Source organism: Lynx canadensis, chromosome D4 (assembly GCF_007474595.2).
Source record: "Lynx canadensis isolate LIC74 chromosome D4, mLynCan4.pri.v2, whole genome shotgun sequence".
Lineage (NCBI taxonomy): Eukaryota > Metazoa > Chordata > Mammalia > Carnivora > Felidae > Lynx > Lynx canadensis.
The window spans coordinates 13935299-14079477 of record NC_044315.2 but is presented as its reverse complement, the minus strand read 5'-3'; the positions used below and the strand labels follow the sequence as shown (position 1 = coordinate 14079477).

The 144179-nt window shown below is 42.1% G+C and overlaps 1 protein-coding gene and 1 pseudogene across 3 annotated transcripts; one reads left to right on the top strand and one right to left on the bottom strand.

Moving 5' to 3' along the window:
* Window positions 1-16686: 16686 nt before the first annotated feature.
* Window positions 16687-16800, bottom strand: LOC115500212 (annotated as a pseudogene).
* Window positions 16801-50940: 34140 nt separating this feature from the next.
* On the top strand, window positions 50941-136880 carry CEMIP2 (cell migration inducing hyaluronidase 2). 3 transcript variants are annotated; one of them, XM_030293215.2, is made up of 24 exons: window positions 50941-51033; window positions 70787-71129; window positions 76294-76434; window positions 76900-77461; window positions 83297-83466; window positions 88885-89073; window positions 91151-91320; window positions 93541-93750; window positions 94062-94267; window positions 94410-94479; window positions 97870-97998; window positions 100551-100639; window positions 104992-105123; window positions 106354-106389; window positions 107375-107530; window positions 110145-110322; window positions 112715-112930; window positions 116865-117073; window positions 121259-121441; window positions 125554-125773; window positions 128189-128287; window positions 131934-132088; window positions 134409-134512; window positions 134865-136880. In XM_030293215.2, the coding sequence occupies exons 2-24, from the start codon at window positions 70799-70801 to the stop codon at window positions 135059-135061; spliced, it is 4152 nt and encodes a 1383-aa protein (XP_030149075.1). In that variant the 5' UTR covers window positions 50941-51033; window positions 70787-70798; the 3' UTR covers window positions 135062-136880. The 3 variants fall into 3 exon arrangements, with proteins under 3 accessions (XP_030149075.1, XP_030149074.1, XP_030149076.1); XM_030293214.1 differs by lacking the exon at window positions 50941-51033 and adding an exon at window positions 52033-52117; XM_030293216.1 differs by lacking the exons at window positions 50941-51033; window positions 104992-105123 and adding an exon at window positions 52033-52117.
* Window positions 136881-144179: the final 7299 nt, after the last annotated feature.

Here is a 144179-nt window from a genome sequence, read left to right as displayed (position 1 = left end):
TGAGGGCACAAAGGGGAAAAAATGCCATTAGCGAGAAGGTAAGAGGACGTTTGGAAAACGAAGGTTGCCCTATGATGTAGATAAGTTTCTTAGGTAAAGAGGATCTCTGTTAATAGCTGTCTTTCCTGCATAAGGAGGAGTTGAGGGGGGAGTAAACAGATTTTCCTGAATCTGAGGGCTGTTGATTTGCTTTTAACTCCAAAATAGTGTTCATGCCAAGTGGCCCATCCTGGGGTGGCCTGCCCTTGGCCCCTATAATCTACAGTTTTAGAAAATGCTTATATGTAATTAGGATCTAATATAGTCAGTGATGACAATGTTGTGTTGTCATTATTCTCTTGTCTTGGTAGGATTTTTACCACTCAGTTATCTGTTCCTAAAACCCAGCTTCCTCCCTTCTCTTCCCTGTTTCTGTTATTGCATCCAACTGGTAACATTTATTTCTCTCCTAAATCTACTCCCTTCCTCCTTATCTCCACAGATGCATCCTTCATTTCATCATTCATTTCACTTCCAGACCTCCTCCATGTCTTCCTGAAAGTCCTCCCTGCCTCCATGAGTGATTGTTTTCACGGAATCTGATGATGTTCCCCCGTGGAACAAAATCACATCCGTGACAGTATGCAATTTACTCTGAAAGGGTGTAACAAGTGTTACATGTGTGTATGTAGAGAAAGAGAGAGAGAATGATGGAGGCAAATGGGACAGAATGTTAACAATAGATAAATCTGGATAAATGTATGCAGGTGTTCTATGTACTCTTTGATTACTGCAACTTTTTGTAAGTTGATTTTCAAAACAAACAGAACACTGGCTAACCTATGTCTTCAGACTCATCTCCTACTATTTTCCTCCTCGTGTTTAAGCTTCAGCCATCATCCATGATTGTAGTTCTTTACTTTGCAGTTGGTGTTGCACTAATTGGAATAGGATGGCCTTTAGTGCTTGTCTACCTGGAAAACTCCCATGTATACCTCAAGACCCAACATATAATCCTTCCTGTATTGTGCCTGTGTTTTTGAATCACCTTACTTCCTTGGGCTGAATGTGTTTCTCATTTGGACTCCTGTGCCCTTTTCTCGTGTAGTATATAATTAGTCTGTTTCTTATACTAAACTCAGAGATCTTGAAGAACAGAGTCCCCTGAGTCATTCATTATTGCACCCCAGAGCCTAAAATCCCAATTTCTGGCCTCTCGCACTCTTGGATACATTTGTATTTGCCAGACCATGCTGGTTCTTCACCTTTAGCCATTTACAGTGGTCGTGATGACTGTCATTTTGCTGCAGCTTCCTGTTGTTCCCAGCTGAAGCTTGCTTCCTGGCTACTCTCCCCAAATTGTTTTTAAACTTCTTCTGCATATGGAGGAAGTGAGTCGTTACTGTTGAGCTGAAATCCAGTGGTGATCTGTGTTACTTACAGACCTCCTCCAACCCCAGCACCTCGTTTCCTTACTCTAATTCTGTGTTTTGGAACCAATTAATGTACCTCTTACAAGTCTTTGTTTTCTCATCTATAAAAAACATACACTTTAGTCCAGTACCCATTGGAAGAGGTATATGTAGGGGAAAAAAAATAATTTTCCCACTACTCTTCTAGGTTCTTGGCTGCTTCCTTCCTGAAGAATAATATGTCACTCTAAATTATGCCTCTTTAGGGGTACCTGGGTGGCTCAGTCAGTTGAGCTTCCGACTCTGATTTTGGCTCGAGTCATGATCCCAGGGTCATGAGATTGAGTCCCACATCGGACTCAGAGTAGAGCCTGCTTAAGATTCTCTCTCTCCCTCACTGCCCCTCCCCAGCTCATGCATGAACTCTCACTCGCTCACTCTCCTCTCTTCTTCCAAAATAAATAAACATTTAAAAAAATACAATAAAACATGCCTCTTTGGCATAAACATTATCTTCAGCTGGTTATTTTAAGAAACAGCAGACACAGGATAAGCTCCAAAAAAGAGTAGAAGGTACCCTTTGTAAGGGACATTTACATTTATAAGGGAAATTGCCATTTGTGAGGGTGTGTCCCTTTGTACATTCATCAATGAAAAAGACATCACTTGAACCTGCATACAGCCCTACCCTTGTTTACTGTGCTTTTCCTGGTAGCCTCCCATAACTGGCTCTCTGCCTCCTACATTTTCCTTTTGTCTTTATTCGAAGATGGTATTGAAGGGTGGGGGGGGGAGGGGGCGGCGGGGGGCTGGCGGGGAGTGTCAGCCAAGAATCTAGAAGGGTAGAGGGAAAATTTTTCCTCCTCTATACCCTCTTATAATAAAAGACAGATTAACCAGAGAAAAATAAACAGAAGCGTAATAACACATATGCCTTCTGTATACATGGGAGAGACCCAGGAAGACTGGGTAACTCCCTGAAATGGCCCAAGCCACCACCTTGACTACCATCTTCAGCTATTGACAAAAGAAGAATGCTTGGGTTGGGCAGAGAAGCGAATTATGGGAGGTTACCAGGAAAAGCACAATAAACAGAAGATAAGGTTGTTACAGATTTAAGTCAGACCTTCTCCATCGATAAGAGTTTCTAGAGATTTAGGTGCATTCTTCTCTTCTTGATAGAGAGGGAGACACCCCTTCTAAATGGAGATATTCCTTATAAATGTAAATGTCCCTCAGAAAAGGGCAATTTCTACTCCTGTGTCTGTACCTTCTCAAAACTAATCAGCCTAAAATAATCTTTATGCCAAAGAGGCATATTTGGGGGGGGGAGGGGGTAGAACATTCTTTTCCCCTTCTGTACATTTTATTGTCTCTTTCCCTTTGCTTGGCTTCCTGTTAAGACAGATCATTTCATTGAATCCTCTGAGCTGATTTGTCAAAGCTTATCAATATTAATAGAAACTAACAAGTTATTTATTGAGAGTTATTTAAGTCAAAGACCAGAATGCCCCATACATACATATGATATAGGATAATATCCCCTTGGATTCTTATGGGGATTTTTCTGCGAAGATTTCAGGGTAGGGCAAACTTAGCACTGTTTATAGCAATAAGTGACCCTTCTAAAGTTCGAAGAAGAAAACTTATTGCCAGTGGAACCTATTCACTTTGAAATACCACTTTGAAGAGGATGTCACCTACCGCCATTTTGACCTCAGGTACTTTCTAATTGATTCAGTTCATCTTTCCCCTTTGTCTCTTAACTCAAGCAGAAGACCCTGAGGGCAAAGCATCCCGTGATGGGAATTGAAACAGCCTCCCCCAGCCACAGGGACTGCCCTGGGTCCGTAAGACCCTGCGTGATTAACCCCAAGACAATGATCGAACTGACTTTTACTGCCCACTTGCAACATACCCACCGACCTTTGTCCCCACATTTTTCTCATATAAACCTGGAAGCATTTTTGACACTTTGGAGCCAGTCTCTGAGACGCGAATCCGCTGTCTTGCCAGTGTTGGCCTCGCTGAAATAAATTCCCTTCCTGTTTCACCGCCACTGTCTCTCTGCCTTTGGATTTTGTCAGCAGCAAAGTGGCCCAACCTGGTCTGCTTGGGCCCCCTTGGAGCCATGTGCTGTTGCACCCCTGTTGCCCCTGGTTACAACTTGAGGGGCTGAGTGTCTCCTACGGTGATGAAATACAGAGCACATGCTTAAAATCTGCTTGTTGGGAACATAAGTGTGTGACTCTGGAATGAATGCTTCCTCATAGCAGGGACCTGGTCTTCCTGATTCACACTCCATGCCAGGGCCTCAGACAATGCCTGACCCTACCACGAGGTCGAGAGAATGAATGAATGAGGTCAGTAAGCCTGTTTGGGGAAATGCCAGAGCTTCAAACCTAAGAATATTCAAGCAAATAAAGAGGAGAACCTGAAGGGACAGGTTCTTTAAGGCCCCACCTTTGCCATCAGGATACCACTTGGTACTTCTGCTTCATCTGTATTGGAGATGTCCAGCTGCCACCCAGTCCAGGCCTTTCCATGATGGATATTCTCCAAACGGTCCTGGAATTGAAAGTTGTAATAGAACTTTTAGTCCCTTTGTGTTCTGCTGTTTGCGGCATGCTGCAGCTTTTCGAGCCCCGGGGGGCAGACAGGGGGGTTCCCCGGAGTCGTTTGCCATAATAAATGGCTAAGTTACTGACAGCCGTTCCCTTTCCTCATACGCTCTTTATCGACACAGTACAGTTTCCTGTACCCATCAGTGATGGGGAAGTGATACAGCGGACATTATTACACATGAGTAACCCAAGTTATCTTGTCTTAATCTCCCGGGTCATATTCTCTAACATCCATTCATATTTTAAATGATTTGCAGGTTGTTGTTCTTTTAGAGATCTATTTTATTTTCTTGCTCAGTTCCTGTTAATCTGCTTATCTCCAATTTGCCGAAGACTTTGCTCTTTTTTCTTTTTCTTTCTTTTTTTTTTTTTTTTTTTTTTTTTTTGCCCTTCAGTCTGAGGACTTGACCAATGCAATGTTGGGGCAATAGAGGAGAGATGTACTGTATAAATCACCAAAATGTGATCGTACTATACCTTCTCAGCATAAACTGGAAATTGAAAAAAAAAAAAAAAATGCTGCAAATAGAATTGCTTCCTTTGGGCTTAAACCGGATTGGCAGCAACATAGATTCTGCTGTGAGTTGAAGTCACTTTCTACTTTGGCACGACTCGGTCCATGGGGATGGTGGAGTCATGATTTAGCAGCAAGACTCTGGGAGCAGGCCAGCATCCACATCTGTTCTGAACTGTAAGTGGACTGCAAAAATGCTTGAAAAAAAGCCAGAGGTGGGAGGTGAAAGAGAACACAAAACCTTTAACCTCAAAAAGGCCAGGAAAACGACTTGATCAATTCCAAGGAGATTCGATTTCGAGAGAAGCTTTTATGGAAATAAAATCTATACGATTCTTCTCTGTCTACATCCATTAAGTTCCTCTGCCCTGTGATACAAGAATCATAATACAATACAAGAAAATGTTATTAGGAAGGACTAAAGGCTCACCTACCTTACTTGGGATGAGTCCTAACAATTGAAGTGCAATGTCCTGGTAACACCTCTTAGACATTCATCACACTTTTAGTGAGTTGCATGATGGATTTCTTTCTACCAAATGTGTGACTCCACCATCTTGTAGGAATTGGGGGGAGGGGGTGTTTGTCGTGTTTTGTTTTAACATCAAGAGGTACGCCATCAATTGAATAGCATGAAGATGACAGGGCGCCTGGGTGGCTCAGTAGGTTGAGTATCCAACTTCGGCTCAGGTCATGATCTCACAGTTTGTGAGTTCAAGCCCCACATCAGGGTTGCTGCTGTCAGTGTAGAGACTGCTTGGCTCCTCTCTGTCCCCCTCTCTCCATGCCCCTGCCCTGCTCGTGTGTATTCTTTCTCTCTAAAAAATAAATAAATAAAAGCATTAAAAATTTTAGTTTGAATATCATGGTGATCATGAGTGGGAGAGAGTGTAGCTGATATACTAGAAAGAATTTGGAGACAGACTGCCTGGGTTCAAACTTCAACTTCCATTTCCTGGCTGTGTGACTTCAGGCAAGTTGCTCCCTTGTGCTAAGCTTTTTCACCTATGATGAGAATAGTAATATCTAATTCCTGGTTGTGAAGATTAAGGGAGTCCATGGGCATATGGAAAGCATGGATAAATGTTAGTTTGCCTTCTCTCTATTCTCTCTGGGTGCCCTTTCCTTCTGTCTTATTGTCCTGCAGACAATGTCGCATAACCTGAGTCTTTTATTTCCAGAGAAGGTATTTGTCTAATTGGACGTCAATGAACCAAACTTGGCTTGTCTAAAGTTGAAAGTATTTTTTTCTAGCTAGCCAAAAGTGGCCAGAAAACTGAGAGAAAACAGCCTGCATGGCACAGACACAAGAAAGGGAGAGTCTGAGTTTACTTGGAGTAATCACAATGGATTTTGCAAAGAAGCTGGGGCAAGGATCAGTTGGGCTATTTAGCCAAAATGCAGATCCTTTTTGGAAAGACTTTCTGAATGATAGTCAAATTTTCAATAAAGCACATAGAAGATTCAAAATAATAGAAATCATAGAAGTAATTTCCACATGGCTTAGAAAAATAATTTTTGTTTCTCAGGGAAGCACATCACATTTTCTAATTAATTATTGGGATATATAAAGAAAATAAAATAGCTCTTAGGGATTCCCAAGGCCTTACTCAACCTCTCTGACTCACAGTTTCCTTATGTAACATGAAAAGATTGAAATGAAATTGATTCTTTTTTTAAAGTTTTTATTTATTTATTTGAGAGAGAGCATGTGTGTATGCGTGAGTGGGGGAGGGCCAAAGCGAGAGGGAGAGAGAGAATCCTAACCAGGCCCTGAGCCGTCAGCACAAAGCTGGATGGAGGCTTGAACACACGAACCCTGAGATCTTAACCTGAGCCAAAATCAAGAGTTGGATGAGTAACCCACTGAGCCACCTAGATGCCCTGAAATAGATTCTGTCTAATTCCTTTTGGTCTAAACTTCTAAGATTTTGTGCTTGGTTAAATATATTAAAATTATTTTTACACCTTCTATATTGACAATTATGATTTACTGCGAACTTAGTTAATGCGATTCAGGTCATTTACTCCCTATACTTATCCCAGGTAAGGAGCACCTGTCCGGTTCAGTAAGCGGAGCGGACAACTCTTGACCTTGGGGTTTGTGAGTTCAAGCCCCCTATTGGGTGTAGAGATTACTTGAAAATAAAATCTTAAAAAAAAAAAAATACAATAGAAAATAGGCACTACTATTATTCCCATTTTACAGGTAAGGAAACTAAAGCCAAATGTAAGCAATTTTCCAATGCCATCCTGTTAGCAAATGAGGGAAGTTCAGATTTAACTGGTTCTGGTTCAAATTTAACTAGTTTAACTCTGATTCTGTCTCAAGCTTCTAACCCAAACCTATGTTGCCCCCCAGTACATTGTTTTATTAACAAAGGATAAGAAGCTTTCTTGGTTGGGGCACTGGGTGGCTCAGTTGGTTAAGCAATCTGACTCTTGATCTCAGCTCAGGTCATGATCTCAGTGTTCATGAGTTCGAGCCCCACATTGGGCTCTTCACCTGACAGTGCAGAGCCTGCTTGGGATTTTCTCTTTCTCCCCTCTCTCACTGCCCCTCCCTTGCTCGCTTGCTCTCTCTCTCTCTCTCAAAAATAAATAAACTATTAAAAAAGTTAAAATAAAAGAAACGTTCTGGGCAATGGAAAAAATGCAATCTTGGTAAAAAAATATTCTCCTAAATAAATGGGTATATTGAATTATTATTATAATTATATATTGAATTATATATAATAATTATAATAATTATTGGGACTGGGAAATTTGTCACTAGCTTGGACTGTGAGTACTGTGGCTGAGCAGTGTGTTTTTTACCTTGGCTCCTGCTTGCTAGGTAAGTATGTACTTAATGAATTCGTGTGGAATGAATATATATTGGATAACCTCATTTTATTTATTTATTTTTTATATGAAATTTTATTGACAAATTGGTTTCCATACAACACCCAGTGCTCATACCCAAAAGGTGCCCTCCTCAAATACCCATCACCCACCCTCCCCTCCCTCCCACCCCCCATCAACCCTCAGTTTGTTCTCAGTTTTAACAGTCTCTTATGCTTTGGCTCTCTCCCACTCTAACCTCTTTTTTTTTTTTTTTCCTTCCCCTCCCCCATGGGTTCCTGTTAAGTTTCTCAGGATCCACATAAGAGTGAAACCATATGGTATCTGTCTTTCTCTGTATGGCTTATTTCACTTAGCATCACACTCTCCAGTTCCATCCACGTTGCTACAAAAGGCCATATTTCATTTTTTTCTCATTGCCACGTAGTATTCCATTGTGTATATATACCACATTCTTTATCCATTCATCAGTGGATGGACATTAGGCTCTTTCCATAATTTGGCTATTGTTGAGAGTGCTGCTATGAACATTGGGTACAAGTGCTCCTATGCATCAGTACTCCTGTAGCCTTGGATAAATTCCTAGCAGTGCTATTGCTGGGTCATAGGGTAGGTCTATTTTTAATTTTCTGAGGAACCTCCACACTGCTTTCCAGAGCGGCTTGCACCAATTTGCATTCCCACCAACAGTGCAAGAGGGTTCCCGTTTCTCCACATCCTCTCCAGCATCTATAGTCTCCTGATTTGTTCATTTTGGCCACTCTGACTGGCGTGATGGATAACCTCATTTTAAATCATTATAAAGGTTTTTGAAGGCTGGAAGCAACTTTATGGCTCATTTAAACTATCTCCCCTCCCACCCCACTATTTTATAGAAGAAGGAACTAAAAGTCAGAGAGAGGGAAAGAGAGACACAATTGGCACCCATGGCTCCTCATTCACAATCCAGACCTCCTTCCCACTTGACTGTTGTATGGAATTCTTCCCGCTCGTTCCTCTCAGTGTATCTGGTAATTGAACGAACGTGAGAGTTCGCATCTGCTTGGTAAGTGACAGAGAAAGACTATACCGAGGTGGAGTTGTCACCCAAAAGAAATTTCATTTGCAGAAAATAAGGAATCTCAGGGCATAACGTCCACAAACCATGATTCCTGAGTGAGGGGCAAGTGGATTTCTTTTATTTAGGGTTAAGATGATATTCAGAAAGGGCAGTTTTATCGCTGCAGGAAGGCCAGCAGGGGTACTGTAATGGGTGTCCTGTATTAGTTCATGAGCTGTGTTCCTCCTGGAGTGCAGAGTTAAACATTACGATGAGATAGGGAGTGACTGGACGCCCATCTGTGCAGGTGTGAGTCAGTGATCAAACGTCACACTGCCCTCTAGCTGCATGTGAGCTGTTTGTCCTGTTGTTGTTTGCCTCTCAAAAGAATTAAGGTTCGCATTCCTCGTTCCGCGTGACAGAATAAGAAGGGGGAGTTCCGTGGGAGGTTTGCCAGGGTGACAATCTGACCTCTTAGCCGCTGTCGAGGCAGTCGGTTCACTACCCACAGCACCGGGCCTTGAAGCCGGGCAGCTCCCCACACATCTGCGATGCTCAGGAGTCGCCCAGTTCACGGCCTCACTTGATTTGCCCATTAACCCGCTTGGTTTCTCAGGGCCTATGAACCGGCCAAGGGCATGCAGGAAGAAGCCAGGCTGGCATGGCAAAACCACTCCCGTGAGAGGGGACTAATTTTGCCTGGCCTTACGGAGCTCGCCTGCCTTGTTTCAGCTGTGTCTGCACCGATATGGCTGAATTTACAAGAGCCAAGAGGATGTTTTCGCCATCTGCCTGTTAGTGGGGAATTGGCCCTTTCTGCTCCCCCCACAGGGTTTGGGAAGGCTTGTGGCTCGGGGCCAGCCCGCGGGGCGCTTCTCCTTGGATTGTGTTCTGCTGAAGGAAAGGAAAACTCCGCTGAGCTCCAGAGCCAAGGGTGACAAATGGCCTGCATGCATCTGGGACAGCAAGCTTGATCTGAACACAATCGCAACACTGTTGCAAACTGTCTTCTGATATACTTGTCATTGTCACATTTGCACAGTCAGTTGAGAAAGGCCTGCCTTAAACAAAAAAGAAAGAAAGAAAGAGAACAAAGAATTTTTTTTTTACGATCTTATTTTTAGGTAATCTCTACACTCAATGTGGGGCTCAAACAGTAACCCCAAGATCAAGAGTCACAGGTTCTACCGACTCAGCCAGCCAGGTGCCCCAGAATTTTTTTTCCTGATTACAAAAGCACTACATGTTTATTGTAGAAAATTTAGAAAGTACAGAAAAATATAGAGAAGACAACAAATGCTATGTATCTGATTATTATGTATCTGTACCATTCTAGGAGAATCATCAGGAAGTTTCTGTTATATATTCGTTACAGCTTTTAAAACATATGCAAATGGATTCTCCATGTACTTTTATGTTTGCTCTTTTTTTATAATACATCATAAACAATTTTGTATACTAGTAGATCTTATTTAACACTATTTTGGTAGCTACATAGTATTCCATCCTTTGCTTATACCATATATATTTATAACCCTATTGGTGGATATTTAAGTGTTCCTCAGCTTTTTGTTATTTGAAGTAATGAGTGATAAACCTTTTTGCCAAAAAAAAAACAAAAAAAAACCTTTTTGCCTAACTGATTATTTTCATAAGAAAGCAAAATTGTTTAGTCAAAGTCATAAAACGAGTTCTGCTTTAAAAAATTTTAGGGGCGCCTGGGTGGCTCAGTCAGTTAAGCGCCAGACTCCGCTCAGGTCATGATCTCACAGTCCTTGAGTTCGAGCCCACGTCAGGCTCTGTGCTGACAGCTCAGAACCTGGAGCCTGCTTCAGATTCTGTGTCTCCCTCTCTCTCGCCTGCCCCTCCCCTGTCTCACATCTGTCTCTCTCTCGCAAAAATAAATAAACATTAAAAAAAAATTATAAATAATAAATAAATAAATATAAATAAATAAATAAAGGTTTTACATACCCACTGCCAATTTGCCTTTGGGCAAGTTGTATACAAATTACATTTCCATTAATATAAACCCATGAGCAAACTTCTCAGCGTCCTCACTCCCATGGGGTGTTAACTTTTAAAACATTTGCCAAAAGTGATAAGTGAAAAATGTTACCCCGCTTCTACCTTAACCCTTAAATGTAGGTGGTTGACCACCCACATTTCCTTAATTAATTAACTTTTAAGTTTATTTTATTTATTATTAGTTATGTTATTATATTAATCTCTACACCCCAATGTGGGGGTCATGAATTTGATGCCCAAGAGTCCAAGAGTCGCATGCTCTTCTGAGTGAGCCAGCCAGGAGCCCCACATTTCCTTAATTTAAGCCAAGCTGAGGTTACAAAGACTCAGGGACAGTCAGGTTTGTTCCCAGATAAAGACAATCATACTTGGGGCTATTTTGATTACGTGGTCTTTTTCTCTTCTTGTTAATTACACAATAAGTGATGATGCTATCTTACTTATTTGCCATTTGCAGATGATAATACTTGTTCCAGAGCAGATAAGCCTTTATATCTGTTTGTTTGCTTGTTTGTTTCTTTGTTTTAAGAGGAAAAAAGTGGTCATCTTGCCTTTTGCAGTTATGATACAGAATACTCCCAATGAATGTTTATTTCTGTGAGTATCTTAGGTATGCCACCAGGAAAGTCAAGATGAATGCTTCTCTGTAGCAATAATGTGATAAAAAGGAAATGTATTTTGTGTTTCAGAAACTAGAAGTATTAATGAAGTAGGGTTTTGTTTTGTTTTTTTACCTCCTGGGAAAGAAAAATGAAACATTTTTTGGTGGAATTACTTAAAAGATGTAAGAGGGCACCTGTTTGGCTCAGTTAGAAGAGCACACGACTCTCGATCTTGGGGTTGTAAGCTCGAGCCCCACATTGGGTGTAGAGATTACTTAAAAATCTTAAGAAAAAATGCTCATGAGGAGGATGGCATTCTGGGTGGTGGGATGGTTTCAATAATTAGGAGTGAGCGTGGCTAGATTGTTTTACTAAATCGAGATGCTCAAGAGAATGACCTACTGGTGCTTGTATTCCTAGCGCCTAGAGCTGTGCTAGAAAATGTGTTCTAGGCAGAATTTAGTATGTCTCGTGAAGGGCTGTACTTGATCAGAGAAGAGAATCATCAACGGTAAAGGAGAAAAAAAAGAGTTCTTTATGTTTTCTATCAAAGAAGTGGAGATGATTAGATAAATCTCAATTTTTAAAAAGTTTTGTAGTTGTATTTTATTTAAAATTTTTTTTAATGTTTATTTATTTTTGAGGTACATAGAGACAGAGCATGAGTGGGGGAGGGGCAGAGAGAGAGAGAGAGAGAGAGAGAGAGACACAGAATCCCAAGCAGGCTCCAGGCTCTGAGCTGTCAGCACAGAGCCTGACACAGGGCTGGAACTCACAAGCCGTGAGATCATGACCTGAGCCAAAGTCAGACACTTAACTGACTGAGCCATCCAGGCACCCCCATAGTTGTATTTTATTTTAAATAAATAAATATAGGGGTGCCTGGCTGGCCCAATCAGTAAAGCATGTGACTCTTGGTATCGATGTTATGAGTTCAAGTCCTATTTTGGGCATAGAGCTTACATAAAATAAAATAAAATAAAATAAAATAAAGCCAGTTAAAATAAACAAATATAATGTTACCTACCTATGGTTTTTTCAATATTTGCAAAATCACTTTCATAAAAATACACACTATATTTCTGAGATGTTTATAGTTTATCATTTATATAAAAAAGGTTTGCCATTAATAGTACTTTAATATTGATTTTTATTTCAGAGTTTGGCCTTTCTGGGAAGGAAGACCTCAATATAATGTGTATGCTAAAAAAAAAAAAACAAAACTAAGCTCACAGTAAAACCTGAGCTCAAAGCAATGTGCTGTAATGGACAAAGGAGGTCAGGGTCAGTGGATTTGGGTTAAGAAATGCAGTTCTATCATCAGTGGAGGAACTTTGGCTAATCCAATACCCTCTCCTCATCTCAGCCTTCTGATCTATAAAATGCAAGATTTGGACTTGTTGATCCCTTCCAGATCAGAGAGTTTCTGATTCTATTTGTGATTTTGAGAAGGTGATTGGGCCAGGTAATGTCGAATTTGGCTGATATCAAACCTAACAAAAGCAAACATGATTTCACAAAGTATCTCTTAGCAAAGTAATTTCTTTCTCTTCCTGTTCTTTCCCTTCTCTTTTTGGCAGTATGATATCCCCATCACTTCTTCTGTGGGGTAGATGGAAACACAGTCTTTCTTCTTCCTTCACTTTCCAAGGGACTTCTTTGGCTAAGAGACGAAATGAAAAGATGTAACATCGAAGAGAGCAGAGTATTCTACAGAAGCAGGTGCGAGGCACTACCCAAGCAAAGACAAGAATGAGGAGCCAGAGAATTGAGAAGGAAGGCTGGAATGGTGAGTGTTTTAAAGAGGAGGATCGAAGAAGTTAGAGCAGCTGTCTTGGGGAAAAGGAAAGGAAAGGTTGGTGTTTGCTAAGGAAGATGTTTATGACGATTTGCTCTGTATCGTGCAATTAAATCCAATTTTTTGCTGCCTCTTCAAGAGACCCAGAGGTAAGATCTGCATAACTCTTCATTTGTCTTTGGAGCAGAATTGCCTTCCTTCCTTATAGACATGGCAACGTGAGATACCTGCACATGACATGGTCCCGTTGTTTTTAGGTTTGATTTAAAAGCTAGGGAGAGCTACGTCAATTGCAGACATCACTCATAATGTTATTTAAAAACAGAAAAACAGACCCTTTCTTATGTATCAGCTTCTCCTCTTAGATTTTCTTTAATATTTTGAACAATTCCTCGGATATAGATTTTCCCCCCATCTAACATTGCCTTTGAATAGCTGGGCAATCTTATGTTGAGACGTTGCAGGTCTGCTTTTAGGAGTATCTCAAATAAATATTGAATCAAATATTCACAACTTTGCAGATTTCTACAATAACATCAGCTATTGCTGTGTGTTCTTTGCTAGATATAAAATTAGTTAGGTTAGTTTGGATTATGTTAACATTACATTCTTAAAAATAAATATTAATAAAATTTAAAAATAAAGATTACTATAACAATTTTTAACTTTTTTTCATCTTTTTTTTTTTTTAACATAATCTCTATACCCAATGTGGGGCTTGAACTCACCACCCTGAGATCAAGAGTCAGATGTTCTACCACTGAGCCAGCCACACACCCCTGGAGTGAAATTCTGAAACATACTATGAATAAAAAGTATGAACGTATTCTTCCAACCAAATATTTGTATGTGGAACTTGGTTCCCCCTCTTAGTTTGTACAAAGTTACTCAGAATTTGGTGTAGCTGAGAACGGAACTGGGCTTGGTCTGATTGTTGCAATGGACTGTTTCACACACAGAAGACCCTCCTCAACTCTTAACTCTGTCCCTATTGTCAGCAACCTCCAAAAACATTCAGTCATAATTACATTCTGTGTTCCCATCTGAATCAAGGCTGAACTCAAGTTCATCTGGGGGCTGAAATGATTAGGGACATCATAAAAAAGTTCGAAGTTGCACAGAAGTGCTGAAGCAACACCACCCACCAGCTCTGATCTCCACTCAGACCCACACTGGCTGGGTTATTCCTTCAGGGAAAGGAATCAAGACCAAGAAAGAGGCCTTTGGCGCTCTCTTTGCCCAGTGTGTACATGGTGCCCTCTAGTGGCAGAGTGGAGTATTTCCAGAAAGGGAATGCAGAATCTGATGCCGCAGCCACATATTAGGATCTTCCAGCTAGCTTTTTGTTTATATAACCTTTATTTGAATTAAAGGTAGAAAACAATATACTTTTATTTGTAGGTTAAGGTGCAAGTTGCTATGGCAATCTAAAATAGTTATACACACTTTGTCATATTATCCTTTTAGACATTTTTATATAAGGAATAAGGTTAATCATTTAGGAAGTTTGACAATAATGAGAAAATTCTCCTCAAAAAAATTTCCTTACCGTGCTATTGGTATAAAGTTCATAATAGCCAAGACACTTAGGGGCGCCTGGGTGGCTCAGTCATTTAAGGCTCTGACTTCAGCTCAGGTTATGATTTTGTGGTCCATGAGGTCGAGCCCCGCATCGGGCTCTGTGCTGACAGCTCGGAGCCTGGATCATGCTTCGGATTCTGTGTCTCCCTCTCTCTCTGCCCTTCCCCTGCTTGCACTCTCTCTCTCTCAAATATAAATAAACATTAATTTTTTTTTAAATAGCCAAGATGTTTATATTAAGGGCCTGAACCCAACTCATTAAATAAAAATAAAAGCACATTTCTTGAAAAAGTGCTAAAGAAGAAGGTACGTCAAAAAAATGCCCTATACATATTTTTTCAAAAGGATATAAACTATACTTTTCAGCACTGTTCTCTTCAAATTTCCTTGACCAACAATATATAGCAGGACTTTAATGTCCAGATGGCATTGTAGGAAGATGTCTACGGCAGTCGTGTGCAGAAAAGCATGTATGTAACGCAGATAAAATATAAATATTATTCCAAAATTAAAATTGTCAAGATAGTCAATTCATATCTGAAAGTCTTGTTGTATCTTTATATAATTAAAAAACATAAATCTTGTATATTGTGCCTCAAGAGTCATGTCTTGAATGGTACTTGAAATGCAGAATCTCCACCTTTAAAATGACTGTTGACATTTTCTACGCAGGCAGTATTTCATTTCTGTGCTGTTTTATAGACTACTTTTAACGAAGTTTTTAAATAAAATGTTTATGATAAACAGCTTATCGCTTATGAGAACCAATGACTTCTTCTAAGCCCTAGTGTAAAATACATGCTTGCCAAATATGGAATGTTTATTTTATTTTTTAATTAATTTTTTAAGAGAGAGAGAGCAAGGAGAGGGTCAGAGAGAGGGAGAGAGGGAGAGAGGGAGAGGATCCCAAGGAGGCTCTGCACTGTCAGTGAGGAGCCCCGTGCGGGGCTGGAACTCACAACCGTGAGATCATGACCTGAGCGGAAATCAAGAGTCAGACGCTTAACTGGCTGACCCACCCAGGCGCCCTGGAATGTTTAATATATAGATATTGAGCTTTTAAAAATGGCCATGTTAAGGGGCACCTGGGTGGCTCCGTTGGTTAAGCATCTGACTTCCGCCCAGGTCATGATCTCAGGGTTCATGGGTTCAGGCCCCGCATCGCGCTCTGTGCTGACAGCTCAGAGCCTGGAGCCGGCTTCGGATTCTGTGTCTCCCTCTCTCTGCCCCTCTCCTGCTTGCACTCTGTCTCTCTCTGTCTCTCTCTCTCAAAAATAAATAAACATTTAAAAATGTTTTTAAATTCCCAGTTTTATTATACCGCAAAGCTGAAATTCATCTACTTCTTATAAAAAACATTCTGTTCATTCAAGCAGGACTTTGCTCCAATCTTCTTCAGTTTCCTTCTACCATATTCTATAGTGGACCTACAAGTTTATTGTGCACATGCATTAAACCGTTAAGTAGTTCACAGTTTTAACTCTTAGTTCTGAAGTAAGTAACATCTTCGGGGGTGCCTGGGTGGTTCAGTTGGCTAAGTGTCTGACCCTTGGCTTTGGCTCAGTCCATGATCCCAGGGTCATGGGATGGAGCCCCACATTGGGCTCTGCACTGAGCGTGGAGCCTGCTTGGGATTCTGTCTCTCCCTCTGCCCCTGCCCCACTCATGCTCTCTTTCTCTAAAATTAAAAAAAAATTAAAAGAATAAATAAAGTAGCATCTTCATCGTACACGAATGTAGTTCAGAGATGATGCTGAAAAGATGATATATTCTACCTGTGACTGACTCCTTCTTCCACTGCTGTGCACAGACAGCACAAATGCCTTGTGTATGCCTATTATGAGAATGATTACCTACAACAGATCTATTCCACCAGCTTTTATTTTCTTTTCAAAGGCATCACATTCTGTTTGTAAGTTTGCAGGATTCCCATTCCCACAAGGGTATGAGCAGTTTTAGGATCAACATCAATATGCTTTTAAAAAGGTATTCCACACCTACGATTGGGAGACTTGAGGACAATGGGTGGGAAATTCTACATATTCATCCACATTAAATGTCTCCATATATTTAAGAGAGAGGTCTCCATTCTGGTCATTTCTCATTCTGGTCATTTCTCATTCGATGCTCTGTTGGTTTTTGTTTTTGTTTCTGTGTTGTTGGGGGGGGGTGAGTATAGTTGACCACTATTAGGCTTTTTTACTAATGATGTATACTAATGATGATACGTTAGTACACCTGGGAGACCAACTCACTCTTCTGATGCTGGAGTGGCAGGAACCCCTGATAACTTTTCGAGAGAGAAAAGTTGATTGTGCATTATTAAACTGATAAGAGCAGATACTACACTTGATCTTAGCCAAAAGGCCGAGAAGCGATTATCGTGCATTATTAAATATTCAACCATGTTGATTTCCTTCTCCCTTGGCAAGAGTTGTGAATGATCACATACACAAACACCAGCTTCTGAACTTCCAGTGACTAACACAGTAACTTGGATAATGCTACACTTTTGGACACAATTGTTGCAGGGTCCCCGAGCACGAGAGTCCTTGACACTCTGTATGGCGCATCTTACTAGGTTTATTTAAGGAGCTCGGGGACAGGACCCGCGGGCAGAAAGAACCGAACTTTTGTTGTATGAAGCTGGTAGTTATACACTTAGTACTCAAGTGGGAGGGGATGTGCAGGGAGTATCCGACCATAAAAGTCTTCTTTGAAGTTCTACTTGTAAAACCACTTCCACAAGATTTTTGTGGTGTTTCTCATTCAGGTCTATATTAAGTATTGGTGAGATATACAGGCAGTCACGAGACCCCTTAAGAATGTAGCAACCCGGATGCATCTGATCCTTATGGGAACTATGCAAGCTATGGGTCAGCCTTCCGGGCTTAAGGTGAACATTTCTCTGCTTCGATTCCTCACCACAATGACCCAAACTCACGTGTATACAAAAAAAAAAAAAAGAAAAAAGATATCTCTTTCTATTTTTAAAAATTAAACTGCTATACTCTATTCTTAATCATGATGATTTTCAAGCTCCTTTGTGCTGATACAATGTGTCAGCAGAATAGCCCAAGATGATGAGTCATTTGACAGTGAACCAGATCTAGAGAGGTAATCTGGTTGTCATTCATTAACAGGGTGCATCAAAATAACCATACTCACTTTGTATTTTTCTTTCATGCTGTCATTGCCAACAGAGGCCTGAGATTATCCCACAGCCAATCACTGGGGATATGAAGAATCTGGCACGGGCAGACTGACATCACAGTGTGGTAGGAATTGCTACCACCTTATTTTTATTTCCCTATATATTAAGAAACACCTGCTTTAAAAGGGGGGTGGCCACTTCGTGAGTTTAAGTCCTGCCTCAGGCTCTGTGCTGACAGCACAGAGCCTGGAGCCTGCTTTGGATTCTGCGTGTCCCTCTCTCTCTGCCCACCCCCCACCACGCTCTGTCTCTCTCAAAAATAAATAAATATTTTTCAAAAATTTTTAAGGGGGGGGGTCTCTCTTTACACAAAATATTCTAATTCAAGGACCTAAGCACCCCACGTAGTAAATGGCCTAGAATACAAGTTCAGTTTCAAACACTTGAAAGTGGGGCAAAGGGGCCTCCTTTTCTCTTTAGGATCACCCCTGCCAACCTTGCTAAACTACTATATTGAATTTCCTCAAAGCAAGGGAAAACAAAAGTCTTTTATATTGCCATGTATTTTTAAACCAATGGCTTCTTTTGCATAGTTCCGTTTATTGCATAATTAAGAAGAAAAAAGACTATTCATACCGAGAGGAAAATTCTTTTGAAAATGTTGTTGCAAATCTTGTAAAATACGGCATATTATGGAGAAAAAAAAGTTTTCTTTTCAATAAAAACAACAAAAAAAACTGATTTATATCTTAATATAGGCACTCTAATAATTTTAGAATAGTCTACATAAATCTATATATTAGGTTTTAATGAAGTGAAATATATCCTGGAGAGATGGAAATATACCTTTATATTTTGTTCACATTCCTCACAAAGGATGTGGCATTTTTGAAGATAGAACAGATAGAAAATGGAAGCATACGTTTAAAAAAATTATCTGAGGCAACTTCACGTATGTTGAAATTTGTTTTGCTCTGCTGTTATTAATGTGCACAGGCAAATTTAAGCCCTTAATGCTTATGTATCTCACATGACAGAAAAAATACTCAGAGACAAAAATTAATCATATAATAAAAATAAAAAGCTCTCTGTCTTAATTTCCTTGTTTAAAAAATCTCAAAGCTAGAGGCACATTATTAAAAATTGTAACTCCAAAGACAGAAGCCTTGACCTTTGCCTGGTAACAACTCATAATACTTACTGCGAGGAAACTGAGGCATGGCCTGTCAAACCTTTTAATAGGTTGAAAAATCAATGTGAAAAAAATTTTTTTAAGATTTTTTATTTTTAAGGGGCGCCTGGGTGGCGCAGTCGGTTAAGCGTCCGACTTCAGCCAGGTCACGATCTCGCGGTCCGTGAGTTCGAGCCCCGCGTCAGGCTCTGGGCTGATGGCTCGGAGCCTGGAGCCTGTTTCCGATTCTGTGTCTCCCTCTCTCTCTGCCCCTCCCCTGTTCATGCTCTGTCTCTCTCTGTCCCAAAAATAAATAAAAATGTTGAAAAAAAAAATTAAAAAAAAAAAAAAGATTTTTTATTTTTAAGTAATCTCTACACCCAATGTGGGGCTTGAACTCACGACCACGAGATCAAGAGTTACATGCTCCACCGACTGAGCTGGCCAGCCACCCCCCAAAAATATTTAACAACCTTACCCATACTTGCTAACTGCATTTTTCAGAAAAATTTGAAGTGTCACTAAATTTTACAGGTTGGTTCTTTCTATTTAGGTAAAGTCTAAAGGGACCTGTACCACTTCCAATCTCTATTTTAGTTTTTTTTTTTTTTTTTTTTTAATGTTTATTTATTTTTGAGAGAGAGAAAGAGGGAGGGACCGTTAGAAAGGGAGACACAGAATCTGAAGCAGGCTCCAGGCTCTGAGCTGTCAGCACAGAGCCCGATGCGGGGCTCGAACTCACAAACTGTGAGATGATGACCTGAGCCAAAGTCGACACTTAACCGACTGAACCACCCAGGAGCCCCATGTTTTGTTTTGTTTTGAAGTAAACTCCACACCCAACATAGGGCTGCAATTCATGACCCCAAGATCAAGAGTCATGGTGCTTTACTGAATGAGCCAGCCAGGTGCCCCCTTTTCTAGAGTTTTTATTTGGGGTGCTCATTAAATTGCTGCATTGTTGGAGTGCGTCACCTTCTAATTCAGTTCCTTCAGCTCCTTCTGGGAAGCAGGCAGGAAGCATCTTTCTCTGAAAAGGTTGCACGAAGCCTCACTCCAAGGCATTCATTTAGGTAGTGCCTTAATAATGTTATGATGTGTGACATGTTCTAACATGTTTGCACATTTGTTAATCCATTTGATTCTTAGATTTTTAAATGCTTAAGTAATCTCTACATCCAATGTGAGGCTTGAACTTACAACCTTGAGATCAAGAATTGCGTGTTCCACAGACTGAGCCAGCCAGGCACCCCTCCATTTGATTCTTATAACAATCCTTAGGTAGTGAAAACAGTTGTTATTTTCCTGTTTTATCAGGTTCCGGTGTTGAATGAACATCTCCAAGGACACAGAGCTATTAAGCAGTGGAGGCAAGCTTTGAACTCCAAATCTTTGTGACTCCAAATCTCCAGCTTTTTCTTACAACCTTAGGGCAAAATGTTCTAGATCCTTTTGGGGGAAGGTCTTTATTATTATTATCATGCTGGTATAACTGACAAACAACATTATATTAGTCTCAGGTGTGCAACACAATGATTTGATATTTGTATACATTGTGAAATTCTCATCGCAGTAAAAACCAGATCCTTTAATAAGCAAACTCTTACTGCTACCAACCCTCCCCATGCCTGGCCAAACTCTCCTACTGCTGGGCCCCAGCAGTGCCTTGCTGGGTCACAAGGAAATGTAGGAAAGATAAGTCGGTCTAAGTTCACTCTGCTTCCTGGTGTCTTGGCAGTTAGGTGTGTATGTTACAGCTTTACCTCGAAGGAGGCAACTTTACTAAAGTTTAAATATATCAGGACTGGGGCGCCTGAGTGGCTCAGTCAGTCACACATCAGACTCTTGATTTCCGCTCAGGTCGTGATCTCACACTTTATGAGTGTGAGAGCTCCCCACATGGAGCTCTGTGCTGATAGCACGGAGCCTGCCTGGGATTCTCTCTCCGTCTCTCTCTGCCCCTCCCCTGCTCGTGCGCTTGCTCATGTACTCTCTCTCTCAAAATAAATAAACATGTAACAACAACAAAAAAGAACCGGGGTGCCTGGGTGGCTCAGTCTGTTAAGTGTTCGATTTCAGCTTAGGTCATGATCTCACAGTTCGGGGGTTTGAGCCCCGTGTCGGGCTCTGTGCTGACAGCTCAGAGCCTGGAGCCTGCTTTGGATTCTGTGTCTCTCCTCTCTGCCCAGGCAGGAGGCTCTGAAGAAAAAATAAAGAAATTAATTAGAAAGAAAGAAAGGAAGGAAAAGGAGAAAGAAAGAAAGAGGAAAAAGAAAACGAAAAGAGAACTATTAGGACATCGTTGCACAATTCCATCCCATCACCTCATCACCTTAGTAATCCACATGCCAATAAGCAGAAGTTATCAGGAAAGATTACAAGAAAGTGCTAAGCAAATGCAGCCTCTCTCCTAGTTCCAAAGTATCTCTCCGTCTCAGCTGGTGCCTTTCCTGCTGTCTGGCGTCTTGTGATATTCAGCTCTTGCTCATGAGCTCTGGAAAAGTCCCAGATGGATCCCAACACTCTCAGCATTTGGCACCAAAGGTCCCATTTGGGTTTTTCCATGACTTTACTATATCTGGCCCCTTAGATAGGAATAATGCTAACATTACATAAATTGCTACTGGTAAAAAAGTAAGAGAGAGAGAGGAGAGAGAGAGAGAGAGAGGAAGGAAAGAAAGAGAAGAAAAGAAAGAAAAGAAAGAAAGAAAGAAAAGATGTCTGTTCTGATAGATTGCATAGTTTTCAGAAAAGGATTGCCAATGATCACTTAATGACCCTTGTGATTATAGTGAGAAAGAATAAAATTGAGTATTTTGGGGGTGCCTGGGTAGCTCAGTCAGTTGAGATCGGACTTCGGCTCAGGTCATGATCTCACAGTCCGTGAGTTCGAGCCCGCGTCGGGCTCTGTCCTGACCGCTCAGAGCCTGGAGCCTGTTTCGGATTCTGTGTCTCCCTCTCTCTCTGCCCCTCCCCGTTCATGCTCTGTCTCTCTCTGTCTCAAAAAATAATAAAGGTAAAAAAAATTGTTTAATAAAATTGAGTATTTTTTTAATGCCAGTCAGTGTGCAACAGTTTACATGCATTATATCATGTAATCCTTATAGTCACTTCATGAGATAAATATCATACTTATCCCCATTTTACAAATGAGAAAACTGAGATCCAGAAAGTTACAGTAGCTTGCTCAAGCTCACTTCATTTGTAAATTATAGGGCTAAAATCTTCACCAAGGCTCAGAGTGGCATTTTGGTCGTAAAAGCATTGTTCAGGGAGACAAAGGAAGGACAGATGGGCCAAGGGGTGACTCAAGTAACCACTGACTTCCTTCCTTCAGCCTAAACCTGAGTTCATCTGTATAAAGCTTCTGTGATTTGATAGGAAACACGTAGGACTGAAGATGAATCATCAATGACTCCTCATTGTGTTAGGATTGGGTAGTTGATCAAAGTATTTGTTGTGCGGATATGTAAAAACTGCCCCCTAAGAGGATAGTTTTCTGCTTTGCGAATCAAATGCAAGAAGTGTGCAGAGCAAACGCCATGGTTTAGACTGCTACCTGTCATGGTTTATTCTCTCTGCCCTGTAGTAGTGGATAAGAATACATTGATTCGTTATTATTTTTAGACAACATGTTTACCTTTCCATAGTTGTGCTTTAATATAGCAAAGAGGGTGGATAACCTGTTTCATGGGTGGCCTTATCTTGGGGTCAAAAGGCTCACAAATGCACATATGTTATTTCTTCATCCATTTGACCAATATTATTGACTCTATTCCCTGTGCTGTATTTTCCATTTCCATGACTCATTTATTTCATAACTGCAGATTTGTCCCTCTTATGTCCTTTTTATCTATGTCACCCACGCCCTCACCCCCCTCCATTCCGGCAACCACGGTTTGTTCTCTGTATTTGAGTCTGTTTTTCTTTTGTTTGTCCATCCATTTACTTTTAATAATGAGGTGGGGGAGGGGAAGCGTTCTGTACTGTTCATTAGGTCTCAGGCTCTTAGGGAGGCTGTGCCTTTTGGACTGTGAACTTCGCAAGTGTTTCTCTCTTTTTTTGTCTCCTCTCCTTAGGTGGGACAGGATGACCAGAAGGGGCTGGAGCTGGGTATTTCTTCTCTCCCGTTTGGAAAACTAGAGCTGGTTGGAATTGGATATTTCCCTTTCCCCAAGTCACTGGGGCTCTGATAAAACCCAGCAGGTTAGGCTCTGGTCAAAGAGTCTCTCCGAGGGCAGACTTGTTAAGAAGGAAATGATCTGATGTATTTCAAAATAGTTTCTTTTTTCCTCCCCCTGCCTGGTAGAGCTCCAGGACGTCAAACATAGAAGGATGGGGGTCCTCCTGAACTGACTTCCTCAAGTTTTTATCTCCTGGACTTGTCCATGCTGAGCCTCTCGTAATTCATCAATGACAGTTCAGCTTTCCCTACCTGACACTGATTTCCCATGGAGGTTTCTGTTGGTAAGTCCTCGTATCTACCTGTCATCCTCTCAATCTGGGGGCGAAGCATAGAGTGCCTATATGAGCAGTCCCCCAGAAAAATCTGTGCTAATGAGCTTTCTTGGGAGACAACATCTTACATGCATTGTCACAACTCATTACTGGAAGAATTAAACATGTCCTGTGTGACTGTTCTAGAAGATCTTGAAAGCTCACCAGTCTGCCCAGTGACTTCCTTCTCTAGGAATCTAAAGAGAATTGTTGATTTTTTAGTTTGCTCAGCTTTCACTTTTTATTGGGATGGAGTGAGCATTTCCACGCTTCCTAGAAACAGTACTGGACAGCAGAAGTTCTCAAGCATCTTTAGAAATGAGAAATACTAAGACTAAAACCTGTTCCTTTTCTCCTGTCTGTGATTTATAGCAGCTGTAATTACCAGTGCAAGAATTGATTCATAGAGGAATCTGTATGTAGTAAGATAATCTTGATGTAAAACATATTTTACGCATGTTAGATGCTAGGATTGAGACATTACGATGTAATAGTAAACTGTATGACTTCTGGAGGCAAATATACTGTGATACTGGCTCTTGCCATATATGATCTGTAGGGTCCTGAGCAAGATGTTAATGTATTTGAGTTTCAGTTTTACATCTTTATTTATTTTTGTTAATGTTTATTTATCTTGAGAGAGAGAGACAGAGACAGAGAGACAGAGCATGAGTGGGAGAAGGCCAGAGCGAGAGAGGGACACAGAATCAAAAGTAGGCTCCAGACTCTAAGCTGTCAGCACAAAGCCCGACGTGGGGCTCGAACTCACAATCGTGAGATCAAGACCTGAGCCAAGTAGAGACACTCAACGACTGAGCCACCCAGGCGCCCCTGGTTTACATCTTTAAAAGTGGGTAATACATATGAATATAAAAGTATAGTATAAATTGATTTTTATTTTTTAAAGTTTATTTGAAAGAGAGAAAAAGAGAGCATGCATATGAGTGGGGGAGGACAATGAGCGAGAGGGAGAGAGAGGATCCCAAGCAGGCTCTGTGCCGTCAGCACAGAGCCCAATGCGTGGCTTGAACTCACAAACCATGAGATCATGACCTGAGCCGAAATCAACAGTCGGATGCTTAATCGACTGAGCCACCTAGGCGCCCCTATAATTAAATATTTTAAATACATATATAATGTAAGTAGGATAACAGAAAAATATAAAATATAAACATGTAAAATATATTTTAAGGAGGCTAATAATGCCTGTATACAGAAAAGGGTTAAAAGACATATGGCATAGACAGACATAACACTGAGAATGCCCTGCCTGCAAGGTTGGCCTGGGTTGGCACTTGGGAGGTTGGGTTTGGTAAAGGTTCCCCCTATTGTCTTTTTTTTTTTCAATGTTTATTTATTTTTGAGAGATAGGAAAATAGAGCATGAGCAGGGGGGGGCAGAGAGAAGAGAGGGAGACATAGAATCCGAAGCAGGCTCCAGGCTCTGAGCTGTCAGCACAGAGCCCGATGCAGTGCTTGAACCCACGAACCGCGAGATCATGACCTGAGCCAAAGTCAGATGCTTAACTGACTGAGCCACCCGCGTGCCGCCCCACTATTGTCTTATTAAAGAGTCATTCACTGTGCTGGAATTGTGCAAATGATATGGTTTTCGCTGCACACCTGGTTTCCTTCTGGGAGTCTGGACTTTGAGTGTATGCTAAGCATAGACTGCCTATATGAGCAGTCCCCCAGAAAAATCCTGGGCACTGAGTCTTCTAATGAGCTTTCCTTGGAGACCACCTCTTACATGCATTGTGACAACTCGTTACTGGAAGAATTAAACATGTCCTGTGTGACTGTACTAGAAGATTCTTGAAGTCATGGTTTCCTCTAAACTACACCCCATGCGACTTTGCCCTATGCTGATTTTTCCTTGAATCCACTTACTGTTATAAATCATAGCCATGAATGCAAATATACTGAGACTCGTGAGTTTTCCTAGCAAATCAGTAAGCCTGGGAGTGGCCTTGCAGACCCCTCACACAACCTTACTTTATTAGATTTTTCTAGCCAATTAAATATGATTATGCTTTGCATAATATTATAGTAGTAAATAATAATAAACACTAATAAATGGCAACTAGAAGTATTATTATCTTGTGATAACATGGTGAATTTGAATCTTATGCTAAAGGACATGGAACAGAAAAATGACACTAGCCAAGCTTGAACTTTTCTGAACATTTTCCAAAGTGGATTCCCCTAAAATAAACATATATAAACACTAAGCTTTTATTTATAGTAGAACCATTAGGACACGGGATTATTGCTGGGACCTTTCTGCTAGACTGGAGTCAATGAAAACTTTACTCATTTCAGCCAGATAGATACTCAGGTATCTTTTCTGAGTGTGTGGGGAAGGGAAATGGAGAATTGTAGCATTCTGAGCCTTTGAGAAAATCATTTGCTCTCCCCACTTCCTCTGCTTAAAAAAATGCAGTGTATTAATATCTGACGAGAACCCATGTGAGATCAAGATATGAAGACAACAGGATACACTTTTTTATTTTCAGGGTAGAACTCTCACGCCTGGCTAATCAACTAGAAAGTCTGATATTTGCATGCCGCAGAAGGAAAAGATCCTAGATGGTTTTGGGGTTTGTATTCTCTAGCTTTTATTTACCCAGGCTTGGTTTCTACATGCAAATTGAAATGTTTCTGCTGGGTCTGCCAGGTTTTAACCACCTTCGTTATCATGCTCGTCACGAAGGATGAAAACTTGAAGGCATATGTATTTTTGGTTATTGCTGCAATTCTTATACTCAGTGACCTAAGAGACTGCCAGGTTTGGGTGGGATCTTGTGCAGGGAAGTGCTCTGCATCAGGTCCAGAGTAAGGACTGAGCAGCCCTGTCACTCAGGCCATCTGATCCTGCAGACCCCATGACGTTGGAACTATCAGCGGTAGGAAAGAGGCTGGCAAACCCCGGTGGGTGATTGCAATTCAGGGCCTTGCGAATTGAGAGCAAGGCCATGCTGTCTGCAGTAGAGAATCGGTAGAGAATCTGCCTTTTAAAAATGACTCCTGCCATGCTGTAAAGCTCTAGTTGAGACAGAAGGCCCGTCAGTGATCACCGAGTGATCGTGCAGTGAAACTTCTCCTCATGAACTGGGGCAGATCAACCAAGCCATAAATCAGAGGGTCCTGGCAGGAATCCATCCTAAAATGAAGATGCTACTTCCAGAATTGAGAATAAGCAGGACCAGAGGGTACAAGTAAGCTGCATGAGCAGTATATCCCAGACCCTACGCCCCGATCCCTCCCACTGTTTCCTCAGTGCCCCTCCTCTGCTCATGCTCACGGCCGTATGGGGGGCATTCTGCATGACCAACCAAAGAATGAGAAATGGGTCAAGTTTGTTTTGCAGACGGGTCCACCCTGCAGGTGCGTGCAAGCTAAAAATGCATGGTATCTTTTCTACAGACCCCTCAGCAGCCTTAAAATACAACGGCAAGGGAAAATCCTCCTAGTGGGCAGAGCTTTGAGGGGTCCACTTTGTGCGGAAGAGAAGTAGCCTGAGGTTAGAAGATATATGAACTCATGGGCAGTGGCAGATGGCCTGGCCAGTTGACCAGGGGTCTGGAAGGAAAAAAGAGATCGGAACGTTGCAGACAAGGAGGTCTGGCATGGGGGCATAGGAGTGGGCATGAAACGTCAAATGTTAACATCTCTCAGAGAGCATCTGCAGAAGACAAGTTAAACAACCAAGTAGAACGACCTGGTCAGTTGACTGACAGCCAGTCCCTGTCATTGGCCATTTCCGTGCTGGCACGATAGACACATGAAATCAAGTGGCCATGGTAGTAGGAATGGAGACCAGGCAGAGAACAAGCATTACTGATTTCCACTTACCAAGACTGCCCCTGATGGATGTCCAACTACCAGCAACAGACCCTAGGGAAGAGGTTGACTGTACTGGGTCCCTTTTATCCTGGAAGTGCCCGCAGTTTAGTCTCAGGAATAGGTACATATTCTGAGCCTGGGTTTGCCTTTCTCTGCATTCTGAGCCTCAGCCAGAACCACTGTCTTTGAGCTTACAAAGAGTTTAAGTCACTCGTATGGGATCCCACGCAACTTTGCATCAGCCCGGGGAGTCAATTTACAGCATAGGAAATGTTGGAGTGGGTCTGTGGTTGTCTTCTCACATACCATGCCACCAGAAGCTGCAGTGTGGAGGGAGTGTTGGAACAGCCTGTTGAAGGCACAACTTGAGGACAGCTCAGAGGCCATACTTGGAGAGGGTAGCCTGTGCCAGGATTCTCTACTGGGACTTTAAACACCACTCTGTATCTCTGACACCATAGGGTCTGACAGATCATGTGGCCTGGTTGCAGGACTGCTGGCACCACCACTTGGACTTGATGCAGACCTGGGCCTCACTCAAGGCTGGCAGCCTTTTGTGTCACTCAGTATATGGGTCAAAGCCTTACCTCTAGGTGCACAATGTGCTGCCTTTGGAACCCAAAGAGGCCCAAAAGGCACTGTGCTTCCTTCTTCACAGTAGGAGATACAAGATGAAATACCCATTCAAATAGAAATATGGCAGGCCATGAATCTTCACAGGGTTTCTCCCTCACCCTCTCGATCACTTGTGTCTTACCAAGGCCTCTGAGGCCATCCGGCCCAATCAACACAATGTCACCAGTGTAATAGATCAATGGGATGTTCTGTGGTCTGTTAAGATGATCTAGATTTCTTTGGACTATATTGTGACGAAGGAAGGTTAATACAACGTTGACAGGGAGGACGCCTGGGTGGCTTAGTCGGTTAAGCATCTGACTCTTGAGTTTGGCTCAGGTCATGATCTCCTTGTTCATGAGTTGGAGTCCTGTGTCAGGGTGTGCACTGACAGTGAGAAGCCTGCTTGGGATTCTCTCTCTCTCCCATTCTTCCTGTACCCCCCACTAAATAAATAAACAAAGAAACAAAGAAACAAACAAACTTCAAAGAATATATATAACACTGAGGGAAAACTATCAATGTATATTGTTGTCTATTACATGTGAATTCAAATGGTTTCTGGTCCTTCTTTTCTGATTGGGATAGAAAAGAACACATTTGCAAAATCAAAATCAATTTTCATTGTCCCAACCATTGAAATTATTTAAAATAATGACATAGAAATATTTTCAGAGTGCTTCACGAATGGTGATTGTCGTCTGGGATATTTACAGATGGCCTATACAATGACAGGTGGCATACACTATAGCCAGTGTCGTGGTTGGAATATGAGGGCTTTCTAGGGTAAGTGAATATTTGGAGAGAGGGCAATACTGTCTAGAAATTCAGGGTTTAGACACTTGGTGGCTATATCCAAAGCTGAAGTAGAATATGGACAGGAATATTGACAAAAGTAATATAAAACTGATCAAGTATACAAGCTTGATCTATGGAAAGATATCCTTTTTTTTTGTTTGTTTTAATCCCAGTTAGTTAGCATATAGTGCAATAATGATTTCAGGAGTCGATTCCACTGATTCATTCCCTATGTCTAACACCCAGTGCTCATCCCAACAAGTGTCTTCCTTAATGCCTCTTATCCATTTAGCCCATCCCCCTACCCACAACCCCTCCAGCCACCCTCTGTTCTCTATATGTAAGAGTCTCTTATGTTTTGTCTCCCTCCCTGTTTTTATATTATTTTTCCTTCCCTTCCCTTATGTTTATCTGTTTTGTATTTTAAATTCCACATATGAGTGAAGTCATATGATATTTGTCTTTCTCTGACTGACTGATTTCGCTTAGCATAATACCCTCTAGTTCCATCCACATAGTTGCAAATGGCAAAATTTCATTCTTTTTGATTGCCGAGTAATACTCCATTGTGTGTGTGTGTGTGTGTGTGTGTGTGTGTGTATATATACATATATATATGTATATATATATGTGTGTGTGTGTATATATATATATATATATATACACCACATCTTCTTTATTCATTCATCCATCGATGGACATTTGGGCTCTTGCCATACTTTGGCTATTGTCAATAGTGCTGCTATAAACATTGGGGTACATGTGTCCCTTCGAAACAGCACACCTGTATCCCGTTAATAAATGCCTAGTAGCACAACTCCTAGGTCGTAGGGTAGTTCTATTTTTAACTTTTTGAGGAACCTCTATGCTGCTTTCCAGAGTGGCTGCACCAGCTTGCATTCCCACCAACAATGCAAAAGAGATCCTCTTTCTCCGCATCCTCGCCAGCATCTGTTGTTGCCTGACTTGTTAATTTTAGCCACTCTGACTGGTGTGAGGTGGTATCTCATTGTGGTTTTGATTTGTATTTCCCTGATGGAAAGATATCTTGATACTCTTCCAGGCTGGCAGAAGAAAGAGACTTCAGCTGTTATCTCAGTTACCTTTCTAAAGTGACGTATTATCGGTTTCGACCTCCGGTGTCGAATTTGTCTCAGAAGTCAAGCTAGATTATCATCTGTGCTTACAACTGATATTGCTGGGTACACGTGTCCAACAGAAGCACTGTTTCTACCAATGTCTTTTGATAGGTCCTCTACAGTCTCTGTGCCTGAGGTCATGTGAACATCTTCTGTCTAAGATACTGCATCTGGCCTGGCAGCCGCGATCAGGCTACTTACTACTTGGTTCACTTTGCAATAGTCTACATCATCCTACCAGATGCATTCTACAGGTGCCAGACTGGTGAATTAATGGAAATATGATGGAGGCCATGACCCCTAAATCCTTTAGATGTTAGAATGCAATACTGTTTGTTTTTTTTAACAAGGAGGTATGGGCTACATCTGCCGCCACACATACCACAAGCAATTTTTGGACACCAGTTGGGTGTCCTATAATTAAATTCAATTCTGACACCGACTACCTGGAGATAGTGTCATAGTCCACAGGTTAAGGGCTCAGTCCTACAAGACCCCCCCCTACCTCCCCACATCACATTCCGACCACAAGTCAGTTTGTCACCTGGGCCTCACACTGGCCAGCTATAGATTGGAGGTTCCCGAGACCCTCAACTTGCGTTTGACTAATTTACTAGATGGGCTCACAGAACTCAAAGAAACATTTTACTTACTAAATTACTGATTTATTTTATAAGAATATAACTAGGAGCAGTCAGATTCAGGAGATGCACAGGGCAAGGAAGGTATGGGGCAAAGGAGGATGTGGAACTTCCATGGTCTCTCTAGAGCAGGACACTCTCCCCGAATCCCAGGTGTTCACCAAACGGGAAGTTTTTTGAACCCTGTCCTTTTGGGTTTTCATGGAGGCTTGATTACAAAGGAATGGTGGATTAAATTACTGGCCATTGGAGGGGCGCCTGGGTGGCTCAGTAGGTTAAGCCTTTGGCTCTTGATTACGGCTCAGGTCATGATCTCACGGTTTGTGAGATTGAGCCCCGCGTCAGGGTCTGCACTGACAGCACAGAAACTGGGATTTTCTCTCTCCCTCTCTGTTTCTCTCTCTCTCTCTCTCTCTCTCTCTCAATAAATAAATAAATCAAAAAATTTTTATTCTTAAATTACTGACCACTGGAGATTGATTCAATCTGCAAGGCTCTGGTCACATGGCTGGTTCCCCAGGTAACCAGCCCCCATCCTTAGGTTCTCTCCTGAAGACATCTTGTTAATATAACCAAAGAGACTGCTGTCACTCTCATTAGCTAGGAATTTCCAAGGGTTTTAGAAGCCCTGTGCCAGAAATGGGGACAAAGACAAAATATATATTATTACAAATACAGTATCCCCAGCTAACATTAAGTGGGTGATTGCTGTCTTCATTTTCCAGGATATTGGTGACATACGGTCGCAACTGGTCTAAAGGGACTGTTTGATCCAATAATCTTATATCTATCTCTCTTCCCCAGGGCCCCAAAATCACTGGTGCCATGTAGAAGGGACAAATAAGCATTCTCTTTTCTCTTTCTGCTTTCGCTCTCACCCTCCTGCTGTCTCTCCTCTTTCCCTTTTTTTTTTCTTAATGTTTATTTTTGAGAGAGAGACAGAGTGCAAGCAGGGGAGCGGCAGAGAGAGAGGAAGACACAGAATCTGAAGCTGTCAGCACAGAGCTGATGTGGGGCTAGAACTCACAAACTGTGAGATCATGGACCTGAGCCAAAGTCATGCACTTAACGACTGAGCCACCCAGGCGCGCCTGGTGTTCTTCTTTTCAACATAGCAGCTAGAGTGACCTGTCATGTAAAAATATAAGTCAGATCGTGATACTGCCCTTCTGAAAAGCCTCCTTCCAGTGGCGTCCCATGATTCTTAGAGACAATCCAAAGCACCTTCTGTGTCCTCCAAGCCTTTACATGGTTTGACATCCAGGACACCTCCTAGACTTTGCTCCACTGTCTCCTTGTTCACCTCTCCAACAACAGTGGCCTCCTAGCTGTTCCTAACACATGGAGCACATTCCTTCTTCAGGGCTTTTGCATTCCTGTACCGTTTTCCTGGAAACCTTTCCCCAGATGCTTGCATGCCTCGCTCCTTCATTCCATTCTGGCATCGTTCAAGCGTCTTTCTCAGCCAAGTCTTCCCTCACTCTCTCTGTCCTAAAACCTTCCCATTGCTCTTTCTCTCTCTCTTTCTGGCACTTACTGGCATTGTGACATTATATCAATAATTGTTTGTTTACTTGTTTATTGTCTTCCTCCCCCCATCGCCAGAGGAAGGAAAGTGAGTTCCACGTGGCAGCACTTTGTTTGTTCCTTGTTCTGTGTCTAGCTTCCTGGAACAGGGCCTGGTGTATAGTGGAAACTCAATATAGATTTGTTGGATAAATAAATGCATGCTCAGTTGTCTTTGTTTCTTTTTCTTTGTAAGGAATTATGGACTCTTGTCCTTACTTCACCGCTTGGGACTGGGTGAATGATTTATTCTGAAAGGCATTGTTTTAACTCGAAGTATTAACCAGAAAATATACTAACCTCCATGCCCTTCCTTTCTAATTCTAAGTGCCTGTTCGCTTCAGCTACATTCAGGGCAGCAAGATCCCCTGTGTCAAATAGAAATACAAGGGCTTGGTCTCTAAAGCTTTTATGGTCAGTTCTGCCTGTCACTGCCAGGTCCCAGTCATCTCTTGCTACAGGTTAGCTTGGGAGTTCTTAACATGGACTTGATGAACCTCAGTGAAGTTAGTGGATAGGATTCTGGAGGCTCAACAGTCTCCTGGAATTGAGCCAGGAATTGGGTGTACATTTTTCTGGATTTTGCAGGGCCCCAACTTCTCCTCCCAGAGGTTAAGAATTCCTCAAATAGTGGTGATTATTGGCCTTCATCTACTCTTTGTTGCTAAGTATAGGGCTATTGATTGGGCAGAGATTGGAGGAGTAGCAGAGGCCTGAACTTCTCCTTTCTCTTTCTTAAGAGAGTGTAATAACTTGAAATATGTACAGTTACTGTGAAAGTTGGAGTGTAAATACTAAAGGAGGAAAACCTAGGATCAATCTAGCAGACCATCTCTCCAGCCACCTCAGATTTCTTTATGGGATGGTAGGTCATACGTATTCACACATACTTAAGTCCATCTGTCCATCGTCCACCCACCCATCCATCCATCCACCCACCCAACCATCCATCCATCCACCCATCCATCCACTCATGTAGGCATACCATGCATCCATCTATCCATCTCCTACCCATCTGTCCATCCATCTGTCCTTCCAACCATCCTTCCACCTATGCATACAAAAAATTTCCCACAACATGCTATCTCAAATGAATGAGCTCTACCCTGTTTTCTTTTTCAGATTCTTTTTTTCTAATGTTTATTTATTTATTTTGAGAGAGAGATGTGCAGAGCAATCGGCACAGGGCCCAATGCAGGCTCAGTCTCACTAACCGCAAGATCATGACTGAGCCGAAATCAAGAGTCAAACAACCTAACCGACTGAGCCCCCTAGGCACCCTCTTTTCGGATTCTAACCCCAGTGACATAATTCCACTTTCAAAAACACTGTTGGTATGGCTTTCTTCCTGTATCTTTAGTGAAATTCTGATCTTGGATATTATGAATAATGTCTCCAATAACAATTTCATAACATTGTTCCACACACATTGTGTTCCACACACACTATTAACAGTGGTTAATATTCACTGGTAGAAGTGAGAATGAAAAGAAGATATTGCTTCTTCTTGCAATAAAATAACTATTTTCCTGTTTAATGAAGTAATAATTGATATAAAAACTTCACAATTTTTAGTCTTTCCTGGAGGCCATCCATCACTAGTGATATTTCAGTATATTTATTTTTCAGAGTTTTTCTCCTTCCACACACACCTATACGCAATTTATTTAAAAAGGGAAGGGTTATAGGGGTGCCTTGGTGGCTCAGTCAGTTAAGCTCTGACTTCACGCTCAGGTCATGATCTCATGGCTCATGAGTTCAAGCCACATATCAGGCTCTCTGCTGTCAGCACAAAAGGCTGGCTTGGGATCCTCTGTCCCTTTCTCTTTCTGTCCCTTCCCTGCTCTATCTCTAACTCTGTTTCTCAATATAAATAAACATTAAAAAAAAGGGGAGCATTATACTATACAGATATTTTAGAGTTTGCTTTTGCCATTTCATATATGATGGGCATGTTTCATTAGATATACATTTGTGTTATTATTAAGGGTACAGAGAATCTAATATATTGACAATTTTTAAAAACCTCTCATAATGAAAATTATTTTTATTTATTAATTAAAAAATATTTTTTAAGTAAGCTCCATGCCAACATGGGGCTTGAACTCATGACCCTGAGATCAAGAGTCACATGCCGAGCCAGCTAGGTGCTGTTTTTTAAAGTAGAAAAAAAAAATTAATTAAAAGAAAATAAACCCAAACTTAGAGAATCACTAGAGATTCCCTTAGAACTATGTTTTGATGGCAAATTAATACAGTCACGAGTTCTCTTTTTGCCTAGCTTAAACCTGATACGTCATGTGAATTCATTTAACTAATTTCATTCACCAGCGAGACCTCTCTGAATCTTCTCTGAGAGATTAATATTCTTTATATACACTTTCAAGGTTTAACCGTTCAATTTTTCTCTTCTCCTATCAATGTAATTCTAGTTCTTGAAGACAAGAGTGATTGAACTGGTAAATCCTTGGAACTGTAGTTGAAGAGTGTTATTAGCTTTTCTGCCTAAATTAAGGGAAATTATACACAACTGGACTGAGAGACAGAAAGGCTAACAGCCTGTTCCAGATTAAGAGGAGCTGAAGAGAGGCACCTACCAAATGCAATGCATGATGGTAGGTTTGGTCCTGAATTCTGGGTTGGGGTCAAATACCATAAAGGACGTTTGTTGGGCCAATTGGCAAAGTTTGAATAGGGACCATATATGTTAAAATTTCTGAATCTGATAGTAATTATGCTGTTATATATATATATATATATATATATATATATATATATATATATAAATATCCCCATTCCCATGAGATTCACACTGAAGTATTTAGGGGTAAAAGGGAATGACGTCTGCCATTTATTTTCAAGTAGTCCAGAAAAAATACATGTAACTGTATAGATAGAGAGTTAAGGAAACATGGCAAAGTGTTAACGATTGTTGAATCTGGGTGAAGGATACATAGGAGTTCTCATACTATTCTTGCAACTCCTGTGAGTTTGACATGATTTCCAAATGAAAACAAAAAGGAAGAAAAAAAAGCATCCTTCAGAGCACCATTTTCTTTTCTGGGGAATTTTTTCACTTTCTATGTATTGGGTCCCATTTGTAATCTGCAGGGTGTGATCGAAGACAGTTATAGCTGTAAGATTGCAGTCAGATGAGGCCTTTTCCTCCATTTATCTTTGAGACCAAATTTTCTTAAAAAAAAAAAAGTTTATTTATTTAAGTAATCTCTACCCCCAAAGTGGGGCTCATAACCCTGAGATCAACGGTCACACACTCCTCCCACTGAGCCAGCCAGGCGCCCCACACACCAGATTTTCTATATGCTGAAAGGGAGTCAAGGGAAATGTCAAAATACAAAAAAACTTTAAAAAGACAAAGCCATTTGGGGCGCCTGGGTGGCGCAGTCGGCTAGGCGTCCGACTTCAGCCAGGTCACGATCTCGCGGTCCGTGAGTTTGAGCCCCGCGTCGGGCTCTGGGCTGATGGCTCAGAGCCTGGAGCCTGTTTGCGATTCTGTGTCTCCCTCTCTCTCTGCCCCTCGCCCGTTCATGCTCTGTCTCTCTCTGTCCCAAAAATAAATAAACGTTGAAAAAAAAAAAGACAAAGCCGTTTAACTGTAAAAGGAAGAATGAGTCACTTTTTCTCAACAGTGTTTTTCAACTTATGAAAAATTTAAACCTCAAGAAAAATAGGATAGTAAACACCTGTATGTGTGTCCGTAACTTTGAGTTAACAATTGTCAATGTATTGTCACATATGCTCCATTATTATTTTTGGCTGACATGTTTTATTTTATTTTATTTTTTTTGTTAACATATTTTAAAGATGTCACAAAGCCCTTCAGCGGAAAGCTCTAAAACAAGAACATTTTTTTAAATTAGGACAACAGCAACGTCATACCTGCCAAGATCGGAAGTGATTCTTAACGCTGCCTAATTCCCAGTCTGTATTCAAAATTTCCCATTTGATCCCAAACGTGGCTTTCACCCACTCATTCAAATCAGGGTCCGATCAGGGACCACACATTGCACTTAGTGTGTATTTTAGGTCTCTTTTCACCTTGAACCGTCTTCTTCCTTGCTCTGGGCTATAACGTTTTCTCCCTGTGACCGGCATGTACAATGGGAGAGGGGAGAGTGTGACGATGAGCAAAGGGTTTGAATAAAGATGAGTCTTTATATCTAATGGAGGCTAATCATACAGAAGTATTTAATTTAAAAAACAAGGATGTTTTAACTTTTCCAGGCAAAGCGAATACCGTCTGAGTACTGTTTACCGCCTTCTCAAACCTCACTGTTCTCATCTATATAATGGGGATGATAATCCTTGTCCGGTCTATTCCATAGGCACGTTAGGAGGACCCACCAAGACAGTGTGTGAAAGCATTCTGTTCGCTAGTATGCACTTCTGTTTTATGATTTCTCCAGCAGACTGAGCGAGCAGGAGACATCAAATCGCAATGCAGTTGAAGGCAGAGGGGAACAAAGGAAGAAAAGTTCTGTTACGACCGGCGAATCCTCTGTTCCCCTCTTCCCCTCAAAGTCCAAACCCCAAGCCTAAATCCACGGTACTAACTTTGCAAAAATTTGAACTGCGTGCTGTGGGTTTCCCGCGCACCGCGCCCCCCTCCCGGAACAGCGCGAGCCTCGTCCGCGCAGCTGCGGGGCAAGTAAGCGAGGGGCGGCGGGCGGCGCGGGGCTGCGGGGCGCGGGCGCCAACAGCCGGGCCCTCGCACCCACGCCCTTTCCGCCCTCCGTGCGTCAGCGCCCCGGCTCCGCGCTGCCTGCGCTGTTATTTCCTGTGCCGCCCGAGTGCCGGACGGATGGAAGGCTGGCTGTGCCGTCACGCTGGTGACACCTAGGGTCTGGCTGGCGGAAACGCCTTCCATTCTCGCCCGCCTGGTCCTGCCCGTGGTTCTGAGCAGTGATCTCGGCGTGGGGCTCTCCCCAGCGTGGGAGTTGCTGCGCCTCTGGCCGCCCCGCGTGTGCACATCTATTGCTCCCCCTTTAAAAATGTTTTTCATGTTTATTTATTTTAAGAGATAGAGAAAGTGAACGGGGGAGGGGCAGAGAGAGAGAGAGGGAGACACAGAATCTGAAGCAGGGTCCAGGCTCTGAGCTGTCAGCAAGGAGCCCAATGCGGGGCTCGAACCCATGAACCGCCTGACCTGAGCAGAAATCAAGAGTCAGATGCTTAAGCACTGAATCACCCAGGTGCCCCTTGCTTCTCATTTTAAACTGACTTCTGTCTGTCGTGGTCCAAGCCATTTAGCTGTCCACTCTAGACAGAGTTTATGGACTTACGGGATCTCTGCGCTGGAAGGTCATGGACTCCATCCAGCACTCAGCCAGTAATAGCGAAAGGTCCTTCACACTGTTGCTTATATGCAGTTAGGGAAGTGGTTAAGAGCAAGACTTTGGGGTTCAAATTTCTGGCACCTGCTAGAGGTGTAAATCTCACACTGCTTAGCTCCCTCATCTGTAAAATGTGCCTAACAGTAGTGTCTTCCTCATAAGGTTGAGGGGATTCGCAGATTAATATATGTCTATACCTGTGAAGCACACTCTGCAGTTCCTGTCACATAGGAAGCATTATGTAAGTGTTGCTATTTGCATGAAGCTGCGTAGCCCCTGCATAAACGTCTCTGGAGATGGAGGTCTCTTTATTTAGCTCATGAAGCAAGCCATTGAGTCTCTGGTCAGTTTCAACTATTGCAGGCCATTACTTATATTGTGCGGATGGGGGGGGGGACGGTTAAGGCAGTGTCAAAATATATCCAGTCCTCTGTGGGATTTTTTTTTTTTTTTTTTTTTTTTTGCATACAGTGTGTTGTAACCTCGTGAACTGATTTATCCCCAATTTTGTTGATTTACCTGTGACAAGACTGAAGACTAAAGGATTTGGGAAGCTTGCCCAGCATCCAACAATGATTAAATATTCCAGTCCGAATTTGAACTTGGTCCTCTCAGGCTTCAGTAGCTTCAAAAATTGGAAGAGAACTCATTTTTCTGTTGAGACTTTGGTTTCTCATGGTTGTCGGCAAACTGTGAGTCCTCAAATGGTAGGAATTATTATTAATTTCTTTTTTCTTTTAAAGATTTTATGTTTGAGTCATCTCCACATCCGAGATGGGGTTCTACCTCCCAATCCTGAGATCAAGAGTCACATGCTCCATTTCCTGAGCCAGCCAGGTACCCCGGAATTATTAATTTCTATTAATAGTTTATATGTTGCCAATGCTCTTTTGAACCATCCCTTCTCCTTTTTTGTTTTTGTTTTTGTTTTTTTCTTGCCAAGGCAGGCTGCTTACAACCTTCTTCCTTTACTCGATTTTACTTGTATAAAATACCAGTAGATTGGTCTTGTCTCTGGACACCTGTGTCCCACAAAAAGAATGAGAAGAATTTGACAAGTGTTCCCTTTGAAGTTACTTTCACCTATAATACAGAAACTTTTTTTTTTTAACGTTTGTTCAATTTTGAGAGACAGAGAGTGAGCAAGGCAGAGAGGGAGGGAGACACAGAGTCCGAAGCAGACGCAGGGCTCGAACTCACAAACCATGAGATCATGACCTGAGCCAAAGTCAGATGCTTAACGGACTGAGCCACCCAGTCACCCCTACTACAGACACTCTTAAAGCCAGAAATCAGTCAGTCCTTTAGTGGTTCTGAGAGGCACTTCTCTTACTGCATATCCTCTAGGATCATTTTTCTTCCTAAAGACTCAGATAGAAGAATTATATGTCAATAGCATTTATTCTGACCCTCCATCAGGGGCTGAGCTGTAGCCTCTCACACATGCCAGATGGAATGCTCCTGAGGCAGCCTGTGCCATTTTGGAAAGCTCTTATTATTCATTCATTCAACAAGTATTTATTGAGAGCTGTTGCCAAGCCCTGAGCTAGGAAGGAGAGATTCACTGGAAAGTAAAAACAGCAACTTCTTCATAAGCTGAATCAAATTCTACCTCCCTTGATTTTCTACCTATTGATAGCACTTCTGCCCCCTGCAGCAACAGAACAGCATTACTTTCTGATCCTCACAATAACCCCTCTTATTATTTGAAGGTGTTTCCAGTTGCCTGGATAACTAAGATGTTTTTTCTCTTAAAGTTTTCCTTGTAAAGATCTCACTTTTTTTTTTTTTTTAATATTGGGAGATGACGTAAAGGGGATAAAAAACTGTGGATCTTATTTAGTTTCTTTGAGCCTCAGTTTCTTTGCTGTGAAATGAGGATAATTATACACAACAAGTGGTTGAAAAATTTGAGATATTGTATTACTTGTCTGAAATAGATGAAGTATGCGTGTGTATTAAGAACATTAACTGCATGCAGATACGTACCAGGTTCTCTTCTAAATGCTTCACATTTATTAACTCATTTACTGTCATAACAACTCTGTGGGGTGGCTACTATGATTAGTCCCACGTTAAAGATAAGGAAATGGAGGCACAGAGAACTGAAGGACCTCCCCCAAAGTCACAGAGCTAGTAGGTGGTATTGCTGAGATGTGATCTGAAACAGTGTGGCTCCAGAACCCTTGCTTATGGGTCTCTGGCTGGTCACCATTTTTATATCAGAGAGACTGAGAGAGGGGACAAGACTCGAAAGTTTCAGTAGGCAAAGTGGAGCTTAAATGCTGAACTTGGAGCCTGATCCTTGACCTGTGGTGTCTACTGCTTTAAATAATTTCCGACAGTTTGAAATTCAGTCTCTCAGGTTCACAGTCTGGCCTCAGAGGGGGCTTCCTCTTCTCCGACAGCGGCTTCCCAGTCCATTCTGCCCCCAACTCACACGTGCTGCTTCTCTCTAGCCTTCACTAGGCGATTCTTGGCAACAGATATTAGTCTTCTTTCCTCAGCACATCACTTGTTAGTTTCTTACACTGATTCAAGTTGTAACGTACAAATATGTTGTTTTTTTTACCACCCTAAGTCAGTCTGCTAAACTGGGAAATCATACTTTCAACTCAAATCAAAAACAAAGGGTAATTTCCTTAACGCATACAGAGATGTTACAAATCAATAAGGAATAAGGACAAGAGCCTGGTAGAAAAACGAGTAAAGGATATAAATAGACAAATCACAGAAGAGGAACTACATAAACAGCTCCTGTGTATGTGAAAAGACACGCACCCTCGATTATGATTAGAGAAATACATGCTAAAGCGATGGTATTTTTTTTTCCCATGGCAAAGACAGGCGCATACCTGTATCTATGTCTATATTTTTATCTACCAATCTATGTAGATGGTGATATATGCTGCTGGTGAGACATATTCTCATATGTTGCTTTTGGGAAAATACATGGGCATAGCCTCTATGAAAGACTGTTTGACAATCACTTATCAAAATCGTAAAAATAGGGCGCCTGGGTGGCTCAGTTGGTTAAGCATCTGACTTCGGCTCAGTTTGTGATCTCACGGTTCATGAGTTCAAGCCCTGCGACGGACTCTGTGCTGACAGCTCACAGCCTGGAGCCTGCTTTGGATTCTGTGTCTCCCTCTCTCTCTGCCCCTCCCCTACTCACACTCTGTCTCTCTCTCAACAATAAGTAAACATTAAAATAAAATTTTTTTAAAATCGTAAAAACTTACACCCTCTGTGCAGATCAGAGTTTCTCACTGCCCCCGTCTAGAACCACTGGTTGAGGTGTTTTCTTGCTGCATAGTATCCACCCCAAACTTAGTGGCTTAAAATAAAAACTATTTCATTGGCTCATAATTTTGAAATCTGGTTTGGGCTCAGCTGGGCAGTTGCTCTGCTGTTCTTGTCAGGGGTCCCTCATATGCCTGCATTTATTGGCTGGGGCAGGTGGGGCTGAACTCAGCTGGGATACTGAGATGGCTGTGTCTTCTTTCTCACTGCATCTTGGGTCCTCTTTCCCCACACACAGTCTCTCAGTTTAGAGAGAGTGAAGGCACACCTCTCTCTACATGTGGCTTCTCCAGCAGGTAGTCAGATTTTAACATGGTAACTCAAGGCTTCCAAGGACATAAAAGTGAAAGCTGCCTGGCCTTCTTAAAACTGTTGCTTATTTTCAGCTATGCACCTTTTTAATATTTCTATGTAAAGCAAGGAATCTATCCAGAAAGTTCTTGAACCTTAATGACTTCTTCTTTTTTAAATTTTTTTTTTCAACGTTTTTATTTATTTTTGGGACAGACAGAGACAGAGCATGAACGAGGGAGGGGCAGAGAGAGAGGGAGACACAGAATCGGAAACAGGCTCCAGGCTCCGAGCCATCAGCCCAGAGCCTGACGCGGGGCTCGAACTCACAGACCGTGAGATCGTGACCTGGTTGAAGTCGGACGCTTAACCGACTGCGCCACCCAGGCGCCCCAATGACTTCTTCTTTTGATTTATTTAGTATCTGGATAAGACCAGTCCAAGCCAAAATTATGCACAAAGTTCACCACTGGTCTCTCCTGGGTCCACAATATTCCCAGCCTGGATTCCCAGTCCTCAGGGCTTCATCTACCTTGGTCCTTCCTTTTTTACCATCATAATTTATTTTCCTTTTCAAACTTTTGTTCTTAGGATTAACATCCTTTAGATCTTAACTACAACTGTCTTTATATTTCTTGACCATATTATCTTAAATTCCCCATCTTCCACCTCAACCCAACAACTTGTGCAAGCACTTTTGAAGCCTCTGCTTACAACACCCCACCATTGTCGCATTGGGCAAAGCAAGTCACATGGCCATGTCCAGAGTCAGTGTGGGAGGGGACCTCAGAGGAGCATGAATGCTGGGAATGTGGTTCATTGAGGGCCATCAATGCCTTCTGCCCTACTCATTATTCATAATTTTATGTCCTTTAAAGAGTTTATCACTTGGGGCGCCTGGGTGGCGCAGTCGGTTAAGCGTCCGACTTCAGCCAGGTCACGATCTCGCGGTCCGTGAGTTCGAGCCCCGCGTCGGGCTCTGGGCTGATGGCTCAGAGCCTGGAGCCTGTTTCCGATTCTGTGTCTCCCTCTCTCTCTGCCCCTCCCCCGTTCATGCTCTGTCTCTCTCTGTCCCAAAAATAAATAAACGTTGAAAAAAAAAAAAAAATTTAAAGAGTTTATCACAATCTGTTTTTATTTTATTTTTGAGAGAGAGAGAGAGAGAGAGAGAGAGACAAAGTGCGAGTGGGGGAGGGGCAGAGAGCGAGGGAGACAGAATCTGAAGCAGGCTCCAGGCTCTGAGCTGTCAGTACAGAGCCCGACAGGGGACTCAAACTCACAGACTGTGAGATCGTGACCTATGACATGAGACGAAGTCAGATGCTTAACCGACTGAGCCACCCAGGTGCCCCCACAATCTGTATTATCATTTGCATACTGGTTAACTTGTCAATTTCCTTCTGTGAGAGAGAGGAACTCCTACCAAGTACATTGGCTGTGCTGTCTCACCTCTAATATCTGTCGGTGTTTGGCACGCTGGCCAACAATTAATATTTGTTAAATAAATAACTGAGCTTTGGGTTTCCTTAGCTGTGTTCAGCTCATGTACAAAAGAAAATTTGTGTTGATGGGAATGCAAGCTGGTGCAGCCACTCTGGAAAACAGTATGGAGGTTCCTCAAAAAACTAAAAATAGAACCACCCTACGACCCAGCAATTGATCCACGGGATACAGGTGTGCTGTTTCGAAGGGACACATGCACCCTGATGTGTATAGCAGCACTATTGACAATAGCCAAAGTACAGAAAGAGCCCAAATGTCCATCGATGGATGAATGGATAAAGAAGATGTGGTATATATATACAATGGAGTATCACTTGGCAATCAAAAAGAATGAAATCTTGCCATTTGCAACTACGTGGATGGAACTGGAGGGTATTATGTTAAGTGAAATTAGTCAGAGAAAGACAAAAATCATATGACTTCACTCATATGAGGACTTTAAGAGACAAAACAGATGAACACAAGGGAAGGGAAACAAAAATAATATAAAAACAGGGAGGAGGACAATACAGAAGAGACTCATAAATATGGAGAACAAACTGAGGGTTACTGGAGGGGTTGTGTGGGGGGTGGTGGGCTAAATGGGTAAGGGGCACTAAGGAATCTACTCCTGAAATCATTGTTGCACTATATGCTAACTAATTTGGATGTAAATTTTAAAAAATAGAAAATATAATTAAAAAAAATAAATAAAATGCATGTTGAAGAAAATACAAAAGAAAGAAAGAAAGAGAACTTGCATTGAGGTGATCATGGAAAGGGTTGAAATTTCTCCCTCCATTTTTAAGCACCTTGTAGTACATTATTCATTCATTCATTCATTCGTTCATTCATTCATGTTTGAAATAATCTCCACACCCAGTGTGGGACTCAAACTCATGACCCTGAGATCAAGAGCCACAGGCACCACCCGTCCAGCCTGCCAGGCAGCCCCACCTTGTAGTGCATTTTAACAGTAGTTTTCTGAAAACAATGTTCAGTTTAAAGGTGTGATAAATTCTTACATCCAAATGGAACATAAAATCGGGTTTTTCTACTTTTGTCATTTTTCCATTATACTGTTGCAAACTTGGGAAATATTGATGATTTTGTTAGTCTACAATATTTCAAGTAATTTTTTTTTCCTGTGGCAACATAAAATTTACCATTTTAGTCGTTTTAAAGTGTGTGGTTCAGTGGCTTTAAGTACATTTGCATTGTTGTACAACCACCACCACTGTCCGTCTTTACAACTTTTTCATCTTCCCAAACTGAAACTCTGCATCTATTAAACAGCAACACGGTCCCTCTCCTCCCGCCCCTGGCAACCACCATTCTACTTTCTGTCTCTGTGGATTTGATATTTGATTATTTTGGGCACTTCACATAAGTGGAATCATACAGTATTTGTCCTTTGTCTCAAGAACCTTTTTCTTTTCTTTTTTTTTTTTTAAGCGCTTTTGAAATGCCTGGAGTTTAGCAATGTGCATCTAGAGATTTTTTTTTTCTTAACTTCATTTATTTTAAGAGAGGTGGGGCGAGTGAGACAGAATCTCAAGCAGGCTCTGCACTGTCAGCAGCTTGGAGCCTGATGTGGGTCTTGAACCCACACACTGGGAGATCATGATCTGAGCCTAAGAGTCAGATGCTTAACTGAATGAGCCACCCAGGTGCCCCTGCCTCAAGTAATCTTGATTATCTTTCAAAATAGTTTCATGTTCATTTCTTTAGAAAGGAATGTGGAAATGTCACAAAAGAGATTTGTGGAATTGGGGTAGGCTGATAGTAACTTCTGACAAGTTGTTAACTGTTGATATTCAAATCACTGATGACTTCAAGATTCCTGAAGAGCTGTTTTGTCACCCAAATGGCCCCCAAGACTGCAGGGACCTATTATTTTTTTTCTCGTATGTTAGTTTTTATTTGTAACTATGGAAAATGCAGGGGAGCTTTTATACAGTATATTTTTGGGAATTTGACAGCTATGAATTTTTGCAGGTAAAGTGTTCCTAATCTTGCTTCTCCTTTCTAATTATGCTTCTTTGAAGAATACACAGGATTCCTAATCTTTCAGGGTGCAGTGGGCTTATATTTCTGACTGCCTGGAAGGGAAGAACAGGAAGGAAGGGATAAAACCCAGGAGACAATGCATGATTTCGGGATGCTGGTATTATTTATTTTGTTTTTTAAAGACAATTTTAATTTTTTACTTTTAGTTTTTAGTAGGCTCTATGCCCAACATGGGGCTTCAATTCGCAATTCCTAGATCAAGAGTCAGATGTTCTACTGACTGAGCCAGTCAGGTGCCCCTGGATGTTGGTATTATTTTAAATAGCTTACTGTATACATAATCAGCTTTCTCAGTTCTTATACTAATTGGCTATATAAATCCTTTCAGTACACATCCATTTGTGTATATGATAAAAAGGTGGTACATTTCTCATGTGTATTTCTTCCATTTACATTTATCATGTAATCTTCATACAGCAAATTTATAAGACAGTGATGGCAATACTTCATATATCTTAGACCTGGTAGAAGAAAATCTTGACACCATATACGTTACAGTAGCAACTTTATTCTAGCTGACTGATATCAGGTAACTCATTTCTCTTTTCAAGGATGGAGTCTTCACCTGTGAAGTGAGATGTCTCACAGCAAAGCAAAACCACCTATAGAGAGATGGTATATAACTTAAAAGGATTTTGTGCACATTTTGAACATATGGCATGGGAATCAGGATGGAATATCACTTTTTTCAGAGGGGAAGATTGTGTTTTCAAATAAGAAAAAGAAAAGAGGTTTCATTCCTACTTACCTAATAGATTGCAGAGGCTGAAAATTAAGTAAATAAGCGTTTCTCCTCTCTCTGAAAAAGCCGTGTCAGAGTTTTAGCTATATGAGAATTGTTTACATCATACTTTAAAGCAAGTATCCAGAGAGTTTAACTGGAAGCATACTGTCTTCATGACAAGCTGAGGAAATGTGAGAATGAGCTTAGTTGGATGCAAGGACGTAAAGAAAGAAAAGATGGTTTTGTAGACACTCAGCTGTAGCCCAGCGGAGAAAGGTCACACTAACATTCCGTAATGTTATTGCACTCGGTCAGCGGAGGAAAATTCTTCTAAGACTTTTAATTAAGGTGAGGATGGCAAACAGCATATCAACACCTTTCTGGAGAAGCATTAGTCACCTGGAGAATAATTTCCAAGCCTGTACACTAAATGTAGCAGGGAACAAGTATGAACAGAAAAGTGAGATTTAAAGACGATCTGGTCAGACCCTCACAGAATGAAACACTGTTTGTGGGAATTAATTTCTAACAGCCTGGGGGGAAACAGAAAGGGGAACAGTGGCTGGTAGTTAAGCGAGATTCTGCCTTAAAAGGGTTTGGAGCTGAAAAATACAAACCATGCAGAGGCACTAAAATGCTTAACGCAGAGGTGTACAGGTTATTTCCAGATCGTGGTGTTTGATCCTCTCCCCTCTCCTGAAGGGCTCTGTGGACTCCTTTGTCATCCATACAGCAGGCAGCATCACTCTGCAAACACCGCTAGACTCTTAGGACTGAAAAACAAATGAGGTTTGGGGTGCCTGGCTGTCTCAGTCAGAATAACGTGTGGCTCTTGATCTCGGGACGGTGAGTTAGAGCCCCATGTTGGGTGTAGAGATTACTAAAAAAGATAGATAGGTAGATAGATAGATAAATAAACGTGAGGCTCCATCTTGAATTTCTGAGCCTTCAGAGCAGAAGGGAATGTTCGGAGCCAAGCGTAGACAAGAGGCCCACGGAAGAGGGTAGGAAGGGTGGAGAGGCGGTGCGTGCTGAATCTTCAGGTGCCCAGTTTACCAGCTGCAGGGAAGGGGGCAGGATGGGGATGGCTGGGGATAGGACGTACTTAATAATCAGGACGCAGGGCTGCTAGAGTTGTAGCAGATGTGGCTAGAGCCCTCGGAGCTGAGTGGAGGTCCCGACTGATCCTAGAGTGGTTCAGGAAGAGGGTCACATTTGATCTAGTTCGCAAAATGAAAAGGACAGTGGTGCATGTTACAAGGGATGGGCCAGCCAGGGTACAGAGTGGGAGAACTGGCATTTCAGAGAGATGGGGAAAGGAAAGTGCAAACTGCAAACGGGGCCGGAGAGGTTGAAAGAATGAGGCATATTTGAAGTGTGGTCGTTGTTTCTCGCCATTAAAACGAAAGCTCCAGCTTCCTTTAGGTAATGATCCACGTATGTTTCTCATGATCTTCACCTCTGGCCTGGATCTTAGAGCATTCACTTTCCAATCCCCACGGAGGAAGTCGTAGTGAGTGTAATGATAGAAGATTCTAATTTAGCCAGTCATGGAAGGCTAAAGAAGAGATGGCCAGAGGCACCGATGGCACAGTGCGCCGAGGACTTATGGGGTGTGCAGCTAAACCCCCTATAACATTATCATAATAAATTCTCATAACACCTGCATGGGCTCAGTAGTATTCATTCATCCATCCATCCATCCATTCATTCATTCAAAGTAAGTTCTGCACCCAATATGAGTCTCAAACTTAACAACCCCAAGATCAAGAGTCACATGCTCTATTAACTGAGCCAGCCAGGTGCTCCTATTCCCATTTTTAAATGAAGACACAGGCACAGAGAGACTTGGCTACTTGTCCAAAGTTATACTGCCACTGAGCCATGGACCATGGTTCTAACCCAGGCCGCCTGACAGAAGGGCCCTCACGCTTGGCCAGTGTGCTATCCTGCCTCAACACAGTGAGCACCACCATCATGAAGAGCACAAATGAAAAGGCATCAAAGGAGCATCCCACTCATCCTGGGGCTTTCCCCCCCTCATATGGAAAGGACAGAACAACAGTGAGGGTGTCACATCCTGAGGGAGTACGTGACATAGAGATATGACCACCCGATCTGCCTTCAAGGGAGGATGTGCTGCCCCGTAATGAGGGTTATTGGCAGTGATCCTTCTCCAGGACTGCCTCAGCTGCTGAGCTGCCTTGCCCAAGGTCTTGCAACTTCCCAGGATGCACCACATCCAATGACTAATTCAGGAGGCTATATAAAGGTATGGCCATCTGGGTGCAATAATTCAGAAGGGCCACGCGGGCGCCAGGGCCCCCAGGGGAGGTTGGCCGAGCCTGTTGCTGGGTTCACATTGCAGCTCAACTTTTCCCTCTGTCCCATCCTGCTTCCTGTCCCTCCCTCCAAAGGTGTTGACCTCATGGACGTTTTGAAACGAACATCTTGCTCCTCTGTCTCAGAGCCTGCTTCCTTGGGAACCCGATCCAGGACAACATCAGTTCCATTGACCAGAGAAGTCTGTGGCCTCTCACTTTGTTTGGTCTCCAGTGTGACTTCCTTTCACGTTACAGATCTCCCTCAACTCACGATGGGGTTACATCTGGACAAACCTCCCGTAGGTTGAAAATATCTCCAGTCAAAAGTACATTTAGTACACCTCAACTACCCACGAGCACGGCTTAGCCTAGCCCACTTTAAACGGGCTCAGAACACCCACATTAGTCTATAGTTGGGCAAAATCATCTCACACAAAGCCTACTTTATACTAAAGTGTTGAATATCTCATGTAACGTGTTGAATAGTGTACTGAAAGTGAAAAACAGAAAGGCTGTCTGGGTACAGGATGGTTTGAGTGTATCAGTTGTTCACCCTCACGATGGCCGGGCTGACACAGAGCTACGGCTCCCTGTCACTGCCTGGCATCTTGGAAGAGTCTCATACCGCTTATGGCTGGACCAGGAACAGATCCAAACTGGAAATCTGAAGTATATTTTCTACTGCGCGCATTTCACATTCACATCATCGTCAAGTTGAACAATTAAGTCCAACCACTGTAAGTTGGGGACTATCTGTAGTTTCAAAACCATCTGCTTTATTTTAAGAACCTTTGATTTTTCATGTTCCTGATAAATATCCAAGAACAAAAGTTTGTAAAATTCTCAATGGTCAGCTACACAAAGATTCAGTGCCCTCTTTTTTTTTTTTTTTTTGTCAGTAGACTTTATTTTTTAATTTTTATCATGAAAAAAATTTATTTTTAAGTAATCTCTACACCCAACATGGGGCTCGAACTTAGAACCTTGAGGTCAAGAGTCATGTGCTCTACTGACTGAACCAGCCAGGTGCCCCCCAATAGGCTTTATTTAGAGCAGTTTTATTTATTTTTAATTTGTAAAATTTTTAAATGCTTATTCAGTTTTTGAGAGAGAGTGTTGAGCAGGGGAGGGGCAAAGGAAAGGGCAGAGAGAACGGTGGACAGAGGATCCAAAGCAGGTTCTGGGCTGCCATGACCATGAGATCATGACCTGAGCTGAAGTGTGGTGCTCAACCATTCAACAGATTGAGCCATCCAGGCTCCCGTAGGGCATTTTTAGGTTCGCAACAATATTGAGCAGAAGATACAGAATCCCCTACGATCCCCGCCACCAGCCTGCCTCTTTCCCCGCACAGCTTTCCTGGATATTGAAGTCCGTTTCCTTTGGTTTTGACAACAGGTATAGGTTATGGAAGTAAAACCTCTTTAAAACCAAACCTTCCATGAAAACAGTTTATGTGATTTTTTAATTGCTATTTTTAATGCTTGAGTGCTTGGCAGACCGGATTCCAATGGACTCTTGCTGTGCGGCAGTGTCCCTTAACTTGGAGTCCTAGTATCCTCGTGTCTAAAACTGGAATAACAATTTGGGAGAGGATTAAATTGAGTAACATATTCAGACTCCAAGCAAAGCGCCTGGCACTTAATAAACATTCAGAGAATGGGCATTAAAAACAAATGTTTTTTTAATGTTTATTTCTGAGACGGAGACAGAGTGAGAGGGGGGCAGGGGCAGGGAGAGAGGGAGACACAGAATTGGAAGCAGGCTCCAGGCTCTGAGCTGTCAGCACAGAGCCCAGTGTGGGGCTCAAACTCAGGAACTGTGAGATCATGACCTGAGCAGAGTCAGACGCTTAACGACTGAGCCATCCAGGAGCCCCAGATAATGGGCATTATAATATAAAGTTGGCCCTGTGCAGGTCGTAGGATACATTTGTTTCCTGTGGCTCCTATAACACGTTACCACACACTCGGTGGCTTAAAACAACAGAAATTTATTCTCTCATGCTCCTGGAGGCTGGAAGTCTGAAATCAAGGAGTGGGCAAGACTCCCTTACCCGAGGAGGCTCCAGGGGAGAATCCTTCCTTGCCTCTTTCTGCTTCTGGTGGCTGCTGGTGCTCCTTGACTGCGGCTGCATCTGCTTACATGCTCACATCATCTCCTGTCTGCCTTCCTTTCATAAGGATACATGTGATTGCACTGAGGGCTTACCCTGAGAACCCAGGACAACCCCCCGACTCAAGATCTTTAATTTAATCCCACTGCAGAGACCCTGTTTCCATATAAAGGAACACTTCCGGGTTCTGGTGATTAGGGTCTGAAATCTCTGGGTGGGGGGAGGGGGGTATTTTTCAGCTTAGGACACAGGGTGACACATTTCCTATCCTGTCCTCATAAGGCATAGTCCCAAACATTTCACCTTTGATCACGAAAACAGCCCTTCCTCCCTTCCAGTTTGTCACTCAAAATCATCTGCCTTATTTCAAGAACCTTCCTCCCTCTCCCAGAAGGAACAGTGGCATCCAAAGTTGGGTAGTTGCATTAAGATCTTAGCCCTGGACCGTGTTGGATTGGACCGTGTTGCTGTTTTGGGGGCATCCTTCCAAAGTTTTAATTAATGTTTATTTATTTTAGAGACAGAGAGACAGAGCACAAGCGGGGGAGGGGCAGAGAGAGCCGCAGACAGAATCCGAAGCAGGCTCTAGGGTCTACACTGTCAGCACAGAGCCTGCTGACGCGGGGGGAGGGGGGGGGGGACTCACGATTCGTGAGATCGTGACCTGAGCTGAAGTCGGACACTTAACCGACTGAGCCATCCAGGCGCCCCCGCGCCCCCCAAAGTCTTAAGTCATTCGCGGATGCTCTGTAGCGCTGTTTCTCAAACTCGAGTCTTCCAGGCACCTCTGATTCAGTAGGTGGCGGCAAGTTTGGCAATCCTAATTTTTCAAAGTGCCGCAGGAGAATGTTATCAGCCGAAATTTGGAAACTTTGATTTCTACAAATTCCTGAACCTAACTCATGGAAATGGGGAAATTCCCTTTCCCGCCCGCTGGGTGTATCATGGTTACATGACTGAGGTGCCATTAAAACGGCGGGGCGGGGGGTGGGGGGCGGCGGGGAAGGGCAACCCTGAAATCCGAACACTCCTATCTGTCCAGGACTCGCTGAAAGAGTTCCCCGTCGGGACAACCTCCAGTTCCGAATTAAACAGAGGATGACGACGGCCTGGATTGGGCAGGGCCGCTGCTGTCACCAGCCGGGGACCTCGTGGGTCTGACTGACCAAGCCCCGGCGGCGCCCTCCGCCGGAGACCAGACTTGTGCTCGGTGGGAGCAGCTCCAGCGAGGGGCGGGGAGGTGGCAGCTGGAGCTCCTCCAGCTCCCGAGCAGGAGTCCATACATAGAGAGGTCCAGGGGCGTTGGGGTGGGCCGGGGAGTGGCTTGCCGAGCGCCACTCCCGCAAGCCGCAGCCACTCCAGAGTGGCGCGGGCAGGGGGCGTGGGGAAACGTCGTTCTATTTATTCTGGCTGGAGAGCCGGTTGCCCCGGCCGCTCCGAGCTGCCCGAGGAGCTGTCTTGAGGCAGAGAGCGGGCGGTGTCTTCGGAAAGGGCTAAGAACCCGGCGCGCGTGGCTGGCCAGGTGGGGGCGGCCGCGCTGCGCCGGCGGAACGCGCAGAAATTTTTTCGGGAGTTCTGGAAGTCCCTTTGGGGATGATGAGGTTCCGAGTGTGGCTCAGCCGGGAGCGATGAGGGCGCTCGGAGTCCAGCTCAGCCGAGGGGTGTTGGGGCGCAGCCAGGGCTCAGCCGGGAGGCGATGGGGGTGCAGTGTCCAGCTTAGCCGCGGAGTGATGGGGGCGCAGTGTCAGGCTCGGCCAGGACCAGATGCGCGAGCAGGTTCCGCCGGGGGCGGGGGGGGGGGGGTGATGGGAGCCCATTGTCAGGTCCAGCCGCGGGTGAGAAGGGCTCGCGGTCGGGCTCAGCCGCGAGGTGGCGGGGGCGCCGGCTCAGGGTCCGCCGAGCCCAGCAGGAGCTTGCAGCCGCGGCCGGACGCGCTCAGCGCCGGGTCCCGAGCTCCCGCGGAGCCGGGCGGCGGGAGGAGCCCAGCGCGGCCACCGCCTCCTCCGGCCGCAGGCCCCTCCTCTGCCCCCGCCTCCTGCGTCCCGTCCGCCCGCCCGCCAGCCCAATCCGCAGCCCTCGGCCCAGCAGAGCCGGGCGGCTTGTCTGGCCGGCGGAGGCTGAGCGCGACCCTCGCGAGCCGCGGCGCCCGCCGACCAGGGACAAGCGCGACTCCCGGGACCCCGCTCTGCCCCGCGCTGCCGCCTCCTCCCGTCGTCGCGGGGACGCTCCGGCCCGCGCCGCCAGGGCCGAGCTTCTCTTCCTCCCCGCGGAGAAGGAGCGGAGAAAGCCGAGCGGCTGCTCCGGGAGCGAGCGAGCGAGCCGAGGCCCCTGCCCCCGAGTGTCGGGGCTGGAGGAGGAGGAGGCGGAGGCGGAGGGAAGTGCGCGTCATTCCCGGGAGGAGAGTGTTTCACCTCCAGGCTGAGGCTGCGGCTGCCAGTTGCATAAAAGCAGCGGTGGCGGCGGCGGCGGGCGCGGGCTCGGGGCTCCCCGGGCTCTCTGGCCATGGAGAGAAGATCCGGACCCGGGGACGCTAGGAGCTCGGCTCCGTCTCTTTGGACCGCGGTGTAGGCACCTGAAGTAGCCGACGCTCAGCGGGGGAGGGGAAGGTAAGAAGCAAAGGGTCCCCCGCCCCCCGCCCCGCCTCCCCAGCTGCCTGCTGGGGCCACCGCGAGGTCGCCGACGGCGGCCCCGCGCACCACCGCGGCTCCCGGCGGCCTGGCATTTAGGCATCTGCTGCTGCCGAAATGGAAAACATCCTCCCGCCCCCCGAAGCACCCTCCCGCCCTCCCCCCTCGCACCGCCTCTCCCGGGCTCCCTCCTCTCGGGTTCGGGAGTAACCGGACTCCCCCGGAGCAAATCCTCTCCGTAAGAAAGGGTCTGGGAACCACGTCTAGATTTTCTTTCTTTCCGTCTCTCTTTTCATTACGTTTACGGGGGAGGAAACAATGGACCTTTGAAAGTCGGTGTGAACAGCCGCAAACTTTCCGGAGAGGGTGGGAGTGGGGGTGGGGGTGGGGGATAAACCCCACAGGAAGCTGACCACGGTGAAAGGTTGATAGAATGTGCGTTGCAGAGTCTGGGCTTCAGCGCGCGCGCGGACGCGTTTGGGGTGACCTTTGTCTCTTTACTGTTCCCCTGGGTTGGTGCACCCCACACCCCTTACCCCGCATTGTGTTAGTTCAAGTCAGGGGAGGCTTTAAAAATCGCTTGCAGCTTTCTTTACAGCTGGGGAATATAGCCTGAGCCCTGGACCCCACGCCCAGCTTTCCTCTGCAGAGTTGCGAGGTCTTGGCAAAGGAGGGGCGTCCCGCTCTGTGAGGATCCCAGAATTCAGTAGTTAGTGCCAGCTTCTACATCCTTTGCAATAAAACCGAGGTCCTGATGTCCCTGGATGCTCTCTGCTGAGGGTTGTCTCCAGACCTCGCTGTTGAGCGGAAACCACTCACTTAAATTCTCTGCGTAAGGTTAGGAAAACAGACTTTGATATATGTCTCCTTTCATCAGGAGTTGGGGTTAAGGATGGAGTGCTTAATAATTTTAAGAACTTTCATTCCACACAGGGGCCCCTCACCGGCTTGTGTCCACTCTCCTGGTTTCATTTCAACCATGCGATGCCCTGTTGCGTAATTGCAGGGTGTGCAGATGTTTTCAGGAGCAAAATAAGAATTGAGAGGAAATGGGATGGAAGGAAGTTTCACCTGAGCTGAGGGAGGCCTCAAGCCTCAGGGCAGCCAGACATACCTGTTGGAAACGGCTGTTAGAAACGCATGTAGTTAGCCCTATGGTTCTTTGGTTTGGCAAAAATGGAGCTATTAATCTTTGAGCCTTGAAGGAAGCTTGCTATTTTCAAAATTGGTGTGGGCATCATGCTCTAGTTGTGTGCCTTTGATTAGCTATTCAGAGGGCTCTTTGGGGTTTGCCTTTCTGGGCAAAGGAGAAGACAGTGGACTAGCCCTTCTGCTTAGTCAACACTGGGTAGTACCTTGTGGTGTTGTATTCTCGACACTAAAGTTCCTCCCGTCAGCTTTCTGTGAACCTGCACTGCAGGGTCAGAGTCTGTGTGGGTGGAAGTCTGCTTTTGGCTTTCAACTCAATCTTCGTGAAGCTGGTTTATCTGACGAATGTGTGTCTACAGACTCAGAAAATTAAGGTTAGAAGTGAATTTTGAATCATCACCTACCTGTTCTGCTTCAACAGCCAGTGACAGAAGCCGCGGGCTGTGTGGACAGGGAGGTGGAATCAGTAAATCCTTACCCCTTGCTTGTTTAGATTTCTTTTGTCACGGCGGAATTGTTTGAGTAAAGTCTCCTTTGTTGATGTAACCTGTAACCTGCAGATTTTCAGGACTCTCAGATTTCATGGCAGGAAACCAGGGGACGGCACCTCATTCCTGTTCCAACAGACCTCATCTAGCTTGTTTCCAAGCTCTCTTGGGAATGGTGAGAAGACCAACTAGAAAGTAAAGTAGTTGTGGGCTGTTTCCGAAGTTGAAAGGCTACTGTTTACCAGCTCTGTCCCTCTGGGCAGGGTTCTGAAATTGCAAATGATGATACGATGAACCACAGTGCAGAAAGAGAGCATTTAGAGGATTATTATCAAATACACAGCCTTAGACTCACATGGGATACCGTATGTAAATGTGTACCTTGTAAAGTTTTAAACGTGTACCTTGTAAAGTGCTGTAAAAGAGGAGTATTGCATCACCCACCCACCATGCATTCAACTAACAATTCTCGTTCACCCATTGCATGTCAGGCCCTCTGGAAACAGTCCGAGTGCCCACCTTGTCAGGCAGAGGGAGGTGGATGGAGTGGTTAAAGCTTGGGAAGTCCAAGGGAGCGAAGATCACCTGTGTGTGGCTTCCATCTGTAAAGAAAGATGAGCCAGTCTCTGCGTTGAAAGGAAAGAGCCTAGGCTGAGAGGAAAGGAAACAGGTGCAGGAAGTGTGTAAGTGTGGGGAGCATTATGCATAGAATCCTTTAAGAATCCAGAGGAGGACCAGATTGGGAGCAGTGGGTGGAAGGAAGCAATTTGGTGAAAACTAAAATTTTCAAAATTCAGACAGAAATAGTAGGGACAGAACACTGGTGTCAGTGGTACCATTTTGAAATGTAAAGATGGGAGTACTTGAAGTCAGAGTTCAGTCTGAAGCGAAGCTCTGACATTTGCTAACCCTTTGGTGCTGCCCAAATCCCCCAGTTCTTCACACTTTGTTCATCTGTAGAATGAGTTTAATCATATTTTATTGAATTCTTTCAGGTTTAACTTTAATTTGCTGTGCATATACTAAAGTTCCATACAAGTTAGTGCTGTTTGCTCTCGCAAGGTACTTTCAAAGTACATTCTTTTTAGGGTACATTCTTTTAGCCTGGGTGGCTTGAAAAGCCAAAAGTTGGTTGAGCGTTCAGCTCTTGATTTCGGCTCAGGTCATGATACCACGTTCGTGGGATTGAGCTCTTCATCGGGCTCTACTGTGACAGCACAGAGCCTACTTGGGATTCTCTCTTCTCTCTCTGCCCCTCCCTCTCTCTCTGTCATTCTCAAAAACAAACAAACAAAAACCCCCAAAACAAAACAACCAAAAAACAAAAGACAAAAAGCTTTAAAACAAACAAACAAAAATATTTTCTTTTTAGAGCAATGAAGAGATCCAAATCATAACTCAGTCCAGCTGGCTCCAGTGACAGATTTCTATTTTGTTGACCCTTTCCAGAGTGTTCCGAATCCCATCTTGAGTGCAATTCTTCAGACTTTATGCTGGTTGTTGTCATATGGCATTCCTCAACTTGTCCAGGCAGCTTCCCATGCCAGCCACAGGAAATCTTCTCATTGCATTCAGGTGGTGAGCATTAATTAGAAGGATGGGCTGGTGCATACAGCACCTCCATTGAGAGGGGCTTGTCTGGGGCTGTTCGGTAACTGCCGTGTTCCTCCCCTGTCTCCCAAGGCAAGCTAACCCCTCTGCTTTCCTCTGTCCTAACAAGATGAATATGGAAAAGGAAGGAAAAGCCATGCATGTGCATCTTCGAGATCCTGAAAATGACCCTTACTAGTTTTCTCCATGTATAAAGAGGTGTAATTTTCAACGATGCTGTTAAAGAAAAGGCTGTTCTCACAGTCAAAACAGTCGCTGTCTAGGTGAAACTTGAATCTGTAAGCACGTCTTGCTTTAATGTACTTGCCTTACTCCCCACTTGAAATGAACTTAAGCTCATCTGACAGTGTAATAAATTGCCTTTGATAGAAATCCATACTCACATTTTTCAAACTATCAGTTCAGTGTGATTTTCTTGGGGCGGGAAGCAGTACAAATGTAAATCAATTTTCAGGACATATTGAATCTTAGCCTGTAGTTTGAAAGGGCCTTAAAAATAATATTAAAATGAGGAAATTGAGACTCAGAGAGGCTAACTAATTAGGTAAGGTCATATAGTAAATTAATGGCCGAGCAAGGGACAAGAACCCCTTTGTCCCTATTTCCGGTCAGCATTTTTTTCCCCCTCTAATGTACTCTAATTAGTTCCTGTTTGGTTTTGTTAGCAATTTGGTTATTTTAATGTTTTAATGGTGAAATGATTTGCATTTGGGCTGAGAAACCCATTGCACCCAGCTTTAAAGCAGATACTCTACCTTTTTTGTTTGGGAGGACCTACACATGACATGATGCACACAGTGGGGGTGATGTTACTTATAATACATTTCTGGCAAATAGGGAACTAAATGTAACCATAATGTTAGCTTTACTTGCATTTTCCATTAATAGTACACAAATTTAAAATATTGTAGAAGTGCACATTTTTGAAAAGAAGTAAGTTCCTGGAAACATTATTCAGATTTGTGTTGTGAACCATAGGTTAAAAGTATATTAGAAATATGTTGGCATGTTCTTTTGTTTTCCCTGTGTTTGCTTTGGGAAGCCATTAATGTTGGTTGTCAGGAACTATGTTCAGCAAATATTTTATTGCATTCCTAAGATGTGCAAGGCTCTGTGCTTGTTGCTGTGAGCAGTGCAAAGACGAATGAAGCGTAGGGTCTTTACTAAAATGTCTCTTTAAAAAAAAAAAAAAATGGCCCAGACTGGGACGTTGTGTATGACTTAAAAAACACGGAATTGTCTCCCACCAAAATCCGTCCTTTGATCTGTTAGGCAAATCTGCATTGAAATTGTTATTAGTCTAACCTTGTAGCCAGATTTGTAACATGACACTTATTTTCATTACGTTGTAACAAGTGATAAACCTTTTATATTTATTTTATCAGGGCTCCATCTCAGTTTGGACAATAAGTTAAAATTTGGCAACATTTGGGGATTTTATATTATGAAAAGTTGGCCTCAGGGATCTTGTAGCAGTCTTAGCTTTAATAAAGTTTTTAAAATGGTGTTAACACTGCAAAGAAGTGTGATTGGAACGTTTTTGCCTGAAAGGATTGCAATTTAAGACGATCCATACTGAGCCACCGAGAAAAAAGAATTGTCCACATTGACTCTGAATTTGATGTAAGTATCTTAAAACACATGAACATCCACCACAAGCCAGATGTCTTGGTCACGTCTAGTTATGAAGTCTGTCCAAAGAGTAAGAAATTGTTATTGATTTGAGGGCTCTTGCCTAATTATTGGCTTGTACTTGGAGACGGCCAACCTTCTGTTGTTACAGTGGCCCTCACTAATGGTGACTCACTTCCCTCCAGAATGAGTCGTTTTTTTCACATACAGTGGGGTTGGGGTTGGAAAATTAATTATTAACATTTTAGGGAGTGGAAAGATTAAGTTTAGCACAAGGACAAATGCCTGATTCCTGTTTCAGAAGGAATGAGGAAAATGAGTCTTTTTTTTTTTTATTGTGGTAAAAAAACACACGTCTTATTGTTTATTCATATCACCAGCGCCACCTCTATAAAATCAACTTCATACGAGGATTTAAAAAAATATATTTCATTAGTGCAAAAGACACCTTTAATTGTTCAGTGGGCACTTGGTGACAGTCATTCGCCAGCCCCCCGAGGACATGCTGAGATAGAAACGAAGGGCTAGTGATGTTGAGAAGCTAGCAGTTGGGAGCAAGTAGGGTGTGCGTGAAGGTGTAGCTGGAAAGGCCAAACGGAAGATGAATCGTCTTTTCTGCATGTTAATAATGTCTTTTGATTAATGTTAATAGCTGCTTTCCCAAGTGCTTGGACTGATTTAGATACTGCCTGTCCTCTCCACGTGGTCGTGCTTCACATTGTACATTGTACATTGTCACAATGTACATTGTACATTGTTAGCTCACGGATAACTTTCCCCCCTGCCTACTTACCATGTGGTCTGGGCTTGGCTTTAACCTTAAAGTGTTTCTTCTTGCTCCCTGCTTGTGTTTGCAGTCGTTGAGTTGATCACGTAGCCTCTGTTTGCCTGTCCCGCTGCTGCTGGCTGTATTCTGTCCCTGCTCTGCTTGCAAAGTCTAAACACTGCTCTAGTGCTGAGTAATGGCTCATTCACTGGTCCTCCTTGCTGACGCTCTGGCACCATTGAGTTTTGATGAACATCGAGACCGGAGGAGGTGTGATATGGTCCCTTTGGCAGGCCTAGATTTCACATGCCCCGGGAGACCGGGCACTGTGACTGTTTTTATTTCGGCCGGGCACTCATCTGCAGGTAACACTCTGCCTGCAAGCCTTCCAGACACTACGAAAGGCTTCTGTTGGTTCCCCCACATAGTGGTCATTGTTGGACAGTGTGTTGTCATTTCAGTGGCAGAGTTCAGTGGTAGGTTTCACTTTGCACATCCAAAAAGAAGCTATTAGTAGTAGTCTGGTGATACGCATTTGGGTAAGTCAGTTCGCCAGGGCTTTTAAAAATATACCTCTATTCCATTCACCGAGATCTAATAAACTCAGGCGATCACCTCTTTAGAACCCCCCAGCCCAGTGTCTGCTTCACGTGCATTGTAATGACTTCTTTACTTGGCTCATCTCCTGACAGCCTCCACCCCAACACTGAGCTCTGAGCTCGTTGAAGGTAGAGAATTTGTTTGTTTGTGCACCACTGGGTCCCTGTCATCTAGCAGAATCCTTGTCTCATAAGAGATGCTCAAGCCTGAATGTTTTTCCTCTCGGGCAAGCCTTTACTCTCAGTGGGGAAAATTGTATTAAAAATAGGCTCGAGGTTGTCGGTGAAAGAAACAGGACATTTGGATTCTGGTCCTGGTCCTGCCATTGGTAGGAACTTTGCTTTGATGCTGGATTGAGGGGCCCCAGATCACTTCACTCTGGGCATCTCATTATTCATCTGGGATATTTCGTAGTTTGAAAGGCATGTCCAAACATACCCGTTATATGTTTCCTATGGTCCCTGTATCTTGATGTCTGTGTATCAGGGGATCATGGACTTTTGGTGCATTTGTGCTTGTTTATCAAACCTATCTCTGTTGCCTTTACTTTTTTCCTCCCTTTCAACATTTTAGCCAACATAACTTCCTTGGCTCTTTCTCCCTGAGAAGTATTTTCAAGCTTTGTCCCCAGCGCTCGCGGAGAATGCAGCCTGCAGACAGTTGTGCCCTTTGCAGTAACCTTAATTAAATCAGCCTCCCTCAGGTCAGACGTTGGCTTCGGTTCTTTCTTTCGAAGGCCAGCTGCAAGGCTGATGACACGCCTTCATCTGCCATTGTGTGCCCCTGGCAGTCATCCGTCACTGTCAGCAGGGTGGGAGCCTCTGCTGTGTCCTCCCAGCCTGTGGGGAACAAGGGCGAAGGGGGGTGGCCCAAGGAGCATTGGGAAGGAGGGGAGAAAGGGGGCAGCTTTTCAACAGAAAGGATTAAGGAGAAAAAGGAATCTGAGGAATAATCATCAGGAAAAGAAACAGACGTGAAGAGCAGAGGACTGGGAGGTAAACTGACCCTCTCCTTTCTCCAGCTTCCCAAGTGGAAGCCTTGTTCTTTCTCCTGTTGTGTTTACCCTTAGTTCTTTCCTTCCACCCAGGGCCTACATACTTTGCTCTTTTAAGATTTATTTTCGACGGGGTAAGGAGTGTGAGATAATTCTTCACTATCAGCCTTTCTCCCCTGTTGGTCTGAAGGTCTGTCTTTTCTCTTTTGCTTCCCTTTTGTTGCCCACGGTAATGTTCAGCCTTTTCACTCTGTCAGCCATCTTGGCTTTGGGGTCAAGCCTTGCTTTTCATGGAGATGCTTAACAGATTTGGAAAAGACGGGATTAACGAGCGTGTGTGGTGTCAGGAAAATCAGACACCTGCCTCCTGTATCTTGCGTAAATGGGAGGACTATAAGAATATAATTAAAGATATGTCTTAAAGGTCACCTCTGTAACTTTAAGACGCGAAAGTGTTCACTTGGTTCGCTTTTGGGCGTTAGATATCGTAAATAAGACTCTTTGTTTTGAGGGATCTATATTTAACAGGAGAGTCCAGTGTAATTTGCCGAGGATATCTCCACTTTAGTGAAATTGTAGCTGGCTTGCTAATCTGAATTTCTTCCATACAGGCCCATAAACTCAGTATTTATTGTTTTGTTGTTTTTAACATAAGCCACCTCTTTGTATTTTGGTTAATTTTTGTTTTCTGGGGGTCTACTATTCCCTGACTGTAGTATTCCAGCAAAGAGAGCAGAGCTTAACTGAAAAGTGAATTTCTTTTTTTTTTTTTTCTGAAAAGTGAATTTCTAAGCAGATACAAATGTCTCCTAGCTTTTATTTTTTTGCATTTTTATAAAACTTGATAAAAAAATAGGATTTCAAACTATACAGTCACCAGAAATACACAGTTATTAAAAATGCACGCATTTTACTTGGTATCTCCTCTTTTTGCTTTAAAGAATACTTATTCTGACTCAATATTTAGTGACCAAAAATAATTTTTAGTCAACGTAGTCTTTGGAGGAGATTTATAGTTTTAAGATATTCATTTAAAAAAAAATTTTTTTTTAATGTTTATTTCGGAGATAGAGACAGAGCATGAGTGGGGGAGGGGCAGAGAGTGGGGGGGAGGGGAGGACACAGAATCCAAAGCAGGCTCCAGGCTCTGAGCTGTCAGCACAGAGCCTGATGTGGGGCTCAAACTCATGGACCATGAGATCATGACCTGAGCCGAAGCTGGACGCCCAACCAACTGAGCCACCCAGGAGCCCCTAAAAGATTCTTTATAATTTCTCTGTATTATATTAAAAATTTTTTTTATTTTTACTTATTTTTGAGAGAGAGAGAGACAGAGAGAGAGAGAGAGGACAGGGGAGGGACAGAGAGAGAGGGTGATATAGAATCTGAAGCAGGCTCCGGGCTTTGACCTGTCAGCACAGAGCCTGACTCAGGGCTGGAACTCACGAACCGGAGATCATGACCTAAGCTGAAGTCAGATGCTTAACCTACTGAGCTACCCAGGCTCCCCTGTATTATATATTTTTTTAATGTTTATTTATTTTTGACAGAGAGAGAGAGAGAGAGAGACAGAGCATGAGCGGGGGAGGGGCAGAGAGAGAGGGAGACAGAATCTGAAGCAGGCTCCCGGCTCTGAGCTGTCGGTACAGAGCCCGACGCGGGGCTCGAACCCACGGACCACGAGATCATGACCTGAGCTGAAGTCGGACGCTCAACCGATTGAGCCACCCAGGTGCCCCCCCAAGTATTATATTTTAATAGAGTTAGTCTGTACTGGGAGAGTGATTTCCTTGTGAGGGAGGAGATAATGTGAACACTTCTTGATGCCAGACTAGAAAAATCGGGGTCTATATGTAATAGCAGTAGCTCAGCTTTGGGAGTATCATTCATCATATTTGTCTAAATTGACCAACTGGAAAAAGAAGGTAGAGGAATAAAAATTAAGATTTCTTGGCCTCTTATCTCTTCACTGCTTAGGGAAAGGTTTATAATGAAAGGCCAATTCTTCCCCTCTTCCTGGAAACATTGGCCTGGGTATGATCAGCTTAGTAAAAGTGAACCAGATTTAATGTAAAGAAACTAACTGTGCAAAGTGTCTTATTCCTTGGGAACATACCAGACATTTGCAGGTGATAGTGACTCGTCTTGGTTTGGAGAGTTGAAAGAAAAGCCAAAAAGGCTACCCTTTTGTGTGAATGTGTCTTGTGTGAAGGCACCGTCCCATTTGGAGGTCTCTGGGTATTGGATTCTCTGGGAGTATGCTTACACAAATGAGGCAGATCTCTGAGGGAAAGTGAACTTAATCTTTCCCCACCATCTGTCTGTTTTCTCCCAAACAGCTCTATGTATAGACCTAGCATTTATATTGAATTCTTTTGCGGGGAGCATTGTTTAAAAATGTACTTTATCCTGTGTGCTCTGGGAATACGATATGCACTAAAAAATATTCCTGGTAACTGTCTGTAGAAGGATTTTTTCCCCCCAGAAACTTTTTCAACCATCATTTTTTTGAAAATCTTTATAATATCTGTTTAAATACACTATCTTCACAAACATATGAATCAGACTTAAGTATTTATTTGACAGCTTGAGAAACTAAAGGAGCTACAAGCCAGTTGTGCTAAGTTTCTTACTGAACAGTTTTATATGATTGAAGTATTGAGCTCATTGTTTAGCAACTGTAGACGTAGTCCGAATCTACCACAAAACTAAAGAAACCCCCGACCGCCCTCCCAAACCCTAAACCTGGTTCCTTAATGTTATTCTGTGTTATCTTTTTCCTAAACATGAGAGATTGGAAGTTGAAACCATTAATTGGAAGTTCAAAGCCGTTAGGAGCTGGTTAAAATTTTAACTAGGTCATAATTACTAATAATTATAAACATCTATCATTTATTTTCAAGGTAATTCACAAATGACCACTCGTTCCTGGCATGGTTTACTTTTTATTGTGACTTAAGCATACCAGTGAGTGTGTTATGAAGAGCTACCAAGATCTTAATAAAAGGAAGTTTCCTTGGCCAGAGTTTGGCCGGTTGTACCGAAACTCTTAGAAAATGAAGACCGTAACTTGCAGAAGTGACCTTTAGATTGGACACTGTTTCCAAAATTATGTCCTTGATCAAAGAAGAATAAGCTTGAGATCATGCCAGCTTCTTGACTATTCCTATAAGCCTAAATTTTCCATTCAAAAATAAGTTCTTGAAACAAGTGCAGGCGGGATTTAAAAAGGGTTAAATGAATCAAAAGCAGTGAGTTTTCATTAAGTGTTCACTATGATGGGGTCAGTATGCAGGGCATAGCATGGGCTATGAGAGCCCCTCCCCACGGGGTTGGAGGGGCTGCGCGATTGGGGGGACTGAATATACAGCTTCTGGCACCAAGTGCCCTCAAGCACCATGTAAGTGATAAGCGTGTGTAGGAAGCAGTTTTTGTCTTCTATATTCATGTCTCCGCAGTAGAAAGCATGTGAAAACTCGGTCCTTTTAAATTTTTTTTTTAATGTTTATTTACTTTTGAGAGAAACAGAGACAGAATGAGAGTGGGTTAGTGGCAGAGAGAGAGGGAGACACAGAAGCAGAAGCAGGCTCCAGGCTGCGAGCTGTCAGCCACAGACCCCGACGCGGGGCTCAAACTCACGAGCTGTGAGATCATGACCTGAGCCGAAGTCAGACCTCAACTGACTGAGCCACCCAGGCGCCTCAAAACTCCGTCCTTTTAAAGAGCTCTTATTAATTTTGAATTACTGCTGCTATGTCTGTATTGAGAAGACTCCTTCAATACATTTTTTTTTCAAAAATTTTTCTATATTCCCCCCCCCCGCCTTTTTTTTTTTTTTCTTCTTCCAAATTAAGCTCTGTGTCCAACGTAGGGCTTGAACTCACCACCCTGGGGCACAAACTCATAACCCAGAGATCAAAAGTCACATGCTCTACTGCCTGAGCCAGCCAAGTGACCCAGATCACAGCATTTATTGGCCGTCAGCATAACAACATAAAGCGGAATGGAGCACTTTCTTTTTTCCTGTGTGCCTACTCCATTTCATACTGTATTGCTAAAACTATTACAAAATATTGTGAAAGGTTGGGCTTGTCTAGGGTGCTGCTCTTTATCTTTAGAATTCCTGTTTGCAGCTGGGAATTATACCTTTAGTCACCTGCTAGATTGCACACTAGGACTGCATTTTGTAAAAATTAATTCTTTGACCTTTTTGCTTGAAGTTGTAAACATTCTCAGTTTTTCCTAAACCGGGGCAATAGATACAGATAGATTAGACAAATTTCCCAGAGCCTCAAGGATGTTAAAGAAAGATTAAGTGGGAAATTCCAGTCTGTGTATATGTGTATGTGTGATCTATAGAGGGATATTGATCAAAGTTCCACAAGCCCCTAGTGAGTACCTACTATGTGTAAGATCCTGTGAGAATACGAAGATGAGTAAGACATAGTCCCTGTTCTCAAGAGGCTTATTATAGTTGACTGAAGGACGGACAAGTCTACACGTTAACTGGAACATAAGGCAGAGAGCAAGATGATCCAACAAGAGATTTATCGATCTATTTATTTATTTTTTAGTAATCTCCACACCCAATGTGGGGCTCGAACTCATGATTCTGAGATCAAGAGTCTTACATTCTACCGACTCAGCCAGCCAGCAGCACCCTAGCAAGAGTTTTACACAGAGTACAGGGCAGAACAGACAGAACTTCTTGCAGAATCCTGAGATGGAAGGGTTTCTTGGATGGGATAGCACAGCATTTGCTGACTTTAAATGAGAATATCTCAGTTTTCTTAAAATCATGCTGTCTCTCTTTTTCTTAATGTTTATTTTTGAGAGAGAGAGAGAGAGTGCACGAGTGGGGAGGGGCAGAGAGAGAAGGAGACAGAGAATCCCAAGCAGACTCTGTGCTAGCAGCACTGATGCAGGGCTTGAACTTACGAACCATGAGACCAGGACCTGAGTCGAAGTCAAGAGTCTGACAGTCATCTGACTAAGCCACCCAGGTGCCCCATGCTCTTTTATTTTTATAGGCCCAAGAAACCCTTACCAACCTGATCTCCTTTAATGTTATTGAAATTTCAAAACAAATTATTTTCTGTGATTACTTCTTGTAATTGAGTGTTCTTATCAAATGTACAGGCCCCCTCCCACCTTGAGTTGCTGTTGAAGGTTATGCATTCTTTTTATACAAGAGAAGAATTTTGTTTCAAGTAACAGGAAGTTTTAAAGGTTTCTTTTTGGCGAATTTTTTTTGACAAAATTAGTAGTTCTATTTTAAAAATTTTTTTAGTGTTTATTTATTTTTGAGAGAGAGAGACAGAGTGTGAGCAGGGGAGGGGCAGAGAGAGAGAGAGAGAGAGAGAGAGACAGAATCTGAAGCAGACTCCAGGCTCTGAGCCACCCATGCGCCCCCAAAATGGTAGGTTTTGAATGCTTCCCCCTTTTTCAGCATTTGCATTTTTATCTTTTAAGTTGATAGTTTCATAGTCTTAGTAATTTCTTGTATTACTTATTTTAGAGGTAAGAGGGGGAAGAATCAGCCCTTCGTTATAAACTTTTCCCTAAGCAGTGAAGGGATAAGAGGCCAAGAAATCTTAATTTTTATTCCTCTACCTTCTTTTCCCAGTTGGTCAATGTAGACAAATATGATGAATGATACTCCCAAAGCTGAGCTACTGCTATGATATATAAACCCCGATACTCACCAGACTTCTAGTCTGGCACCATGAACTGTTCTATTTTAAATATTTGCCCAAATTCCCTGTGAATATCTTTAATGGCATGATTTTATTTATCTATTTATCTATTTATCTATTTATCTATTTATTTATTTATATTTAGTGATTTAACTTTTTAATTAATTAGTACTGGCTTCGGCAGCACCTATACTAAATTTTAATTAATTAATTATTACTAAGCCTTTCGGGCTGTCATCCCGTAAATAAATACGAGATAATTCAAATACCAAAAGTTATGCTTCAAAACTTGCATGGAGTGCATTTCCCAACTCAATACGAATGACTTTTCTCCCCCCACTTTGGATTATCTATCTGTGTTTAGGGATTTAGCTCTTCAAATACATCATAAAATGCTAACGTGTTCCTTCTGTATAGTACTGTGTGTTTTCCACTAGAAAGACCGCCGTCTTAAAAACGACATGTAACGGGAACAGATTAGTAGGGTATGAAGTAAAAACATTGGTCTGTCGTCAAAACTTCACAATGACAGCTAATACTCACCTTGAAGTCTTGAAAGCCCAGAGGGACCTCTTCATCCTCTTTCTTCTGTTAGGTGCCTCTTTGTTCTCAGAATGCCAGACTCACTAATGCTGCAGGGGCTGTACTAACAATCTCGTGGATGAAACGGCCATTGGTCAGAGAGCTTGGGAACTTGACCACTGTTCTCACGGTGCTGCTCGGGTCCACTAATATGTGGATCTTCCCCCATAAACACAGTCCAGTGCTGTCAACGTATTTTGTCTTCCTTAGGATTTTCGTAATGGCATTGTCTTTTCTCCGGTTTACTTTGTTGTAAGAATACAGTATATAATGTATATTACATACAAAATGTGTGTTAATCAACTATTTGGTTATCCATAAGGCTTCTAGTCAACAGTAGGCTGTTATTAGTCGTTACGTTTTGGGGGAGTCAAAAGTTATACATGGATTTTTGACTGCGTGGCGGGGGATAAGTGCCCCCACTTCAAGGGTCAGCTGTATTTCCCTGGTCAATTTAACTCTGCCTTCAAGTGAGTGATTAAAGTTGAATTTAGGAATTGTGTTTTTTGGGGATGCCGTAAATCTTTTCTCTATCCTCACTAGTTCTTACCACAATCCTCTAATGACCTTAGGATCTCACTATTGCTTATTGAATGAGTGAAATGTCAATTTTTCCCACAAATAGTTTAAATCTATAACTAGCAATAATTATATTTTTAAGTAACTGATTCATAATACTACTTCTAAAATAAACTCATAAATGTAAAGTGATATCCTAAAATTTATCTTGTATCTTTACAAATTATAATAAATTGAAAGGGAAATCTGCATAAAGTGATTTTTTTTATTGTAATTTTTTTAAAAGTTTATTTATTTAGGTAATGTCTACACCCAACATGGGCTTGAACTCACAACCCCGAGGTTAAGAGTTGCACGCTCTTCTGACTGAGCTAGGCAGGTGCCCCTCATTGTAATTTTAAGATGGTTTCAACAGTATGTTACTTCTTAGGAAGAAAATGATTGTATTTGCTGCTTATGCATTTACATGTCTTTCAATAGAGTGGAGCTAATGGACTCAGAATATATGAATAGAAATATATTTAGTTTTGGGGTGCCTGGCTGACTTAATTTGGTAGAGCATGGAACCCTTGGTCTCTGGAGTCATGAGTTCAAGCCCATGTTGGGCATCGAGTTTACTTAAGAAAATAATAAAAATTAATATTTTGTATATAGTTTTACAAAAGAGTTATGGGGCAAACACAACCGCAGTTACTTTCATTTCTTGACCATTTTAGTTTATGGCAGACACCATCTGAATTTTCCATGTGAGTCTATCATTTTATGACTGAAGACAAATTATTCCCAGTGGCTTGGTGGCTTCATTTAGCCTCTTACTGCCTGTTATTATACTGTGGGTACATCTGGAGACACATCATCTCCCACAAAAGGGCCCTCCAGCCTGTTAAGTAATAACAACCTTTCTCACCCTGAAACAATGAAGTATCAGTTGATTGCAGCCTCAAACAAAAGATCCCCACTCCCTTTCAGAGCAGATTATACTCATGACTCCCCTCCCGCCCTGGTGAGCCTGGCACTCAAGAATATCTAGTTTAGCCTTTTCTTTGTTAATAGAGGATCAGAAAGGGCTCTTTGTTATACTCTCTCATTTGTTCCAGCAGGATGTCTCTATTATCTCGTTCTGCTGTTTGGCACATGCGGTAATGTCTTCAATAGCACCTTGAATCATGTTCTCTTTCCTTTGTCATGGAGCTTAAGCTTCATCTAAATAATTACTTTTGTTCAGAAATCAAACCCCGCTAACCAAGTGTTTTTGACAGACACACTGACTCAGAATGTTCTTTGCCCCATGTAAAATCAGCATCAATTCCTGATTAGATTCCCTTTCTGTCCCCATGAATTTGCAGGTCGTTTGGGTCCTGGGAATGCTTAGTGATGGCTTCTCTAATGACGGCATTTTATGTTTAATGGGTTTGGTGTAGTTTAGAGCAATTTGGGGGTACCCTTATGACTGGGATCTCATTCATTGTTTTGGCAAAACATGAGGGGAATTAATTACAAGGCTATTGAGTGAAATCAGGTGACTCTGAGATGCTCTAGTTATTACAGAATGGGAGAGGTTGAACACCATGTTTCTGAAACCATTCAGCACATCTTATTTATCCACAGTCATTGTAATAAGAACATTATATAGTAGCATAGGATTTCTTTTCTTTCTTCCTTCCTTTCTTTCTTCTTTTCTTTTCTTTTCTTTTCTTTTCTTTTCTTTTCTTTTCTTTTCTTTTTTCTTTTCTCTTCTCCCCTCCCCTCCACCTCTCCCCCTCCCCTTTCCCTTCCCTTCCCCTCCCCTTCCCCTCCCTTCCCCTTCCCTTCCCCTCCCTCCCCTCCCCTTCGCAAAGTAACATAATAGGGTTGCATTTAAAACTTACTCTTTCAAAAACTTACAAGTGCTTACTATAAAAAATAAAAAGGACTGACGTGTGTGTGTGTGTGTGTGTGTGTGTGTGAGAAAGAGAGAGAGACAGAGAGAGAGAGAGCTTCTCTTAGATAAGAATCATTTGTAGTGAACTTCTGCATGAAGAATTCCTGAAAATATTAATGTGCTCTATTCTTTCAGACTCAGCTCAGTTCGAGTTACACCCTTGCAAATCAGAAAATTGATTTCTTTGGAATTCTTGCTTCTCAATTGTCTTGAAAGACACATTAGTGTAACGGTTAAGTACCAGAACTCTAGTGTCCTGTTTTTTCCATATAATAGCTAATTAACCTTTCTCAGGTGCAAAATAAGGATAATGGGAGATACACAGATTTGTTGTATTAAATGCATTAGATGAGTGTGGTGCCTGAGTGCTCAGTTGGTTGAGCATCCAACTCTTTTTTTTTTTTTAATGTTTATTTAGTTTTGAGAGACACACACACACACACACACACACACACACACAGAGCATGAGTGAGGGAGGGGCAGAGACAAAGGGAGACACAGAATCCGAAGCAGGCTCCAGGCTCTGAGCTGTTAGTGCAGAGCCTGACGCGGGGCTTGGACTCACGAGCCATGAGATCATGACCTGAGCCGAAGTCGGACGCTTCACCAACTAAGCCACCCAGGCGCCCAAGCATCCAACTCTTGATTGTGGCTCAGGTCATGATCTCATGGGTCATGAGATCGAGCCCTGTGTCAGCTTCCACATTGATGGTGTGGAGCTTGCTTGGGATTGTCTTTCTCCCTTTCTCCGCTCCTCGGTGGTGCGCTTTCTCTCTCAAAATAAATAAATAGACATTTAAAACAAATGTATTAGATGAGTAGTACTTGTAAGATGTTTAGAATAGTGCCTGGCGTAAGTACTCTGAGCCAGATTTTTTTTTTTTTTTAGTTATCCTAACCATAATATTTGAGTGCCTATTTTTTAAACAAATTTTGAGGATTTAAAGAGATTGTTTAAAAATGACATTCAGTTGAGTGAGTTTGAAGATCTAATTGGCTTTACTTAATGATTGATGAATCAGGCAGCATCTCATGTTAGCAGGTAGAGAGGGGCTTCGAGGAGCTGTACCAAATGGAGGGCTTTTACAGGCAGAGGGGGCAGAAAAAGTTTTTAGCAAAGAGTGTATTGTTTCAGGCAAGGTATCTTCCTTTGGGGGAAGGCAGTGGTTTGTCAGGCAGATTACCTTGCCAGTGCTGACCAGGTTGGTTAAAGGTTGGTTAAAGGTTATATTCCTGAGAGAAGCTGAACGGCAGTTGGGTTCGTTGTTAAGTCTCGGTTTGGTGACGTGGCCTTAGCATAAGTGACTCCATTTTGGGCCTGTTGTCTCTCTCTCTCTCTTTTTAAAAATGTTTAATGTTTATTTATTTTAATGTTGATAAAGAAAGAGAAAGAGAGAGAGCAGGGGAGGTGCAGAGACGGGGAGGACAGAGGATCTGAAGCAGGCTCCAAGTTGACAGTGGAGAGCCTGATATGGGACTCGAACTCTTGAACCATGAGATCATGACCTTAGCTGAAGTCGGACACTTAACTGACTGAGCCACCCAGGTGCCCCAAAGAGCCCGTTGTCTCTTTTTAAACCAGCTAATGTAGACTTTAGGTTTTCTCACTAAATGAACTCATAGCCTATAGTTAAGTGATAACAGGTAGAAGAAATACTTAAGTTGCTTCGCTGAAAGAAAAATCTGGTGGGGAAATCGAACACCTAAACATGAAAGCTTGTCTATTGGAACTTGTTAGGGCCAACTTACGGTCTTCATACGATGCATGGACTTTAAGTTCGGTTTGAAGGGCTTACGGTAATGCTCCTCAAAAAGTGTGACCACTTGCTTTAGTGTCACCAGGGTGTGTTTTAAAAATGTAAAATCCACAGCCCTCTTTGCACCAGTTGAGCTGGAATCACTGGAGTGGAGAACCCAGGAATCTACGTTTTTAACAAACATCCCTGGTGATTCTTTTTTGTACAATGAAAACTGAGAACAGTTGCCTCTGAAGAGCGGCTCTCAACCAAGTTCTTGATAGAATTACTCAGGTGACATTTAAAAGATAGAGATGCTTGGATCCCGACTTGATTATTTGGGGTGTGGCACTGGGCATTAATGTTAGAGGGTGATTATAAGGTGCCACCAGGGTCAAGAAGCAGGAGCATTACGGGGCGCCTGGGTGGCTCAGTTGGTTGAGTGTCTGACTCTGGCTCAGGTCATGATCTCAGGGTTCACGAGTGCCAGCCCCACGTCGGGCTCTGTGCTGACAGCTCAGAGCTTGGAATCTGCTTCGGATTCTGTGTCTCCCTCTCTCTGCCTCTCCCCCACTCGTGCCCTCTCTCTCAAAAATAAATAAAACATTACACATTTTTTTAAAAAAGCAGGAGCATTAGAAAACAATTGGTGGTTATATCAGGGATGTAGGCTGACTTGATGTTTTCAAAGTCATTACAGTGGTTACCAGGGAGGAATGGGCAATTCTTGCTTAATGGCTGCAGAGTTTCTGTGTGGGATGATGAAAAAGTCCTGGAGATGGATGGTGATAACAGTTATACAACCGCTGAAGGCACTTAATGCCCCTGAACTGTGCACCGAAACGTGGTTAAGGTGGCACGTTTTATGTTACGCGATTTGGCCACCACCAAAGACGCCTAATAAAACCATCACAATTCTCACATTTCTGAACCGTAATTTTCTTCTTTTCGCAGTGACAGTGTATCATGCATGCCACTGATTCCAGGGGACAGCCCCCTGCTTTCCTGCAACCTCAGAACGGAAACGGCCATCGCTCGTCTGGCTATGTTCCCGGGAAGGTTGTGCCGCTGCGTCCCCCTCCTCCTCCAAAGAGCCAAGCTTCAGCCAAATTGACCTCCGTCAGACAGGAAGCCCGGGCCACCTTCGCTTTCTCACCTGAAGAGCAGCAGGCCCAGAGAGAGAGCCGAAAGCAGAAGAGGCACAAAAATACTTTCATTTGCTTCGCCATCACTAGTTTCTCATTTTTCGTTGCACTCGCGGTCATTTTAGGCATATCCTCAAAATACGCCCCAGATGGTAAGTGCGCACGTGTGGACACGCACGTGTACAGACGACCCAGTGCAGGAGAAGGAAGAGGGAAGGAAATAGCAGAATGAAATTAAAAAGAAAGCCTTGTGATATCTTCACTTGGCTCTAGCGAATTAAAGTATAATTAGAGAACAGGAGTTGTAGCTGCTTATGGAAGCAATTGTTAAAGGCATCCGTGGACACGACACGGTTAAAGGATTGCCCTTCCTGCCCATTCTGCCACTTTGGCAGAATTCTTGTGTTACTGCGACTTCATCCTTTGTGGCGGGTATGATTGTCTGACTGCCAGAGGTTTTTAGTGATAAAAATGACCAAGTGTAATGATAAAACTACATTCGTTCTTTTTTCTTTTAAGATTTCATTTTTTTTTTTTAATTTTTTTTTCAACGTTTATTTATTTTTGGGACAGAGAGAGACAGAGCATGAACGGGGGAGGGGCAGAGAGAGAGGGAGACACAGAATCGGAAACAGGCTCCAGGCTCCGAGCCATCAGCCCAGAGCCCCACGCGGGGCTCGAACTCACGGACCGCGAGATCGTGACCTGGCTGAAGTCGGACGCTTAACCGACTGCGCCACCCAGGTGCCCCATAAGATTTCATTTTTTTAAAATGTTTGTTTATTTTGAGAGACAGAGCTCACACGTGTGAGTGGGGGAGGGGCAGAAAGAGAGGGAGAGAGAGAATCCCAAGCAGGCTCCGTGCTGTGAGTGCCAAGCCTGACACAGAGCTTGATCCCATTAACTGTGAGACCATGACCTGAGCCAAAATTAAGAGTCAGACACTTAGCCGACTGAGTCACCCAGGCGCCCCTAAGATTTCATTTTTAAGTAATGTCTATACCTAGTGTGGGGCTTAAACTTACAACCCTGGGATCGAGTAACACTCTCTTCCAACTGAGCCAGCCAGGAGCCCCCACATTTTACTAAAAAAAAAAAAAAATGAGTGAAAATACTAAGATTTGTGTTCTGTGGTTTGAAACCAGCTGGGAGACAGAGAGACAAAAAGAAGCTTCAAATATTTTTGAGGAACAATGTTTATCCCCAAAGGAAAACATCCATTAGGAGTTTTAAGTTCCAGTACATTTATCTATAAATCACTCATTACTTCATAGTTAAATATCATGTGGGAGGTTTTAGTTTTTTATATGGTCTTTGCTTTTCAAGTTGGTAATATATCAATACTTTGAATGGTTTTGAAGAAATTCATCGCCCAGTCAGCCTCAATATAGTACCAAGAATCTCATGATAGAACCTCATGATAGAATCTCATCCATCAGTCCAAAAATCAGAGGGCTCAGGACTGTCTCAGGAGAAGCAGACCATAACAATGGATTGGGCACATTTTTGCCTGCTTTAAAATTTTTTTTTACTATCTACAACAGATTTTTGTCAAATTAGGTGCCTCCTTAAATGAATGTAACATTTGAGAAACACTTCATCACTTATAAAACTTACAAATACTATTTTATTTAGTTTCCATGGGTGCTTTAGGGGTTTTATAGGCTTGAAAGTCCTGGGAGACATTGTGTCAATGCTTCTAAGAAAATAGACCTGAAGTAAGGGAGATGTTCAGGGGCGCCTTGGTGTCTCAGTCGATTAAGTATCTGACTTTGGCTCACATCATGATCTTATGGTTCGTGGGTTTGAGCCCCGCATTGGGCTCTGTGCTGACAGCTCAGAGCCAGGAGCCTGCTTTGGATTCTGTGTCTCCCTCGCTCTCTGCCCCTCTCCCGCTCATGTTCGTCTCTCTCTTTCTCAAAAATAAATAAGCGTTTAAAGAGAGAGAGAGAGAGAGAGAGAGAGAGAGACAGAGGGGTGTTCATAGCAATGTCTTTCCTAACCAGACCAGTAGATCACATAATGAATTTGTGACACTGCTCTCTATTGATTGGCTCTCAGCATTGACTTTCTCTCCCCTTTTCTCCAGCAGAATAACCAAGTTCACTGCCATTGATTCATTCTTCCCAAGTAGTCTGCAGTAAAGAGATGCTAGATTCAGGGAAAATCAGAGGTGAAACCTCTGGCTTTAATTGACCTTTTAATATTCCATCTAAGACATTGAGTTACTGATGTGGTTCCTTTGAATCAACATTCCTCAGCTTCACATTTTGGCAGTAAAAGTGCAGAACTTCAGTGGAAATATGTGGTATGCTGACATCTTCCAGGGTCCGCCTCGCTGTGGTTATTGCTGTTCCAGAACCTTGATAATGCACCCACAGCTCAACAGTGGGCAGCCAGAAAGGCAGGGCCGCTGAGCTATTTGTCAGTCCTTTCTGCAGACCACGTATTTTCTCATTAAGTGTACTTTACTAGAGGGAAATAGACTAGGATTTCTGGTGATGGTTCCTGAGGAAGCGTGCTTCCTGGGGAATAATTTTAAAAGATGAAGAGAAATTATATAACCATTTAGTGGGCCCTACATGTCAACAGACCAGATTTCCTTCTCAGTGGCTGGGTACAGGCCTGTTGTCTGGGGCATACATTTGCTTGTGATATAACATCATGGGGAGTTCCAGCTAGATGTTTTATGGGAAGACAGAAGTTTAAGAAACCCTTAAAGTCAGAACACATTCAAGAGAGTTCTTGTTTTCTTTGAATCTTGATTTTTTTTAATTTTATTTTTTATTTTTTAAAATTTACATCCAAATTAGTTAGCATATAGTGCAACAATGATTTCAGGAGTGGATTCCTTAGCGCCCTTTACCCATTTAGCGCATCCCCCCCTCCCACAACCCCTCCTGTAACCCTCAGTTTGTTCTCCACATTTATGAGTCTCTTCTGTTTTGTCTCCCTCCCTGTTTTTATATTATTTTTGTTTCCCTTCCCTTATGTTCATCTGTTTTGTCTCTTAAAGTCCTCATATGAGTGAAGTCATATGATTTTTGTCTTTCTCTGACTGACTAATTTCACTTAGCATAATACCCTCCAGTTCCATCCACGTAGTTGCAAATGGCAAAATTTCATTCTTTTTGATTGCCGAGTAATACTCCATTGTATGTATGTGTGTATATATATATATATATATATATATACCACATTTTCTTTATCCATTCATCCATTGATGGACATTTGGGCTCTTTCCATACTTTGGCTATTGTTGATAGTGCTGCTATAAACATCGGGGTGCATGTGTCCCTTCGAAATAGCACACCTGTATTCCATGGATAAATGCCTAGTAGTGCAATTGCTGGGTCGTAGGGTAGTTCTATTTTTAGTTTTTTGAGGGACCTCCATACTGTTTTCCAGAGTGGCTGCACCAGTTTGCATTCCCAAGAGAGTTCTTGTTTTCTTAATGGAAAGAGACATTTAAGGATTATTTCTAGTATAATAGTGATGATGACTGATTTATCTGAATTAAATATTGGTGATTATGAAACTTCTCTGAGAAAAGTTCCATGAGAAATTGCCAAGGACTTAATGGTTAATTGCCAAGGTCTTAACCAGCGAGGCTAATTGTAACCGCAGGAGTTACTGTCAAAGAGAAAGCGTAAGCCTAGGTCAACACCAGTGCTTAGAAATAAGATGTTTGCCTTGAGTGTTGTGTAATTCAAAAACGAGGAATCAGAATTTTCTTTCTATAAAAAATGTCTTCGTGCTGCACTCAGCCTGTCTACTTTTCCTCATGCTTCCTCAGCCTTTTCTCATGTTATTTCCCAACATGCACCTTCCACTTTCATACGATTCCCAAGTACACCTTCCTTGCCTGTCTCTACTTTATTTTTTTTTTAATTTTTTTTTAACGTTTATTTATTTTTGAGACAGAGAGAGACAGAGCATGAACGGGGGAGGGGCAGAGAGAGAGGGAAACACAGAATCGGTAGCAGGCTCCAGGCTCTGAGCCATCAGCCCAGAGCCCGACGCGGGGCTCGAACTCACGGACCGCGAGATCGTGACCTGAGCTGAAGTCGGACGCTTAACCGACTGAGCCACCCAGGCGCCCCTCTACTTTGAGTTTAAACGTGGGCTCTTTTAACTGAGCAGCCAATGGACTTGGACGGCAAGGGGCGCTTGCTTCTCCCACCTTCGTGCTCCTCTTACTTAAGTACTGTCTGCCCTTTGGGGGTCCAGGTTTAGTGTCCCTGTGTTCCATTGAAACTGCCTCAGTTATTCCAGCCGACCCCTCTGAGCTCATTGGCACATCAAGTGAGTACCACATTGTTCAATATGGAGTTATTTCCTACCTGGTGACTTTTCTCCTAGTAGAGTATAACCTTTGCAGTTCATTCTATGCTTAATAGAGTTCATTCTATGCTTTATAAATTTTACAATAGCTAGTACAAAGTGAACACGTTGATCCTCAGTAAATATGTGGTCATTAGTTGATCAAAACCAGTGTGATTCCTGCCCCTCCCTCCCCCTTCTTCCAAATTATAGCAGCAGCTGAAGTTCTCTTGCATTAAATAGCTGTTGCAATGCTTTCATGTTTTCCTCGTCACCCATTCGAGAGGCACATTCTAATTTAGTAAAGAAACACAGCATGTCCAGTAAACCTCATTTCTTTCTTAAGGGGGAACTTGAATATCACTCAACTTGCTGAGTCATCTTGGATTTGACTTCTCTGATCGGTAGTTTCCTCATCTCTGAAAATGAGAAGTCATGTCTTTGGCCGTCTGCCTCTGGCAGTTTCATTGGGAAAGCGCACATGTCTGAAGATAGCTGGTATTAGCTGCTGCCTGTGGGGTGATAGAGGTGCTTTTATCGCCTATGCTATGCTTCACTGTGCACAGGGAACTTGGGAAGACCTGATATACCTATTAGCAGTTTCCAATTTTTACTTACCAGTATGTTGTGAATACTGGTTTTCTAAAACACCTTCCTAGTGTAGGTCTGAGAGCAATTCACAGTTTTGTTTTGTATTGTTCATTTATTTCCAGAGTCAATGATTCAGAGGAACTCCTTGTTTACCTTGTAGAGTTTGACCCAAACCAGATGATAGCGACTTAGTTTCATGGTGAAACTTTTTGAATGTGTTGAAGTAGAGGCTTTGACATATCTGCTGGGTGAAACGGGATGGGATTTCCATCCTTACGGCAGGAAGTTAAAACAGGTCCGCCCATCCCTTGCAAATTGCCGTAAATGATAGAACTTGGATCTGGCTAAAAGCATTCGTGAATTTTGTTGCATTGATGGCTACTGATGTTGCATTGCTTGTAGAGAATTGCCCAGATCAAAACCCACGTCTCAGGAACTGGGATCCAGGACAAGATTCTGCCAAGCAAGTTGTTATCAAGGAGGGAGATATGTTCCGTCTGACGTCAGATGCCACGGTGAATTCTGTAGTCATTCAGGATGGAGGTAAAGAAAGGTCCCTGCCTATGGTAGCCGTGAGGTTACCCCTTCCTTTGATGTTTTTAAATTTTTTTTTTAATGTTTATTTTTGACACAGAGAGAGAGACAGAGCATGAGTGGGGGGGGGGGGGGAGAGGGAGGAGGCAGGGGGACGACAGAGAGAGAGGGAGACACAGAATCGGAAGCAGGCTTCAGGCTCTGAGCTGTCAGCAGAGAGCCCGATGCGGGGCTCAGACTCACAGACCGCGAGATCATGACCTGAGCCGAAGTCGGATGCTCAGCTGACTGAGCCACCCAGGTGCCCCAAAACAGGCTTAATTTTCTAAACAGACTCGTAATGAATTTTTTTTCCCAACTCAATTGCAGAAGAGTTCTCCTATCCTGCAGTAACTGCCTTAAAGTAAACTCTATTTCTCTGTATCCCAGAGAGATGTTTCAGAGGTTGGCTTACACTAGTGTTGTTCCTTGCAGGATTGCTTGTATTTGGGGATGATAAAGATGGATCCAGAAATATTACTTTGAGGACTCGTTACATCCTGATCAAGGATGGTGGGGCGCTTCATATTGGAGCAGAAAAATGCCGCTATAAATCCAAAGCGACAATTGCCTTGTATGGCAAGTCAGATGAAGGTGAAAGTATGCCAACATTTGGCAAAAAATTTATTGGTGTGGAAGCTGGCGGGACGCTGGAGATCCACGGGGCGCAGACAGTATCATGGACGTTGTTGGCGAGAACTCTGCATTCCTCGGGCTTGACCTTTGGGTCGTATGCCTTTGAAAAGGACTTTTCTAGAGGCCTCAATGTGAGGATCATCGACCAAGACACGGCCAAAATTTTGGAAAGTGAGAAGTTTGATACCCACGAATACCACAATGAGAGTAGACGGCTTCAGGAACTTCTGAGAATCCAGGATCCAGGCCGGATTGTTGCTATCGCCGTTGGAGATTCGGCAGCCAAGAGCCTCTTACAAGGGACCATACAAATGATCCAGGACCGGCTGGGAAGTAAGCTCATCCAGGGACTGGGCTACAGGTGGGCATACCTTTTACTTTGCTTCCCAGCTATGTGTTCGAGTCTGTTATCTGTGTGACAGGAGAGGGGGGTGGAGAAAGGGACACATCACTCCATAGACTGTCTTCAGTCGTCAGAATGGCAGCTACCGTTTGCAGGTCTGGTTACCTCGTGCTGTGAAACGACGGGATGGAGAACGGGACGCTGGTTAGCAAAGCTCTCTTCTTGGCTTTGGTTTACGAAGCACTTTGTGAGCCGTAGCACCAGGCTTGTGGAAAGTTAGGAACGGAAATGTGGTACTGAGAAATCGGCAGGCAGTTCAAGGACAGTTTACTTCCCTCTTTCGTTACCTTTTGAAAACCACATGAAACTCAGGCTCGTTGGGGCCCCGATCCCACGCTGAGGTGTGAAAGTTATCTGAAAAGCCTGTGGAACATGCACGGTTTTCTGTTTCTTTTTCTGGACTCCTCTGCACGCTGGTTTGAGTCCATCGGCTTGATTGGCGCAGGCCTGTGGAGCCCTGGCACGTGTGAGGGAGCGACAAGCTGGAGGGGCCTGGAAGCCCATCCGCGAGCGGGATTCATCTCTCCTGCCGATGGCTCTCGTGCCGTGATCTGGTTACCGTGACTTCCTAACGCAGCCCTGAGTCTGGGGGAAGTAGCTGGCTCCGCTTTCAATTCAAAAAACGGAAGTTTTAATCCTGCTTACTGTTCTTAGTGAAGTTGGAGAGTATCTGCTGTGAAAAGTTAAGAGGACTTTAAAACTCACAGGTTGACATGATCTGGTTATTTTTTCCTTGGATGGTTGAATGATGTAGTTATTATTTTCCTTTGATTGGGTGTTGGAATGGGATATTACCTGTAGAATTTCTAGAGAAAGTTAAAGAAGACGAAATTAAAGAAGAAAAGTGTGTGTAATGCTTTTTAAAAACAATTTAATGCTTATTTATTTATTTATTTATTTAAATATGAAATTTATTGTCAAATTGGTTTCCATACAACACCCAGTGCTCATCCCCACAGGTGCCCTCCTCAATACCCATCACCCACTTTCCCCTCCCTTCCACCCCCCATCAACCGTCAGTTTATTTATTTTTGAGAGAGAGAGTGAGTGTGCGTGAGCGGGATAGGGGCAGAGAGAATCCCAAGCAGACTCCGTGCCCAGAGCAGTGCCTGGTGTGGGGCTTGATCCTGTGACCCTGGGATCATGACCTGAGCCGATATGAAGAGTCGAATGCTCAACCCCAGCATCCCTGGTGCCCCTGTAATGCTTTTTAAATCCGTTTTATTCACCCAGGGAATATTGAGGAGATGCCGAGTACTGGGTACCCACAGGTGCTTAGATGAAAGAACACAGCCTCAGAGCCCTCGTTCAATCCAGTGGAGAAACACACCAAACTAGACAGTGAGACTCTTGTTGACAGGCTGTAATGGGAGCGTAAAATAGAGGGAGCCCCCAGATCGGCCTGGGGAATCTGGGGAGGCTTCCCAAAGGTGAGACACCTGAGGGGAGTGTAGGAGGATGCTGTGTAGGCAGTGGGAGGTAGAGAAGAGCAGGAGATGGGTTTTTTAAAAAATTATGATTTTAAATATAATACACATGCAGAAAAGTGCCACAAAACAGGAATGCAGAGTTTAATGACTTATCACAATGTGATACCTGGATAGCCACCCACCAGGTCAGAAATAGAACAACTGCCAGTGGCCTGGCAGTGCCCTTGCTGTTTCCTCCTTTTCACCAATCACTCTCTCTGCTCACCAAAGGTCACCATGCATCTGAATTTGTGGAGAATATGAATGTTTAGGTTTGCCTGTTTCTGGGCTTCATATAATATATACTAAAAATATTTTTTTTAATGTTTATTTATTTTTGAGAGAGACAGAGACACAGAGCATGAGCAGGGGAGGGGCAGGGAGAGGAGACACAGAATCGGAAGCAGGCTCCAGGCTCTGAGCTGTCAGCACAGAGCCCAGCCCGGGCCTCCGACCCACAAACCATGAGATCATGACCCAAGCCGAAGTCGTATGCCCAATTGACTGAGCCACCCAAATGCCCCCAATATATATATTTTTAAATTTGTTTATTTATTTTGAGAGATGGAGAGAAAGAGAGAGAGCAGGGGAGGGCAGAGAGAAGAGACAGAGAATCCCAAGCAGGTTCCGAGATGTCAGTGCAGAGCCCGATGCTGGGCTCAATCCGATGAACCGTGAGATCGTGACCTGAGCCAAAGTCAAGAGTCAGACACTCAACGGACTGAGCCACCTAGGTGCCCCTGGACTTCATACAAATGCAAGCAGACAATGTATCATCTTCTGCATCTGGCTTCTTTGCTCAACTCTATGTTCCTGAGTGTTATGTATGCCTGTACTACAGTGTATTCACTGCTGGACATCTGGGAGGTTTTCCACTTTGAACCTCTGCGATAAAAAGTGCTTCTCCAAATGTTCTTTTATCCATCTCCTGAAACCCATGTGTATATATTTCTGTAACTTCTAGACCTAGCAGTGGAAACATGATCTTTTTCAAAGTTAGATACCTGCTTGTTTCATTACCCATTAATGCCAGGATGACAACTTCTGTTTCTTTACTCCATTGTTTCTCTGGATTTGTGTGGTCATTAGCTATGAATATTGCGTTTGACCTTTTTTGTTTCCTTTCCCTCCTGGTTTCTAAATCCCCCTTAAAATAGTGCTGCTGATTTGACAGAGGGATTTGGGTTGTGATCCTTTGCCAGTGTTCCATTGCTTTGACATTATCTCCAATGCACATAAACATACGCCTTTGAAGATAATGTTCTGGTGTGCTGAAATTTTCCTCAAGTGGAGGAGGGAAGTAGGAGTGTTTTGGAGATAATGTCAGTAGAATAGAGCATTGTTTTATAGTTGCTGAGGCAGTTCTGGTGAATAAAGGGAGCCTCTGATATTTCTTCTCCTTTCCTCTCACATAGGAGATAATAAATTGAAACATTCTGCATTTGATTCCTTGTGCAGTGTCAAGGAATATAAATAGAGCTATAAAGCATAGTCAGCTGAAAAGTAGCTAATCCATGCCGGGGCAGGTGTGGAATTTATAAGGATGTAGGCATGCTTTGGTTGACTTTTATCTGTGAGTATCCAGCCATCTGTCTGACATAGATTACATTCCATACACACACACACACACACACACACACACACACACACACACACACACACACACATTCACCCACCGGCCCCCAGAGTAGGAAATTGACATTTTTCTTTCTGCGTTTTAAACCTGGAGTCTTAAGGCACATTTTTTGGCTTTTTGTCTTTGTTCTTTTTTTATTTTGGCCACAAGTCTGAGCAAGTCCCTGGAATGTTTATTACAGAAACAAAATGAAATTAAATGGAATTTTCAAACACAGTTGCTTTCAAAGAGATGTAAAAATGTAAATCTGTTGGAGAGTGATTATACAACTTGGATTTAAGCCTATTAAGACACCAGTAACCTATTGGTTCTCAGTTTTGCACTCCTGAGATTTTTATTTTTATTTTTTAAATGTTTATGGGGCGCCTGGGTGGCTCATCAGTTAAGCATCCGACTTCGGCTCAGGTCATGATCTCAAGGTTTGTGACTTTGAGCCCATCGGACTCTGTGCTGACAGCTCAAGGGCCTGGAGCCTGCTTCGGATTCTGTGTCTCCCTCTCTCTCTGCTTCTCTCCTGCTCATGCTCTGTGTCTTTGTCTCTCAAAAATAATAAATAAACATTAAAAAAATTTTAAATGTTTATTCATTTTTAAAGGAGAGAGAGACAAGTGTGAGTAGGGGAGGGGCAGAGAGATTGGGAGACAGAATCCGGAGCAGGCTCCAGGCTCTGAGCTGTGAGCACTGAGCCCAACGTGGGGCTTGAACCCACAAGCTGTGAGATCATGACCTGAGCCAAAGTCAGACGCCCAACTCACTGAGCCACCCAGGGGCCCCTGCACTCCTGAAATTTTTAAAAATCCCATGCCCAGGGCCCACCTAGAAATTTTTACATCAGAATCTCTGAAGGATGGGCCCCTCCCACCCCCTACTCCCCACCAGGCATTTGATGTGCAGTCGGGGTTGGTGGCTAACTCAGGGGTTCCCAATGTGGTCCCCAGACCAGCAGCTTTAACATCACCTTGGCACTTGATAGAAATGCAAATTCTTGAGGGATGCCTGGGTGGCTCAGTCAGTAGAGCTTCTGGCTTTGGCTTAGGTCATGATCTCATGGTTCATGAATTTGAGCCCTCCATCAGGCTCCCTGCTGTCAGCTCAGAGCCCGCTTCCAATCCTCTTATCTTCCTCTCTCTCTGTCCTTCCACAGCTTGCACTCTCCCCCTCTCTCAAAAATAAACAAACATTAAAAAAAAAAAAAAGAAATGCAAATGCTCTGGCCCAACCCCAAGCAATCTGAGAGTGGGGCCTGGTAATCTGGTTTGACACCCTCTGGGTGTTCTGATGCACATCAAAGTGTGAGAACCACTCTCCAACTTAGTGTTTCTCAAGTCTGGTTGCACATCTCAATCGCCTGGGAAACTTTAACAAACCTAATAAGGCCACGCCCTACCTGGAGAGATGATGATGTCATCAGTCTGGGCTGGGTCTGAGCATGGATGGGCTCCTAAATCTCCCATGTGCCTCTATTATGCAGCCAGATTTGAGAACATTGCCGAGAGTTCAAAAGACAGCAGGCGATACTCATTTTATTGTTCATTTTCTTTTCTGTCTTTTTGAAGTTTTCATTTAAATTCCGGTTAGTTAACATTCAGTGTAATATTAGCTTCAGGTGCACAATATAGTGATTCTGCACTTCCATACATTACCCAGCAGCGCTCATCACCATAAGTGTGCTGTTTAACCCCAATCATTGATTTCACTCATCCCCCCACCCACCTCCCTCTGGTAATCATCAGTTCATTCTCGGTAGTTAAGAGTCTGTCTCTTGGTGTGCCTCTCTCTAGTTTTTCCCCTATGTTTGTTTTGTTTTTCAAATTCCACATATGAGTGAAATCATATGATATTTGTCTTTCTTTAACTGACTTATTTCACTTAGTGTAATACTCTCTAGGGGCACCTAGAGTTCAGTTGGTTGAGTGTCCCACTTTTGATTTTGGCCCAGATCATGGTCCCAAGGTTGTCCAATTGAGCCCAGTGTTGGGCTCTGCACTAAGTGTGGAGCCTACTGAAGATTCTCTCTCTCCTTCTGCCCCTCTCCCCTGCTCACGCATAGGCACACTCCCTCTAAAAAATAAAAATAAATAAATAAATAAGCAAACAAAACTCTTTAAAAAATACTCTCTGGCTCCATCCATGTCATTGCAAATGCCAACATTTCATTCTTTTTAATGACTGAGTAATATTCCATTGTGTGTGTGTCTGTGTGTGTGTGTGTGTGTGTGTGTGTGTGTGTGTGTGTACATATACATATATACGAAATCTTTATCCATTCATCAGTCATTAGACAGCTGGGCTGTTTCTGTAATTTGGCTGTTGTAGATAATGCTGCGATAAATATCAGGGTGCCTGCAATACACATTTTAAAAGAAGGGAAATACATGGGTTTGTGCCCAGAATGATGTGTCAAATGGGTGTGTATTGAGGAAGGAAGACAGTGATTAATCTTAGTGCCAGTTGTTGGTATTTCACCTGTTACAGAGCTAGACAAACAAGGATTTAAAGTCCAGGTGCATTTCCTTCTGTGAGGTCGGTTACTTCAGTCAAGGTTTAGACTTACAACCTCATGGTAAAAGAAGTAGAGGGATTGATACAAATGAAATACAAGCATTTAGCAGCACCTGACATAACACGTGTGTCAGGGATCTGGACTGGTACCATGACAAATAAGGCTCATGGTGTTTTTCCTTCTAGGCAAGCATGGGCTTTGGTTGGTGTCATTGATGGTGGAAGTGCTTCTTGCAATGAATCTGTGAGGAACTATGAAAATCACAGCAGTGGAGGGAAGGCTCTTGCCCAAAGAGAATTTTATACTGTGGACGGTCAGAAGTTCACTGTGACAGCTTACAGTGAATGGATTGAAGGTAAGCAAGTACAGTTTAGACTAAGACATTGGTAAGTATTGTGAAAGACTGTTTGGGTTTGGTTTTTGGTTTTTAGGTGGTATTGTATTCGAAGGACAGTCTGATTAGGTTTCTCAACTGACTGAAGATGAAACCTATGGTTTCCCTACTGTGTTTGATCAAGAACTCAAGAGTTCTCGCTGGATGGGAGAACGCCCTGTTCTAGTGCTCCACTCCCACCTGGACTTTGTTCTTGATTCTTGAGTCATAAGGTGTGGTTAACCATTGGAAATGGATTTGTTGGGGCGCCTGGGTGACTCAGTCAGTTAGCATCCAAAGTCTTGATTTCAGCTCAAGTCATGATCCCACAGTTTATGAGATCGAGCCCCATGTTGGGCTCTGCACTGACAGTGCAGAACCTGCTTGGGATTCTCTCTCTTCTTCGCTCTCTGCCTCTCCCTACCTCTCTCTCTCTCTCTCTCTCTCTCTTTCAAAATAAATAAATAAGTAAACATTAAAAACAAACAAACAAAAAGAAATGGATTTGTCTCCTGGATTTGGTACCAGTCGGACCAATCTAAATGTGACAGGGTGAGCTGCCTTTGGTTGTGCTCTGTGACAGTGAACGTGATTTTGTACTTTGGATCTTCTCTTCATGTAGACATGTCAACAAATATTGCTTTTAGACACAGGCTGTGCAAACAAACCTCCCGTTTCCTTAGCAGTTATTCCTTGATGATCCAACTAATACGTATGTCTTACAAACAGATCAGAAAACACAGAAAAGTACAGACTAAAAATTAAGCTTTAATTCTGTCATTCAGAGATGATTATTTTTGTGCACATAATCTAGTAATTTTTATCTTGTATATATTTTCTTCTCTAGTGTTCATTTTGTTTTAACCTGTTTCCCTCTCTTTAAATAACATTTTATTCAGTTATCTTAAGTCTTTGCATTTTCTTTACCATGATTTATATTTGAATCCACCTTTTAGAAGAAGTATAATTTGTTAAATAATGCCTAGCACTGGGTGTTTTGGGTACTCCTGACTTGTTTCTTTAAGGATGTTTATTTACTGGGGCTCCTGGGTGGCTCAGTCGGTTGAGTGTTTGACTTTGGCTCAGGTCATGATCTCCTGGTTTGCAAGTTCGAGCCCTGTGACCGACTCTGTGCTGACAGCTCAGAGCCTGGAGCCTGCTTCGGATTCAGTGTCTCCCCTCCCCCCCATCTGTCCCTCAAAAGTAAACATTAAAAAAAAAAAGGGTGTTTACTTACCTATGTTGCTGTCAGATTTTTTGGCGCCCAGTATGGATTGGCAGCCTCTTGTACTTGCCCTCCGCCTTTCTTTTCCAACCAAACAGTATGCCAAAATTAACATGACATGAGTAATTTGGAAGCGCATTATTACCCATAAAGGTTTATTTTAGGGCTCACACCTCTGTTTCGAGCAGCAATGTAGCAAAATGTTTACTTAGATGGATTTCTGCAGACAGAATGCCTGGGTTCATCATCCAGCTCTTTCCCTTACTGTGTGACTTTAACTTCCTAATCTTCGGTTTCCTCATCTCAAAAGTGGGGATAATAAGAGAAACGACCACATAAGGCCGCTGTGAATACCAGATGTGAAAGACGTGAAGTTCTTCGCACAGCGTGCATAGTTAGCGTACGGTGTTAGCTCTTTTAACGGCGATCCATACATGACTTGGGTTATAACCATGTGTCTTGTATCTTTGTAATTAAAGGGAGAAAGTCTTTTGCTCTAAAATAAACAGGTAAATAGAGTTCCTGGTATGTAACAGAGACTTTGACATGTCGCTTCTAAGCGGCCTTCCGGGCCTGGGGTGAGGAAATGGTAGCTGTTATGGATGATGATGCAAGAATCGAGCCTCCGCTTTCTGCCTCCAAGACTGCTGCTTGCTTGCTTGCTTGCTTTTTTTCTTTTTCTTTTTCTTTTTTAAGCTTATTTATTTATTTCAAGACAGAGAGAGAGAGCGGGGAGGGGCAGAGAGAGGGAGAGAGGGATCCCAAGCAGGCTCCCCTCTGTCAGCATGGAGCCCGATGTGGGGCTTCATTCCACAAACCATGAGATCATGACCTGAGCTCAAACCAAGAGTCAGACGCTTAACCGACTGAGCCACCCAGGTGCCCCAAGACTACTGCTTTCTACCCCACCATGGTTGCCTCCGGCAAAAAGCATAGGTGGATGAGAAGCATTTCTTAGCAAGAATTTGAACCTGCATGAAGGGTTTAGTGGAAACGCTTCCAGTGAGAGTTCATGCAGAGGATAATTACTGACAAACCTCGAGTCAACATTTCCTCTGTGGAAAATTTTGTTTTCGTTTCCACATTCTCAGTGACTACTCATTTCTGGAAGAGGGTACATTCTAGCTATCGTAGGATATTGAGGCCCGTGTTTGCAATGACTCTTACTTTCTGGAAGAGGTGGAAATTCTCTCCAGGAAGCAAGAAGGATGAGCATATTTCCTCCCTTATTTCCAATTCACTCGTGTTAATGGGAGGAAATCTTAGGCAGGATTTTCATCTAAAGCTAGGAAAAAGTGAGAAATTATTGAATAATGCAGATCTTTCCCATCTAACTTTCTGACTTTTTTCTTTAAAAACAAATTCTAATGATCTTCTAAGTTGAAACGGATTTGTCTAACAGTCCTCTTTTTTAGAAAGCATTTTTTAAAATTTTGTGTGAAAAAAATTAATGTTTCTTAGTTGTTTTTTAGATAAATTTTTGGGGCTAAAATCTGAAAATTTGGTCAGCGATAATCATTGTTGTTGAGCTGCTTGATTGTCTTTGTGTTTACCCTGCCTGTTGGGATTCTTGGAAAGGCAGAATAATAAAGCAGTTAGGAAACTGGGCTCTGGAGTTAAATGAGCATTCATTTGTGGGCTGTACCATTTTTTTTAGCTGTTCTCCAGACTCCCTGACTTCTTTCAGATTTCTTCATCTTTAGTACACAAAATGGTTTCTGCCTCTCAAAGTTGTTTATTTTTATTTTTGATTTTTTTCAAGTAGGCTCTATGCCCAATGTGGGGCTTGAACTCATGACTCTGATCAGGAGTTGCATGCTGTATTGACTGAGCCAGCCAGCTACCCCTCTCAAAGTTGTTTTGAGGAAAGGTTTTTTTTTTAATAATTTTTTAAATGTTTATTTATTGTTGAGAGAGAGAAACAGAGTGTGATGGGGGAGGGACAGAGAGAGGGAGATACAGAATCCTAAGCAGGCTCCAGGCTCTGAGCTGTCAGCACAGAGCATGATCCAGGGCTCGAACTCACAGACCACGAGATCTTGACCCAAGCTAAAGTCAGATGCTTAACCAACTGAGCCACCCAGGCGCCCCAATAAAAGGTTATTTATTATGCGAGTGAAGTCCCAGTGACTATCGGCTGTTGTTACTAGAGTCATTATTACTATTTTTATTTAGACCAAATTACTTTGTAGGCTTTAGTATCTGGATGCAAGAAACATATAAAAAAGAAAGCTACTTTACATTTTTTAAGGTACTTTTCTTTTGGTACTTTGCAAAAACAAATGCATGGTATGTTGGCATCTCGAGGAACAGAATCTAAGACTTGTTACAGCCAGGTTGTATCAGGAGAGCTGGCTCCAGATTGTAAGGATGTCTGTAGTATTCCTTGTGCCCTGCCCGAATGTCCCTCTTTTTGATTCCTCTAACTTGAGTAAATAAATGTGTTTCTTCACTCCTGTCATTGACCCGTGGTGTCAGTATCTTAAAGTAGCCCCCGAATAGTGTTGTGGTTAACTGGAAGGATGGTTGTGGAGTACAGATACGAGTGCACAGATACCTTTGCGATGCGCTGTTTTTCCTTCTCCACCAGTCGCATGAAGTGGCTTGCATCTAGTGTGTATACATTTGCATTAAATCGACCTTTGGTTTATGGCAGATTTTATCACAGATGCTTTAGAGCCAGGAAATGCTTCTACACTTGGTTGCATGTAAAAGAGTAAGTTAAGATGTTGGATCAACTTTTCAGGTTTTGTCTGCCTTATTGGGAATCAACTTTGAGTTTTAAAAGGAGGTATTAGGAGAGATCAGTGATTAGTAGTCCCTGGGTTGTGTACACTGCATAGTTGATATAGTCACAGGGAAGGAGCCAAGTTGGACAGGGGATCTATCATGTGACCTCTGGGGGACATTGCAGGTCATAGTGGGAATGTTCATCCCTTCAGCAAAAATCTTTGAGTTTGCAAGAGGAGTGAATACACAGGTGGACGGACTCTGCTGCCTTCACAGATGTACCTTCCAAAGAAGGGAGCTATTCTTCCATTGGAAAGGTATGGATAACACCAGAGGGAGCACTAGAATAAGGATACTGGAGAAAGAGATTGCTTCCAGCAAGGATGTTTGGGAAGTCTTTAAAGATTAGGCTGATCTCGGGGCACCTGACTGGCTCAGTCGGTTGAGCTTGTGGCTCTTGATCTTGGGGTTGTGAGTTCGAGCCCCACGTTGGGTGGAGGTTACTTAAATAAACTTAAAGGAAAAAAAAGAAAAAGATTTGCATGACTTTTGTAAGATGGATAGTATCTTGGTTGGTGAATTAAGAGTGGAAGGACGCTGTAACTGAAGAATGAAGCTTGAGCAAAGGCACAGAAAAGAGAGATTGCCAGAGGCAAGCTTTTATTCTTGTTTTTTAATGTTTATTTTTTGGGAGAGAGAGAGAGTGTGTGTGAGCAGGAGAGGTGCAGAGAGAGAGGGAGACACTGAATCCGAAGCAGGCTCCAGGCTCTGAGCTGTCAGCACAAAGCCCGACACTGGGCTCAAACTCGTGAACTGCGAGATCATGACCTGAGCTGAAACCAAGAGTTGGGCGCTTAACCAACTGAGCCACCCAGACACCCCAGTTTTATTTATTTATTTATTTTTTAACATTTATTTATTTTTGAGACAGAGAGAGACAGAGCATGAATGGGGGGAGGGCCAGAGAGAGAGGGAGACACAGAATCTGAAGCAGGCTCCAGGCTCTGAGCTGTCGGCACAGAGCCTGATGCGGGGCTCGAACTCACGGACCGTGAGATCGTGACCTTCAGCGAAGTCGGACGCTCAACCGACTGAGCCCCCCAGGCGCCCCCAGACACCCCAGTTTTAGCACTGAGTTGAAGTATAGCAAAAGATCTGGGGATCGAGAGGCTTCTTCAAAATTGTAAAAGAAATGGTACCGAAGCGTGACATTTTCTTTTTCATCATGGTTCGGGGTGCTGGGGCTCTCTACCCTGGAAGTCAGGGATGTACATGTTCATCTTTTTATTAGTAGTATCTGCGGAATGACTGGCACATGGTTAGCACTGGTGAAATCATACTGACTTGTGTCTGTCTTAACCTTTGATGTCACTCAGTGAGAAAATTGATTTTAGGGGAAAAAAATGCCTATGATGCATCATTTTCTTCCTTGCTTTTTCCTTTAGGTGTTTCTCTTTCAGGTTTCCGGGTGGAGGTTGTTGATGGAGTGAAGCTTCATCTGCTGGATGATGTTAGTAGCTGGAAACCTGGAGACCAGATTGTGGTTGCAAGCACAGACTATTCTATGTACCAAGCAGAGGAGTTCACTCTTCTCCCCTGTCCAGAGTGCAGCCGTTTCCAGGTCAAAGTCAAAGGTATCCGACTGCTTAGAATGCTTCTTGGCAAACGCTCTTCTCTTGGCTTTGCATTCCCGCATCCCCTTCTACCACTCCCATCCCAAGGCATTATCACCATCACCATCATCATCTTGATATCGAAGATCTTAGCAGTGGAGTGCTTTGAACACTAGATCCCAGAGGATGTTAGATAAAAAGTATAGTACTCATTGAACAGTAGTGTTGCAGGCAAATTAGTGTTTTGTGCTATTTCTTTGTTAAAAAAATTATATTTATATGTATATGTGTATATATATAGCAACTACATGGATTGTTTTTTTTTTTTTCCTCCAAGATCATATCCAACTTCTTGTTAATTTTCTGCTATCAAATAATAATAATGCCAATTATCAACCGATTCATATTTAAATAGAAGTCTTTCTCTTCTTAATTAAAAAAACTAATCTCATGGGGCACCTGAGTGGCTCAGTTGGTTGAACTTCAGACTTCGGCTCAGGTCATGATCTCACAGTTCGTGGGTTGGAGCCCCACGTCGGGCTCTGTGCTGACAGCTCAGAGCCTGGAGCCTGCTTCACATTCTGTTATCTCCCTCTCTCTTTGCCCCTCCCCTGCTTGTGTTCTGTCTCTCTCTAAAATAAACATTAAAAGAAAATTTTTAAAAAAATCTCATGATTTTTGAGTGCCTACTTTCTTGGCAAAACAAAAACAAAAACAAAAACATTCCACTAATACTTAAAATAGAACCAAAAAGGTATTTTCGTACAATACATTTTTTAAATCACAGTCTTGACTAATGTTTTTTGAATGAAAGGAATATGCAGTGAGATCCGTATTGTAAGCCATATTTAGGAAGAAGGGCTGACATTTACCAGCCACTTATCCTGAGGCAGGTAATAGGCAAAGCTTGTTCGTGTGTTTCCTTAATTATGGAATTTATTATTCATTTCACTTATTTACATCATTTTCCTTCTGTACTCAAGATTATATACAATTATGATATAAAACAAGAGAGCTTACAGTACCTATTTAATAGGCACACACTCATGGGTAATTTAGAGCTTTGTGGTTTGCTTTAAAAAAAAATAGGATGATTGGCTCACTTGGGACTTGGTCTCTGCTTCACTCAGTGTTGTACTTTTCCTTCTTGACACTATAGAGCATAAGCGGAAAACAAAACCCAAAAAACTATGATACCATCTGGCATTAATTTTGTTTGGAAATTCCCACTCTTGTTAACAAGTCTACATGATAATGAATCTCCCACGATCTTAACTGCTTGATTTATTTGTATTTTTCCTTCCTGAGTTTACGTAATAAAAACATCAGAGAAAAGCTCATTATTAAAGGGTTTCTAGACTTCCAGTAAAGGTGGACATTTAAAAGAATGCTTATCAATATTAAAATAAGATATTTTATTTTATGAAATGTTATAAAATCTTGGTAATGTTTGCACTGCTAATGTTTAAATGGATGTTACTTTAGGTTTGAAGTAAAAGCAAAAACAACTTGAGACCCCATTATCAACATCTACAAAACCATTCCTTTTTTTTTTATTTAAAAAAAATTTTTTTTTTCAACATTTATTTATTTTTGGGACAGAGAGAGACAGAGCATGAACGGGGGAGGGGCAGAGAGAGAGGGAGACACAGAATCGGAAACAGGCTCCAGGCCCCGAGCCATCAGCCCAGAGCCCGACGCGGGGCTCGAACTCACGGACCGCGAGATCGTGACCTGGCTGAAGTCGGACGCTTAACCGACTGCGCCACCCAGGCGCCCCAAAACCATTCCTTTTAATCTGGATTCACCGTGCATTTCATTCTTCATGTGTCCTCAAGGGATTAGAACTAGAGCATATGGGCAGGAACCAGAGAGAATGAAAGAAAGAGAGAGGGAGTGGATACTTAGGTAGATTCCAGAATATTGGTGCCATCCAGGAGAGGATTAAGCTCCTTGTCTGTGTGTGGTTTTGACACTGAGGATCTTTAAAAGCCTTGCTTCCTTATATTCTGTGGTTAGAGGACTGTCTTTTTGATATGTTTCCTGTTTTCTTTTTTTTTTTTTTTAATATTTTTTGTCTCTTGTCCACATCAATCAGAAGCCCCTCAGTTCCTGCACATGGGTGAGATCACTGATGGTGTAGACATGAGAGCAGAGGTCGGAATTCTCACCCGGAATGTTGTGATCCGAGGAGAAATGGAAGATTCATGCTACGCTGGAAACCAGTGCCAGTTCTTTGATTATGACACCTTTGGGGGACATGTCATGGTAGGCAAAAAGATTTAAGGAACTCCTTGGTTGCTAAATACGTGTTTGAAAAAACTTCCAAGTTTTGAATTTTTTTGAATTTTTTTTTTTTTCTTAGAGAGAGAAAGACAGAGACAGAGCATGAGTTGGGGAGGGGCAGAGAGAGGGGGAGACACAGAATCTGAAGCCAGCTCCAGGCTCCGAGCTGTCAGCACAGAGTCCGACGTGGGGCTTAAATTCACGAACCGCGAGATCATGACCTGAGCCCAAGTCAAGACACTTCACCAACTGACCCACCCAAGCACCCCGAAAGTTTCAAGTTTGGGGATGAGATCTATATGGATATTAAAAAGAAATTGTGTTTTCTTTATTTAGTGACAGTGAGGAGATTTTTCAGAATTGAAAGAGAAAGTTATATCTTCATTTAGTTGACCTGGAGCCGTAAACCATTTTGTCCCATGAAGAATTAAATCAGTTTACACTGAGAAGAACCACACAGAGATAAAAAAACAAAGAGTCTTGGTATCCATGCATGCAATCTCCATGTATGAGGGCGTCTGGGTGGCTCAGTCGGTTAAACATCCAGCTCTTGATTTCAGCTTGTCACAATCCCACAGTTTGTGGGTTTAAGCCACACATTGGGGCTGCGATGATAGCATGGAGCCTGCTTGGGATTCTCTCTCTCTCTCTCTCTCTCTCTCTCTCTCTCTCTCTCTCTCTCTCTCTCTCCCCCCCCACCCCCCCCCCCACTCATGCTCTCTCTCCTTCAAAATAAATAAATAAACTTAAAAAAATACCTTGATATTATGAAAAGGTAAGCAATAGTAATCTACACATACTTTTATATGTAGATTTTTATTTATATAGAAGTATTGAGCACTCAGTATATGATAAGCATTGCACCGTGTACTAGCTGATTGGCCTTCTGGGCTGCATTTTGGCTACATGTGTTTTAAAATCTGTCTTTTGTACACTTAGTAGGTTATGGTTGTTAGCAACATTTCTGTCACACTGTTTTAGGAAATGTTGGTCAGTGTTATTCTTTTATTTTTAACAGTATGATTAAAAATCTGGTGTTTAAAAATTTATGCTCTGGGGTGCCTGGGTGGCTCAGTTGGATGAGCTCAGGTCATGATCTGACCTGAGTTCGAAGTCCGAGTAGGGCTCTGTGCTGACAGCTTGGAACCTGGAGCCTGCTTCAGATTCTGTGTCTTCCTCTCTGCCCCTCCCTGGCTTGTGTTCTTTCTCTCTCTCTCTCTCTCTCTCTCTCTCTCTCTCTCTCTCTCTCTCTCTTTCTCTCTCTCTCTCAAAAATAAACATACATTAAAAAAAATTTTTTTTAATTTATGCTCAAATTGTGGGTCCCAGAGAAAGTTTTAAAAAGAATTGAAGTCAATAATATTATGTGCTAACTAAACATTGAGAAGGATTTACAAATAACTATCAAACCATGGTGGAGCTTATAGAAATCAAAGAACAAGATAAGACTGGAAATGACCAAAATATTTGAAGAAATCAATACATATTATATAGACAAATCATTTCTGTGGCTTTCCTGGTTACATGTCTTTGTATTCTTATGAGAGGCCATTTTTATGGCTCTTGAAAGTATTCACTTAGTTAAGAAGCATTTGCTGGCACTTGTGTCTGGCTTAGTCAGTAGAGCATGTGACTCTAGATCCTTAGGGTCAAGAGTTCGAGTTCCACTTTGGGTATAGAGATTACTTAAACAAACAAACAAAAAAACAAAACCAAAAAAAGAAGCAGCAGCACTTGCTAAATTAGTAACTGGAGATCCTAGAAAGCAAGGTGCCAAAGAAAAGAAAAGTTTTAATATGTGTTCTCCTTCAGATATTTTCTATTAGAACAATATATATATATATATATATATATATATATATATATATTTTTTTTTTTATTTTTTATTTTATTTTTTTTTTTTTCTACCTTAATATTACAAAGCCTAGGGGCGCCTGGGTGGCTCAGTCGGTTGAGTGTCCGACTTTGGCTCAGGTCACGATCTCACAGTTTGTGGGTTTGAGCCCCGCATCAGGCTCTGTGCTGACCGCTTGCTCAGAGCCTGGAGCCTGCTTCGGATTCTGTGTCTCCTTCTCTTTCTGCCCCTCCCCCGCTCACGCTTTGTCTCAGTCTGTTTCTCAAAGATAAATAAATGTAAAAAACAATTTTTTAAAAAAATATTCCAAAGCCTATCAGTGTGATTCCAGTTATCTTGTCTTATAGATAAGGAAAAATTTTACTTCAGTGCATCTGTCCTATGTGGAGCTGAGACACATGGGTCAGCAGCATCTGGGGCGGTATCCTGTTCATTTTCACCTGTGTGGGGACGTGGATCACAAGGGAGGGTACAGACACGCGACATTTGTGGATGGCTTGTCTATTCATCACAGCTTCTCAAGGTGCATCACTGTGCACGGAACAAATGGCCTGCTGGTACGTAGCCTCTTGTCACATCGATGCATGTTGTTGGAAGCGTTAACTGTCTTCCATTGTACCAACTTCTCAATTTGAGAGAAGTCGGCTCTTGTCCCGCATCCCTTACTCTCTCCTGCTTGTACTGAGAATTCCGGTGTTTTCCTCTATTCTCTTAAGAGATCAATAAAACCTGACACTTGACTTTGCCCCTCCGGTGAAGATTAAAACGTCTCTTTGCGTTTGTACTGAGCATGCTACATAGATAGCCTCGTCACTAACACCACAGTCGTTCGTGTTACCGGTGACATGATACGCTTGTGTTTCTGCAGATAAAAGACACAATTGGATTTGACACACTGGGTCATTGTTTCTTTTTGGAAGATGGTATTGAACAGAGAAATACTTTGTTCCACAATCTGGGACTCCTCACCAAACCCGGCACCCTCCTCCCCACTGATAGGAATAATTCCATGTGCACTGCCATGCGAGAAAAAGTGTTTGGAAATTATGTCCCTGTGCCCGCCACGGACTGCATGTGAGTATCTGGCAGAGAGAAAACCTCATGTGTGGTGCTCAAGGCCTTTGACTCTGGGGAGAAGATGTTTTGGAGGACATTTTTAGCGGGCAGGATTTTTTCACTGACTGATGTTTAAATCACTTTAAAAAATGCCTTGCAGGGCTGTTTCGACTTTCTGGATTGCTCATCCCAACAATAACCTGATTAGTAATGCGGCTGCAGGCTCACAGGTAAGTAATATTAGATGCTTTCAGCTGTTTTGTATTCGTGTTTATAAGCATTTTGGATATTGTATGGATGTAATGTAACGTGTGACTGTCTAACTCAAGCATGGCTTTGTTTTCTGCTACTGCCTGTTTTGTTGAAAGGAGGATACAGTTGATGGTTCTTCTGTTTCTTCCAAATCATTCATGCCAGTTAGTATTTATGAGTGTGTTAAGACAGATGCCAAATGGAAGAAAAGAGGTGGGCTGATATGTGGGTTTATTGTATCTTCAGAGTGTATTTTTAGTGTATAATTTGCAATCTTTCTGACTTCTATTTAAGTCACGTGTGTCCGAGTAACTGTTTCAGTTTTTTTTTTTAATGTTTATTTATTATTGAGAGAGAGTCACACAGAGTACCAGTCGGGGAGGGGCAGAGAGAGAGGGAGACCCAGAATCCGAAAGCAGGATCCAGGCTCCGAGCTGTCAGCACAGAGCCCGATGTGAGGCTCAAACTCACGAATGGTGAGATCAGATGAAGTGGAAGCTTAACTGACTGCACCACCCAGGCGCCCCTGATCATTTCAGTTTTTAATTCTGATGAACAAAGAAAGCCTTAGCTTTTCTTTATAGGAATGGATTATTCTGTAGAACATTATGACAGCGGTCATGCTGGTCAAAGGATACGTCTTTTTGTTAAATGCAGGGATCATCCACACTTAGGGGTTTTATCTCCTTGGCAAAGCAGGTCAACCCAACTCTGTACTTTATATTACTATGTGCCTTGAATTATTTCAGAGACACGCACACACACGAGTATAACTCAAGACAATAAGTGAACTATTTTTGGATGGCAGAAATAATTCCTGAAGAAAGCTGGAGAAATTTACATTCATAATTGAGTGTGATTTAAAACTGTTAGCTTATAATATAAAAGTGAATCCTGAAGACATTATACTATCATGATTATATCTGTGCCGAAAACCACAGTAGAGAAATAGGAGCTTTACACCAACACCTAAATATTCATATTTATATATCGTGACTATTAAAATTAAATAATTAAATGTAAAGACATACCTAGCATTGTTTCCCAGGACCAAGGGAAAGATAAGTTGAAGGAAGTATTTCTTCCCGATAACTAAAACACGGGCGTCTCTGGGTGATGGTGGAATTGACCTCTGCGATTTTCCTTAAAAACATAAAATGTAAAATTCTTACTTGACAGGGTAGAGACCTGGGCAATTAATCGTTTCAGGTTTCATTCATTCATTCATTTTTCATCCGATGTTTGTTGAGCAATCTATCGGGGTTTGTGTTGAGAGTTCCTAATTAGAAGGGGGAGTTCTAGGGGTAAAGATGCGAGTTTGATATGCAGCCTCAACCCGGGATCATCTTCTGACCTGTGGTACGTTTCAAGTGAACAGTGAAGATGAAAACAAGTTGCAAATAGTTGATGAAAAAACGTAAGGTGAGGCTGACCAGAAGCTCTTCCTGGGGCTCGTGTGAGAAACGAAGAAGCGGGTCTCTTGTTTTCCACCCCGTGTTCGTTCTTCTTCCTTTTCGTTCTGTGAGTTCTTTCTTTTCTTTCTAGAAAAACCGTCCCGGCGAAGCTCATGTTTTGGCAAGGGTTTTCCTCCCAAAATAAATCAAACTCTTTCTTCTTGTACGTTTCCACTGCCTTTTTACAGAGCTCCCTTTACCTGTTTTGACACCACAGTGTTTAACAGGAAAGAGCAGCTACCCCCCATGTTGCCCCTTCCCCAGACTCCCGTTGCATCCTGGGAGGGTTCGCTTCTACCCTCCGCTTTTAAGGCCATGGTATAGAGCCTCCAGATCTTCTTCTGTGGTCTGTTTTGTGCCCCCAAAAGTAGAGGTGGCAAACACATTTTTTCAGGGTAGTTCCTCTATCGTGGAAAAATGTTAAATGTTACCTTCATTTTTGTGTGTAGGTATATATGCTTTCCACAATGCATGTCTCTGTGCTCCTGCAAAGCTTTGCAATTAATTGTAATGTAGTACCTAGTATGTATATTTTTGTTCTCTCTTTCTCCTTACACTCTGAATTCTTTGAGAATGGTCTTACTGTACACCTGGCACACAGTGGGCTCTAAACAAATATTTGCCGAATTTGAATCTGTAGCACACTTTGGGACTGTATGTTTACATTGGAACATCCCATTCAATCCACGTTCTTCTACGTGAAGCTGTTTTTAGCATTGGGCTGGTTTTTAATTAAAATGTAAAATAAAAGCACCTGGGTGGCTCAGTCAGTTAAGCTTCCGACTTAGGCTCAGGTCATGATCTCACAGTTCCCTGAGTTTGAGCCTTTCCTCGGGCTCTGTGCTAACAGCTCAGAGCCTGGAGCCGGCTTCAGATTCTGTGTCTCCCTCCGTCTCTCTCTCTGCCCCTCCCCTGCTCATATTCTCTGCCTCTCAAAAATAAATCTTAAAAAAATTTTTTTAATGTAAAATAAAAAAATGGTCATGGAGATTAAGATCATTTCATTTTGACTTTTATAGCTAATTTTGAGTATCAGAGATGTTTAAACTGTTCTGCTGCTCCTGTTGAGGTCAGGAATACTGAAATTGAACAGACAGGATCCAGACTGAGACAGCATCCTGATTCATGCGTGTGGTGGTTTTTTTTTCTTTGGCAAAAATTTGCCTCGGGACAGGAAGGGCATTGGAGTTGTTTGAAAGAAGTCAGTGAGCTCTGCGTGTTGGCGGATAGTTGTTTAATGAATATGACTCATCTATTGATCAGGTTTGCAGGTAAACAGAAAAACCCTCATATTGCTAAAAGGCCGTGCTGTCCTGGTCACATGGAAGGCAGGCAGCCTTGTCTGGTTCTAACTCTGCATAACTTATTAAAGTAGATAACGATGGGAGAGTTATGTTTTGAAAATGAGTTTTGGCCTCAGCCATTTATTTCTATCGAACACTGCAAGCAGAAGTAAATTTGTTTTTTAAAAACATGATTATAATGGCTCTGAAAGTGCGTGCTAGGTGAGTGCACAAGTTTTTATAGTCCATTCTGAGCCTGAGACAATGAAAAATTAGTGTTAAAAAGACTCATTTTTGGGGCGCCTGGGTGGCTCAGTCAGTTAAGTGTCTAACTTTTGGTTTTGGCTCAGGTCATGATCTCATGGTTTTGTGGGTTCGAGCCCCATGTCAGGCTCTGCACTGACAGTGTGGAGCCTGCTTGGGATTCTCTTTCTCTCTCTCTCTCTCTCTCTCTCTCTGCCTTCCCCTGCTCACGCTGCCTCTTTTTCACTCTCAAAATAAATAAATGAACTTAAGAAAAATTCTTTAAAAAGATCCCTTTTTGTTTCTGAAGCACTTAGTCTATTGAAGCCATTTCATAGGGTGGCTTTATAAAATAAGGCTTTTAATGATCTCACCCTTTTAATTACAGGATGCTGGAATATGGTATTTATTCCACAAGGAACCTACTGGAGAATCCAGTGGATTGCAGCTCTTAGCAAAACCAGAACTCACTCCGTTGGGTATATTTTATAACAACAGGGTCCATTCAAGTTTCAAGGTAGGTTCCTAGGCCTTAACAAAATCAGTTCATGTGATTTACAGGGTGAAGGATGGAATGCTGAGAAATACAAGTGAGAAATGTCAGTTTTAGGTAAAACCTGTCATCACAAAAAGTAATTTGTGATTAAAAAAGCAGACACGGGCACCTGAGTGGCTCGGTCAGTTGAGTGTCTGACTTTAGCTCAGGTCATGATCTCGTGGTTGCTGGGTTCAAGCCCCACGTCTGGCTTTGCACTGGCAGTGCAGAGCCTGCTTCTGATTCTCTGTCTCCCTCTCTGTTCCTCCCCCTTTCACCCTCGCTGTCTCAAAAATAAACATTAAAGAAAAATTCTTAAAAAGGAAAGCAGACACATTCAGGATTACATACCGGATCCCATTTATACACACCCAGGCATATATACCAACACATGCATGTGCATACAATCTGAGTAATTACAATGATGGACTTGATTCCTGTGTCCTTGTCCCTTCCCTCACTCCTACCTTCCCCTCTTCACTCCTTCCCTCCCTCCTTCCCTCTCTCCTTCTTTCCAATCGTTAGTACCTATTAGGGAGGTACACATTAGATGATATGCTTCTGTGGGTTAAGAAGCATACTTCCTTTCTTCTCTCAGTTCACAGTGCTGGTAGAATGTCCTATTGGGCATTTCCTACGAATTATGTGGTAAAATACTGTTTATGATATTTGGCCCAATTTAAAATGATACAGATCAATAAAGCAAAAGCCATTTAGGAACACCGGTTTTCATGATATTTAGTATTTATTCCCACCCTCAAGTGATAAATGTATATGCCTCATGTTGTGCTTACAAGGCACTTGGGTATTTTCACTATCTAATATAGTGCCCAGATTCTTTGCCCTGATGTGATCCACGTCAAAGTTCAACAAATACTTCCCTTTTACGATGCTGAGAGGATCCTGTAAAGACCTAAGTGTGCTATAATTTAAAGAGCTTAGCATCACTTAAACACTTGAGAGAGCAAAAAACCTTGGTCAGAAGCTGAGTAGTTGATTAAGGCCAGTAATTATTGAGAGTACCATTTCAAAGTGGAAATCCTCAAAATTTTCTAACGGTAGTGATATAAAAAAACATCCTATTCTAATTAACTTTTAATGTCATATACCAGAAGTACATGTAGTAATCTATTCTATTGATTAGAAGAATATCATATCTAAATAATGAGCGGATGATTAGGTTTTAAATTGTTTAATTTGGGACTGACTGTCCAGAATGATACTTTACAGCCAAGGGAAACAGAACCCTTGGGGTCCTCAGACAGTAACCTGTCATCTTTGGATAAGCTGTAAATATACCAACACTGACCTTTTGCTTTGGTTGCTCATGACACCCGAATCTGCATCTGGCACAGGTCAGTCATGTCTGATTTCCAACTGACATTTGGCTGTCTCAGGGACACATCACTAAAATGTGTTCAAAACTCAAATCCTTATGTGTATCCCTAGACCCATTCCCATATCTCTGTCTCACTGAATGAAACCACCGGCCACCTGATTGCCCAAACAGAAAGATAGGAACCTTTATCGCTCCCTCTCCCTCACCCTTAGACGTTTTGTTCATTGCTAAGCAGTATCTACCTCATAAAGAATTCTCGCCGTATCCATTTTCCCCCATTACTACTGCCCAAGTCTCTGTCATCTTTGTTTTTCTTCTGGATTACCAGGGTCATGTCCTACCTTATCTCTTATCTCTCTTTTTGCCCCTTTCCCTTTCTGATCCATTATCCATCCTGTGGGTAGAGCATTCATTCTTAACTTGCGGTTAATTACATTGCCTTTATTAAAAGTCTCGTTAAATGGACTCCAGCACATTGACTCTGTGTTGTCCACCATTTGTTTCTCTTCAGCCTTCTTCCTTGCTTTCCCCTCCTCCATACATTTCCTGTTCATCCATCTAAGTCTCTTCTCAGATGTGCCCTGCTCTCCCTCATTTCCAGACTTTTTGTACCAACGATTTCCTTGAGTACTTTGCTCTGGGTCTTTGAGCTGGTTCCCACCCATGCCCCGCCACCCTTCATCCCAACCCATTCTTTTGTGTGGTTCGGTCCTCCCCATCCCTCATCGTTCACCTTTAGGTCACTGCTTTGAGGAGACCTTCCCTGAATCCTCTGTCTCCTCATCTATAAGGAAGGTCTCATTTGGTGCCTCTTCTTACATGCTGCCAAAGCATCATCTACTCACTTCATCACTGCTTATCATACAGGATGGTAATTGTTTCTTTAATTGCGTGTCTTCCTGCTACTGGATATGCCAACAACAGCAAAGACCATGGTTTCCTTGTTAATGCATCACGCTTGGTGCCTCCCACAAGGTAGGCACCAAGTAAATATTTGTTGAATGACTGAATACATAAAATTATAAAAATATCCAGAAAGGTAGTTGTTTTCATAAAATCCTTTGCCTTCCTCTTCGCTCCTCTCCCTTCTCTTTGGTGGATGTGATAAGCTACAAGTAATTTTCATGAGTCATGAGAAGTATATCGATATAACTTAGGACTCATGTTCACTTCAGTCCCTTATTATATTTTCCAGGCTGGCTTATTTATTGACAAAGGTGTCAAAACAACCAATGCTAGTGCGGCAGACCCAAGAGAATACCTCTGTTTGGATAACAGCGCAAGGTAGAGTCCATCCTTTTACATCACATTCTGGCCCTATCTTGCCAAAACAAAACTTCCTGAGTTGTAAGTCATTGTGCTCTGTTCTCCAGTAACACATTTAAACTAAAGTTTTCAAAGCTTGTGGGAAGGCTTTGGGGAAACTTTTTTTTTTCTCCCCCTGCTGTTCTAGGTCCTGTGGCTGGTTTGTTTGTTTTAAAATATTATTGAGATGCCAGAGAAGTTGATACTTTCCCCTTTTTTCACCATTGTAAATTGATGTTAGAGAGATATTCAGAAAGAGAAAGAAAAAGGAGAGAGAGGTGTTGAAAACAGGGTCTACATTTGGCCTAACATAGAACATGATTCATTGAAAAACAAGCTAAGACATTTTGGTGTAATTCCTGAAAACCAAGGCCTATCGAATTTATTGTTAGTGGTCAAAATGGGACATTGCATTGAAATGTATTTCACAGAGAAAGGTCTTGAACTTGATGAGCAAGCTAGTTTGGTTCAGTTGTTTGTAGTCTCAGAGTCCCATCGTCTCTGGGCTCTATGTTGCCCCCCTTTGTAACCGCAAAATGTGGTTGGGATAGGGAGAACATTTCAACAGAGTTCTTCTATGTGCTCTAAAGAGCCAAAATAAATAACATGTCTCCAATGGAAATAAAAGTTTCTGGAAATGATGGCAACTTAAAGTCCTATTCAGCAGAAACTGTGTACGTGTTTTTTTCCTATACTTCAAGTTGATTGACCAACTTAGTTTCTTTATTATTATTATTATTATTATTACTATTATTATTTTAATTTAATGTTTGTTTATTTTTGAGAAAGAGAGACAGAGTGCAAGCGGGGAGGGGACAGAGAGAGAGAGACAGGCAGACAGACAGACAGACGGAATCTGAAGCAGGCTCCAGGCTCTGAGCTGTCAGCACAGAGAATGACACAGGGCTCAGACTCACAGACTGCAAGATCATGACCTGAGCTAAAGTTGGACACTTAGCAGACTGATCCACCCAGGCGCCCCACCAACTTATAGTTTCTAAAGGGTGCTAGGTTTAATAGGCTCTTTGGATAGATATTTAAGAAAAAGACACCAGGCCCTACTGTTCACAAGGGAATAAGATAGGATCCTCACTGTAGGTTGGTAAGTCCACTTAAGTGTGAGGCAAGATCTTTGCGACACAGTAATAGGGCACAAGGCCAGGAGAAAACTGGAGAAAGTACAGTTAGTAAAATTACTCATCAGGACTACTTAAAGGTCAAGTGGAGCCTGAAGTATTTTAAAGCAATGATCAGATGACATTTGAGAAACCAGGAAACTCTGGACGTTATTTAAATAAAACACAAGTTACTGGACACCTAATAGCTAAGCAAGATATGAAATGGGAAGATAGGAGATAAACTTTAAAGGAAAAAGGAGCATAGAGATGACAGTGGACTATGAACCAAGAAGAGGATATTAACTCGCAAAACAAAGAAATCTTTGCTGACAGGACACGGCTGCTTTTTAAGAGTTTATTTTAACTGGTAGAACTAGTAATGTGTACTTTGCTTAGTATTAACAGAAAAATGCTTAAACACAACACAATTGATTTTCTCTTCCCTGCCTTAAAAAATTGTGTGTGTGTGTGTGTGTATGAATGGATGAATGAGAAAATATATTTCAGAAATTCATTGGTGCTTTAATCAGGCTTGACAGTAAAACAATTTATCCATAATGGCCTGAGAAGTTCTTTACTGGGTATGTGTATATATTATGATAATGGTAATTTTTTCTCTGCTCTTCATTATTTCTCTTACCAGTTTATAAATGCATACATAGTGGGAATTAGACTCCATTTAGAAGTTGTTACTGGAAAGAACTGATTATGGAAGATGAATAAGACATTTGGCAGTTGGTGTATATATTTAATTTTGTATAAACTCATGTGTAGAATATACCCACGTACATTCATACAGTCCAGACATGAGTAAGAATGATAAAACACTAACACAATGAGTAATAAACCAGCCCATGAATTAAACATAAGGCTCATGGGATCCAGAAGATATTTAGTCTGTACAACAAAGGGAAAGTTGACTCAACAATTAATCAGATGAGCCTTTCCGTGTGTCTTCAAGATGTGAAATTATTGGCATCCAAAGATGGGAAATTGTAACCCAAGAAAGCTCTTGGTGTCAGATTGGGACGTTTCGTCTAAGGGAATGAAAGAGCACAGAAACCAGGTAGTATTTAAGGCCAAGGCCAATTAAGAGAGGTTGGAAAGTGTGCTGAAAGCTCGTGAATGAGGATGGTGAAAAATTGGGAAAGTTAGCTATCGCCTACAGATCAAGTGGGAAAGAGGTTAGAAGTAAAGGGTTTCCAAGCAAGCAGTCAACAATTGATGTATATGGATTGGAATTTCAGAAAAGGTGAGATGGCTACAGCAGAGAATCAGTGTTGCTTTAGGATCCTTTTTTTCTTTTTTTAACTTTCTTGTAGAACATTGTGTAGTCTTCTTTCCAGAACTCTTCATCTGCTTGATACTGCGTAATGACTGCAAAGCTGTTTGGCAGCAACCGCAATTACCAGAGAGTGGGTGATGGCCCAGACTCAGACATTTCACCTATTAGGTCAGAGCTCTTTAGTGTAAGGGGTCATGTACACAATCTAAGGATGGGTATAAAGCTTCCAGACTGGTCTCCTATGGTCCATTCTCTACAGTCCTTTCACCAAGTAGCAGTGAGTGACCAGTTTATAAGAAAAAAGTGAAATCAGTTGTATCACTTCCTTGATTCCTTGTTTCTGAAGACTGTCCGTCTCCCTCCCCCCTCCCCCATCCACCTGCTTTATTGAGGTATGACTACCATCTAAAAAACTGTGTGTATTTAATGTATACATCTCAGGGAGTTTGGGGATAGGTATACACCCACGAAACCATCACCACCATCAAGGTCATATACATAGCCATCATCTCCCAAAGTTTTCTCACCTTCCTTTATTGTTATCATTAAAAAAATTTAAGAATATTTTTTATGTTTTTGTGGTAAGAACATTTACCCTAAGATCTATTGGCTTAGCAAATTTTAAGTGCACAATAGAGTATTATTAGCTAAGGCACTGTGCTGTATGATAGACCTCTAGAATTTATTTATATTGTATAACTAAAACTTTGTACTCTTTGACCATCACCTGCCTTGTGTCCTGCTCTCCCTAGGCCCTCACATTGCCTGGCATATGCTCACCTCTCTGTCCTCTGCCCCATGCTTCTTACTCTCCAGCCAATTTATTTGTTCCTTGGCCAAGCTCACTCATGCCTAAGGACCTTCTCACTTGCTGTTTTCTGTGCATGTCGTCTTCTCCCATGATAGCATCTACTGTGCCAGCAACTATGGTAATGACATTTGTGCAAATGGTATTTCCTGACTGCATGGTTTGAAACTCTCAGCCTGCTGAATTGGTTTTTGGAAAATTATCTAGTTGTTTCTCCCCCATCCTCACCCCCCAGCTTTGTAAAAATTAAGATAGAAATGATCTTTTTTAAAAAATAGGTGGCCTTGGGACGCCTGGGTGGCTTCGTCAGTTGAGTGTCCTACTCTTGATTTCGGCTTAGGTCATGATCTCATGGTTCATGAGTTTGAGCCCCTTGTTGGCCTCTGTGCTGACAGCATGGAGTCTGCTTAGGATTCTCTCTCTCTCTCTTTCAATAAACAAACATTTAAAAACCAGGTGGCTTTATAGAATTATTTATTTGATTTATATAGTGGTTGACACCAATTTTTTTGACCTTTTCATTAAGGTCCTTGTAAGTGTTGTAGAAGGAAGAGAAAGAAGAAGTAAAATTCAGTCTTTGTAATTGCCAAGTTAATTAAATACACTCTGTTTTAAATTTAGGCATTTTAAATATTGAACTAGTTTTATCTCTGTATCTAAAACATCTCGCTAGCACACAACTCAAATAATACTCTAGTTTGCATATATGTATATTAAAATACCTGATGAATTTATTCAGTGTGTTTATATTAGTGTCATGTAGTTAAGAATTTGTGAAAACATACCAGATTTCCCTGGTCTGAGGTTTTTGTTTATTTGTTTTGAAATGGTTTTAGTGCTTAGAATGTTCTGTAGTGTCCTCTTCTATAATGTAAGTTGCTTTAAAACAATAAGAAAATATGAAAGCAGTTCTTGGGAAACTTCTATAAATAAATGTAATTTTTTTTCAGTATCTGAAATACAAATAAGTTGTAAATTGTGCATTAAGATTTTGTTTGTCTTGGTCATATGTAAATCCTGCCTTCTGACACTTAAGCTTACAATTGTAAAATAAATGATTTCCAATGCTTGTTTAAAAAGTCCTTTTTCTTCTTCTTCTTCTTTTTTTTTAAACTCCAAGGTTTAGGCCTCATCAGGATGCGGACCCTGAAAAGCCACGTGTTGCTGCTTTAATTGACAGGCTCATTTCTTTTAAAAATAATGACAATGGAGCTTGGGTCAGAGGGGGAGACATTGTCGTTCAGAATTCAGCGTAGGTATTCTCTACAAAGTCATTATCTGATGGCACCTATGTGTTTATTTTTTTAAGGCAATTTAAAACAACCCAGTGTGCTGAAAATACAGTGATAGTTTCTGGAATTATATTATTATTATTTTTTAAAATTTATTTATGTTTAGTAATCTCTACACTCAGTGTGGGGCTGGACCTCACAACCCTGAGATCAAGAGTCACCCGCTCTCCTACCTGAGCCAGCGGGCACCCCTGGAATCATGTTACTATTATTACTAACAGACGGGTGAGCTCTGAGGAAGTGTTTGCTCGCGCTCATAGGCAGCAAATGTTTGGAATCGTTCTTTCTGTTGCTTTTATTGGAATTGAACTCATCTGGTGACACGAGAGTTTTTTGATGAGATTGAACAGGAGTTGCGGATTTAACTTTATATAACAAGTATCGTCTATGTCAGAGAGCTAAATAAAGATTTTGAAACTACCTGGATTTTTTTCCCTTCCTTTTGGAAACTCAGAAGTTTTTCTGTTGCTCTCCCACTGCCATTACAAATACAAGTCGTGAATTCCACCTTACTAAGTCTGTTGACTTATGGCTTAATATGACTTGAGGCAGTAAGCATCTTAATTTTTTCCCGTTTGCATAATTTTAGAAGTCTGATGTATGTTGAGCTAAGATTTGGTGTTCAAGAGTCTAGAAAAACATGTTTTTTTTCCGACTGGCACTGACATTAGCTTCTTGGCATTTTACTGTCACCTCTGACTTTCATCATGCAAAAAATTAGTTTTGTATTAAATCTGTAGAAATAGCTTGGGTATTAATGTTGAAAAATTGGAAGAGAATCCCATGACCTAATTGTTTTCAAAAATAGTCATAAAAATAATATAGCTCACATTTGTGTGCTGGTTACTGTGTACAGGCACTGTCCTAAAGGGTTGGCATCAATTAGTATGTTCAATGCCCTCAAGTATCCATTGAGGAAGGTTATGTTCTCGGTTCAACTTCTAGGTGAGAAAACTGAGGGAGAGTCAAGGTGAATGCCTTACCCAAGGTCATGTGGCCCGTAATCAGCAACGCTATCTTCACTGTGGAGTGTGTGCTTTAAGTTATTGGGAAGTGAAACATTTTCTTGTGGTCTTGGGGAGTAAACATTATTGGAACCTCCTGGATTTTCCCAAAAATTAAATATTGAGAGAAATTATCTCTTACATGAGGTGATAAATTAAATGTTCTTTTATTCTGTTTTCTCATAGATTTGCAGATAATGGAATAGGACTGACCTTTGCCAGGTTTGTAATTGTTTTTAAAACACTTATCTGATTATTTCAAAGCTGTAAGGTAAAACAGCCCTGGTTTTGTGTGTGTGTGTGTGTGTGTGTGTGTGTGTGTGTGTGTGTGTTTGGCAGGGAGGGGTGCGTTTGATCACACATGGATTGTTCTATCATTATGTTGGCAGTTGAAAAAACAAACAAAACAGCACCCACTTCCTGATACCACTAGAGGGCCAAAATACATTTTTCTTAATTACTTGAATTCACACCAAAGTCATAGGTTAATATAGCTGGAATTCTGTAGAAGGATTGGCCTGTCATATTTTTTGGCTTAGGAGAAAACACTTGAGAGGAAGGGAAGAAAAGTTGGGAGCATATTAAATATTTTCTTTCTTAGGGGCGCCTGGGTGGCTCAGTCGGTTAAGTGTCCGACTTCAGCTCAGGTCATGATCTCACAGCTGGTGAGTTTGAGCCCCGCATCAGGCTCTGCACTGACAGCTCAGAGCCTGGAGCCTGCTTGAGATTCTGTATCTCCCCACCCCACCTCCTCTCAAACATAAATAAACATTAAAAAAAATATTTAAATATTTTCTTTCTTAGAACCTGGTCTAATTTTGCAGTGATCTTTAAGAACCGAACTTTTAATGTTACATATTTTTCTCCAGACAAGAGTTATTTGGGTACTGTCTTAAATATGACTGTCATCTAACTGTTAAACTCAGGGCAAGTTCATCCCCCATGTACAATACTGTTGTTGGAGACTAAAATAATCAATTGTTGCTGTTAAGTGAAATGTCACCTGTTGCATGTGCAAACCATGTATTAATTTATACGAGGTATGTTCACAGCTTAGAAGGACTTTTTGATGACTTGATAATATGCATTAGAAAAAGCTCCTATCTGTTTTGCAAATTTTTAGCTTTTAAGTTATGGCGTGTCTGGATTTGAGGGCCAATTTAAATTTCCTGGAGGTGGGAGGTAACGGTTATTCTCATTTTAACAGTGATGGAAGCTTCCCCAGTGATGAAGGTTCCAGCCAGGAGGTATCCGAATCTCTCTTTGTTGGGGAGAGCAGGAATTATGGCTTTCAGGGTGGTCAGAACAAATATGTAGGCACTGGAGGAATAGACCAGAAGCCTCGGACCCTACCTAGGAACAGGTAAGCATTGCTTTAGCAGTAGACTGTTAAATTTGAACAATAAATGAAAACCTCACCCTTATCGGAAGTTTCTGCAGTAATCCTGGGTGCATTGGTTCCCTCCCTCTGTGATGGTTTTCCCCACCTTATCTTATTATTATTGCTATTATTATTATTATCATTATTATTATATCATTACTATTACAACTGGGTAGACTCTGGAATTTTGGAGCATTAACTATCAAGCACTTTCTAGATTTCATTATTAATTATGTAACGAAGGAAACTATCTTGTTTTTCATTCCTTGCTTAAGGCCTTATATAAGCTGCTGACTTTTTTGTTTTCTTCTTTCTTGAGCCACAGAAAGTGGCCAAACTGTAAACTATGACGTTAGGTCACTCTTGCCTCAATTTGTGAGGTGGGTTTGCAGAAATAGCCACTGGAAAAAGGAAATAACTTACTGAAAAAAGTCCTAGAAAATAAGAGTTGACAGATGCCAAAGCTGACTCAAAACCGAACCACGGCTGTGTAATTACCAGTGTTTCAGCTGTACAGAGTAGACTTTTGGCATGTTTTCTGTCAAAATAATCACAGAGTCATTAAAATAGTACTTAGCACCAGAAAGATACTTTAGAGCTTTTAGGGAACTAGTAAGTAATTAACCCATACCTCGGTTCTGAGACCCAGTTTGGAATTGTCCTCATTTTACTTGTGAGAAAAACAGAGAACAACTCATGTTCTGAAGGTCTCATGTTGGACCCGCTGCCAGAATTCATCAAGCATCAGTTCCCTTAAAGTTATACACGGTAGGTGGGCACTGGGCTAGGATGGGTCAGGGGGATGGGCCACACAGACCGCTCACTTTGAGGGGCAGCGCGGTGAGTGTTGGCAAAAGGGCTTTTACTAGCCTCTGGCAAAGAGTGAGCTTGGTTCCACTCCCCCTTTGCTTGTTGTTGGGAAATCCTGAATGCCCTTATAAGCTACGCTCTGTGTAGCCCTCCTGTTAGTCAGACTGTGGAAGCCATGAGGGAAGAAACTTCATGGATTTTTAATAGCTAACGTTTATTAAGTGCTTGCCATGTGTCAGGCCCCGTTCTAAATACTTTATTCTTCACTTAATCCTCGCAAAGCCCAGTGAGGTAGGTACTGTCATTATCCTGCTTTATAAATGAGGAGCTTACTAAAAGTAGCTGAGGTGGGATTCAAACCCTGTTAGTCTGCCTTCATCGCTGTGATGTGCCTGTCAAGATTGGGCTGTAGCTGTCTCTTCTAATGTGTAACGAAAAATAGCTGTATATTGGCTAGCGTTTGGCTACAGTATGATGGTGCCCAATTCCATTCTTTTCACTTGACATTGGCCTCTAGTGTTTTTCTTTTTCTTTTCTCTCTCTCTCTCTCTTTCTTTTTTCTTTTTCTTTTTTGAGAGAGAGTGCACACTCATGAGTGGGGGGGGGGGCAAAGGAAGGAGAGGGGCAGAGAGAATCTTAAGCAGGCCCCACCACCAGCGTGGAGCCCGCCATGGAACTCGATCTCACAACTGTGAGATCATGAGCGAAGCCAAAATCGAGAGTTGGACGCTCAATCGACTGAGCCACCCAGGCGCCACCCCCTCCATTTTTCTTTTTTAATCGAAGTATAGTTGACATACAATATTATGTTAGTTTCAGGTGTACAAAATTTTGATTCGATGTGGCCTTCAGATTTGTTTCAAAATTCTTATCGCTTCTTCATGAAGGAAGATTTTCGAAAACAAAGAGTCCTCCTTGGTCAGTGGAGCCAGTGTTTATTTTACTGTATCTTTACAACTTTTTCTATGAGAGAGAGCCATTTTGGATATATCCTTAGACGTTCATCAAGGTGCATAGGTTTTTAAGCAGGCTACTTCATTTTCTTGCTGGCATGTATGTTTTCACTGTAAAACACTGCCAAGTTGTAAACTGATGTTGCTGTAGGAATCCTCTGCAGTGCCGTTAAAGAATTTAACAGGGGGAGAAACCTAAGGGATCCAGAATATTATGGGTTTTGTACCTTAATTATGATTAATGATATATGATTAGTAGGTTAAGGAGTTTGTGTTTGAACAGAAAGGAGGAAAATGAATAAACCAAATTTCTCAATCCAGCCAACCCCTTTGACATAGTAAGCCTTGAGGATTTACACTTTTATGCTTTTAAGTGTATCATTTCATCTTATTACTATCATTTAGTGGCTTGAAAGGAGGTTCTCTCTGTGAAAGCACAGATTGGTCTTTTATTCTCCTGCCAGAGATTTTGGAACCAAAACCAAAGTATAGGAGTTCCCAAATAAAAGGTCTCGACTGAGTTGATTCAAGGAAGCAAAAATCACCTCTTCAGAGAGGCCTCCGTTCTGTCCAAAACAGCGTCTTTCTTCTACCCAACCTATTGTATTACCGTGTCTCTGCCTGCACAACACTCACTGCCTGAAATTATCCTTGTTTTTCTGTTTGCCTTTTCCACCGTTCTGCTCGGGGATTTTGTCATGGTACCGCAGTATCCTAGAATTGTGCTTAGCGTGTATGAGATATTCAACAGTGTTTATAAAACAAACTTGTAAGTGACGTGCCGGTGCAGGGATGGGCCCATGCACACTAAACACAATCTTGTATTTCAACAGGACGTTCCCAATTAGAGGCTTTCAGATTTATGACGGGCCCATTCATCTAACCAGGTGCACTTTCAAAAAATATGTGCCAACTCCAGATAGGTACACCAGTGCTATCGGCTTCCTTGTGAAGAATCCCTGGCAGATAACTCCCAGGAATAACATCTCCCTCGTGAAGTTTGGTCCACACGTAAGTATGTTCTTACGGTACCTATGTGGTGACCACGACAGGAGCAAGAGGGGTAGCACATCCCCAGAGACAAACACACGAACCAAGTGTTCGTACTCAGTCTTTACAGCTGGGAGGAGAAGTACGTGCAAAAGAGACTCCTCATTCCATGCATGCTGTCCCGTTGAGTTCAAGGTGAGAACAGAAATCCCATGTGACCAGGGGTATTTTTGACATTCAAGTGATATCTCGAAAGGGACAGTGTCTTAAAGTGATAGCGTGGGACTGAGGATAGTAGAGTTTCATAGGAACCAGAGGACATAGGATTTGGGGAAGTTCATTGTGATAATCTGTGAAGCGATTTGAGTTCTGCCTGGTATTCTACTTGTCTGGGGCTTATTCTTTTGGGGAAACAGGACAAAAGGATGGGGAAGAAGAGGAGTCCTGGGGTGGTATAAAGCAAATATGGATAAAAACTGTCGGAAGGTTTTTACGAAGACTGCAAAGAAGACTGAGAAATCATTGTTTACAGTACAGTGGCCCACGGGAATCGTTTGTTTTCTTAGTAGTTTCATCGGTGACCCCTGTACCGTTAGTACACAGGACAGTAAGGTTACGTACCTCTCCCTCCACCATCTTGCCAGTTCCAAAATGACCTTGGTACGTGGAGATTGAGTCTCAGACCATCTCGCTCGCCGCTTCCACAGGCGGCCGCGACTGGGAAGTGGCTCATGCCTCTCTCATTCACGTCCATGGGCTGACTCTGTGGTAGCCTAGTTTAAAATAGAACATGAGATAGTTTACCAAAGCCTGTATCTGGTTTTCCAGAATGGCTGAGGCAGGAAACAGAGGCACAGGTGCAAATTGGGATGCCAGCTTGGTTGGCTGGCTCTCTTTTCGGCCGCGTGACTGCAGGGGAAGAGGGAGGGCGACACTAGCAGGCAGCTTCCCACGTGAATAAATAGGACGGTCTTTGGAGCAGCTCTCCAGTGTGGAGGCCGGGTGTTCACCTGCTGTGCACACAGACCTCCATACATGGAGCTGCAGTGACGACGACACAGTCGTTCTGAGAAACAGTTCATCAGGTGTTGTGTTGGTTGTGGAGTTCCGACTTCTAACATCCCTGCCGTGCAAACGCGGTGGTCATCATCCAGGAGGTCCGGTGGTGCTCACGCCCTGGGAACAGCTTGTAAAGGGAATGGTTTGCCACATTTGTGCTCCCTGAAAAGTGGGAAACATGCCCAGACTTCTCTTAGGTTTAACAACAGGATGTACAAGGGAAATGAGAAAAAAAGCCTGCGACTAAGAACCTAGAGCCAGCCACGTGTCCCAGACATCAGTGATTTTTCATTGAATTGCTTATCATTTAGACGTTCAGTTTGACTTTAAATCATCTGAGCATGATGGGGCACCTGGGTGACTCAGTCAGTTAAGTGTCTGACTTTGGCTCAGGTCATGATCTCAGGGTTGGTGAATTCGAGCCCCCATATCGGGCTTGCTGCTGTCAGTGTAGAGCCTGCTTTGGATCCTCTCTCTCTACTCCTACCCTGCTTGTGCTCTCTCTCTCTGTCAAAAAAAAAAAAAAAAAAGTGTGTCTGCACCCCTTGAATAGTATGAATAATTTACCACTAATAAGAAGCAGCTAAAGACTATAAAACATGTAATCTGCAGCCTGCTTCGCAGTTGTGTACTACATGTTTAATAAAAGCTTTAAATTAACTCTACCTGATATAAAAATTACTGAGCTGGGTTTGGTCTACGTTGACGAGAAAGTAACATACACTTTCTAGCAGATTCGAGTGAGTTCAGTGGTCACCCAGCATACCAAGGCAACACTTGGCCTTTGTTTTGATTTGGAACTGTACATGTTTTTTGGTGGGGGGGGGGGGTAAGGAGTCAAATGAACAAGCAGCTAAAGCATTTGGAGTGAAATAAAATGATGAACTAACTCAGAAGATAGAATTTATAACAGACTTTATTTAATCAAGGTATAATTTGCATACAGGGACATGCACACATCCTAAGTGTCAGGTTTATAATTTTTAACAAATATGCATGGCTCCATATTTCCCTTCCCCACAACTGTTCTGATTCTCTTACCATAGGTTAGTTTTGTCTGGAGAGCAGGTCATAGTTTTTAAGTGGAAGATAAAGGGAAACACCAGCTATATTTTTAACATTTGCCACTTGAACTCCACAAGGCTTTGTAATTTCCACCCCCCCCCCCCAACGAACCATGTCATAATTAAGTGAAAACTTCGGGTGCCGCGGTTGACAACTATGAACGGTGACTCAGAACTGCTCTGACCTCAAAGCAGTTGTAAGGGATGTGCAGTTGGATCCTTGCAGGGGACGCTGGCCGGGAATGCAGAAGCCTTCATTTTGTGATGTCCTTGTCTGTCACTGCTGGCAGGTCTCTCTGAATGTCTTCTTTGGGAAGCCTGGCCCCTGGTTTGAAGATTGTGAGCTGGATGGTGATAAGAACTCCATATTCCACGACATCGACGGCTCTGTGACAGGATACAAGGATGCGTATGTGGGAAGAATCGACAATTACCTGATCCGCCACCCAAGCTGCGTGAATATTACCAAATGGAATGCAGTGGTCTGCAGCGGGAACTATGCCCAGGTAGGCCAGAATGCTCTGTGGTGCCTGATTCCTAACCAGCTCCTAATAGTACCACTTCCACGAGGAGTACTCCTCTGCTCCTCAGCATGGTCGATACTTTCCAAGGCATGACCTTCCTTTAGGAAAAAAGAAAAAAAAAATCATTAGGAGTCATGGACTCAGACAAACTTTTTTAAGTTTATTTATTTAGAGAGAGAGAAAAAGAGCGTATGTGAACAAGCCCGGGAGAGGGGCAGAGAGAGAGGGAGAGAGAATCCCATGCAGGCTCTGCACTGTTAACATGGAGCCCGACATAGGGCTGGAACTCACAAACAGTGAGGTCACGACCTGAACAGAGATCAAGAGTCAGACGCTTAATAGACTGAGCCACTTTGGTGCCCCATGGACTCGTACAGTTTTATTTAAGGTTCCACTGCTCCAAATTAATTAAACAGGTGGAAAAGTGGGTCCAACAGAAATAGTACGACTCGCCCTTGGTTAAATATAGTTGGGATATGGTTGGCGTGAGAACCCATATTTCCTGAGTCGTAGGCCACATTTCCTTGTCATGCGACAGCTGTGCCCCCTGAGAGGGGGATTTATTCTTTGCTCTCAGGGTCATTATCTCTACTAAATTAGGGAATCTGGCAGAGGGATGAAGATGGGAAGGAGTCTCCTGACTTACTTTAAAGGAGTATTAGCTTCTTTGTTGTGGGATTTCTTATTCCAATATGGAAAAAAAAAAATGTTATTCTTGTCTAAGTCCTGGGAAGGACAAGGAAAAAATGGAGAATTAACTCTAGTAAAGAAGAAAACATGGTTTAAAATGTAATTTCTTTTTTCCTTTCATTTTATTCTTTAAAAAAAAAATTTTTTTTAATGTTTATTTTTGAGAGAAATAGAGCCTGAGTGGGGAAGGGACAGAGAGAGAGGGAGACACAGAATCTGAAGCAGGCTCCAGGCTGTCAGCACAGAGCCCAACATGGAGCTCGAACCCACGAACCCTGGGATCATGACCTGAGCTGAAGTCGGAAGCTCAACCAACTGAGCCACCCGGGTGCCCCCTTTCATTTTATTCCTAATCAGAATTGCCTGCTAAAACTAAGTAACCTATCAATACCTAGGAAGCTATAGACATTCTAGAATTACAAGGTGCTTTGGTGGCTCTGTCGTTTAAGCATCCAACTCTTGAACTCAGCTCAGGTCTTGATCTCAGGGTTGTGAGTTCAAGTCTCACACTGGGCTCCACACTGAGCACGAAGCCTACTTAAATAAAAAAAAGAAATTTTAGAATTAAAACAAAAAGCTTTTAGCTCCTTTTTGTAGCTATAGTTTTAGTTAAGTTTCGTGTGTATGTGTCTGTCTGAAAGTGGTGTGTACTCACCAAGGAAATAAAAAAATTATTATAGATGCATCTGTCAACCCTTTGGATTTCAAGTGTATTTGAGAATGTGAACCTGATCCTTCCATCTTATAAAGCAGAGTAGTAATTCACTTTTTACTGAAGGATGAGGAAAGAAATAAGTCATCTAATACTTGCTAGGAGGCTCTGGGAATGGTAGGACCACAGGTCAGAAATTTTTTCCTGAGAATTTGGGATTTGGGCTGGGGGCCCAGATCTGCAGACATTTGTAGAAGACTTTATGTCTTTAAGCGAAGGGTAGAACACCTGGATCTCAAGATAGAATAACAATTACTTAGCTGTTTGTAAATATATTTTAATGGGATGCTTGTTTTTTGCTAACCCAAGGGTTAAAGGGGCTCAGGAAAAAAGGTGGTAACATAGGAGAATTAAGGTAATATGTGCTACCTCATATCTTCCCGGATTTGGAAGAAGGGAGGAGATCTATCTATCTATCTATCTATCTCCCATTATATATTATATATAACCTGTTATATATAACTTGTTTTTTATGTTATGAGCTAGTTTTAATATTTTATTATTTTAATTTATATTTTGTAATATATACATGTATATATATGACATTTATATAACCTATAAATAAATACAGGTTAAATATAAACATTTTTAAAAACAATATGTATTATATATAACCTACAGGTTAAATATAAACCTGTGTTTAAAAATAAGTATGTTATGGGGTGCCTGGGTGGCTCAGTCAGTTAAGCGTCCGACTTCGGCTCAGGTCATGATCTCACAGTTCCATGGGTTCAAGCCCCACGTTGGGCTCTGTGCTGACAGCTCAGAGCCTGGAGCCTGCTTCAGATTCTGTGTCTCCCTCTCTCTCTGCCCCTCCCCTGTTCACACTCTGTCTCTGTCTCAAGAATTAATAAACATTAAAATAATAATAATTAAAAAAATAAGTATGTTATTTGTAGTAACTATAATATATAGTACATACTAAATATATATATATTTAAATGAAGACAGTCAGTAATCTCAAAATATATATTTCCCATCTATTTTAAATCTTTAAGTGGTATCAGAAAGGAGAGTATTGTGTTGAAACACAAATGAGACTTAAGCTTTCCTGGCTCAATATGTACAAAACTGTAGAAATGACAGGAAGAAAAATAGAGAAATATTGTGGATTAAATACAGTATTCTGCAAATGTTTTAAGACTTCTGGGGAATCCTGTTACAGGATACTGATTTGCTTTAGGAAATTGTTCTGAGGTTTGTTCTTTAGAGGATGCATTTGGGGAAGGTTTTGTTTTGGCAGAGCAAGGGCTCAAATACCACTGGAATAAATTCAGAATTCTCAAAGTTGTCTCTGTTTAATATATTTTGCCGGTTTTTGTAAAGTGCTTTATAAAGCCTTTTTTTTTTCTTTTTGAATGGGTGAAAAATGACTTCTTGGGCTGATGTAGGTCATGGAAAATGAAAAGCCGAAGCTCTAAGATATTTCAATTTTCCATCTCTTGTTTTAGAGAAAAGGCTTTCAGATTTGACTGGAGGGTATCAGGTTTCACGTTAATTTACGGGTTTTTTTTGGATGTGTGTTCTTCAGACTGAGGTATTTCTTTGACAAGCTGTGTAAGCCGCAAAGGCTTTATATTCTGATGAATAAGCTGGCCCGTTGTGGCGGAGGAGATGATGAAGATCTTGGCTAGCAGAATGCTTGGTCTGGTTTTACCATTTCAGTTTAAGTAGGGCTTCATTTTAAGTATAACTTACGATGAAGTTGGCTTCTACTCATTTAGTCTGGCTCAGATCACAGAACCTCTGTTCTGAAAGTAGAGACACTGGACTTTGTGCTGGAAATGTTTGTTTAGCTATTTAAGCTTTTGCTCTCTCCTCCTTACTTCTTTTTAAAAGTTTGTATCAAGCTTTTAGTTTTAATTCCAGTAGACTTAACATATAGTGTTCGTGTCAGGTGTATAATATAGTGATTCAGCAATTCTATACATCACTCAGTGCTCACCATGGTAAGTGTGCTTTAAAAAAAAAATTTTAAGTGTTTGTTTATTTTTGAGAGGGAAGGGAGGGGCGGAGAGAGAGGGAGACACAAAATCTGAAGTAGGCTCTAGGCTCCGGGCTGTCAGCACGGAGCCTGACGCAGGGCTTGAACCCACGAACCTCGAGATCATGAACTGAAGTTGGACGCTCAACCGACTGAGCCACCCAGGTGCCCTGATAAGTGTATTAATCCCCATCACCTATTTCACCCATCCCCTCACCCACCTCCCCCTCTGGGAACCACCAGTTTGTTCTCTGTAGTTAAGAGTCTTCTTCCCTTTCATTCTTTTTTTTTTTTTTGTAACGTTTATTTATTTTTGAGACAGAGAGAGACAGAGCATGAACGGGGGAGGGTCAGAGAGAGGGAGACACAGAATCCGAAACAGGCTCCAGGCTCTGAGCCATCAGCACAGAGCCCGAGGCGGGGCTCGAACTCACGGACCGCGAGATCATGACCTGAGCCGAAGTCAGCTGCTCAACTGACTGAGCCACCCAGGCGCCCCCTTCCCTTTCATTCTTAATTGTTTTTTGAAGGTTTATGTCCAGACATGGAGCACTCAGAATCTGACGATGACCATCGCACGAGATGAGTATCCCTCCTATCCGATGGTGCTCCGAGGCATTAACCAGAAGGCCACCTTTCCACAGTACCAGCCTGTGATCATGCTGGAGAAGGGCTATACCATTCACTGGAATGGGCCTGCCCCACGGACTGCTTTTCTATACCTCATAAACTTCAACAGGTATGTCTCTCTTACGGTTACTTCAAGTAGCTGAGCAAGTTGTAATTTAGTGGAGAAAAATTATCACTTTTCTGTAGCGAGTTAAGAATGCCAGTTTTCATGTACTTTGTTCTTCTCATGTGGAGGCTGTATGTATTTTATGCTGATGAGATTAAGCAATTGAATCCTGTCATTTTAAAAACATTTCTTATTGTCTATGGTCAAGGTATTATGTGCAGAAAGCCATTAGGTTATAATATAGTCTGCTGAATACTTTAATGCCCCATAGCTGAGATGGAAAGAAGTTTTATCCGGTATTCCAACTGAGCACTTGGTAATCAAGAACATGAAAAGATTTTTGAGGCCAAGTTCAGACTTGGCAGAGGAGAGTCGTGTGATTTTGTTTTTAAGTGTTTTTTTGTTTTTTTTTTTAAGGATTATTTATTTGTTTCAAAAGAGAGAGAGAGAGAAAGCATGAGCAAATAGGGTAGGGGCAGAGAGAGAGAGAGAGGGCGAGAGAGAGAATCCTAGGCAGGCTCCATGCTGTCAGCACAGAGCCCAACGTGGGGCTGGAGCCCATGAACCGTTAGATCACAATCTGAGCCAAAATCAAGAGACAGATGTTTAACTGTCTGAGCCACCCAGGTGCCTCTGAGGAAGGGATACTAAGTGTTTTGTCTTGTTATAAAAACAATACCTTTGAGAAAAAGCTGGTTCTGCTCAGGGACTGATGGATTCAGCGTGTTAAGAGCATAGGGTGCCTCAGGGGAGGTGACAGAAGATGCTGGAAGGGAGGGATGGGATTATTTTGAAAGGTAGAGGTAACCAATCTATTTATATGTGATGGTTAACCTATGAGACTCCATGAAACTGCTCAGATATGTACTGGAAAAATCAAAATGGCTTGTTCACCTGGCTGGTCTTAAAGCTCTGACTTGTTAGAACTCTCTTAAAACGCTCTCTTGAAATGAACAGAGGGAGGCATAGAACATGTAGGAATTCAGCTCTGAATAGGTCACTTCCAAGGATCGGTGAATATCAGCGGGTTCTGAGTTGTTAGATCTCGCACATCCTCTAAACTGGACCATTGCTGCTTTCCTATAATACTTGCTGCGCTTTCTCTGTTCCTTTGCTGGAGAATCACAGCCTTGCCTACTGAGTCAACCAAGGCAAAAATCCCAGGAGTCATCACTGACTCTTCTTTTTCTTCATCCCTTCCCATCAGTGACCAAACCCTGTTAGCTCTGTCTCCTTAATGTTGTTTGCATCTCTCCTCTTCTTTCCACCTCTGGATGCTTGTGGCTGAGTTCAGGCCATTATCATCTGTTGCCTGGATTCTGTTCTATCTCCTCATCTCTAATCCTTAGTTCACAATGTGTCTGGGGGGCAGTTTCCTAAAAGCCAGTATGATATTATCGCTCCCATGAGTGAGCAGCGGAGAAGGCAATGAAAGAAACAAATGATAGCTATAGAGGCTCGAGGAGAAATGTCAGCGATCAGTAGTTCGAAGAATTGTATCTGGCAGGTTACGAACTTGAGGTGAGGTATTACAACCACGTGGTATGCAGGATTCTATAAGTATCACATGTAACTTTTGAACAAATACTGAGCAAGTAAAAATATTTTAAAGTGAAAAGAGGCTGAGCCCAGAAGTTTCAAAAATCTGCATGGGCTTTTGAAGTTTAGTCAGACTTCCCTTGCTTAAGTAGCTCAGAGTTTGTAAAAATTACATCATGGGCAGAGGCAAGATGAGGAGACAGATAATTTTTTTCTTCTCAAATTTAATATGATCATGGAGCGGTCATAGGTTTTGTCACAGTGCCTCTTCTGCAAATAACACTTTAAACATGATAAAAGCTGTACGTATTCCTTAAACAAAATAAAGAAAATAGAGAAAAACATGAGGAAAATGGGAAAAAAAAACCCTAGAATTCTTCTAATCGAAGTGAGACATTACAAACGTATTGTTCTCTCTCTCCGCCCTCACGTGTTTTCTGAGCATATAGATAAACCAAGATTTATTTAACTACTCTCTTCCTCCATGAACATTTAGTGTTTCTTCTGCCAGCCTCTCCATATCCCCCTTTTGCTATTATAAATGATATGACACAGAGCATCTTTTCTTAGACATTTTTGGTCTGCATTTCTAATTATTCTTTAGTGAAAGTACTGGTAAAATCTGCATGAATAATTTTAAGGCCTTGTTACGTGTTGTTTCAATGCTTAAAGTGTTTTGTTTTTTTTTTTTTTTTTTTTTTTGAGAGAGAGAGAGAGAGAGAGAGAACAAGCAGGGTGGGGCAGAGAGAGAGAGAAAGAGAGAATCCCAAGTGGGCTCAGCGCAGAGCCTGATGCGGGGCTCAGATTCACAAACGGCTCACGACCAGAGCCGATACCATTAGTTGGACCGTTAACTGACTGAGCCACCAGGTGCCCCTAAAAATTCTTTAGAAGAGGGGGCATCCGGGTGGCTAAGTTGGTTAAGCATGCAATTTTGGCTCAGGTCATGATCTCACAGTTCGTGGGTTCAAGCCCAGCATTGGGCTCTCTGCTGTTAGCGGGAACGCAGTTTAGATCCTCTCTCCCCTTCTCTCTCTGCCCCTCCCCTGCGTGTTGTCTCTCTTTCTCCAAATAAATAAATAAACTTAAAAAAAATTCTTTAGAATAGTAGTGATTTATATAACCTTGCCAATGTACTTAATGCCATGGAACTGTGGAGTTAAAATGGATAAAAAGATGATATTTTTTGTTACATATATTTTACCACAACTTAAAAAATGCCTGAAGGGGCGCCTGGTGGCTCAGTCATTTAGGCATCTGACCTTGCCTCAGGTCATGATCTCGCCATTCCTGAGTTTGAGCCTCACGTTGGGTTCTGTGCTGACAGCTTGGAGCCTGGAGCTTGCTTCAGATTCTGTGTCTCCCTCTCTCTGCCCCTCCCCTCTTGCACTGTCTCTCTCTCTCTCTCTCTGTCAAAACACACACACACACACACACACACACACACACACAAAACATTAAATCACTTTGGGGCGCCTGGGTGGCGCAGTCGGTTAAGCGTCCGACTTCAGCCAGGTCACGATCTTGCGGTCCGTGAGTTCGAGCCCCGCGTCGGGCTCTGTGCTGACGGCTCAGAGCCTGGAGCCTGTTTCCGATTCTGTGTCTCCCTCTCTCTCTGCCCCTCCCCCGTTCATGCTCTGTCTCTCTCTGTCCCAAAAATAAATAAACGTTGAAAAAAAAAATTTAAAAAAAAAAATCACTTAAAAAAAATTCCCCCAAACAGCAAATGATTTAAAAAAGGGAAATATTTTTAATTGTTTTCAGAAAGTATTGATTTTATATCTAAAGATAGGACATCAGATAAGGAAAAAACACCATGGTAATTTGGTAATATGCATCAAAACTTTAAAAATACATATGCCTTTATATTCAGCAATTTTACCACTAGGTATTTATCCTAAATGCAATAATAAAAGACAAAAACACATTTATAAACAAAATAATTCTTTGAAGGGGCACCTGGCTGGCTCAGTCAGTGGAGCATGCAACTCTTGATCTCAGGGTTGTGAGTTTGAGCCTCAGGTTGGACGCAGAGATTACTTTAAAGAAGATTCTCTTTAGGGACGCCTGGGTGGCTCTGTTGGTTAGCGTCAGACTTCGGCTGTGGTCATGATCTCATAGTTTGTGAGTTTGAACCCCACGTCGGGCTCTGTGCTGACAGCCTGGAGCCTGCTTCGCATTCCGTGTGTGTCTGTCTCTCTCCCTCAAAAATAAGTAGACATTAAAAAAATTTTTTAAAGTTCTGTTCAAAGATTTTGCCCGGTGTATGCTTCCGCTATCAGGCTCTTAGTGTCTCCTCCATCTTCGTATACCCCATACCCAGCCATGTCACTTAACTTTATTCTCTTCTTGCAGTGCCTAAGTACATTTTATCCAACTTCTATTCACATTCCCTGAAGTCCTGTTGAAACTAAGACATTTTTTATAAGCCAGACAATTGTTGTATATATATATTGAGAAGTGTGGGGAACATACAAAGATAGGGTATTTGCTGGTATGTTGGGGTACAGGACTTCACTGTTAGTGGCTCAGTACACAGGAGAAATTTAAGGAGGAGAAAAATCGTGGCTGAAATTTACATATGCTATAATACTCAAAATTATATAGGCCTAAGTGTGAATTCATTGTTTTATTGTCTCTCCTTTACAGGAATGACTGGATTCGAGTTGGCCTCTGCTATCCATCCAACACAAGTTTTCAGGTTACCTTTGGCTTTTTACAGCGCCATAATGGCTCATTATCCAAAATGGAAGAGTATGAGCCTGTGCATTCACTGGAGGAATTGCAGAGAAAGCAGTCGGAGAGGAAATTCTATTTTGACTCCAGCGCGGGGTAATGAGGCACAACCAGTGAATGAGAATTATTGCTATTTTTCTTTAATGGTGAAATTACTAGTTCTTCACCCTAACTAAGAATAGGTTGTGATGTGACAGCTGTTTAGAAAAGCAGCTGATGTGGGTAATTCTCTGCTCATCACTATTAGAGGTTTAGAGACAGAATGCCTCGTAATTATAGTTGGCAGCAGGAATGAAATGAAGATGTTTGCCATATACCTATTAAGGCAATTTAGAGAGAGAAATTATCCTTGTCAGTAAAGAACCAGTAGGCCCAATGAAAAATCAAAATAATTTTTTTCTATCACAACCCTTAAGATGATTATTTACATGTGATATAGTTCATATTTCAGCAAAAGCTCTCTTTTTTTTTCTTCCTTTAAGGTGATCTTTCAAGTTGACCTTGAGTTTACAAAAAACAAAAACAAACCACTGTATAACCATGGCATATTTGCTTTCAACTCTCTCTAGGCTACATCTTTCCACTTTTTAATTCTAATCCTGTTCACCTGGGGTCCTGTTGGCTTTGTCTGCTTTTATCCAGTTACAGTCTCTCAGCCTTTGGGTTATGGTAGGCTCGATCTCCTGTACTCTTCCAACAAGTAGCATGCTCCTTTAGTATCCATTCCTTGAGCTGACATTCCTATCACGTGCCATCGTCTAGGTGCTGTAAAGATACTGATGTAAATAAGGCTCATTTCTTCCACAAATTCACAGTCCATTGAAGGATGTGGGCATGCCAAGCAAGTAATTAGAGAGCTAGAGGATTATATGCTGTAAATCCCGTAGCAGGATGTTCAGTAGGCCTTTTTCGGTAACCCAGAAGCTCGGTCTAGGACGCCCAGTCATGGGGCTAACTCCTGAGGAACCAGTAGGAGGAGATGGAAAGAGAGGGGTAAGGTGTCCCTAGGAGCAGTGTGGATAGATGCATGGAGGCATGGAAGAACGTGGCATGGCATGTTTGGGGAAAGACAAGTTCAGAATGGGGAGAAGGGTGGCGAGTCTGATGGGGGAATGAGGTCGGGTTTTAGTCGAGTGCCTTATTAGTTTTTGAATAAGATGCAGCTCGTTTGCCCTCCAGGACCCCTCCAGCAGCCAGTGTGGCCAGCTTAAGTCTTCTCTTACCATAATTGTCTCTGGTTTTCAGTTTCTAATTAGACTTAAAACACCCTACTTGGACTTTTCTTCTACAGATGACAGAAATTCCACATTCCCTATTGATTTTCCACAAAAATAAATGCAACACCTAAATTTGTGAGGATGGTCTGGGGATCACAAATTCATGATTAGCTGGGAAATATTTTGTTCGGCCGGGTATTTTATTTATTTATTTATTTATTTATTTATTTATTTATTTATTTATTTATTTATTTAAAATTTTTTAATCTTTATTTATTTTTGAGAGAAAGACAGAGCGTGAGCAGGGGAGGAGCAGAGAGAGAGGGAGACACAGAATCGGAAGCAGGCTCCAGGCCCCAAGCTGTCAGCACAGAGCCCGACTTGGGGTCGAACCCATGAACCGCGAAATCATGACCTGAGCCAAAGTCGGACGCTCAACTGACTGAGCCATCCAGGCGCCCTATTTTGTTTATTTTTAATTTACATCCAAGTTAGTTAGCATGTAATGCAACAATGATTTCAGGAGTAGATTCCTTAATGCCCCTTTCCCATTTAGCCCATTCCTCCCTCCCACAACGCCTCCAGCAACCCTCCGTTTGTTTTCTATATTTGAGAGTCTCCTATGTTTTGTCCCCCTCCCTATTTTGATATCATTTTTACTTACCTTCCCTTATATTCATCTGTTTTGTGTCTTTAAATTCCTAGTGTGAGTGAAGTCATAAGATATTTGTCTTTCTCTGATGGACTAGTTTCACTTAGCATAATACCCTCCAGCTCCATCCACATAGTTGCAAGTGGCAAGATTTCATTCTTTTTGATTGCCGAGTAACTCTATTGTATATATGTACCACATCTTTATCCATTCATCCATCGATGGACATTTACACTCTTTCCATACTTTGGCTATTGTTGATAGTGCTGCTATAAACATGGGGGTGCATGTGCCCCTTTGAAACAGCACACCTGTATCCCATGGATAAATACCTAGTAGTGCAATTGCTGGGTCGTAGGGCAGTTGTGTTTTTAATTTTTTGAGAAACCTCCATAGTGTTTTCCAGAGTGGCTGCACCAGCTTGCATTCCCACCAGCAGTGAAAAGAGATCCTCTTTCTACGCATCCTCGCTGACATCTTTTGTTGCCTGAGTTATTCATGTTAGCCATTATGACGAGTGTGAGGTGGTATCTCATTGTGGTTTTGATTTGTATTTCCCTGATGATGAGTGATGTTGAGCATATTTTCATGTGTCAGTTGGCTATCTGGATGTCTTCTTTGGAGAAGTGTCTATTCATGTCTTTTGCCCATTTCTTCAGTGGATTGTTTGTTTTTTGGGTGTTGAGTTGTATAAGTTTTTTATAGATTTTGGATACTAACCCTCTATCTGATATGTCATTTGCAAATATCTTCTCCCATTCCGTTGGTTGCTTTTTAGTTTTGCTGATTGTTTTCTTTGCTGTGCAAAAGTTTTTTATTTTGATGAGGTCCCAATAGTTCATTTCTGCTTTTGTTTCCCTTGCCTCTGGAGACGTATTGAGTAAGAAGTTGCTGCAGCCAAGGTCAAAGAGGTTTTTGCCTGCCTTCTCTAGGATTTTGATGGCTTCCTATCTTATGTTTAAGTCTTTCATCCATTTTAAGTTTATTTTTGCGTATGGTGTAAGAAAGTGGTCCAGGTTCATTTTTCTGCATGTCGCTGTCCAGTTTTCCCAGCACCACTTGCTGAAGAGACTATCTGTATACCATTGGATATTCTTTCCTGCTTTGTCAAAGATTGGTTGGCCAAACGTTTGTGGGTCCGTTTCTGGGTTCTCTATTCTGTTCCATTGATCTGAGTGTCTGTTTTTGTGCCAGTACCAGATTGTCTTGATGATTACAGCTTTGTAATACAGCTTGAAGTCCAGGATTATGATGCCTCCGGCTTTGGTTTTCTTTTTCAAGATTGCTTTGGCTATTTGGGTTCTTCTCTGGTTCTACACAAATTTTAGGATTGTTTGTTCTAGCTCTGTGAAGTATGCTGCTGTTATTTTGATAGGGATTGCTCAGCCAGGTATTTTTATAATCCCTCAGTCTCCAAGGTTCTCATTCTTTTTAATTCTATTCATTTTGACAATTTTTAATTGTATCTCAAAAAGCCCAGACCTAATTAGGTCCCTTTCATTCCTTCTGCATATATGTTAAAAGTATCGATGTTAGGACAATGGCTGATTTTTTTTCCTCAGTATCACAACTTTTCATTGTTCACTGACTTCCTATTAAAATATGAGTTCTTAATCTCTAGTAATCAATCACATTTGATCAAATGCTTTACAGTCTCCCCTTGGTTCAGAAACACTAGTTCCGCTGACAGACATTGGACTGTTGCCTGGAAGTGACTTTTCCATTCATCTTGGCAGCTGGAGGATCATTCAGAGTGGGCGTGACTATTCATTTCACTTGATTTTGGCCAAAGTACAGACAGAAGGACCTCAGGCCCATCTGCTCTTAGTAAACATCACAGGAACTGATGTGAGACCATATCTTGGCCTTAGCCAAGCAAGTCACAGTTGCTATTTTTATTATTTCAATTTTATGCCTTAAACCAAAATGATTTATAAACCAAAAAAAAAAAAAAAGAATAAACCACACTAATTTACAAAATCCTAAAACTCAATACAAGTCTAAAATTTTCCAAAGAATTTTTGAACCAAACCAAAGGCCATCCTCCCAAATTACCCATTGAACTAATTTAATCCAGAAATTAACTTTGATATGTTCCAGAATGCCTGAATTGGGTTATCAAAATATTTTCTGAACATAGTCTTTACATTTGACTTAGGACCCTAGGAGGATAGAAAGGAATGAGAAACAACTTTATTACTTTTATAATTTATTTTCTTTTAAGGAAAAGTTACTTTATTAGAGGAATGTCCCTTTAGGCCATGAGCTGATCTGAGGAATTTTTGTAGTTTTGTGAGTGTCAGTCTAACACCCTATGGATTGGTTTGTGTTCTACACAGGTTACTATTTTTGTATCTCAAAGCCAAAAGCCACAGGGATGGCCACAGTTACTGTTCATCTCAGGGATGCGAAAGAGTCAAGATCCAGGCAGCAACGGACTCAAAAGACATCAGTAACTGCATGGCCAAAGCTTATCCTCAGTATTACAGGAAGCCATCAGCACTCAAGCGCATGCCATCCATGCTCACTGGGCTTTGTCAAGGCTGCGGGACCCGCCAGGTAAACAAGGAAGAAAAGTGGACTGTGGGTTGAGAGAAAGAATGAAAATTTTTTTTTTTTTTTGGGGGTTTTTTTTTTTTTGTTTTTTGGTTTTTTTTTTTTTTTTTTTTTTTTGCAATAGGCACATTTTTCTTTGAAACATCTGTATTGCCAAGTTAGAAATATTGCATGGTTTCTCCTGAATTGTGGCCCATTGTTTAGAATGTGATGGTTATAAGAAGCAAACTAGTCCAAATTCATAATAAAAATATCTTACCCCTGTAATATGTCAGTTTATCCTGGATGACTATAGACGTTTTGGTCCTCATCTTTTTTCCCCCCTCAGGTGTGATTCTGTTACAATATTGCTATTGGGTTTACATTTCAATGATGTAGAAAAATACGTTGTTTTATTGATGACTGTAAAATTTCTCTTCCAAAAATGCACTTGATATGAAAATTATTTCCTTTTTTTTCAAGGTTGGAAGTGATTAATTTTGAAGCATGTGCTATTATATTTATCTGTAGTTAAAAGTACAAACTAACTTGGGCTAGAAGTGAAATGCTTCACCTGACATATTCTTAATTATAAAGTTTCTCTCTGGGTCTTAAGAAAACATGACATTGAAAGTCCAAAATATGAGCTCAAATTGGGCATGGGGTTTCTAAAGGAAGTCAGACCAATTCTAAGTGAAAAAGAAGTGTAGAATTAATATTTAACCTTTACAGAAACAAATATGGGTTAAGGGAAACGGTTCTCAAAGTGGGGTCTCCAGACTGACAGCATCAGCATCACCTGGGAACTTGTGAAATATTAGAATTCTTGGTCCCATGCCAATCCTACTGAATCAGAAATGTTTCTCCTTTGTTTTTGCCTATTGGTGATAGTAAGAGTAGGGATTTTTTTTCCTTCCTATTATGTTATATGGTAAGTATATTTTCAATGGCAGTTCACTATCACAGTTTCAGTGTTTCATGTCCCTGTGCCACCTCTATTCTCCAACTCAACTAAAACTCTACCACCAACCCACCGACCAACCAACCAACTAACCAATCAACCCACCCACCAACCCACCAACCCACCACCCATGTACCTGAAGAAGTTTATATAGATCCTTGCCTGTCCCATGTAATGTCTTAACTGCTATAGTGGCATTTTTAGATAATCTTTGTGGAAAAGTCAATTCTCCAGCCCAATTCTCAAGTTGAATTTGTTAAGAAAGTTCTTCATTACTGACAAGATAATATAATTTATAGTTACGACTCCAACATTATAATTTCTAAAAATAATCATCATAGGAAATAGCCTGTCTTGTTAAATGGTTCCATACCTTAATGTTTAGCATTCTTTGTTGTGTGTGTGTGTGTGTGTGTGTGTGTGTGCGTGTGCGCACGCGCGCATGCACGCGCATGTGCTTGAAACATTGGTTAGAATTTATTTTTTTGAAAATACCGATGATATATATTGGTGCAATTGCATGGTACTTGAAGTATTTGAAAACATCACTTTTACTTGGAGATTTGAGGGAATGAGTTTGTTTTGAATATTAAAAACAGGCACATGTACCTTAGGAGTAAATAGGAAAATTCACATGAAATTTTGACTCCAAACCTGAGACTCAAAGAAATGTGGAGCTTCTGAATGTTTAGTATCATGATGTCTCATGACTATTTGCCCTTGTGAGGAAGTTGTTGACATCCATTCAGAAAGATATATACTTTAGGTGCTCAGTTGTGTGAGAAGCTTGCTTTAGAATGAGAAGAAAGCCTTTAGGGAGGAGGGAGGAGGTGGGATTTGGAGGCTGGGAGTGATTTTGAGGAGTAGAAGGAAACAAGGACACTCTTGGGAGGGAACAGCATCTGCAAAGGCAGAATTTTGGCAGGAAAGGAGATGAAGCCCTGTGGGAAAGCAAAGTTGCTGCACTGTGTGTGGAATGTGCTAGAACAGTGGGTTAGGGGCCCGTACATAAGGCGTGGCTTGATTTATGGGACACATTGCAAGTCTGGTAGAAGAATTTAGCCTGGTGATGCACAGCCTACTAAAAGGTTTTGAACAGGGTAATCCTTGTCATCTATACTTCTTAGTTCGGGAGTGACTCAGTCCCTATTTAAGATAACTGGTCTGAAAAGGACCTTTAAAAACATTTGTGACTATTGTTTGCATAAAGTGTTTATAAGTGTAAAGCACACTTACTTAGTCATTTGCAGAGTTGGTTTTATTAATAAGAGTACAATTATTTGAGACTGGGATTATTCCAGAAGGTGAGGAACAATCACTTCTTGTGTTACATCTGTATCAAAACATGGAATTCTAGGCCATGCAATATGTACAAAGGGGGAAAAAACACCATTGGGTTTGGTATAATTGGGTTTAATTTGAGGCCCTTTTGAAGGAAGATGCAGTTGACGTTAACATGGAATTTCCTCCCCGTTTAGGTGGTGTTTACTAGTGATCCTCATAAAAGCTACCTCCCCGTGCAATTCCAGTCACCCAGTAAAGCAGAGACTCAGCGTGGAGACCTGTCTGTGATCTCCGTAAGTACCATCTGACATGTACCCTGCCTCAGTTTCTCACTTTGATATTTCATCCCGGTGACATGAATCATCTCTGGCAATAGTCCCTGGGTGGCAAGCAATGTAATAAAAGTTATAAGTACCTCCTAAACATTTGCAGTTTTAAATAAGTTCAAACTTACTAAAAAATCTTTTTTTTTTTTTTCTCAGTAGATTGTCTTTACTGATTACTTTGAGGTGAATGTCAAAATTTGTTCACGAAGTGTTAGTTGTCTGTTCTGGGCAAGTTTATGGAAGTAAAGGCCTAAACCTCATCGCCAACACTTAGAATTGGGGTTAAGAGCCAAGCTCGCCAGTGGTAACCAGCTGTTGGCATGAGATCTGTCCAAAACCAGATTGACCCAAGTGCCACTGTGTTAGGAACTCTTGTGGTGGCAGGTATGTAGCCATCCAAGTGACATCCAGCCTGGGCCTGGTCCCAGTCTCGCGTGGTCTCTTTAAAGGCCCCTCTTTTTTAACTTTTATAATTGAAATATAGCTGACATACAATGTTATATTAGTTCCAGGCACAGCAGGTTTGACAGCTGTATACATTATGAAATGCTCACCATGGTAAGTGTAGTTACCACCTGACACCATATGAAGTTATTACAATATTGTTGACTCTATTCCCTACGCTGTACTTTTCTTCCCTGTGATTTATTTATTTTATAACTGGAGGTCTGTACCTCTAAATCCCCTTCACCTGCTTGACCCATCCTCTAACCATACGAGCCCAGTGTTTTAAAGTGGTGGGCAACACAATCACAAATCCATATGTTGTGTGTTGACAAAATTCTACCTTACTCTTATTTTCCTTCCCAATTTTTTACTCGTGTTAAAGTATTTATAACATAACATTCATCATCTTAACCATTTTTTAGGGTTTTCTTTTTTAAGTTTATTTATTTATTTTGAGAGAGAGAATCCCAAGCTCTCAGTGCAGAGACCAACACGGGGCTCGATCCTACGAACTGTAAAATCATGACTTGAGCTGAAATCAAGAGTCAGACACTTAACCTACTGAGCTACCCAGGCGCCCCAATCATCTTAATCATTTTTAAGTGTGCAGCTCAGTGGCATGAAGTCCATGGATATTGTTGTGCAGGTATCCCCACCATCCATTTCCAGGTCTGAACTCTGAATTAAGAGCTTTGTAGCAACTCTGAATTAAGTGTATCTCTACTGGGGCACTTGGGTGGCTTAGTCAGTAAAGTGTCCGACTTCGGCTCAGGTCATGACCTCGCGGTTCGTGAGCTCGAGCCCTGCGTCAGGCTTTGTGCTGACAGCCCAGGGCCTGGAGCCTGCTCAGATTCTGGGTCTCCCTCTCCCTCTGCCTCTCCCCAGCTCAGGCGCTATCTCTCTCTCTCTCTCTCTCTCTCTGTCTCAAAAATAAACAAGTTAAAACAAGAATATCCCTACTTAAGGGGGGAGGGTGAAATGAGGCATTCCTGATCAGCAGGCATGTAGTTTCAATTGAGTAAGATACATAAACTCTCAAGAGCTGCTGTACAACGTTGTCCCCACAGTCCACAATTATGTATTGCACACTTAAAATTTGTTAAGCGGTTGGATCTCATGACCACACACAAATATTAAAAATAAATAGAGAAGATTCCTATTTAAAGGTAGCCCAAAGATTTCCCAACTGTATATTTATGCCTACTATCCTGTGTTAGCAACTGCTTGTTTTGTACTATGTTTGAGATGTGATTTTTTTTGGCATGAAATTTGTTAACTCAGTATCTCAATGCCGTCGGCTACCTGGAGAGCCTGATCCTAGCCGGTTGGCATGGTATCTGGGTGGGAGTCAGTTGTGTAATGGAAGCAAGTGGGTGCTGAGTCTTTCGGCTCTATTAACTTCACTAAATAATTTAAGAAGATACTGCTTTGCTCAAAAAAATCTCAGGCAGGCTCTGCTCCAGGGTCGGAAGACTTTGTTTTGTTTTGTTTTGTTTTGGTAAGTTTTATTTTTATTTTGAAAGAGAGAACGTGAGCATGGCAGGGGCAGGGAGAAAGGGAGAGAGAGAGAGAATCCCAAGCAGGCTCCACACTGTCAGTGCAAGGCCTGACACAGGGCTTGCACTCAAGAACTGTGAGATCATGACCTGAGCCAAAACCAAGAGTCAGACGCTTAACCGACTGAACCACCCAGGTGCCCTGTGAAGACATTTTTTTTAAAACTCCGTTGCTGCATACTGGGTGCTCGGGACCCCAAAAAAGTCACAGAACATTGTATTTTGTCACATTTGCCTCCAGTGCTTTCTCCTTGCGGTACCTGAAGAGTCTTTGCTAGGACATGGCGTTGCTTGAGTCTGTGTGGAAAGTGCTGTGTTTCTTTAAGCAGTAGGTCTTAGGGGATTCTTTGCAAAAGGACAGTTTAAGCGTGTTGGGTATCATTATATATTTTTTCTCAGATGTATCTTAATTTTATGTATTCTGAGTTTTAAAAACAAGTGTCTTAAAAACACTTCCAGTCTTTCCAAATATAAAAGGGTACTTTACCTCAAGGATTTCCAGAATTATTCTCTAGATTAGAGCAATATAAACATAGCGAAAAAGTCATTTTGATTCCTGTGAGACTAGTAGCGATTAGAAATAAAATTTCAATATAATTTCCCCAAACAAGTACAGGTGCGGTGGTGATAGCATTTCTCCTTGGTTAGCCTTTAGTATAGTTTATAATTTTACACAATTTATTTCTTTTTTTTTTTAAGGAAAACTTTCTTCTTAAGTTTTTATTGATTTATTTACGTAATCTCTGCACTCGATTTGGGGCTTGAACTCACAACCCTGAGATCAGAAGCCACACGCTCATCCGACTGAGCCAGCCAAATGCCCCAATTTTACACATTTTAGGTAGGAACAGTGCCTGTGGCTTAAATTGGTGTTGAATCATTTTTTTAGTCTGGTGAGGGTTTTTTTTTCCTTCTTTTTTGACTGATGAATTAATGATATTTGGATGTGTCTGGCGTTCCTTTTTCTTCAAGAAGTCTCAAACTGCTAATTTAGTTTAAAGAGGACTACTGGAAACTTCAGCTCACAATAATTGTGAACCAAATCTATTACTACCTTGTGGCTTAAATCCTGGTGAAATGACCACTTTTCCATTTTGATTTTACAGGAGAGCTATGGATGGAAAAAAGGAGATGAGGCCATCTGGCTCCTCTCCTGTTCCAAACCTAAACTCTAATGGGGGGCTTACGTGTGGGGGGAGGTGTGGTATTTTTTTTCTGAACCAATGGGACATTAAGTGAGCTATCGGAGCTGCAGTACAAGGCTATCAACTGATCTTTCACTGAGTTTGCAAGCATTGGCCCCAGTGAGAGAGTGTGTGCAAAAATTAATCCCGTACACATGCAGAGTCACGCTGCTCAACTGAGTGCCTCCATTGAGATACCTTTCTCGAGCATCTATCCCAACAGTAAAGACCAATCGAGGCGCAGTCTAGAGGACACTGGCTTAGTTTCAGATGTTGGTGGAGAAAGAATAAATGGATCATGCAGCTTGAATCCTGGAACTATAATTTGAATCATGGGTTTAGAAGACAGAGGGACGGACTAGAAAAATGAACCATCCTGGAGATATGAAATGGTGGTGACGGCGGAAGACGTTTCTCTCTTCTCAGGTCAACGGCACCGACTTTACCATCCAAAATCCGGGTGTTCTCCTCCTCGTTGTGGATGCCTGCAGCGTTCCTTTCCGCTTAACGGCAAAGAAGGTTTTCTCTCTTGCTGATATCAGTCGCTTGGAAGAGTATTTGAGAACAGGCATCCCTCCAAGGTAGGTGAAGCTTGCTCTGTAAGAGGGACAAGTCACCTTGAGCAAGTGACACCCGGTTAACTCTGAGCTTTGGTTTGTCTTTCCACCCTTTTCCTCGGTGGGCACTTACGGCTGTTGAAAGGTATCCATTCCTTCCTCTTCTCAGATGGACACCCCTGTGGTCTAAAGTACCTATCATTGATAAGTGAAAGTCGGGCTATTAGAAGAGTTTGCAAATAGTGTAAAGGCTCTTTGAAGGGGAATTGTTCTGTATTTTGGAGCTTTACTGTCCCACATTTTAGCATTTGGTTGATCTGCTTTGCACCTAACTCACTCAGAAGGTTCATTACTGATGTAAGCAATTTTATACACAATTTTGCCTTTGTGGCCATCTGTCCCACTGATAAGCCCCCCAGATGGCATTGTGCTGTGAATTCATCCCCTGGCTCACATGGAAGTGACTGGAAAGGAGTCAACTGATTTTTAAGCAGTTGAGTATCTGGTTTCTCTTTTCAGAGCCCTGGTCTGATTGGTTTTGTTTTGTTGGTCTCTGAAGAAGCAGGCACATGAACAAAACCTTTCTTTTTGGGGATTGGTTAGACCCTGCCTAGAGGCAAGGTGATGAATTCAGGCTCCTTTCTGCCTTCCTTGGTTGTGCTACAGACATTGATTTACATGCAGATCTTCAGTTAGTGAAGTAACTAAGGGAGGGACATAAGCTTCCTGGGGAGTAAAGTCCTGTCTAGTTTTTGAACACATCTTCGGTTATCTGATGACTTACGCTCATTACACTTTACAGAACCAGGTCTCAGGAAGTCCCCTAAAGTCATTGGATTATTTGAGTGTAATATACAATGTGCATGTGTAGCCCTGTCTTCTGCCTTAAGATACTTGTAGGGAATTCCAAGGCCTCAGTTTTCTTTCAGGATTTAAAACTTTTCCCAGTGGTGGAAACACAGGTACTCAGTCCACCTAAGACAATCCATAGTGTACCTCTCACCACCAATATTTAGGGTAACTTGGTGTCCTGCACGGTACCCTATAGACTTAAGAGTTAAAACCAAGTCATTAAAAAGTCACAAGGTTGTTTCTAGAAAGGAGACCGAAGGAAGACTTTTAAAATCTGGGTAGTGCTGTGCTTGTTCATCCGGGTTGGTGACATAAGTATGTTTAGTGGGCAGAAATTCGGTGTAAATATTTTTTTTCGGTGTAAATACTTTACTGTCTGTGTGTTGTGTCTTAACAAAGTGTTAAGAGGTTATGGCGCAACTGGGAGTGACTTCTGGAGATACTGTGCACGTATTGGGCGGGGGGGGGGGGGGGGGGCAGTGGGGACCTGTAAGTGATCTCCATGGGACTAGCCTGAAGGGAATCAGACCTGTAGAGTTGCTATGGTCAGACCTCTGTTCTGAGTCTGAATGGTCACCACTGCTTTAGAATGACTTCAGAGAATCCATACCAACCTAAAACTTCTGGATCTTAATAAAACATGTCAGGACCCTCATTAAGAAAATGAATACTGATGGATATAAGCAAGTTGAAGAAAAGGATAGATTTTCCCTGTTTCTAGAGGGAAAGTTAATATTGTAAAGATGTCACTCTACCTACATAAATAGAAATTTAACACATTTCCATCAGTGTCCTAATAGGTTACTTTTCTATTGTCCTTGACAGTTGGTACTGAAATTCATCTGGAAGAATAAATGTGGGAGAGTAATAAAATATTTGTAGACAACTTAAAATAATACAGGGGGGCTTGTTTTATAAGATATTAAAATAAATCATGAGGCCATAGTAATTAAGCCAGCATAGCATTGGCAGAGGAGAGCGGAGAGGTCAGGAGAAGAGAAAATCCACAAACAGATCTAAGTATATATGTTGCTGTGCTACATAGCAAACAGGGCAATTTAAACCAAACCATGGGGCACAGGTTTTATTTCTTTTTAGAATTGATGTTTATTAATTTATTTGATAAATAGATAATAGGACTTAAATAGATAAGTAGAGTATCTGAAACAAACAAAACTAACCTCCTCTGTTAGTTTATTCCATAAAAGAGCAGAGTCCCAATTTGTTCACTGGGTCAACTGACCTAAATGACCTTTGCCTTCCCTACTCTTGGAGACACCTTGGAATAGCAACACAGTTCTGGGTGGGTCAGGGGAGCCAAACTTGGAACAGCAGGAAGGTGAAAAGCATCTGTTTTTGTTTTTTTTTTTCTGTTTGTTTTGAGTTCTGCTTTTATCTAGCATATCTATGGTGTACTCAGTTCAGAAAGGTACTCAATTAACACATGCTGATTTACTGAAATTCCCTCCAACTTTCTAACTTTTACATACAGGTCAATTGTTTTGTTGAGCACAAGAGGAGAAATAAAGCATTTGAATATTTCAGAATCGTTAGTACCTCTGGGATTAGCCAAACCAGCTCATCTTTATAACAAAGGTTTGTATTTGTATTATTCTATGGAGTTCTTATGAGTCCAGCCACATGAGCATTTTTATGGTGGACTATGGCCCTCAGATTGTTTTCATGAGCTTATTTTGCTGAAGCGGGCATCATTAAGATAATCTTTAAATAAGGAAACATTATTAGAGGAAGCGTTTGGGGATGTGGTTTGTTATTTGGGGCAAGAGGTGGGTGGTAAGAGTTCAATGGCTGACGTAAGGAAGGATAGTTTTTTTGTGTTTATAACTGTCTTTGTTTTGCTCACCTCCGACTCACCTCCCGCATTATCTTGCCTGAAACTAGTAGATGTACGAATTACACTTTTTTTTGTTATTGTTTGTTTTTAAAGGGAGTACCATATTTTTGGGATTCAGCGGAAACTTTAAACCATCATGGGCTAAGCTATTCACCAGTCCTGCTGGCCAGGGCCTTGGGCTGCTTGAACAATTCATACCTTTGCAGCTGGATGAATATGGTTGTCACAGAACCAGCGCTGTCCGCAGAAGAGACCTGGAACTATTGATGCAGACTTCAAAAGCACATTAGAGACTCTCTGTAACTTAAGTGCTGGGGGAAAAAAATGTGAACTAACTTATTTAATTTATGGCATTTTTAAAGTGACACTGTTAACCCAACGGAACCATTTTCCTATTTGATCCAGAAAGGGGAAAAGAGAGCTTAAAGTGATCGCTTAAATACCAGCTCACGCACCTTCTAGTTGTACAAAGTGTTGAAGAATTTATTTGTATTTGTTAGGCTGGTATATTCAGAGAGCGGTTCGATTCCCCACCTTCCACTCTGTGTGTTTTAGTGACTGTAAGCAGTGCTTTCCTTTTTGCATCACAGGATGTCATGGGACAAGGCAGGGGCCTCCGAGGGTCAGCCCAAGTCCTTGAGCAAACCAGCTCTTGTAGCACCTCATATACTTGAAGGCTGATGCCCAGTTGTGTCATTGGCTTTGGGTCCACAGTTGACCTGGGTGGCTGGCAAGTTCACTGATGCCTTGGGCTCTGGATCTGGGCTGGCAGCCTTTGCCAATTGTATAGGATACTCAATGGCAGTTTTCCATATGGCAGCTCAGGCCCAGCTCATGCCCTTTTTTGCCTGGGCATGTGCTATTTTTATTCGTTTGTACATTGATTCCTTCCAAGGGTTTAACTTTCAAACAGAAAGGATACTGGGACAAAAGGGCTTTAGGGATTTGACGTCCCTCATAAATCTGCGCCCATGGGCAAAAATTTGATCTGCACCAAGGTCTGAAGTTGTTGGGACCATATTTGCAGCTTTAATTCTTAACCTGTTTCAACTGTATATTCGTGTTTAAAACGCAGAGCTGAGCTGAATATTTACTTTTTTTTTTTTAGAGAAGGCCGTTTTCCTGAACTGTAAACTTGGGTTGTTTCAACTTGCACAAAGGAAGTCTGTTCTTGGGGTTGCTCCTGCACCTGGTTTTTGTTGTTGTTTTTATGTGTGGATTTTTTTTAAAGCTTTTCTGCTCCCCATCCTGCCAGGAAAATTGCAGAAAGCTTAAGGATACCCCAAAATGTTACACTCAGGGGGAGAAAAAAGGGAGAGCCTTTTAAGGGTCAGAATCATGGAGGAGACCTTCAGAAACAGTACTCTGTATAGCCTTAGAGGAGTTAGTCACTCTTAATTAATTAAATTGTTAGAGCCAATGTTTTAAAAAAGTGCCATGATGCCCTATTTCCCTTCCCCCCGCGTGTTCTGTCAGCGAGAATTGCATGTGGTAGAAAGATTGGCCCCACAGCCGGGCCGGTGACCACACCAAGAGGAGAGAAGGATCAAAATGCCTTTACCTTTTCCGAAACCTGTAATACATGAAGTGTATGAAGACACGGCCGTGGCGAGATGGTAGGAAGTGTGTTCAGGCTCACTTGGTCCTGAATACAGACACACTCGTTTTCCTCCACCGAGAGCAAAGGCTGAGGGCCTGTCCCTTTGTGTCCATGAGAAACTGCAGAGCAGCTCTGTGACTTCTGTTGACTTTACAAAATATGCTACCTCAAAATGCTGCCGATAAACCATTCTAACTCTAAGTGCTCTTGCTAAGGGCACATGTCTTAAAGTTTAAGGCTGTTTTTGTTTTTTTTCTTTTGTATCTTGATGAACAAGATCTTACCTATGAAATATATTATTGGATCATGGTTCCTGAAGGTGATTAAAGTCTGTTTGTGTGTGTGTTTTTTACGACTTAAGTATCTCTTGTGTGTGTTTTTTAGAGTTTGGTTCTTTAAAGATTTGGAGAGGCTATGTAAGTTCCAAGGCACTCGTTTTTTTCTGATTTATATGCTAATAATCAGGGCCTAAGTTAAATAAATAAAAATGTGTGTGCATGTATTTTTTATATATTGTGTGTGACTCAATCAATCAATCATTTTTTTATTCCAGATTGCAGCTGTAAAGAAGCTATCGGCAGAGATGAGGAAGGGAAGCCGTCTGCCAAGTAGATTTTGAAAGACTAAGCCGCAGAGGGACAGGGATCACATTCTCAACCTTGCCTGCACATTGGAATTGCCTGGCAGCTTTAAAAAATACAAAGGCCTGGGCCCCACCCCCCACCCCTACTTTCAGGTTTAATTGGTGTGGGATGCAGCCTGGGCATTGGAATTTTTTTAAAGCTCCCTAGGTGATTCTAACATGCAGCCAGGTTTAGGACCCACCGCACTAATATAATAGGTCCACTGTTTAACTTCGGTCTGTCATTTTTGACTAAAACGAAATTACATTTGTCTATTATTTTTATTTGCTATTCCTATATTACAGAACTCCCAGACCTAAATAGCATTTCACTATTGTCTTCTTTGAATAGAATTTTAGATACAGTTTGTAGTCCTTAATCGTCTCAAATTATTGAATCGGTCATCTAAACTGACAAATACATTTCCGGCAATGGGGAGCTAGCAATTGGTTCTAATTTCTTTGGAGAAAATATATCCTATTTAAAGGTGATTTCAAAGCTCATAAGCATTTTCCATCAGGTGAGGCAGCTGGCTGAGCCCCAGCGATGCAACCATCCACAAATCAGCCAGCTGATGAGAAACCCAGGGCCTTCTCATATGTCGGCCGACTTGGGTTTTAAGTCTTCACTCTAAGGTGCCTGCCTTTCCACCTGAGCCAGCATGCTGCATATTCTCACAAGCTGGAGGAGAGCTAGCTGGGAGATGAAAGGCAGATGCAAGGTCTTTACAATGTGACTCCAAAGCAGCCTAAGCTGATGTTCAGATGCCGGATTGGGAGGGGGGCGGTTATGACTTCTCTGTTCTCCAGCTTCATCAGAGGAGAACACATCCTCCTGCCATTAAACAGATCACTTTGCTTTGAGAAGGGCGGGGCAATGAGGTGGTAGAGGCTTGAATGCTTCAGATAACTAGGTGTTCATTCCCTAGGAGATGAGGTAATGTTTGGATAAGTCCAGTTGAAAGGCATTTTAATAAGCAGGAATCCACTTAGTGAACTCAAGTGTTCCCCCCCCAACCCCCCACTGTCTTGGCCTTCATGGGTAAATACATAGATCCCTTTGTGAGCATGTTTGCTGATTTTGTGATGCTGAGTTGGACCTTACCCTCCAGAATTCTTGAAGACTATGAATGGAAGTAATTGGTTAACAGATTTTCATCATTACTGTTGTCTTAACTCGGTAATAACCCAGTGTTGCTACAAATGTGAGCAGACATTCTGGGTTGGGGCAAATTTTCAGCCAAAGGTCAGGGAGGAGAAAAATCGAGGAAAGGTATCCCCAGCCCCTTGCTCACAAATAACAAATTGGAGCCATTTGGAGCATAGAGGGTTTGTTTTTGTTTCTGGTTTTTTTTTCTTTTAATGTTTATTTTTGAGACAGAGAGAGACAGAGCATGAATGGGGGAGGGGCAGAGAGAGAGGGAGACACAGAATCCGAAGCAGGCTCCAGGCTCTGAGCCATCAGCCCAGAGCCCGACGTGGGGCTCGAACTCACGGACCGCGAGATCGTGACCTGAGTTGAAGTCAGACGCTTAACCGACTGAGTCACCCAGGCGCCCCATCTGTTTTTGTCTTTTTACCCATATTTGTCCTCAGTATGAGAGAGAAGCTAAAAAAGATGCTAATCGGGTCCTGGTGTCGTGGGGAAGGGCACACACACTTTATTTTTATGTGGTAAAATTAGACAATGACTAACTGAACTATCAAGATTTTAAAGGAGGAACTGTACCCCACAGGGCATCCAAAAATATCAGCCATAGGAAGCTGTGAAATGTTCTATCTGAAAATACAGCAGAGAGTCAGAAAACAACCTCATCGATTAACTTTTCCAATTTTCCTAAGATGGACAGTGTGTTGAGTTTGCATGAAGAGTGATCAGTTTAAGGTTCATCTTCAGAAGCGGCGCCTGGGTGGCTCAGCTGGTGAAGTGTCCAACTCTTGATTTTGGCTCAGGTCATGATCTCACGGGTTTGTGAGTTCGAGCCCTGTGTTGGACTCTGTGTCGACAGCATGGAGCCTGCTTGGGATTCTCTCTCTCCCTCTCTTCCTGCCCCTCCCCTGCTCATGCACATGCCTGCTCTCTCTCTCAAAATAAGTAAACATTTGGAATAAACAAATAAAGTTCATCCTCAGAAAAGCTTAGACTTTACAATCACAGGTGGATTTCTCAGGGGTTGGCAAAGGACGTGTAGGCCAAATTTGCCCTGACTGGTTTTGTACCAATTCTGAGCCAAGCATGGCTTTTACCTCTTTAACCCACTGGACAAAGTCGAAAGAAGAGTATTATTTTGTGATGTGAAAATCAGGTGAAATTTCAATTTCAGTGTTCATAAATGTAGTCTTCTTAGAAGACAGCCACACTCACTTGCTTACGTGATGATTGGTTTACGTATTCGGTGGCACATCTAAGTAGCTGTCATGGAGACTGTGAGAAGCTGAAAATATTTACTGTGTTCCTTTAATGAAAAAGTTTGCCGACCCTTGATCTTGGCGAAGGGCATACTGGTGTTCATTATCCTGTTCTTGGAACGTTCACAAGGCTTGAGAATTTTTTAAATAGAACGTTAAGGAAAAAACTGGCATCAGAATCACCCGAGGTGCTTGATGAAAGTGAAGAATCTCAAACCCCAACTTAGACTGGAGATTTGGCATCTCTGGGGTTTGGAGTTGGGAACATATTTTATAACAAGCTCCCCAGGTATTTCTTATAAAGAAAAGTCTGAGAACTTTTCTGAGAACCTCATAACATGTAGTGAACTCCTGTTAATTCTCTCCCTCCGTTCCTTCAGTACAGAACACATCTGAACAAATCTGAATGTTGTATTTTTTAACCCTGATCTTCATTGTCTTCCCCAGAACTTTTTGTGACTAATGCAAGGCAGATCTGATGCACACAGCACAGTAGACAACTGTTGCTGGGGCAAAGGCTTGGAGCCCACGATAAAATCCTCTCTCTCCATTGTCTGAAATTCTCACTGTTAGAATTATTCCTTTGGCTACAGTCATTCCTACAATTGTTCCTACAGTTATTCCTACAATTATGCCTATGGTTATCCCAGCCATCTTTTGGGATTTTTTGCAAGTTCTTTTTGTTAATTTGAGGAGTTTAAATGAAAAGTGTACATTTAGCCACAGTGTACAGGTTGCACAAACAAAAGCATAGTTTCTTTGCTTTTATTTATTTTTTCAATATATGAAATTTGTTGTCAAATTGGTTTCCATACAACACCCAGTGTTTCTTTGCTTTTAGATTGGAACTGCATCCACCCTAGTTATTTCATATTTGTAGAAGCACTGTCAAGTGCAGAGTTTTTTGTTTGTTTTTTTTAAAGATAGGGGCAAATGGGTGGCTCAGTCAGTTACATATCCAACTCTTGGTTTTGACTCAGGTCATGATCTGGTGGTTGTGGGATCAAGCCTCCCATCAGACTCAGTGTGATGTGTGGAACATGGAGTCTGGTTGAGATTCTCTCTCTCTCTCTCTCTCTCTCTCTCTCTCTCTCTCTCTCTCTCTCTCAAAATAAACTTAAAAAAAATAAATAAAAGAGGCACCTGGGTGGCTCAGTTGGTTGAATGTCTGAATGTCTGACTCTTGATTTTGGTTCAGGTCATGATCACGGTTTCTTGAGTTGGAGCCCCGAGTTGGACTCTGCGTTGGCAGCTCGGAGCTTGCTTGGGATTCTCTCTCCCTCTCTGCCCCTCCCCCAGTTTCATGTGCCTGTGTGCTCTCTCTCTCTCTCTCTCTCTGAAAATAAGCTTTAAATAAATGATAGAATGAATTACTTCATACAAGCAATTTGCTGTGTAAGTGAAAGCCTTTTAATACGTGAACTTTATGGAGGGGGTGAGAGGCAGTCAGATGGACTTGGGGGATTATGAAATTGGTCTTTGCTGAGAAACTGGATGGGACACTCTGTGGAAGAATGTGGCAGGGTTTCCTTCTTCCACCTCCTCTCGCCAACCCATATGGGTCTTAAACACCCAGTTCCTAAGAGTGGGAGGCATAGATCAGATAAGTCTCTGATGTGGGAGAAGGTAGGATCTACACATATCTCAGGGCAAGAAACATCGTTAGTTCCCAATATGGGAAGGAAGAAGAGAGTTCTGACAGGGGAGAGAAAGACCATCCAAAACCTGTTGCCTCCTTCAAAAATGTGCATGTGAACACTCTTCTAAGGAGAATGGCCCTTTGTGAATAGTTAGTGGATATGAGACAGTGAAGTGCCTCATATACTTCACTGCTGTAGATACTGTGGATGTTCTGGTGACCATGCTAGGTTTGATGCCAGTTAGGTGTCTTTACTAGCAGTGTGACTTCAAGTGGGTTCCTAGTCCTGGTCCTCAGCTTTCTCATCTATAAAATGGGACTACCAATACTTGGGTAAAATTACTAAGGGGATTAAATGAAAGTAGCCATGGTTCCCAAACATGGTTAATCATCAACAGTAACAATAAACACCTGGGTGGATTCTTTACCAAAAAAAAATTGGATTTCCAGACACCTGTGCATTCTTTCTGTTTTAAGTAATCTCTACACCATATATGGCGCTTGAACTCACAATCCTGCGATCAAGAGTCACTGCACCACCTACTGGGCCAGCCAGGTGCCCCCCAGACACCTGTGAATTCTCATTTTGTGGTTTTTCCAAGGCTAAGGATTAAGGAATCTGTATATATTAAACTTATCCATATACATTAAACCTCAGTGGCTCAGTCAGTTAAGCTTCTGACTCAGTTTCAGCTCAGGTCAACAATCTCACGCTTCATGGGTTTAAGCCCCATGTCAGGCTCCACACTGACCATGCAGAGCCTGCTTGGGATTCTCTCTCCCTCCCTCTCTGCCCCTCCCCCATGCATTCTCTCTCCCTCCCTCCCTCTCTCTTTCTCTCAAAATAAATAAACTTAAAAAAAGACTTAAAAAAAAAAAACCCTTTGGAGATAATGCCAGATTTGGGAAGCGCTGAGAGGCCCTATGAAAGCCCCTGGCCTAGTTCTAACCCACTTCCTGTACTCAGTTGTTTGTGTCTAGAAAACCGGACCTCGGGCCAGGCAGTTCAGCGACTTGGTTTGGGCGTTCTTGTGAAGTTTGCATTTCTGCCCTTGGTTGCGCCAGCTCGGTAAGACAGCAAACCAGCTGTGTACGGGCTAGAGCTACAAAATGTGGAAAGACAACCGTGAGATGAGAACATGTGGCTGCACCCTGTCCCACAGCTGTGTATGCAGCTTTCTGCTCTCCGTCCGCGTGAGGGAAAACTGCAGCTCAGCTAATACTTTGTCTCTTCCAGTCCCTTTTGCCATAAACTCACATGGAATAGAAACAGCTCATTTCTAATTTTCGCTCCATGCTTCAACCGCCCACATTTTCACTTTTGCTTCTTAGCAAGCAGGAAAAGTGCTAACACAGTGAAATGTTCAGAGCTTAGGTTTATATGACAAGCTGAAGCTGAGCGAAGGGCTTGGAAAATGAACGCCTTTGGCCCCAAACCTTCCCATGTCTCTGCACCCCATTCCTTGTTACACCTCCTTCTCAGTGCCCTGGGCCCACTGCTGCGGCACCGTGAGACTGGGCAAGACCACATTCCCAGACCTCTTTGTACCCATTCCTGCTCACATATCCCGTGTCCAGCCCTCAGGATCCTTACTCCTTGCTAAACTAATTCAAAATCAGATTAGTCCTCATGTTTAAAACTAATTTCTAATTAGGCAATGATGCCATTTTAAAATCAGCCTGCAATTGCTTATAATGTTAAAAGTAATGTGTTGCTGGAAGTTTTGTTTTTCTGATTTGGTTGGTTTTTAAAGCGATTTTGCCCTCCTGCATCCTTCACCTATAAATGGGGCTGGTGCCATCAAAGCCTAGAGAAAGTTACAAATCTGGAAAATCCACAAACCAGGTAATTATTCACTGGGTAATGGGGTCAAAACCATCTACGGGATACCAGTATTTGTATTTGAATAGAATCCCTTCTGATCGTCTTTAAGGTTATGGATACTACTGTGATTTTCCTTCTACTTAAACAATGTTCTCAGAACACAGAGACTAGATGAGTAACCCTACCTGGCTCTGAAACATAATCCATTTGGATTCCAGGCCCAGGGGGCTTGGCCACAAGAAAGCATATTTATCACGACATGTTCCTGGAAGCTGTGCTCTGTGAACACTGGAAAATCCCCTTTGTTTATACTGTCTTGCATTTCTGTAAATCGCATTATTTCAATAGCTGTAAGGAAGAGATTGGGTAATTACAGCTTTCCTTTGTTGCAGCCTTATATTGAAAACATGTGCCTGCAAGGTTAAGTGAGGATCCAAGTGGATAGATGATGTATAAAAAAAATTAGAGATCACAAGGATTAGGGTTTCCTGTACACTTTTATCCAGAGGAAGAAGGTCAATTACAAATGCAAAACTATTATTTTGGGGGGTGAAGGCAGGGTGATTGTATTATATTGGTGATCTATATTTTCTGGCTCTTGTTTCCAATTCCTTGAAATGGGATAATTTGTTTATTTCAACTATAAATTCTTAATGTGATGTTATCTAAAATAATTGGATTCAGAAGTTACCGATAAGTATAATTATTGGATATTTTGGATAGTTGGCTTTGAAACTGTCAACTTAATACCTATATTGTTGCTACATACTTGAAATAACGAGAGGATCTTTTAATAGTACTTCATTCTTTATTTGCTCACAGAAGACAAATGATTAAAATGAAGCATAAAGGTAACCAATGAAAGGCGTAAAGAATAGCAAATAGAAATATAGAATGAGATAGAGAAGAATGACTATCCTCTTTTTAAAAAAAAAAACTTTCCATTAACTATTTCTATACTTAAATTAGTAGGTCAGAACCAGTGGAATCTAGCCAGTGAATTTCTGAGTTTGCTATTTAAGTTAAAAAAAAATTTTTTAGGGGCGCCTGGGTGGCGCAGTCGGTTAAGCATCTGACTTCAGCCAGGTCACGATCTCGCGGTCGGTGAGTTCGAGCCCCGCGTCGGGCTCTGGGCTGATGGCTCGGAGCCTGGAGCCTGTTTCCGATTCTGTGTCTCCCTCTCTCTCGGCCTCTCCCCCGTTCATGCTCTGTCTCTCTCTGTCCCAAAAATAAATAAACGTTGAAAAAAAAAATTAAAAAAAAAAATTTTTTTAATGTTTTATTTACTTTTGAGAGAGAGAGAGATAGTGTGA

Coding starts and splice junctions, on each gene's coding strand:
- CEMIP2 (XM_030293215.2), top strand. CDS start 70,799: ATGCATGCCACTGATTCCAGGGGACAGCCCCCTGCTTTCCTGCAACCT. Junction 107,531..110,144: donor CGGACCCTACCTAGGAACAG/GTAAGCATTGCT, acceptor GTATTTCAACAG/GACGTTCCCAATTAGAGGCT. Junction 110,323..112,714: donor TCGTGAAGTTTGGTCCACAC/GTAAGTATGTTC, acceptor CACTGCTGGCAG/GTCTCTCTGAATGTCTTCTT.